The sequence below is a fragment of the Odontesthes bonariensis genome, chromosome 5, assembly GCF_027942865.1.
Source record: "Odontesthes bonariensis isolate fOdoBon6 chromosome 5, fOdoBon6.hap1, whole genome shotgun sequence".
Classification (NCBI taxonomy): Eukaryota; Metazoa; Chordata; class Actinopteri; order Atheriniformes; family Atherinopsidae; genus Odontesthes; species Odontesthes bonariensis.
Window position 1 is genome coordinate 11,528,871 of NC_134510.1, and position 142,313 is coordinate 11,671,183.

Consider the following 142,313-nt stretch of genomic DNA (forward strand, 5'->3'; position numbering starts at 1 on the left):
CTCCACCAGTTGTGGAAGATTCTAACTTCTGCTGAGGACTTGTTGCATCCCAACATGAAGAAAACACTCTCAGAAACCCAGAAAAGTGGAGCAACATACTTCCAACAGGAAAAATATCAGGTTTGAGAAATGTCAAAGTCTGCACTCTTTTCTAAAGTTTCCACTGAGAAGATTTTGAAAAAGTTCATAGTCACTCATATTCAAATGACCAAAAACCTCTGAAATAAACACTTCCCACCTTCAGCTTAAAGGCAAAGTATGCTGAAGTCAGGTTTAAACTCGTTTCAAAAGAAAAAACAGCATCCAAACATTAGCTCTTCTCAAATTGGACTAAGTGTAGAACAGGGTCTTTTTTTTTAATGAATCAATCTTTTTTATAGTTACACATAGAAATTGGTATGAAGAGTTGAACATTAAATCATATATATTCATTTATACAGCTGATAAAACTATTCACAGGACAGAAGTCCTCAGCTTCCTGCTGGGACACATAGTCACATGTAAAGGTAATGTGTAAATTGTGGAAAAACAATCACTGTAATGTTATCTTTTTCAATTTGGGATTAGAAAGGCATTCTTTCTTGTTTGAATTGAATTGAATCCTAACTCAAAGACTGTCCTTTATCCAAATAAGGTACCAACTCCCTGTCAAAAGATTACATTTGACCCCTAACCATGATCATTTCCTAAGCCTCGCTAAGAAGTCTGGATTTTTAAAGTCCCAACCCTGCCTTATTGGCTAAACCTAAACAGGAAGTGACAAAGTTCCATCCTAATGTGTTGTGTTTACATGTGAACAAGACCACAAGTAAAATGAACACTACTTTTATGTGCGTCTGTAAGTGATTATGGTACAGAGAGGCCAGTTATTTCAAAGTAAAAGCTTAAGATCTGTCATATTTAGGAGCACTTTCACATGTGACTGTGTGGGTTTTTCCTTTGATCAGCTATCACAGTCTTGAAAAGCAGGTGTCCTGCCCAACAATTGGGTCAGCCCCACTGTCTCATAAGATGAGTTTTTTTTTTTTATCTTTCTTTGCTCAGAGGTGCTGTGATATTCAGGCTCAATAATTACTCTTAAACTATGATTCCGAGCTGAAGGACTTTCAGGTTAAGTTTGCAGTTCCGTGAGAGGATTCTTAGCTTTCTGGCCACAGCCCAGAGGAATTCCATGATCGCCATGGTTCCCTCCTCAGAAGCATCATCGCAGCATCATTTAAAAACAATCATAAACACCATCAGTCTACACAACTTTTTTTCTTCACATTTCACTCCACCAGTTGTGGAAGATTCTAACTTCTGCTGAGGACTTGTTGCATCCCAACATGAAGAAAACACTCTCAGAAACCCAGAAAAGTGGAACAACATACTTCCAACAGGAAAAATATCAGGTTTGAGAAATGTCAAAGTCTGCACTCTTTTCTAAAGTTTCCACTGAGAAGATTTTGAAAAAGTTCATAGTCACTCATATTCAAATGACCAAAAACCTCTGAAATAAACACTTCCCACCTTCAGCTTAAAGGCAAAGTATGCTGAAGTCAGGTTTAAACTCGTTTCAAAAGAAAAAACAGCATCCAAACATTAGCTCTTCTCAAATTGGACTAAGTGTAGAACAGGGTCTTTTTTTTTAATGAATCAATCTTTTTTATAGTTACACATAGAAATTGGTATGAAGAGTTGAACATTAAATCATATATATTCATTTATACAGCTGATAAAACTATTCACAGGACAGAAGTCCTCAGCTTCCTGCTGGGACACATAGTCACATGTAAAGGTAATGTGTAAATTGTGGAAAAACAATCACTGTAATGTTATCTTTTTCAATTTGGGATTAGAAAGGCATTCTTTCTTGTTTGAATTGAATTGAATCCTAACTCAAAGACTGTCCTTTATCCAAATAAGGTACCAACTCCCTGTCAAAAGATTACATTTGACCCCTAACCATGATCATTTCCTAAGCCTCGCTAAGAAGTCTGGATTTTTAAAGTCCCAACCCTGCCTTATTGGCTAAACCTAAACAGGAAGTGACAAAGTTCCATCCTAATGTGTTGTGTTTACATGTGAACAAGACCACAAGTAAAATGAACACTACTTTTATGTGCGTCTGTAAGTGATTATGGTACAGAGAGGCCAGTTATTTCAAAGTAAAAGCTTAAGATCTGTCATATTTAGGAGCACTTTCACATGTGACTGTGTGGGTTTTTCCTTTGATCAGCTATCACAGTCTTGAAAAGCAGGTGTCCTGCCCAACAATTGGGTCAGCCCCACTGTCTCATAAGATGAGTTTTTTTTTTTTATCTTTCTTTGCTCAGAGGTGCTGTGATATTCAGGCTCAGTAATTACTCTTAAACTATGATTCCGAGCTGAAGGACTTTCAGGTTAAGTTTGCAGTTCCGTGAGAGGATTCTTAGCTTTCTGGCCACAGCCCAGAGGAATTCCATGATCGCCATGGTTCCCTCCTCAGAAGCATCATCGCAGCATCATTTAAAAACAATCATAAACACCATCAGTCTACACAACTTTTTTTCTTCACATTTCACTCCACCAGTTGTGGAAGATTCTAACTTCTGCTGAGGACTTGTTGCATCCCAACATGAAGAAAACACTCTCAGAAACCCAGAAAAGTGGAACAACATACTTCCAACAGGAAAAATATCAGGTTTGAGAAATGTCAAAGTCTGCACTCTTTTCTAAAGTTTCCACTGAGAAGATTTTGAAAAAGTTCATAGTCACTCATATTCAAATGACCAAAAACCTCTGAAATAAACACTTCCCACCTTCAGCTTAAAGGCAAAGTATGCTGAAGTCAGGTTTAAACTCGTTTCAAAAGAAAAAACAGCATCCAAACATTAGCTCTTCTCAAATTGGACTAAGTGTAGAACAGGGTCTTTTTTTTTAATGAATCAATCTTTTTTATAGTTACACATAGAAATTGGTATGAAGAGTTGAAAATTAAATCATATATATTCATTTATACAGCTGATAAAACTATTCACAGGACAGAAGTCCTCAGCTTCCTGCTGGGACACATAGTCACATGTAAAGGTAATGTGTAAATTGTGGAAAAACAATCACTGTAATGTTATCTTTTTCAATTTGGGATTAGAAAGGCATTCTTTCTTGTTTGAATTGAATTGAATCCTAACTCAAAGACTGTCCTTTATCCAAATAAGGTACCAACTCCCTGTCAAAAGATTACATTTGACCCCTAACCATGATCATTTCCTAAGCCTCGCTAAGAAGTCTGGATTTTTAAAGTCCCAACCCTGCCTTATTGGCTAAACCTAAACAGGAAGTGACAAAGTTCCATCCTAATGTGTTGTGTTTACATGTGAACAAGACCACAAGTAAAATGAACACTACTTTTATGTGCGTCTGTAAGTGATTATGGTACAGAGAGGCCAGTTATTTCAAAGTAAAAGCTTAAGATCTGTCATATTTAGGAGCACTTTCACATGTGACTGTGTGGGTTTTTCCTTTGATCAGCTATCACAGTCTTGAAAAGCAGGTGTCCTGCCCAACAATTGGGTCAGCCCCACTGTCTCATAAGATGAGTTTTTTTTTTATCTTTCTTTGCTCAGAGGTGCTGTGATATTCAGGCTCAATAATTACTCTTAAACTATGATTCCGAGCTGCAGGACTTTCAGGTTAAGTTTGCAGTTCCGTGAGAGGATTCTTAGCTTTCTGGCCACAGCCCAGAGGAATTCCATGATCGCCATGGTTCCCTCCTCAGAAGCATCATCGCAGCATCATTTAAAAACAATCATAAACACCATCAGTCTACACAACTTTTTTTCTTCACATTTCACTCCACCAGTTGTGGAAGATTCTAACTTCTGCTGAGGACTTGTTGCATCCCAACATGAAGAAAACACTCTCAGAAACCCAGAAAAGTGGAGCAACATACTTCCAACAGGAAAAATATCAGGTTTGAGAAATGTCAAAGTCTGCACTCTTTTCTAAAGTTTCCACTGAGAAGATTTTGAAAAAGTTCATAGTCACTCATATTCAAATGACCAAAAACCTCTGAAATAAACACTTCCCACCTTCAGCTTAAAGGCAAAGTATGCTGAAGTCAGGTTTAAACTCGTTTCAAAAGAAAAAACAGCATCCAAACATTAGCTCTTCTCAAATTGGACTAAGTGTAGAACAGGGTCTTTTTTTTTAATGAATCAATCTTTTTTATAGTTACACATAGAAATTGGTATGAAGAGTTGAACATTAAATCATATATATTCATTTATACAGCTGATAAAACTATTCACAGGACAGAAGTCCTCAGCTTCCTGCTGGGACACATAGTCACATGTAAAGGTAATGTGTAAATTGTGGAAAAACAATCACTGTAATGTTATCTTTTTCAATTTGGGATTAGAAAGGCATTCTTTCTTGTTTGAATTGAATTGAATCCTAACTCAAAGACTGTCCTTTATCCAAATAAGGTACCAACTCCCTGTCAAAAGATTACATTTGACCCCTAACCATGATCATTTCCTAAGCCTCGCTAAGAAGTCTGGATTTTTAAAGTCCCAACCCTGCCTTATTGGCTAAACCTAAACAGGAAGTGACAAAGTTCCATCCTAATGTGTTGTGTTTACATGTGAACAAGACCACAAGTAAAATGAACACTACTTTTATGTGCATCTGTAAGTGATTATGGTACAGAGAGGCCAGTTATTTCAAAGTAAAAGCTTAAGATCTGTCATATTTAGGAGCACTTTCACATGTGACTGTGTGGGTTTTTCCTTTGATCAGCTATCACAGTCTTGAAAAGCAGGTGTCCTGCCCAACAATTGGGTCAGCCCCACTGTCTCATAAGATGAGTTTTTTTTTTATCTTTCTTTGCTCAGAGGTGCTGTGATATTCAGGCTTAATAATTACTCTTAAACTATGATTCCGAGCTGCAGGACTTTCAGGTTAAGTTTGCAGTTCCGTGAGAGGATTCTTAGCTTTCTGGCCACAGCCCAGAGGAATTCAATGATCGCCATGGTTCCCTCCTCAGAAGCATCATCGCAGCATCATTTAAAAACAATCATAAACACCATCAGTCTACACAACTTTTTTTCTTCACATTTCACTCCACCAGTTGTGGAAGATTCTAACTTCTGCTGAGGACTTGTTGCATCCCAACATGAAGAAAACACTCTCAGAAACCCAGAAAAGTGGAACAACATACTTCCAACAGGAAAAATATCAGGTTTGAGAAATGTCAAAGTCTGCACTCTTTTCTAAAGTTTCCACTGAGAAGATTTTGAAAAAGTTCATAGTCACTCATATTCAAATGACCAAAAACCTCTGAAATAAACACTTCCCACCTTCAGCTTAAAGGCAAAGTATGCTGAAGTCAGGTTTAAACTCGTTTCAAAAGAAAAAACAGCATCCAAACATTAGCTCTTCTCAAATTGGACTAAGTGTAGAACAGGGTCTTTTTTTTTAATGAATCAATCTTTTTTATAGTTACACATAGAAATTGGTATGAAGAGTTGAACATTAAATCATATATATTCATTTATACAGCTGATAAAACTATTCACAGGACAGAAGTCCTCAGCTTCCTGCTGGGACACATAGTCACATGTAAAGGTAATGTGTAAATTGTGGAAAAACAATCACTGTAATGTTATCTTTTTCAATTTGGGATTAGAAAGGCATTCTTTCTTGTTTGAATTGAATTGAATCCTAACTCAAAGACTGTCCTTTATCCAAATAAGGTACCAACTCCCTGTCAAAAGATTACATTTGACCCCTAACCATGATCATTTCCTAAGCCTCGCTAAGAAGTCTGGATTTTTAAAGTCCCAACCCTGCCTTATTGGCTAAACCTAAACAGGAAGTGACAAAGTTCCATCCTAATGTGTTGTGTTTACATGTGAACAAGACCACAAGTAAAATGAACACTACTTTTATGTGCGTCTGTAAGTGATTATGGTACAGAGAGGCCAGTTATTTCAAAGTAAAAGCTTAAGATCTGTCATATTTAGGAGCACTTTCACATGTGACTGTGTGGGTTTTTCCTTTGATCAGCTATCACAGTCTTGAAAAGCAGGTGTCCTGCCCAACAATTGGGTCAGCCCCACTGTCTCATAAGATGAGTTTTTTTTTTTTATCTTTCTTTGCTCAGAGGTGCTGTGATATTCAGGCTCAATAATTACTCTTAAACTATGATTCCGAGCTGAAGGACTTTCAGGTTTAGTTTGCAGTTCCGTGAGAGGATTCTTAGCTTTCTGGCCACAGCCCAGAGGAATTCCATGATCGCCATGGTTCCCTCCTCAGAAGCATCATCGCAGCATCATTTAAAAACAATCATAAACACCATCAGTCTACACAACTTTTTTTCTTCACATTTCACTCCACCAGTTGTGGAAGATTCTAACTTCTGCTGAGGACTTGTTGCATCCCAACATGAAGAAAACACTCTCAGAAACCCAGAAAAGTGGAGCAACATACTTCCAACAGGAAAAATATCAGGTTTGAGAAATGTCAAAGTCTGCACTCTTTTCTAAAGTTTCCACTGAGAAGATTTTGAAAAAGTTCATAGTCACTCATATTCAAATGACCAAAAACCTCTGAAATAAACACTTCCCACCTTCAGCTTACAGGCAAAGTATGCTGAAGTCAGGTTTAAACTCGTTTCAAAAGAAAAAACAGCATCCAAACATTAGCTCTTCTCAAATTGGACTAAGTGTAGAACAGGGTCTTTTTTTTTAATGAATCAATCTTTTTTATAGTTACACATAGAAATTGGTATGAAGAGTTGAACATTAAATCATATATATTCATTTATACAGCTGATAAAACTATTCACAGGACAGAAGTCCTCAGCTTCCTGCTGGGACACATAGTCACATGTAAAGGTAATGTGTAAATTGTGGAAAAACAATCACTGTAATGTTATCTTTTTCAATTTGGGATTAGAAAGGCATTCTTTCTTGTTTGAATTGAATTGAATCCTAACTCAAAGACTGTCCTTTATCCAAATAAGGTACCAACTCCCTGTCAAAAGATTACATTTGACCCCTAACCATGATCATTTCCTAAGCCTCGCTAAGAAGTCTGGATTTTTAAAGTCCCAACCCTGCCTTATTGGCTAAACCTAAACAGGAAGTGACAAAGTTCCATCCTAATGTGTTGTGTTTACATGTGAACAAGACCACAAGTAAAATGGACACTACTTTTATGTGCGTCTGTAAGTGATTATGGTACAGAGAGGCCAGTTATTTCAAAGTAAAAGCTTAAGATCTGTCATATTTAGGAGCACTTTCACATGTGACTGTGTGGGTTTTTCCTTTGATCAGCTATCACAGTCTTGAAAAGCAGGTGTCCTGCCCAACAATTGGGTCAGCCCCACTGTCTCATAAGATGAGTTTTTTTTTTATCTTTCTTTGCTCAGAGGTGCTGTGATATTCAGGCTTAATAATTACTCTTAAACTATGATTCCGAGCTGCAGGACTTTCAGGTTAAGTTTGCAGTTCCGTGAGAGGATTCTTAGCTTTCTGGCCACAGCCCAGAGGAATTCAATGATCGCCATGGTTCCCTCCTCAGAAGCATCATCGCAGCATCATTTAAAAACAATCATAAACACCATCAGTCTACACAACTTTTTTTCTTCACATTTCACTCCACCAGTTGTGGAAGATTCTAACTTCTGCTGAGGACTTGTTGCATCCCAACATGAAGAAAACACTCTCAGAAACCCAGAAAAGTGGAGCAACATACTTCCAACAGGAAAAATATCAGGTTTGAGAAATGTCAAAGTCTGCACTCTTTTCTAAAGTTTCCACTGAGAAGATTTTGAAAAAGTTCATAGTCACTCATATTCAAATGACCAAAAACCTCTGAAATAAACACTTCCCACCTTCAGCTTAAAGGCAAAGTATGCTGAAGTCAGGTTTAAACTCATTTCAAAAGAAAAATCAGCATCCAAACATTAGCTCTTCTCAAATTGGACTAAGTGTAGAACAGGGTCATTTTTTTTATGAATCAATCTGTTTTATAGTTACACATAGAAATTGGTATGAAGAGTTGAACATTAAATCATATATATTCATTTATACAGCTGATAAAACTATTCACAGGACAGAAGTCCTCAGCTTCCTGCTGGGACACATAGTCACATGTAAAGGTAATATGTAAATTGTGGAAAAACAATCACTGTAATGTTATCTTTTTCAATTTGGGATTAGAAAGGCATTCTTTCTTGTTTGAATTGAATTGAATCCTAAATCGAAGACTGTCTTTTATCCAAATAAGGTACCAACTCCCTGTCAAAAGATTACATTTGACCCCTAACCATGATCATTTCCTAACCCTCGCTAAGAAGTCTGGATTTTTAAAGTCCCAACCCTGCGTTATTGGCTAAACCTAAACAGGAAGTGACAAAGTTCCATCCTAATGTGTTGTGTTTACATGTGAACGAGACCAAAAGTAAAATGAACACTACTTGTATGTGCGTCTGTAATTGATTATGGTACAGAGAGGCCAGTTATTTTGTTAAAATTGGCTTTGTTCTTAGACATTATGAATGAAATAGTCTCTGTACTTTTCCACAATGACCTAAAGTGATCCAGGAATGGGAAGACAAAACAATTGGGAAAGCAGGTGCAGATTCCTTCACACACACACATTGTTTGGCTGATCCAGAGAATATGACGAAGCATGTTGAACCTACTCATGTCCAATCATACTCGGTCGAGTGTGAGTCCAACCTATGAGGCTATAAATGCAAATGATACCCGGAAATCGAGGCTCAGTCTGACGGATTTCCTGCGGGAGCTCTGTTCCACTGAGCCCAGCGCTGATATGCTTGACGTGTGACTACCAATAAACACTTTATTTAACTTGAGATTCCTCCGGCTTGTTCTTGAGCTTCCATTGAAAAATCGATCTAACATTTTATAATATAACTTTTACACTTTTAGATGAGTGAAACAGATGAGATTTCCTCAACTGTCTTTCATAAAGATTTGTTTTAACATTGTGTTGTTGTATTTGTTTACAGTGTTTGATCCACTCCTTCTCTTACATGAATAATATTCAGACAGAGTCAGATGATAACTTACAGTTTAGAGTTGATATGAACTATATGAGTGGAAATGAGTCAGTTTCTTCCTTTTTAAGTATCTTATACAGAAAAAAAGAGTTCCTCTTTGAGTTAAATTGATGCTAAAACAAATATGAAGCAACAAAACTGTGTTTGTTTCCCATTACAGGTATAAAGAAACCTTCAGTGATCCATCTTCATGTTTGTTCTTTAGTATTTTTCAGGAAGTGAACTATAGAACTCCCAGTTCTGTTCGTCAGTACAAAGACTCAGCCATGTAAATATTGGTAAATATCTTGAGACTCGGGCCCTTACAATCACTGACCAAGTTGGTAACCTCGGAGTGTTGATAGACTCAGATCTGACTTTCAGCAGCCACATCAAATCTGTCACCAATGCAGCTTTTTACCATCTCAGAAACATCAACAGAATTAAAGGTTTCCTCTCCCAAAAACACCAGGAGAAACTCATCCATGCATTCATCTCCAGTAGACTCCATTACTGTAACGCTCTTTTAACTGGACTTCCCAAAAAGAGCATTAAACATCTGCAGCTCATCCAGAACGCTGCTGCTGGAGTTTTAACCCGGACTAAGAGATCTGAACACATCACACCAGTTTTAAAATCTTTACACTGGCTTCCAGTCAGTCAGAGAATAGATTTTAAAAGTCTGCTGATGGTTTACAAATCCCAGAACGGTTTAGGCCCAAAATACATCTGTGATATGTTCAGAGAATATAAACCCAGCAGAGCTGTTAGATCCAAGGACTCAGGTCAGCTGGTCCAGTCCAGAGTCCAGACTAAACATGGAGAAGCAGCATTTAGCTGTTATGCTGCCAACAAGTGGAACAAACTGCCAGTGGAGATTAAACTTTCACCAAATGGAGACATTTTTAAATCCAGGTTAAAAACATTTCTGTTCTCATGTGTCTATGCATGAAATCTGCACGATATCTTTGAACTTATCTGGACTGTTGCTTGTTTTTAAATTAATTTAAATGATTTTATTTGTTTCTCTTTATATTCTTCTATGTATTTTTTAATGCTTCTTCCCTGCTGCAATGTTTTTATTTTATGTAAAGCACTTTGAATTGTTTTGTACATGAAATGTGCTATACAAATAAATTTGATTTGATTTGATCATTTCACTTTAACGTGTAATTCATTTCTCACCCTGAAACCCAGCAACACTAAAAATTTAGAATCCTGTCTCCATCTCAGATTATTTGACTCTATTAACTAAAATGTACAATTATAGGAAGGGATTTTGATAAATACCACATCTACCTGAGAGAGGAGAAACTGCTCATTTCTAACACCTAACTGTTGAGATAAAGAACGCACACTTTAAATTACACATCAGGTTGTTTTAAAAAGATCATGTTTAACATGTTAACTGAGCAGAAGTAGAAGCACTTGTGATAAAACCACATGTCACCTCTGCAGAAACAGTCAGAGACATTTTCAAATAAAAATCAGTGTAAGTGTGATGATGCCACACAACTGCACGATTGGAGCAAAGCGAATGTTGTAATTCACAGAATTAGTACGACCTCTGTCACAGCAGAAGACATGAAATAATACTCATGAGCACAGTAACACACACAGCATGTTTCACTTTACACTTCTGCTGTTTAACAGTAAGAATTCTTGCAGTTCATCTGCATCACTGTCTTATAGTCTGAGTGTTGCACACACTCGGAGATGTCAAGTGCTGATATTACAATCTAACAAACATCCAAGAACTGTAGAGAAGGTCACACGATAGACAGTCTAAAATGTTTGCATATTTATGTTGTGTGTGTCTCATTGTCACCCCAAAAGAATCTCTGTGGACGTATTCAATTAATCAAAGCAATAAAAGTCTCCTCAAAGTGTGTGTGATGTGACAGCAGCAGCTTGATTGAATGAGTGATGGAGCAGAGTGTATCTGTGAAGCAGCGGTGAGTGATGTGGCTGATGGTCGTTGCTCGTCTTCTCCAGGTGGGGGCGCTGTAGGGCCAAGAAACAGCTGTGCTTTTCAATGGAAAAGAGAAGATAGAGAAACTGCTGTAACGTGTAAAGAGGTGATGTTGGAGCGTGTGTGTTGTCCCAGTATTTTGTTGGAGAGAACAAAGAGTGTAAAAAGACTGGGTCCCGCTGTATGACTCAGGCTGCACTGCAGCGTCTAATCACAGGTGCGATCCCACTACTGAGCGGCAAGGGGGCTTTGACCTGCTCCGTTTCCGACCTGGGCCGGTTCTCCCCTCCTTAGACGACCTGGTGGTCCCGGGCTCCCCCAGGAGCACCATATCGGTACCGAGCTTAGTGCGGACACCCGATCGGCATAGCCCACTGCAGCTCAGAGCTCCTGAGCTCAAGCGATCCACCAGCCTCAGCCTCCCAGTAGCTTGGATTACAGGCGCGCGCCACAGCACCCGGCGAGAGACTCTCACGTTTATCAGACTTTCAGCTTGTTGAAGTAAACGACATTTTGATGTCATCAAACACTACAGCGGCATCGAGCAGCAAAGACTGACAAGTGTTTGGATCGTTTTCATTCCTGCAGAAAATCCCAGCTCAGTTTTTGGAAACTTGATGAATGGAGCAGCATCCATACAGGAGAATCTCTGTGTTCCATTTGTACAGTTTCATGTTTCCCTTTCAGCTTCATCATTTTATAATAGAACTTTTAACACGATGAGTGAAACAGATGAGATTTCCTCAACTGTCTCTCTTGAAAATATGTTTTAACATTGTGTTGTTGTATTTGTTTACAGTGTTTGATCCACTCCTTCTCTTACATGAATAATATTCAGACAGAGTCAGACGATAACTTACAGTTTATAGTTTATATGAATTTGAGCGGAAATGTTTCAGTTTCTTCCTTTTTATGTATCTAATACAGAAAAAAAATCTTCTTTTTTCAGTTAAATTGCTGCTAAAACAAATATGAAGCAACAAAACTGTGTTTGTTTTCCATTACAGGTATAAAGAAACCTTCAGTGATCCATCTTCATGTTTGTTCTTTAGTATTTTTCAGGAAGTGAACTATAGAACTCCCAGTTCTGTTCGTCAGTACAAAGACTCAGCCCTCATTTCACTTTAACATGTAATTCATTTCTCACCCTGAAACCCAGCAACACTAACAATTTAGAATCCTGTCTCCATCTCAGATTATTTGACTCTGTTAACTAAAATGTACAATTATAGGAAGGGATTTTGATAAACACTCAGAACACGCCACGTCAGATTCAACAAACGCTCTTAACTGCTTAAAAAGTGTGTAAACGACCTGCGTAAATGATGAATCCCACTCGTGCGTATCTACTATCCACGTGCACGAGGATAGTAGATTTGCATACTCCACGCCCAAGATTATACCATAATAGGCTGCGCTTCCTCGCTCCCGTGCCAGGAAGTGTTGAGTGTTGAGTCATGAGAATGGCATCAAGGCACAAAAAGAACAACTTTAGGGGCTCTGAGATTGAAGTTCTGCTTTCAGAGATCCAAAAAGGAAAATCTGTCATTTTTAGCAGTGTCAGCAGTGGAATTACGGGACCTGCTAAAGCAAAGAAATGGGAAGCAATTAGGAGTGCTGTTATTTTCGTGTCACCTGTAGTTGTCACCGAAATAATAAAAAAAAGAAATGGTTTAATATGAAAATAGCTTTTAAAAAAAGACGTTGTCACAGCCACTGCTGGAACTCCAGGGCCAGCTTAAAGCAATACTATGTAACATTTCTACCTTAAAATAACATCTTGAAAAAAATTTTGCGGCTAGAATGAGTTTTAATATTACGATTGGCCTGTCTCCTATGCCCTTCGGGGGTCTGAGTTGGAAAAACTGCGCTATGTAACTTTGCTGGAGCGGCCCGGGAGCTGAGCGGAAGTTCTTCGACTTGCTTTCTGGCACACCTACCGCAAAAACAAATAGACCCCTCTCACGCTCCCAGGTACATTTGATTACTCTTACCTTCTCGGTCGACATAGCTTGCACCTTCTAACTCCTCGCCGGTTCGTAAACAAACGTGAAAAGTGAAAGTGAAAGGGTGTTGTATTTACGACAGTGTAACCGTACATTACCTCCAAGCCTGTAGGGGGAGCTCCAGAGTGGGCTTTTTGAGAAGTTACATTGTATAGCTTTAAGTGTTTCTTTTCTTTTCCTGGTTTTTCCTTCCACCAGCAGGAGGGGATGCCATGCTTCCATGACACACCAGTTTTCTATTGTTTGTTAATTATTCTTCCTTCTATAAATATTTGGTTTTTTCCCCTTTTCTTTGCCAGATTGTTTTTGCGTTAGCTGCGTTATCCTGGTCTTTCAGAGTTATCGTCTTGTTTCATGTTTTTGGAATTTTGGAATATTGGGTTACGTCATCCTAAAATAAATATACTTTGGAATACCATCTACTTCACCTGTCTCTGTGTATCCGCTCCGGGGTCCACACTTCTCATCAAAGCGTGACAGACGTCTCGCCATAGGCAGGCGCTCGATGACTGCAACTAAAGCCGTGCAATCAGTTGTTGCTTCATCAGGATTTTTAGTGTCTGTGTATACTCAGTTTTTAATATGTCTACTTCTGTTTAGATGTGATGTAGTAGTGGTTTTGTCTGGTCTCTTGTGTTTTATTGTAATGTAACTTTTTTAAGCCGCCTTCTTGGCCAGGACTCCCTGGCAGAAGAGTTATTGTAACTCAATGGGACCATTTCCTGGTTAAAGAAAGGTTAAATAAAAGAAATAAAATAAAAAATGATGGCTCTTTGATGGGGTGGTCCATGAGGGGGGTCTTCTGGCACCACACCTTCTGGTCTGCCTGGGCTGGTTCAGGTGGAGACCCTCGTTCATGGAAATATTTCGCAAATCTGGCATGGCTTCTCTGGGCTATAGAGCAGTTTGCCCCCCGCTGTATCGAGACGCACTCACCTGGCCTTCAGCTCAGTGCGCTGCACAACGGCACGGGTGCTTTGATGCGTATATGTGTCTCGTGCTCCAATTATGATTGGCAGTCCAGCCACGACATGAAAGTCTCATTTAATTTGCACTTGTTGGACAGCGGTGTATGGGAATTTGATGTACCGTGGGTGATAACCTGATGAGAGTTTTGATGACCAAGGGGAGTGCACAACTCACAGAGGACTGGGACACCCCGATCTATCTCCAATCTCGCTCTGAAAGGTTCCAGTGGCCAAAAATCCAAGGGTGGTGAGGACCTGGGCGTGTGGTAGAATTGGGTTAGATCAGCGTGTTTCTCTCTGGAGTTGTGGCTCTAGCAAGTTGCATATTTGCAGCAGCACAGTCCTTGGCAGTCTTAATCGCGATGTCAGCCATTCGTCTGTCTCCGCAGGATATCTACACGGTCTCTTCCAAGAGCCTGACGCACTAAGGCATCCAAAAGTAGCAAGTCAGCCGCTGGTTCGTGTTATATACAGAGTCCGATTAATTTAATTTAAGTCAAACAGAATAATGTCAGCATAATTATGGGGTATAATGTATATATTTTTTTATGTTTGCTTCAAAGTAATTAAATATACAATCCATTAGTCAAGCAAACTTGATTTGAATAACAGCGGATTATTTTACGAATCTCCTACGACAGGTTAGCCTGGCTGACACGTCCACAATCTCGATGAGATGGTGGTCTGGGAACTAGGTGTGCATTTTCTCGTATTTGAGGCGTGGTTTACGAATGCCTAGAGCCGTTTATTGGGCGCTACGAATGTCTATCAAATGACGTCAGGTTCTTCCCATGCTGCTTTGCGTGCAATTCATAGCCAATTGTATCACTTATACCACATGACGACAGAAATTCGACGAGGAAGAAGAAAAAAAAGTAAAGCAAAAATAAACTTGCGCTCTAAGCTACTTAAATTGACAACAAAGTAGGCCTATGTGCTATATTCTATATGAATTTTTATGTTGTAGAGTTGTGAATTTATTTTAATAATGGAGAAACTGAGCAGCCTTGCTTTGTTGTCTACAGCAGTAGATCAACCCTCATCTTACTTTGAAGCTCCCAGCTCCCAGAAGTGACGTCAACGAAGCTTTAGCAGCAGAGAAGCTATCAGGCTTGTGTTGATAATAATAAACTCCTGGACTATGTACAAACTTCCAAATGCATCGTTTTGTGAGTACAGACCATATTTGTACTACTGTAGAAGTTTGGTGTCATGGCATGTGATTTTAGTGTGGTAATTTTGGAGATACTGCCAGGGTCCGTCAGCGCTTGTACTAAGCTATTCGGGATAACTCAGTAACTCAGCTGATGTTCAGCCAATATCGGAAAAACTTCGGGTGGGCTACTTGGCTGGATGTCACGGTTCAAGTGACACTAGGGTGAATCTACTCCGAAACACTTTCTAAGGCTGCATCGAACGGTAACGTTGTGTCCGCTGTCATGTTGGATTAACACTCTACAAGCTTCGGTGTAGCGCATAGACGTCGTCATCGTCTTGCTGCGCCCCTCCCGCCCCCCCCCCCCCCCCCCCCCCCCCCCGTTCTGTGATTGGTTCCCAAACTCTGGCAAAAATAAGGGCGGTGGTTTCCAGGCTGACTTTGCAGTGAGAATGAAATCGAGCGCAAAGCAGCATGGGAATTCCCAGGCAAACGACAGGTCTGGATCACTCGTACCTGAAAGAAAACGTAAAATACGAAAAAATTGGTGAATGCGCAAATTCTCTTAAATCACTCGTACGCACGGTTTAAGAACAAATCTGTGCGTACGAACGGTTCTTGCATGAGGCCCAATGTGTGTGTGTGAATCTGCCCTTGCTTTCCCAGGCTTTCCCAATTGTTTTGTCTTCCCATTCCTGGATGGAAAAGTACTGAGACTTATTTCATTTATAATGTCTAAGAACAAAGCCAATTTTAACAATTCCTTTTGAAGTGATTTCTATCATTTCAACCAATTCAGTCAAATAACTGAGGTAGGAATGTAATCTTCTGTATTGTGTCACATCTGTTTTAGCAGCAGCAAGTTTTTTAGCAGTCCCCCCAAGCTGCAAGACGCCACTTACCTTTAAGATGTAGCACAATCAGATAGGAGATTTCTGCCATCTCCATTTTGAAGTGACTTCATGTGTCATTATGAAAGCTTATGTGTAAGCTGTTCTTCTTTGCAATTACAGCAGCAAGCAAGTCTTCATTGCACAAGCATGTGGAAATAGTAAAAATAATTCTAATGCTTTAGCTAAACTTTCTATATCAGGAGTATTAATCAATGTCTAAGGTCCCACTCTGATCAGCTGAGTCACACCAATGGCAATGGACATACTAAAAATGATTCATTAACAACATTTAAGAGGAATTCGCTAAATGATTTAAAAATGAAAACAGAAATACGAATTTAACCAGGGCATGATACCATGAGTATATGAACCTGTTGAGAAATTATGATTAACATTTCTTTTAAATGAACAAAAATGATACATATATTTTTTCTGATGACCATGTGACGAGTCGTGTGGTCTCTTCTGGTCCAATCCTGTCACTGCTTGGTGCTTGGTTCTCCTGTTGGCTGAACGTCCGTTCAGCATTCTGATCCGGAACTAATCTTGGAAGGAGAGGTTACCAGTACGTCCCTCCATAAAGGGTATTTACCACCCTTTTTCCTAACTAATCTTCTTTTGGGATCATTTTGTTGTGTGGTTTTTCCACCATCATCTTGGCATGATGGGCAAGGCCTCCCAGAACTCAAGCTTATGAGTCCTCCAGCTGTACGTTCTGTAGTGGTTCTGAATCTGTGGAATAATATTAGAAGGACAAGAAATCGGGCAGCGCAGTAGTGCAAAATGTCATTTGCACTGTATTTTTATACTTAGGGCATGTCTCTTTGAAAGGTTCAATCCTAATGCCCAATTCATCATTTATTTATTTATTTTTTCATATGGACCCCAAACCAAAACAAAAACAAAAGAAAAGAAAAATGAAATCAAAGAAATCATAAAATAAACATAAACCAAAACAAAACAACTGGCCAGTTGGGATAACCCTTGTTTTTAGGACAATACGAGAATTCTCACCAAGTTGCTGTCCAGCATTCATGAGAAATTCTGTATTATCAACTTATTCTGTTGTGGAAAAAATTCAAATCATTTAGAGAACTGTTAAAATTGGCTTTGTTCTTTGACATTATGAATGAAATAAGTCTCAGTACTTTTCCATTATGACCTAAAGTGATCAAGGAGTAGAAAGACAAAACAATTAGGAAAGCCTGGGAAAGCAAGGGCAGATTCACACACACACATTGGCCCTCATTTATCAAGCCGTCGTAGAAAGCATCGTAGATATGAGCGGAGAACTCGTCGTACGCAGAGGCTCAAGTGAGATTTACAGAACATGCGTACCACACCAATCCCATCGTAAGACCGAGCGGCTGTTGATAAATCCGGTGGCTGAAATCCATCGTAATGATCCTAACCACGCCTTCTACAAAAGGGGGTTGAGAGGCCGCACCTCTAGAGTTTGCGACATGGATTGACGAAAGGCGGCAAAGAAACGCTGTCAACAGCGTTGGCGATGTAAATCGCAGACCGGACGAGTTATGTATTTTCCCCTACTGTGATGGTCAATAAAATGTGATAAACTCCAGATTAAATAAAATCTAAAATTGAACGATGTTTTACTTTTTCTCCAGGTAGATCAGGAAGAAGTGGTCCGATATGAAATTGGCCAAAAAAGAAGGTCGCAGCTCTCCGACGCAGCATGTCACAAACGGGGGGGGGGGTGCAGGGAAACTTGACACTGATGCGCCCATGCTAGAGCTCGAGAATGGTAAGAATGACTGCACACCCAAGACGTTTAAATAAAACAGTTGCTTTAATTTTCAACACAAATGAGGTTCCTAATCAAACTAATATTTTTCATTCACAGATGAATCCGAAGTGGCATCCAGGCAACCTGACCCGCGCAACGAATACGCGGCCCGTCAACATCCGAAGCCTCTGCCTCTGCCTCTGCCCCCCGGTCTGCAGCGTCACACCGGCCAGCCGTGTTAACCACAGAGGTCCTAGAAAGACAAACAGAGATCGTGAAGTGGATGATGGCTTTAACACACACCATGCAATCTATCGACAGTACATTGAAAGACATAAATGAAACACTGAAGTCACAGAATAAATGCTGAAAGAAATCGTTGTTCTCCTTTCTTTTTTCCTTGAATAACAGAATGCTTACCGAAAGTCAGAATCGCTGAATAAGTTCCTCTCTCCTCCTGAGCGCTCTTGGCTGTGCAGGCTGGTGGTAGGGATCTCTGGGTACGGGGTCCTCTGGATGTACATCTGGAAATGGCACTCCATTTTTTTGGGCAATGTTATGGAGATCCCCGCATGCAATAATAATATTGCATACCTTTTCGGGCGGATAGGGTTCCCCCCGCAGCCGAGAGACAGATCCAGCTTTAGGAGCCCTATACACCTCTCCACAGTGGCACGCGTGCGCGAATGCGCAGTGTTAAAGCGCCTCTCTTGTTTGGTGTGAGGGTGCACGGTTGAATAATGAGCCATCACTCTTCCAATTACGGAGTTGTACTTGTTTAATTTATTTAATTTGCGTTTATGTTTATATTTATGTTGAAGTCAAATAAAACATGGGCCTTCTTTAAAGTGATGAGTCTGTAATTTTAACCAAGGGATTTGTTGCGACTCCTGAGCACGCACTAGTGACGCTGCTGTATTGCAGTCACCGCAAGTCAAAATGGAAAAGTGCGTACACGGCCTCAGACCTGTCGTGGCGATTTCATCTTTCCTGCGCTCACGATGGATTTGATAAATGCCAACCTTTGCGCAGAAAAGAACGTACACACGACCTACGCACGTTTTTCGTCTTACGCAAGTTTGATAAATGAGGGCCATTGTTTTGGGCTGATCCAGAAAATATGACGAAGCATGTTGAACCTACTCATGTCCAATCATACTCGGTCGAATGTGAGTCCAACCTATGAGACTATAAATAAACATGATACCCGGAAATCAGCGCGCAGTCTGACAGACTTCCTGCGGGGACTCTTTCCCACTGAGCCCAGCGCTGATATGCTTTGACGTGTGACTACAAATAAACACTTCATTTTCACTTGAATTACTTCGGTCCGTTCTTGAGCTTCCTACTAAAAGAACCGAATCTAACAGAACACATCAACACAGAGACACAACACAACACAACACAGAACAAAAGAAAGAAGAAAACAAAAGAAGACAAAAACACACACAGAATTTTTGGGAAAATTTGAGAAGTTTTAGTAAACCATGATTAATTGTTAATGAATTGTTCATTAATTGCCGAACTGCTCCACTGCAGTTTCTCCTCCTGTGTTGTTCTTTGCTGCAGGACAGAAATGTTTGTGGTTAGATCTCATTTTGGGAGCAGCACAGCATCAAGAAAGCAGCCATTTCTTCCCAATGACTAACTGATTAACCTGTTTAGGATAAATATTGTCTGTCCTCTCTTAATTAAGGTCAGAGCGTTAAAAATAAAATTTCAGCATAATCTGCTTAATTCTCACTTGTTAGTTAGTAATAATGTTGTTTAATTCTTACCAGTGTCTGTGTTTCGGGATGCTGAGCCGTCCACAGACAGTTCAGGATCAGCATTAAGTTTTTGTTTTTTTTCCGGTTCTAATTGAATTAGAAACCCCTCATGTGGTACCAACAGTATGACATCAGAGCTGTTTCTAACATCACATGATACCATAACATGTTTCCATACAGATATTAAAAACATAGGTTCATTTTATTTCTTTATTCATCCTAATTCATATCCTTTTTCTTTCAACCACATGTTATGACTGAGCACAGATTGAATTGAACCATACCATCTTGTTTCTCATTAAATTGCAATTGAAGTGGGTTGTTGCCATTTTCCAGAGATCCTTTACCCACCTGGGGGGTATTCCTAGAAGCTGGCTTAGCGGAAAGCCTGGCTTATTTCGCTACTTCTGGCTAAATTTAGCGAGACTTCCGTTCCATAAAGGTGGCTTATTTGAACGCCCGCTGAGTAACCATGGTAATTTATGCTGCTGAACTAGCCTGGTCCCGGGCAGGCTAAATTTGATGCTTAGCTTAGCTGCAACTCAAAAAATGTCCGACCGACTGTGGTTATCATATCACCACTTTCACTGTCTCGAAAAATCAATCAGTCGGTGCCAGTGCAACTAAAAAAACGCAACTATACACACGTATTGAACATTAAATTAAATGACAGAGAACATGGTATTCATTAAAACTAATCAATACCTAACAAACATCCGATCTACACCCACGTAGGACCAGACTCAGAAAAATGGGGGACAGGTAATAATGTTAATGATACAAATTATTGAAAGCTCCTTTCAAAACAGTCAAGGACTGTACAAACAAGATATTAGATAAAACGCAGGAATTAAAAAATCTTACCATATCAAAAATACACAGAACGGAGCAATAAATGGAGGTAAGCAAAGTTAAACGGATGGGTTTTGAGTTAAGACTTGAACAGAGGGAGAGTGTCAGTATTGCGAATGTCGGAGGGCGAGATTTCTGTCCTTTCAGGCTGCTGCTCCACATTTACAGTAGCCGATAATGTAAAACAACCTACTGAATTAAGTATTTGCATTAAGTTCATCATCTCCCTCAGGCATCCCCAATGTTATCGGTGCACTACACTGTACCCATGTACGCATCCAAGGCAAGGCAATTTGTAGAGCATAATTTATACACAAGGCAATTCAAAGTGCTTTACAGCTACATAAAATCACAAGGCGGCAATAAAATCATTCCAAAAAACAAAAATATCATTAATTAATTCATTTAAAAGTGAAGAGTGCAGATGAAATACTTTCAGGTGTCATATGCACATCTAAATAGAACTTTCAGTCTGGATTTAAACATTGTCACATTGTCCAGGCCCCTGCTGGACCCGTGGAGGCTGACTATGTACACCGAACATTTTTCCATATGCTAAATGTACAGGTACACTTGGGGATAATTGTCCATAGACTCTGAACTGGATTTCTCATTTTGAAAAACACCACATCAACCCCTTTGAGTAATGCTGAGCAATGTTACATTTATGCCCTGTGAAACCTCATCATTGAGTCCTATCCTCCGAGCATACAGATGATCTGTGATGGAGGTCATTTCATTTCCAACATTGAGGCTAAATGGCCGGGATCAGTTCATGATTCTAGGATCTTCCGAGCATCCTGGCACAGAGGTTTGCACAAGGTGCAAGAATTTTACTTACCTGAAGGAGTGTACTTTTGAAGTAAGGTGTAGCATAGGCAGAATTTTGGTAATGTACTGAGAGGTCAGGTGTAGAGGTCATCTTAAGGAATTTAAAGTGCTCGTCATACTTTATTATAGATAGCCATATAAGGCACATATTGCATTAAATTGCCAAGTCTTAACACATGTATATCCATCCAACATTTCTCTTATTCTGCAGGAGAGTTCAATGGTGTCCTGCTTGGGGACAGAGGCTATGCATGCTGGCCGTACGTCCTCACACCATAGCCTGATCCAGGAACAAGGGCATGCACATGCACATGCTAAAACAAGGGCACGGATAGAACCTATGACCTTTGGCCAAATTAAATACAGGTCCATTGCTTAAAGTTCTCAGGCACCATGACTGACTTCTGACAGAGCCATCTTAAATTAATAGTATACTTCATATTTTATACATTTTGTCTTGTGGACAACTTTTCAGGATCAAGTCTTTTCTTCGTTGAGATCTAGTGCCTGAAAGGACTCGGTTTCTCCTGACACAGTGAGCGACCTATACAGGGACACACATTTCTTTTGATCCTTATTGTTGTGACCTTTGAGTTAGAACTTTTTTTCATCATTTAGCATTGACACAGTAGCAGTTTAAGTCAGAGCAAGTGTAAGAAGGCTAAATGGACAGATATGATTTATAACTTTCCACACGTTTAGGTCATGGCACCCCACTGGAATGATTTCTGGGCCCGCCGACAGTGTCGTCAAATATTCCTTTTAGTAGTCAGGATGGCCGAGCGGTCTAAGGCGCTGCGTTTAGGTCGCAGTCTCCCCTGGAGGCGTGGGTTCAAATCCCACTTCTGACATTGCAGAGTTCTCCTAGAGGACCATTTTCACTGGCAAGGCAGCTAATAAAACACCTAGTTCTCCCCGTCAGGGAATCGAACCCCCATCTTCCGCGTGACAGGCGGAGATACTATCCATTATACTAACGAGGAATTTCTGTGTGCCTGACACAGTCGTCAGATGAAAAGACAACTATCGCCAAGGAGTGAAATAAGATTTTCGTGTACCGTTTCAAGGTGCAGGAAAATTGCTATCACAGTCCCATCACTCAGAAGGAGAGTCTTCCATGAAGCTGCATGCCTCGTCAATATTCCCCTTCAACACGAAGACAACGCAGACCCACATATTCGCTGGAATGATGCCTGGGCCCGCCGACAGTGTCGTCAAATATTCCTTTTAGTAGTCAGGATGGCCGAGCAGTCTAAAGCGCTGCGTTAAGGTCGCAGTCTCCCCTGGAGGCGTGGGTTCAAATCCCACTTCTGACATTGCAGAGTTCTCCTAGAGGACCATTTTCACTGGCAAGGCAAATCAAGATTACTCCTTGCTTAGCAATACCATGTCGTATTGCTATTCTGCCACTGCATCATCTAGTTTAAAGATTATTGTGGCCGCTTAACCTCCGAAGAGTTCTTGCTTCCAAATGCTATGCCTACTATTTGTTTGCCTCAGGAGCCCTGTTAAACAACAGCCAAGACACTTGTTGCATGAGAATCTTCTGACCACAGCTCAACAAGCTGTGTTGTCACAACCTTCTACAGTGCTTTGGGTAGGACAGAATCATTAGCAAAAGGAACATTGTTGATTATAAGGTCTTGGTTTGCACTTAACACCATAGTAAACGGGAAAGGGCTTTTGACCGAAGAAACCTGGCATCATGTTGGGCTATTTGAAGGGGGCTATTGACATTTAGGCCGAAGATGGGTGAGAGTATCAAAGCAATCATCACTTGGTGGCAGGCAGCTGATAAAAGTCCTAGCTCTCCCCGTCGGGGAATCGAACCCCAATCTTCCGCGTGACAGGCGGAGATACTATCCATTATACTAACGAGGAATTTCTGTGACTGACACAGTCGTCAGATGAAAAGACAACTATCGCCAAGGAGTGAAATAAGATTTTCTTGTCCCGTTTCAAGGTGCAGGAAAATTGCTATCACAGTCCCATCACTCAGAAGGAGAGTCTTCCATGAAGCTGCATGCCTCGTCAATATTCCCCTTCAACACGAACACAACGCAGACCCAAATATTCGCTGAAATGATGCCTGGGCCCGCCGACAGTGTCGTCAAATATGCCTTTTAGTAGTCAGGATGGCTGAGCGGTCTAAGGTGCTGCGTTAAGGGCGCAGTCTCCCCTGGAGGCGTGGGTTCAAATCCCACTTCTGACATTGCAGAGTTCTCCTATAGGACCATTTTCACTGGCAAGGCAACTCAAGTTTACTCATTGCTTAGCAATACCATGTCTTATTGCTATTCTGCCACTGCATCATCTAGTTTAAAGATTATTGTGGCCGCTTTACCTCAGAAGAGTTCTTGCTTCCAAATGCTATGCCTACTATTTGTTTGCCTCAGGAGCCCTGTTAAACAACAGCCAAGACACTTGTTGCATGAGAATCTTCTGACCACAGCTCAACAAGCTGTGTTGTCACAACCTTCTACAGTGCTTTGGGCAGGACAGAATCATTAGCAAAAGGCACATTGTTGATTATAAGGTCTTGGTTTGCACTTAACACCATAGTAAACGGGAAAGGGCTTTTGACCGAAGCAACCTGGCCTCATGTTAGGCTATTTGAAGGGGGCTATTGACATTTAGGCCGAAGATGGGTGAGAGTATCAAAACAATCATCACTTGGTGGCAGGCAGCTGATAAAAGACCGAACTCTCCCCGTCGGGGAATCGAACTCCAATCTTCCGCGTGACAGGCGGAGATACTGTCCATTATACTAACGAGGAATTTCTGTGTGACTGACACAGTGGTCAGATGAAAAGACAACTATCGCCAAGGAGTGAAATAAGATTTTCGTGTCCCGTTTCAAGGTGTAGGAAAATTGCTATCACAGTCCCATTACTCAGAAGGAGAGTCTTCCATGAAGCTGCATGCCTCGTCAATATTCCCCTTCAACACGAAGACAACGCAGACCCACATATTCGCTGGAATGATGCCTGGGCCCGCCGACAGTGTCGTCAAATATTCCTTTTAGTAGTCAGGATGGCCGAGCAGTCTAAAGCGCTGCGTTAAGGTTGCAGTCTCCCCTGGAGGCGTGGGTTCAAATCCCACTTCTGACATTGCAGAGTTCTCCTAGAGGACCATTTTCACTGGCAAGGCAACTCAAGATAACTCCTTGCTTAGCAATACCATGTCGTATTGCTATTCTGCCACTGCATCATCTAGTTTAAAGATTATTGTGGCCGCTTTACCTCCGAAGAGTTCTTGCTTCCAAATGCTATGCCTACTATTTGTTTGCCTCAGGAGCCCTGTTAAACAACAGCCAAGACACTTGTTGCATGAGAATCTTCTGACCACAGCTCAACAAGCTGTGTTGTCACAACCTTCTACAGTGCTTTGGGCAGGACAGAATCATTAGCAAAAGGAACATTGTTGATTATAAGGTCTTGGTTTGCACTTAACACCATAGTAAACGGGAAAGGGCTTTTGACCGAAGAAACCTGGCATCATGTTGGGCTATTTGAAGGGGGCTATTGACATTTAGGCCGAAGATGGGTGAGAGTATCAAAACAATCATCACTTGGTGGCAGGCAGCTGATAAAAGACCAAGCTCTCCCCGTCGGGGAATCGAGACCCGATCTTCGGCGTTACAGGCAGAGATACTGTCCATTATACTAACGAGGAATTTCTGTGTGACTGACACAGTCGTCAGATGAAAACACAACTATCGGCAAGGAGTGAAATAAGATTTTCTTGTCCCGTTTCAAGGTGCAGGAAAATTGCTATCACAGTCCCATCAATCAGAAGGAGAGTCTTCCATGAAGCTGCATGCCTAGTAAATATTCCCCTTCAACACGAACACAACGCAGACCCACATATTCGCTGGAATGATGCCTGGGCCCGCCGACAGTGTCGTCAAATATTCTTTTTAATAGTCAGGATGGCCGAGCGGTCTAAGGCGCTGCGTTCAGGTCGCAGTCTCCCCTGGAGGCGTGGGTTCAAATTCCACTTCTGACATTGCAGACAGGTGCCATGGGTTTTCCTGGCTGCCGCCATTGTAGTATGCTTGTTGAGTGGTGAAGGCTAGTGGTGCAACGGATCATCATTGATCCGTTCGGATCAATTATTTCAGTTCGGCACACACATGATCCTCGGATTGATTTATGAAAAAAAAAATGTGTGCTTGTTCAGTCCTCACACAGCCGTTACCATTCCGCTAGTTCCAGGGACAGAGCTACTTTCCATGCTCTGGGTAAAAGTCTGCCACAGTTCCCTCCTCAATAAGCAAACAGTCCTATGGCTCGTTTGTGATTTATTGTCCTCAGCGTACAACATGTAGAACAGTGGGCATGGAAAATAAAAGTAGGCTAGACTTCGGTGACTACTGTAACGATAACTGCTGCCTCTAGTGCTACGTCCTTTTTCCATATACTCGCGCTGCCACACAAACCTGTCGCCTAGGTTACCACACAGACATAACACGTAGCTGACATAGCGATAGCTAACATAAAGAAAACCCCTAACCTGCAACACAGCGTGGTCATGGCGAGCGGAGGAACAGAAGAGCTCCACGTCGTTTAAATCCCCTGTTTGGGAGCATTTTGGCTTCCCTGTCAAATTTAATGAAGAAGGAAAGAGGTTGGTAGATAAAACCGTGACGGTGTGTAGGCACTGTGGTACAAGAAAGCCACACAACAGTGGAAACATATCGAGCATGGCCACGTATTTGCAGCGATATCACCCCGGTGTTTCACTGACAGGAGTGAAACCGAAAGCGGCTCAACAACCGGTCATCACCGCGTTAAGCAGCCCCCTTCCTTCACAATCCGACCGGGCTACAGCGATCACAAACGCTAGAGACTGGTAAGTCTGACAAGAAGCTATTAAAATTGTGATCCAGCATTCCAGTCTGCACTCACTGACTCCGGCACTGTGTAAAAAGTGTGTTGACAGGCTGTCAGTGTCAGTTAGCTTCAGTTGTCAGTGCAGTGCTTATCCCTCTCGACAAAATTATTTATGCCTCATCAACATCGTCCAGACTCGTGGCCTAGACCAAACACAGTGTATGCTCACCAATCGGCATTCTGAAGACGACCAAAATCACCATGATCACCATCATCGTCCCCACTGCTCTCGGACTCGGACTCCGACCCACTGTCACTGGCAATGGCTGGCTCAAACCTGTATGGTTCTAGCCCCAATCCCTCCTCGGTTTCTTCTTCAGGCTCTTCATTGTCATCAACAATATTCGGATCGAAATTTGCCGTGAAGAAGCTGTCCATGTCTGGCAAACTGCTGGCTTCGCTACTAGAACTACTAGTATCAGACATGTTGATTGTTGGGGGTTGTTCCAGCAGCTGGCACTCGTGACGTCACGCACCTGTCGTCTGCTACTTCTGGTTTGCCAAATGGCGGGCTATTCGAGTCAAATGTGGTGATAGTTTATTGGGCCTAATCAGGACTATCCGGGGGCCTAAATTTATTTTAAAATCATAAAAAAATTCCATGGTATATAAGGAATCGATCTGCTATTTCAGTTTTGTGCAAAAAAAATCACCTTTCTGTAGGCCTTTAACGAGTGCATCGAAGTCAGGTTGAATGTCTGAGGTGGAGATGCGAAGCACAGCTGACAGATGGTCGTCAGTGAGAGATGATCTATACCTGGACTTCGTAAACTTCATCATTGAAAATGTTTGTTCACATATGTAGGTAGAGCCAAAGAGAACCAACATCTTCTGAGCATGTCTCTTCATGTTTGGAAAGTTCTCCTCCTTGAGAGAAGAGTAGAAATCCAGCAGACATCCTGATTTAAAGTGCTCTGCCAGTACTGCATCAGACTGCAGGTCAATGAGTTCCAGCTGAACATCACTGGGTGCATTATCCACACTGCAGGTAAAGGGAGAGGAAATCATGTGCATTTCATCCTCGATTGTTCTGAGATCTTCAAATCTCCTTAAAAACTCACAATGCAATGCTCCTAACATGGATGAGTACCTGTGGAGGTGATCAGCTGATGGTGTGACTTCTTTCAGGGTTTGCATGTGAGTGAGATTGTTGCTCTCCAGTTGGCTTGAAAGAAACAGCATCTTTCTCATGAAAGCCTTCACCAGGGTGTGCATTTCATGAACAAAAAGGCCCCTGCCTTGCAGTTTGGTGTTCAGTTCATTCATCAGTGCAGTCACATCAACAGCAAATGCAAAATCTGCCATACAGTCCTCATCTGAGAGCTCTGGGATGTCTTTGCCTTTCATCTGACAAAACTCTCGAATCTCTGTTTTCAGGTCCCAAACTCTTTTTAGCACTTTGCCCAGGCTGAGCCATCTGACAGCTGTGTGGTAGCCGATGTCACTATGCTCAGACTCATGGTCCTCCAAAAGTGCAACAAACTGTCTGTGATTCAATGCCCGTGCCCTGATGAAGTTTACTATTTTAGTAACAACATCAATAACATGGTTCATTTTTAGCAGTGACTTGCACAACACATGTTGGTGTATAATACAATGCAAAAATACCAATTTCTGATCTGTGTCGATTTCAGTCACTTTATCTTGCATACGTTTTAAAAGTCCCACATTTTTCCCTGTAAGATTTGGACAACCGTCCGTTGTGACACCTGCCAGTCTGTCCCATTTCAGTCCCAGTGTGTCCATGCACGCATTTACATCTGTGAAGACATCGCTCCCTAGAGTCGTCCCTTTCATTGACCGCATTGCTGCCAGCTCCTTCGTAATCTTGAAGTCCGGCGTGATCCCGCGGACAAATACAAGTAACTGGGCTGTGTCACGGACATCACAGCTTTCGTCCAAAGCCAAGGAGAAAAAGTCAAAAGTTGCCACTTCACGTTGCAGCTGAAGCTCCAGATTCCCCGATATGTCCTCGACCCTTCTCGTCATGGTTCGCCTGGAGAGCGGGACTTTCTCAAATGCTTCTTTTTGTTCAGGGCATATTAGTGCTGCAGAGTCCACCAAGCACTCTTTGATAAACTCCTCCTCCGAGAATGGCTTACTGTTTTTAGTGATTTTGTGGGATATCACAAAGCTGGTCTTGGTTGCTGCATGCCTGGATGTGTGAAGCTTGGTAAAAAAGCCTTGCTGCTTTTGCAGTTTAGCTAGCAAAGCTTCCGATGTCCGCGCCCTTTCAGCATCAGTCACGTTCTTGAATTTCTCCGGGTGTTTCGTCTCCTAATGCTGACTCAAATTGTAGTCCTTAAACACGGTGATCTGCTCCCCGCAAACTAAACACACGGCTTTACCTCTGACTTCAGTAAATAAATACTTAGCAGTCCAATTTTTGTTGAAAACCCTGCATTCGCCATCTACCTTTCTTTTTTTAGCATGAGCAGACATTTCTGAGGGCTAAAGTCGTCTTGTGACTTGCTAGTGACAACGATCCAATCATGTGCATGTCTCGATATACGTTTTACATCATCATGAACGTGAATAAAAAACAACTTCAAAATAAAAATAAAATGCAGCTTCAGTCCATGCATCAGGTAAAATAAGAAAATATGTTTATTTTGTAATTTCCAATTAACCTTACACGGGCCGGTCAGAGTCAACCAAAGGGCCGTATGCGGCCCGGGGGCCGTGCAATGCCCAGGTCTGCACTAGACCATCAGGGACCCGAAAGCAGTGCACACGGTACAGGTTGCAACACTGTGGTAAACTCTTCCTAACTGGCAAATTAATTGGCATAGTGCATTGTACTGAAGTTGTGAACATTTTAGCCTTAGATGAAAGCAATTCTGCGCATCTGGAGAATGAATCCAAGCAAGCACAAGTTTCACACTTTAGACTTCTCTCTTATTTCAGGGAGAAATAGAAAGATTCCTGAGTAAGAGTGAGTGTGTCATAGCCCTGCAAGAAAAACAGTTGATAGATGACTAAATAAATAAAACATTCCTGACCTACACCACGACAGTGAAAACATCAAATCCTAGCCAGCAGACCACCAGGGAGCCTTTGATTTTTGTGAACTATGGATGTTGCCTCTTGTGCCTCGTTGTCCATTTAGCAGCGGGCTATGTGTAGTCAAACGGACGAGGTATGTACAGAAACCCTTTTAAAGAATGATCTTAGGTGAGCAATATAATGGATCGGATCAGTGATGGAAAAGGGAAATCTGATTTGAAGGAATTGGACGAAAGCATTTAAAACTCCCAAATAGCTTTTTATGCCTGCTGAAATTGTTGGGGCATGTCACGGCAGTAGTCTTAAAGTGGAAGGCAGACTACAGCCTCTTGCCAAGCAATTTACCTACGTAGCATTCTCGTTCCGTTGCGTCAGCTTCCTGAAATCTTTTTCAGTACTCTGGGAAACAAGAGTTGTACACAGGGTAGTTTTTCCATTTACTGGCTTGTTTTATCTTGCAATGTCATTCCCCTACCTGTTATCTGTGGATATAAATGCAATGTCAGGAATATAGAGTAGTTACCCTCAATGTAAAGGGCTTACACAATCCAATCAAGTGAGGCAAGGTTATTGCAAAGATGAAGAGAGAGAAACTGCATGTAATATTCTGGCAGGAGACCCATCTCGACAGAATGAAAAGTTAAAAAAAATATGGTTTTAGAAATACATTCTACTCATGTTATAAGAAAGGGAGAAAAAGAGGGGTAGCAATAATGATTCGTAATAGAGTGAATTTCCAAGTGTTTCTGAAATCTAGGGGTTCCTTAAACAGAAAGAGGTCACACTAGTTAATGTGTATGTACCACCTGGCAAGGATAATTCCTTTATTAGAGAAATTTTTGGTTTGATTGCTTCCGAAGCCACTGGGGTTTTAATATGTGGAGGAGACTGGAATATGCAGCTACAATGTAAGCTAGACTCCTCTAACACATTAAAGATATCTGCTCCCACACCAGAGTAACTGTGTCCTGCTGACACATGTTGACAGAGCTCGGGATGATTGATGTATGGAGGGAGCTCCACCCAACAGAAAGACGGTATACATTTTATTCAGCAAGTCATAGAGTGCACTCAAGAATTGACTATTTCTTTACATATAACTCTGACAGACACAGACTTAAAGAGTGCAGTATAGGGATTCGAGATGTCATTCACCTAGCCTGATTAACATAGACTTTCAAATCTCTTCGAGATTCTGGTCTGACCAAGACCATAACGAATACGATTCGAAATGGCCTGGTCAACCCGGCTCCCTCGGGTTGCTACTGGTTGTGGCCAGAAAAGGCTGTGCCTAAGCTTAAGCCAATCACACCACTCTTTCCTCTGACGTATGATTTAGCTACCAGCGGGGCTAACTGGTAGATTAAACTCTTAACAAAGCCAGTAGGGAGCAAGGCGAAAACGTCTTTCCTGTCAAGAAATGATTCAAGGGCTGTTCTTTGCTCGATTTTTAACGAGAATCTCCCGTCGAACACTTTCATTACAGCATCTACAGCAGTGTCAAAAGCTTGACGCTGCTCCATGTTGATATTGAATGAAGCGCTTCCGTGTACAATCCATGGGTTGAGTGGCAGTTCAACCACGTCACTACCTTGAACACGCCTCTACCCTGGGCCGTTGGCGCTGCTCAAAGTTGATTGCTTCCCGACAAAGTGGATGGAGTTCCCATTTTTTCGGGAACTCGAATCCACCTGAATGAGCAGTTTGCCCGAGTGTAGCAGAGCCGAAGGTGTTGCGTCACTGCGAGGGCGGAGCCTGGGTATCATTCACCTGTTTATCTGACCCTACACATAGACAATAAAAAGAAAAACACGTCTTGGCGACTTAATACAAGTATCTTAAATGATAACCAGTGTTGGGGTAGTTACTCAAAAAAGCCTCTGTGGGCTTCCTGCTGATGGAAGGACCAGCGGATGACAAAGAAACAACAACTCTGACACCAACGGAGGACAAAGTGGAACACCTGAGCGACCGCAGGTAACGTATTGTGCAAAACAGGTGAGTGCATGATTCCGTCTAACTAATGAATGAAATCTACAGAAATGAATGTGTGCTAGCTCACACATGTTGAGTACTTGTGCAGTTTTTCCTTCCTTTTCCTGCTGTGTTTTACCGAGGTGATCATGGATGAGATGAGACTCGAGCGCAGGTCCGAAGGAGAAAGACTGTGGACCCGACATTGCCGTTATGCACCCAGGGTTTCCGTGACGACGAGGAGCTCCCAGTCGGATGAGAGAAGCTGATGTTAAAAAAAAAAAAATAAAGGAGGACTTGGGGTAGGTCCTTTTTAGTGTCACAGCACGTGATTAGTTAAAAGGCACATTATATACTGCATTTAGATGATATTAGCTGATATTATAGAGAAAAGTAAGGAAACAAGCTGCTATTTTAAAAACAAAAGATGACAAAATATTCACAAAGTTATGCTTAAGCTTAAATCATGACTTTCTTTCTGTCTTCCTTGTAGCACCTCACAGTGGACATGGACCATTCCCAGGAAGCTCCAGCAGCACAGCCGTCCTCTGAACACACTCCAGCACCAAATCTGCTCCCAGACACCGGACTGTTGATCGGCCCCAGCTGAAACGATGAAAAGCATCCCACACCGAGCCGTACAGATGAAGCCGTCTCCGTGTGTGAAGCTCCTCACAGACACAGAGAAGATCTGCTCACCTACACCTGCAGAAATAACACAGTCCAGACAAGACGCAGACAATTGGGACTGAAAGACAACCAGTGGGACAGTGTTGTTCTTTAAAGACATTATTTGTAAATTATGTATTTAAAAAAAATGGTTTGCATTTACATTTTACATGCTGCTTTGGTGCTGGAATCAATAAAAATGAACAGTTTTTACACTTACTCTCTCTTCTGTTAAATGAAACACCAAACAATAACGTTGCCTCAGAGAACGAGCATCTTCTGATGCAACACTCTTAAAAGCAGACCCTACAAAGCTTTCTGCAGTCTGTCAGACACATAAGGAATATTTTACTAATCCGAATTCTAAATGATCAGCTATAACATTTGATTTAGTCTTTCTTCTTTGACTAATAGCCTCATTCCACAGATATGACAGAACAAACATGGGAGGCAGTTTACAGTAGATATCATCCTGTTGGTAGAATGCCTTTAAAACTCAGAAGAAGCTTTTTTTCTACTCATTTCTACTAAAGTGCATCAAATTAAATTGTATTATCCATGAGTCTGTAATTTAACAGGTTTTTCTTCAGGTTTCCTTAACAATGACATGACATCACAGCTCTTTCAGCTGCATCATGTGGAAATATTTCAGGTTTTTTTGCCAGAGGGCCGGCTCAGTCTAATGAATTTATCTGGAAACATGCATAGTACTGAGGAGGATGATGTTTAAAACTCCTTAAACCAGCCATATTCATTTCTGGATATTTGTTATAAAAATAATAATAATAAAAAACATTTAAAAAAGAAAGTAAATAAATGTAAAAGTTCTATTATAAAATGATGAAGCTGAAAGGGAAACATGAAACTGTCCAAATGGAACACAGAGATTCTCCTGTATGGATGCTGCTCCATTCATCAAGTTTCCAAAAACTGAGCTGGGATTTTCTGCAGGAATGAAAACGATCCAAACACTTGTCAGTCTTTGCTGCTCGATGCCGCTGTTGTGTTTGATGACATCAAAATGTCGTTTACTTCAACAAGCTGAAAGTCTGATAAACGTGAGAGTCTCTCACCGGGTGCTGTGGCGCGCGCCTGTAATCCAAGCTACCGGGAGGCTGAGGCTGGTGGATCGCTTGAGCTCAGGAGCTCTGAGCTGCAGTGGACTATGCCGATCGGGTGTCCGCACTAAGCTCCTTACCGATATGGTGCTCCTGGGGGAGCTCGGGACCACCAGGTCGTCTAAGGAGTGGAGAACCGGCCCAGATCGGAAACGGAGCAGGTCAAAGCCCCCGTGCCGCTCAGTAGTGGGATCGCACCTGTGATTAGACGCTGCAGTGCAGCCTGAGTCATACAGCGGGACCCAGTCTTTTTACACTCTTTGTTCTCTCCAACAAAATACTGGGACAACACACACGCTCCAACATCACCTCTTTACACGTTACAGCAGTTTCTCCATCTTCTCTTTTCCATTGAAAAGCACAGCTGTTTCTTGGATCTACAGCGCCCCCACCTGGAGAAGACGAGCAACGACCATCAGCCACATCACTCACCGCTGCTTCACAGATACACTCTGCTCCATCACTCATTCAATCAAGCTGCTGCTGTCAACTCAAAGACTAGGTGCGTTTATATGGACACGTTTAATCTGATTAAATGCACGTTTAAACCGATTACACGTGTAAAGAGATTAAATATGCGTCATGTAAACAGTCAAATAATCTCTTTAAATATAAACGGGTTAAATATTTAAACCGATTACAATAGGTGGTTTGGACCGTTCATATAATCCGATTGAAGGAGGAAACTCCCCATATATACAGGCGCACCTACATAAACCGATTATTAGAACACGTTTCATGTTACTGCGCAAGTGTAAGGGCGTGCGAGATAAAGTTAATAAAGACTGTGTAGTTCTAGTTAAACGGCAGATAACGGAAGACATCGAAGTTAAAATGACGGCGACAGTGAAGAAGAACAAAAATTGGTTTTATTGAAAACGTTGCAAGAGCAAAATATAATGTCAAAACTGGACGGGAGGAAGATGAGGAACTCGGAAATCTTTAATGATGTCCACACAGCCTTGAAAGAGGCAGGGTTTGACCGGTCCGTTGACCAGATTAAGTCAAGATGGAAAGCCCTGAAGGCCGCCTACTGCAATGCCAAAAGGCAAAATGGTAAAAGCGGATCAAGCCCGGCCAATTTCGCGTACCAGACGGAAATAGACGACATACTAGGAGGCAGACCCCTTTCGGACGTCAGCCATGGTGTCGATGTCTGATTTGAGGAGGAGATAAATGTTACTAGTAAGTAGCCAAAGATCTTTTTTCTATGTGTGTAGCACCAGTATGTAGGCTATAACAGCCTGTCTGACCAAGAGTGGAAGTTAGCCTGTGTCACCACAACCCGCTACATGTTTTAAGTTGTCCATACAATTAATAAAATCAAACCCATTAAATCCAACTGTCCTACCTGAAATCGGTGTCTCGGTCACAGGAAAGCTCACAATTATGTCAAACTAATCCACTTGGTTTACAAAGATGAAGCAACTGCAGACGTGCTAGCATCCTCATCAACTGAACAGTTGTGTACAATCCTCTCAGTTTATCCGTTTCTTCGGCAGATGTCATTTTTAACGCGTATTATGTTTTGTAAAGAAGAGGCGTTGTGTAACATAATTTAAAATCAAACAGGGCATTAACATTAATGGCAGGCAGGCAGGCAGAGTCATAAGTGGCTGGCAGCATCAGCATCACATTCTTCTTCCTTCATAGGTTCCCGTACTCCAGTGTATAAAACGGTTAGAAATGCAAACCGACAGCCTCGCGCGACCAAATAGACATCTTTGCGTGCGAGTTCTAGTCGGGATTTTAAATGTTATTTCATTTTTTTAAAGAAAAAAAAACAGAGCACCTCATTTTTTCATGTAACACAAAGCAAAGAAACAGCTCAGACATACTGCAACATTTGTTAAAACCTCGTCCTATCGGATTAAATTGCTGTAACATGTAAACTCGGAAGAAATTTAATCTCTTTATTTGTGGCTCATATATACAGTTCGGTCGAATTCTAATAAACCGATTACATGTAATCTCTTTAAACGAAACGTGTCCATATAAACGCACCTAATAATTACTCTTAAACTATGATTCCGAGCTGCAGGACTTTCAGGTTAAGTTTGCAGTTCCGTGAGAGGATTCTTAGCTTTCTGGCCACAGCCCAGAGGAATTCCATGATCGCCATGGTTCCCTCCTCAGAAGCATCATCGCAGCATCATTTAAAAACAATCATAAACACCATCAGTCTACACAACTTTTTTTCTTCACATTTCACTCCACCAGTTGTGGAAGATTCTAACTTCTGCTGAGGACTTGTTGCATCCCAACATGAAGAAAACACTCTCAGAAACCCAGAAAAGTGGAACAACATACTTCCAACAGGAAAAATATCAGGTTTGAGAAATGTCAAAGTCTGCACTCTTTTCTAAAGTTTCCACTGAGAAGATTTTGAAAAAGTTCATAGTCACTCATATTCAAATGACCAAAAACCTCTGAAATAAACACTTCCCACCTTCAGCTTAAAGGCAAAGTATGCTGAAGTCAGGTTTAAACTCGTTTCAAAAGAAAAAACAGCATCCAAACATTAGCTCTTCTCAAATTGGACTAAGTGTAGAACAGGGTCTTTTTTTTTAATGAATCAATCTTTTTTATAGTTACACATAGAAATTGGTATGAAGAGTTGAACATTAAATCATATATATTCATTTATACAGCTGATAAAACTATTCACAGGACAGAAGTCCTCAGCTTCCTGCTGGGACACATAGTCACATGTAAAGGTAATGTGTAAATTGTGGAAAAACAATCACTGTAATGTTATCTTTTTCAATTTGGGATTAGAAAGGCATTCTTTCTTGTTTGAATTGAATTGAATCCTAACTCAAAGACTGTCCTTTATTCAAATAAGGTACCAACTCCCTGTCAAAAGATTACATTTGACCCCTAACCATGATCATTTCCTAAGCCTCGCTAAGAAGTCTGGATTTTTAAAGTCCCAACCCTGCGTTATTGGCTAAACCTAAACAGGAAGTGACAAAGTTCCATCCTAATGTGTTGTGTTTACATGTGAACAAGACCACAAGTAAAATGGACACTACTTGTATGTGCGTCTGTAAGTGATTATGGTACAGAGAGGCCAGTTATTTCAAAGTAAAAGCTTAAGATCTGTCATATTTAGGAGCACTTTCACATGTGACTGTGTGGGTTTTTCCTTTGATCAGCTATCACAGTCTTGAAAAGCAGGTGTCCTGCCCAACAACGGGGTCAGCCCCACTTCCTCATAAGATGAGTTTTTTTTATCTTTCTTTGCTCAGAGGTGCTGTGATATTCAGGCTCAATAATTACTCTTAAACTATGATTCCGAGCTGCAGGACTTTCAGGTTAAGTTTGCAGTTTCGTGAGAGGATTCTTAGCTTTCTGGCCACAGCCCAGAGGAATTCCATGATCGCCATGGTTCCCTCCTCAGAAGCATCATCGCAGCATCATTTAAAAACAATCATAAACACCATCAGTCTACACAACTTTTTTTCTTCACATTTCACTCCACCAGTTGTGGAAGATTCTAACTTCTGCTGAGGACTTGTTGCATCCCAACATGAAGAAAACACTCTCAGAAACCCAGAAAAGTGGAGCAACATACTTCCAACAGGAAAAATATCAGGTTTGAGAAATGTCAAAGTCTGCACTCTTTTCTAAAGTTTCCACTGAGAAGATTTTGAAAATGTTCATAGTCACTCATATTCAAAGGACCAAAAACCTCTGAAATAAACACTTCCCACCTTCAGCTTAAAGGCAAAGTATGCTGAAGTCAGGTTTAAACTCGTTTCAAAAGAAAAAACAGCATCCAAACATTAGCTCTTCTCAAATTGGACTAAGTGTAAAACAGGGTCTTTTTTTTTAATGAATCAATCTTTTTTATAGTTGCACATAGAAATTGGTATGAAGAGTTGAACATTAAATCATATATATTCATTTATACAGCTGATAAAACTATTCACAGGACAGAAGTCCTCAGCTTCCTGCTGGGACATATAGTCACATGTAAAGGTAATGTGTAAATTGTGGAAAAACAATCACTGTAATGTTATCTTTTTCAATTTGGGATTAGAAAGGCATTCTTTCTTGTTTGAATTGAATTGAATCCTAACTCAAAGACTGTCCTTTATCCAAATAAGGTACCAACTCCCTGTCAAAAGATTACATTTGACCCCTAACCATGATCATTTCCTAAGCCTCACTAAGAAGTCTGGATTTTTAAAGTCCCAACCCTGCCTTATTGGCTAAACCTAAACAGGAAGTGACAAAGTTCCATCCTAATGTGTTGTGTTTACATGTGAACAAGACCACAAGTAAAATGGACACTACTTGTATGTGCGTCTGTAAGTGATTATGGTACAGAGAGGCCAGTTATTTCAAAGTAAAAGCTTAAGATCTGTCATATTTAGGAGCACTTTCACATGTGACTGTGTGGGTTTTTCCTTTGATCAGCTATGACAGTCTTGAAAAGCAGGTGTCCTGCCCAACAACGGGGTCAGCCCCACTTCCTCATAAGATGAGTTTTTTTTATCTTTCTTTGCTCAGAGGTGCTGTGATATTCAGGCTCAATAATTACTCTTAAACTATGATTCCGAGCTGCAGGACTTTCAGGTTAAGTTTGCAGTTCCGTGAGAGGATTCTTAGCTTTCTGGCCACAGCCCAGAGGAATTCCATGATCGCCATGGTTCCCTCCTCAGAAGCATCATCGCAGCATCATTTAAAAACAATCATAAACACCATCAGTCTACACAACTTTTTTTCTTCACATTTCACTCCACCAGTTGTGGAAGATTCTAACTTCTGCTGAGGACTTGTTGCATCCCAACATGAAGAAAACACTCTCAGAAACCCAGAAAAGTGGAACAACATACTTCCAACAGGAAAAATATCAGGTTTGAGAAATGTCAAAGTCTGCACTCTTTTCTAAAGTTTCCACTGAGAAGATTTTGAAAAAGTTCATAGTCACTCATATTCAAATGACCAAAAACCTCTGAAATAAACACTTCCCACCTTCAGCTTAAAGGCAAAGTATGCTGAAGTCAGGTTTAAACTCGTTTCAAAAGAAAAAACAGCATCCAAACATTAGCTCTTCTCAAATTGGACTAAGTGTAAAACAGGATCTTTTTTTTTAATGAATCAATCTTTTTTATAGTTGCACATAGAAATTGGTATGAAGAGTTGAACATTAAATCATATATATTCATTTATACAGCTGATAAAACTATTCACAGGACAGAAGTCCTCAGCTTCCTGCTGGGACACATAGTCACATGTAAAGGTAATGTGTAAATTGTGGAAAAACAATCACTGTAATGTTATCTTTTTCAATTTGGGATTAGAAAGGCATTCTTTCTTGTTTGAATTGAATTGAATCCTAACTCAAAGACTGTCCTTTATCCAAATAAGGTACCAACTCCCTGTCAAAAGATTACATTTGACCCCTAACCATGATCATTTCCTAACCCTCGCTAAGAAGTCTGGATTTTTAAAGTCCCAACCCTGCCTTATTGGCTAAACCTAAACAGGAAGTGACAAAGTTCCATCCTAATGTGTTGTGTTTACATGTGAACAAGACCACAAGTAAAATGAAGACTACTTTTATGTGCGTCTGTAAGTGATTATGGTACAGAGAGGCCAGTTATTTCAAAGTAAAAGCTTAAGATCTGTCATATTTAGGAGCACTTTCACATGTGACTGTGTGGGTTTTTCCTTTGATCAGCTATCACAGTCTTGAAAAGCAGGTGTCCTGCCCAACAATTGGGTACGCCCCACTGTCTCATAAGATGAGTTTTTTTTTTATCTTTCTTTGCTCAGAGGTGCTGTGATATTCAGGCTCAATAATTACTCTTAAACTATGATTCCGAGCTGCAGGACTTTCAGGTTAAGTTTGCAGTTCCGTGAGAGGATTCTTAGCTTTCTGGCCACAGCCCAGAGGAATTCCATGATCGCCATGGTTCCCTCCTCAGAAGCATCATCGCAGCATCATTTAAAAACAATCATAAACACCATCAGTCTACACAACTTTTTTTCTTCACTTTTCACTCCACCAGTTGTGGAAGATTCTAACTTCTGCTGAGGACTTGTTGCATCCCAACATGAAGAAAACACTCTCAGAAACCCAGAAAAGTGGAACAACATACTTCCAACAGGAAAAATATCAGGTTTGAGAAATGTCAAAGTCTGCACTCTTTTCTAAAGTTTCCACTGAGAAGATTTTGAAAAAGTTCATAGTCACTCATATTCAAATGACCAAAAACCTCTGAAATAAACACTTCCCACCTTCAGCTTAAAGGCAAAGTATGCTGAAGTCAGGTTTAAACTCGTTTCAAAAGAAAAAACAGCATCCAAACATTAGCTCTTCTCAAATTGGACTAAGTGTAGAACAGGGTCTTTTTTTTAATGAATCAATCTTTTTTATAGTTACACATAGAAATTGGTATGAAGAGTTGAACATTAAATCATATATATTCATTTATACAGCTGATAAAACTATTCACAGGACAGAAGTCCTCAGCTTCCTGCTGGGACACATAGTCACATGTAAAGGTAATGTGTAAATTGTGGAAAAACAATCACTGTAATGTTATCTTTTTCAATTTGGGATTAGAAAGGCATTCTTTCTTGTTTGAATTGAATTGAATCCTAACTCAAAGACTGCCCTTTATCCAAATAAGGTACCAACTCCCTGTCAACAGATTACATTTGACCCCTAACCATGATCATTTCCTAAGCCTCGCTAAGAAGTCTGGATTTTTAAAGTCCCAACCCTGCCTTATTGGCTAAACCTAAACAGGAAGTGACAAAGTTCCATCCTAATGTGTTGTGTTTACAAGTGAACAAGACCACAAGTAAAATGAACACTACTTTTATGTGCGTCTGTAAGTTATTATGGTACAGAGAGGCCAGTTATTTCAAAGTAAAAGCTTAAGATCTGTCATATTTAGGAGCACTTTCACATGTGACTGTGTGGGTTTTTCCTTTGATCAGCTATCACAGTCTTGAAAAGCAGGTGTCCTGCCCAACAATTGGGTCAGCCCCACTGTCTCATAAGATGAGTTTTTTTTTTTTATCTTTCTTTGCTCAGAGGTGCTGTGATATTCAGGCTCAATAATTACTCTTAAACTATGATTCCGAGCTGAAGGACTTTCAGGTTAAGTTTGCAGTTCCGTGAGAGGATTCTTAGCTTTCTGGCCACAGCCCAGAGGAATTCCATGATCGCCATGGTTCCCTCCTCAGAAGCATCATCGCAGCATCATTTAAAAACAATCATAAACACCATCAGTCTACACAACTTTTTTTCTTCACATTTCACTCCACCAGTTGTGGAAGATTCTAACTTCTGCTGAGGACTTGTTGCATCCCAACATGAAGAAAACACTCTCAGAAACCCAGAAAAGTGGAACAACATACTTCCAACAGGAAAAATATCAGGTTTGAGAAATGTCAAAGTCTGCACTCTTTTCTAAAGTTTCCACTGAGAAGATTTTGAAAAAGTTCATAGTCACTCATATTCAAATGACCAAAAACCTCTGAAATAAACACTTCCCACCTTCAGCTTAAAGGCAAAGTATGCTGAAGTCAGGTTTAAACTCGTTTCAAAAGAAAAATCAGCATCCAAACATTAGCTCTTCTCAAATTGGACTAAGTGTAGAACAGGGTCTTTTTTTTAATGAATCAATCTTTTTTATAGTTACACATAGAAATTGGTATGAAGAGCTGAACATTAAATCATATATATTCATTTATACAGCTGATAAAACTATTCACAGGACAGAAGTCCTCAGCTTCCTGCTGGGACACATAGTCACATGTAAAGGTAATGTGTAAATTGTGGAAAAACAATCACTGTAATGTTATCTTTTTCAATTTGGGATTAGAAAGGCATTCTTTCTTGTTTGAATTGAATTGAATCCTAACTCAAAGACTGTCCTTTATCCAAATAAGGTACCAACTCCCTGTCAAAAGATTACATTTGACCCCTAACCATGATCATTTCCTAACCCTCGCTAAGAAGTCTGAATTTTTAAAGTCCCAACCCTGCGTTATTGGCTAAACCTAAACAGGAAGTGACAAAGTTCCATCCTAATGTGTTGTGTTTACATGTGAACAAGACCACAAGTAAAATGAACACTACTTGTATGTGCGTCTGTAAGTGATTATGGTACAGAGAGGCCAGTTATTTCAAAGTAAAAGCTTAAGATCTGTCATATTTAGGAGCACTTTCACATGTGACTGTGTGGGTTTTTCCTTTGATCAGCTATCACAGTCTTGAAAAGCAGGTGTCCTGCCCAACAATTGGGTCAGCCCCACTTCCTCATAAGATGAGTTTTTTTTTATCTTTCTTTGCTCAGAGGTGCTGTGATATTCAGGCTCAATAATTACTCTTAAACTATGATTCCAAGCTGCAGGACTTTCAGGTTAAGTTTGCAGTTCCGTGAGAGGATTCTTAGCTTTCTGGCCACAGCCCAGAGGAATTCCATGATCGCCATGGTTCCCTCCTCAGAAGCATCATCGCAGCATCATTTAAAAACAATCATAAACACCATCAGTCTACACAACTTTTTTTCTTCACATTTCACTCCACCAGTTGTGGAAGATTCTAACTTCTGCTGAGGACTTGTTGCATCCCAACATGAAGAAAACACTCTCAGAAACCCAGAAAAGTGGAACAACATACTTCCAACAGGAAAAATATCAGGTTTGAGAAATGTCAAAGTCTGCACTCTTTTCTAAAGTTTCCACTGAGAAGATTTTGAAAAAGTTCATAGTCACTCATATTCAAATGACCAAAAACCTCTGAAATAAACACTTCCCACCTTCAGCTTAAAGGCAAAGTATGCTGAAGTCAGGTTTAAACTCGTTTCAAAAGAAAAAACAGCATCCAAACATTAGCTCTTCTCAAATTGGACTAAGTGTAGAACAGGGTCTTTTTTTTTAATGAATCAATCTTTTTTATAGTTACACATAGAAATTGGTATGAAGAGTTGAACATTAAATCATATATATTCATTTATACAGCTGATAAAACTATTCACAGGACAGAAGTCCTCAGCTTCCTGCTGGGACACATAGTCACATGTAAAGGTAATGTGTAAATTGTGGAAAAACAATCACTGTAATGTTATCTTTTTCAATTTGGGATTAGAAAGGCATTCTTTCTTGTTTGAATTGAATTGAATCCTAACTCAAAGACTGTCCTTTATCCAAATAAGGTACCAACTCCCTGTCAAAAGATTACATTTGACCCCTAACCATGATCATTTCCTAAGCCTCGCTAAGAAGTCTGGATTTTTAAAGTCCCAACCCTGCCTTATATGCTAAACCTAAACAGGAAGTGACAAAGTTCCATCCTAATGTGTTGTGTTTACATGTGAACAAGACCACAAGTAAAATGAACACTACTTGTATGAGCGTCTGTAAGTGATTATGGTACAGAGAGGCCAGTTATTTTGTTAAAATTGGCTTTGTTCTCAGACATTATGAATGAAATAGTCTCTTTACTTTTCCACGATGACCTAAAGTTATCCAGGAAAGGGAAGACAAAACAATTGAGAAAGCAGGTGCAAATTCACACACACACATTGTTTTGGCTGATCCAGAGAATATGACGAAGCATGTTGAACCTACTCATGTCCAATCATACTCGGTCGAGTGTGAGTCCAACCTATGAGGCTATAAATGCAAATGATACCCGGAAATCGAGGCTCAGTCTGACGGATTTCCTGCAGGAGCTCTGTTCCACTGAGCCCAGCGCTGATATGCTTGACGTGTGACTACCAATAAACATTTTATTTAATTTGAGATTCCTCCGGTCCGTTCTTGAGCTTCCATTGAAAGAATCGATCTAACATTTTATGAAAATAGGTTTTAACATTGTTATGTTGTATATGTTTACAGGGTTTGATCCACTCCTTCTCTTACATGAATAATATTCAGACAGAGTCAGATGATAACTTACAGTTTAGAGTTGATATGAACTATATGAGTGGAAATGAGTCAATTTCTTCCTTTTTAAGTATCTTATACAGAAAAAAAGAGTTCCTCTTTGAGTTAAATTGATGCTAAAACAAATATGAAGCAACAAAACTGTGTTTGTTTTACATCACAGGTATAAAGAAACCTTCAGTGATCCATCTTCATGTTTGTTCTTTAGTATTTTACAGGAAGTGAACTATAGAACTCCCAGTTCTGTTCGTCAGTACAAAGACTCAGCCCTCATTTCATTTTAACATGTAATTCATTTCTCACCCTGAAACCCAGCAACACTAACCATTTAGAATCCTGTCTCCATCTCAGATTATTTGACTCTGTTAACTAAAATGTACAATTATAGGAAGGGATTTTGATAAATACCACATCTACCTGAGAGAGGAGAAACTGCTCATTTCTAACACCTAACTGTTGAGATAAAGAACGCACACTTTAAATTACACATCAGCTTGTTTTAAAAAGATCATGTTTAACATGTTAACTGAGCAGAAGTAGAAGCACTTGTGATAAAACCACATGTCACCTCTGCAGAAACATTCAGAGACATTTTCAAATAAAAATCAGTGTAAGTGTGATGATGCCACACAACTGCACGATTGGAGCAAAGCGAATGTTGTAATTCACAGAATTAGTACGACCTCTGTCACAGCAGAAGACATGAAATAATACTCATGAGCACAGTAACACACACAGCATGTTTCACTTTACACTTCTGCTGTTTAACAGTAAGAATTCTTGCAGTTCATCTGCATCACTGTCTTATAGTCTGAGTGGTGCACACACTCGGAGATGTCAAGTGCTGATATTACAATCTAACAAACATCCAAGAACTGTAGAGAAGGTCACACAATAGACAGTCTAAAATGTTTGCATGTTTATGTTGTGTGTGTCTCATTGTCACCCCAAAAGAATCTCTGTGGACGTATTCAATTAATCAAAGCAGTAAAAGTCTCCTCAAAGTGTGTGTGATGTGACAGCAGCAGCTTGATTGAATGAGTGATGGAGCAGAGTGTATCTGTGAAGCAGCGTGAGTGATGTGGCTGATGGTCGTTGCTCGTCTTCTCCAGGTGGGGGCGCTGCAGGTCCAAGAAACAGCTGTGCTTTTCAATGGAAAAGAGAAGATAGAGAAACTGCTGTAACGTGTAAAGAGGTGATGTTGGAGCGTGTGTGTTGTCCCAGTATTTTGTTGGAGAGAACAAAGAGTGTAAAAAGACTGGGTCCCGCTGTATGACTAAGGCTGCCCTGCAGCGTCTAATCACAGGTGCGATCCCACTACTGAGCGGCACGGGGGCTTTGACCTGCTCCGTTTCCGACCTGGACCGGTTCTCCCCTCCTTAGACGACCTGGTGGTCCCGGGCTCCCCCAGGAGCACCATATCGTTACCGGGCTTAGTGCAGACACCCGATCGGCATAGTCCACTGCAGCTCAGAGCTCCTGAGCTCAAGCGATCCACCAGCCTCAGCCTCCCGGTAGCTTGGATTACAGGCGCGCGCCACAGCACCCGGCGAGAGACTCTCACGTTTATCAGACTTTCAGCTTGTTGAAGTAAACGACATTTTGATGTCATCAAACACAACAGCGGCTGTGACTGACACAGTCGTCAGATGAAAAGACAACTATCGGCAAGGAGTGAAATAAGATTTTGGTGTCCCATTTCAAGGTGCAGGAAAATTGCTATCACAGTCCCATCACTCAGAAGGAGAGTCTTCCATGAAGCTGCATGCCTCGTCAATATTCCCCTTCAACACGAAGACAACGCAGACCCACATATTCGCTGGAATGATGCCTGGGCCCGCCGACAGTGTCGTCAAATATTCCTTTTAGTAGTCAGGATGGCCGAGCAGTCTAAGGCGCTGCGTTAAGGTCGCAGTCTCCCCTGGAGGCGTGGGTTCAAATCCCACTTCTAACATTGCAGAGTTCTCCTAGAGGACCATTTTCACTGGCAAGGCAACTCAAGTTTACTCCTTGCTTAGCAATACCATGTCGTATTGCTATTCTGCCACTGCATCATCTAGTTTAAAGATTATTGTGGCCGCTTAACCTCCGAAGAGTTCTTGCTTCCAAATGCTATGCCTACTATTTGTTTGCATCAGGAGCCCTGTTAAACAACAGCCAAGACACTTGTTGCATGAGAATCTTCTGACCACAGCTCAACAAGCTGTGTTATCACAACCTTCTACAGTGCTTTGGGCAGGACAGAATCATTAGCAAAAGGTACATTGTTGATTATAAGGTCTTGGATTGCACTTAACACCATAGTAAACGGGAAAGGGCTTTTGACCGAAGAAACCTGGCATCATGTTGGGCTATTTGAAGGGGGCTATTGACATTTAGGCCGAAGATGGGTGAGAGTATCAAAGCAATCATCACTTGGTGGCAGGCAGCTGATAAAAGACCTAGCTCTCCCACTCGGGCAATCGAACCCCGATCTTCCGCGTGACAGGCGGAGATACTGTCCATTATACTAACGAGGCATTTCTGTGTGACTGACACAGTCGTCAGATGAAAAGACAACTATCGGCAAGGAGTGAAATAAGATTTTCGTGTCCCGTTTCAAGGTGCAGGAAAATTGCTATCAAACTCCCGTCACTCAGAAGGAGAGTCTTCCATGAAGCTGCATGCCTCGTCAATATTCCCCTTCAACACGAAGACAACGCAGACCCACATATTCGCTGGAATGATGCCTGGGCCCGCCGTCAGTGTCGTCAAATATTCCTTTTAGTAGTCAGGATGGCCGAGCGGTCTAAGGCGCTGAGTTAAGGTCGCAGTCTCCCCTGGAGGCATGGGTTAAAATCCCACTTCTGACATTGCAGATTTCTCCTAGAGAAAAATTTTCACTGGCAAGGCAACCCAAGTTTACTCCTTGCTTAGCAATAACATGTCGTATTGCTATTCTAACACTGCATCATCTAGTTTAAAGATTATTGTGGCCGCTTTACCACCAAAGAGTTCTTGCTTCCAAATGCTATGCCTACTATTTGTTTGCCTCAGGAGCCCTGTTAAACAACAGCCAAGACACTTGTTGCATGAGAATCTTCTGACCACAGCTCAACAAGCTGTGTTGTCACAACCTTCTACAGTGCTTTGGGCAGGACAGAATCATTAGCAAAAGGAACATTGTTGATTATAAGGTCTTGGTTTGCACTTAACACCATAGTAAACGGGAAAGGGCTTTTGACCGAAGCAACCTGGCCTCATGTTAGGCTATTTGAAGGGGGCTATTGACATTTAGGCCGAAGATGGGTGAGAGTATCAAAACAATCATCACTTGGTGGCAGGCAGCTGATAAAAGACCGAGCTCTCCCCGTCGGGGAATCGAACCCCGATCTTCCGCGTGACAGGCGGAGATACTGTCCATTATACTAACGAGGAATTTCTGTGTGACTGACACAGTCTTCAGATGAAAAGACAACTATCGCCAAGGAGTGAAATAAGATTTTGGTGTTCCGTTTCAAGGTGCAGGAAAATTGCTATCACAGTCCCATCACTCAGAAGGAGAGTCTTCCATGAAGCTGCATGCCTCGTCAATATTCCCCTTCGACACGAACACAACGCAGACCCACATATTCACTGGAATGATGCCTGGGCCCGCCGACAGTGTCATCAAATATTCCTTTTAGTAGTCAGGATGGCCGAGTTGTCTAAGGCGTGCGTTAAGGTTGCAGTCTCCCCTGGAGGCGTAGGTTCAAATCCCACTTCTGACATTGCAGAGTTCTCCTGGAGGACCATTTTCACTGGCAAGGCAACTCAACTTTACTCCTTGCTTAGCAATACCATGTCGTATTGCTATTCTGCCACTGCATCATCTAGTTTAAAGATTATTGTGGCCGCTTAACCTCCGAAGAGTTCTTGCTTCCAAATGCTATGCCTACTATTTGTTTGCCTCAGGAGCCCTGTTAAACAACAGCCAAGACACTTGTTGCATGAGAATCTTCTGACCACAGCTCAACAAGCTGTGTTGTCACAACCCTCTACAGTGCTTTGGGCAGGACAGAATCATTAGCAAAAGGTACAATGTTGATTATTAGGTCTTGGTTTGCACTTAACACCATAGTAAACGGGAAAGGGCTTTTGACCGAAGAAACCTGGTATCATGTTGGGCTATTTGAAGGGGGCTATTGACATTTAGGCCGAAGATGGGTGAGAGTATCAAAGCAATCATCACTTGGTGGCAGGCAGCTGATAAAAGACCTAGCTCTCCCCGTCGGGGAATCGAACCCCGATTTTCCGCGTGACAGGCGGAGATACTGTCTATTATACTAACGAGGAATTTCTGTGTGACTGACACAGTCGTCAGATGAAAAGACAACTATCGGCAAGGAGTGAAATAAGATTTTCGTGTCCCGTTTCAAGGTGCAGGAAAATTGCTATCACAGTCCCATCACTCAGAAGGAGAGTCTTCCATGAAGCTGCATGCCTCGTCAATATTCCCCTTCAACACGAAGACAACGCAGACCCATATATTTGCTGTAATGATGCCTGGGCCCGGCGACAGTGTTGTCAAATATCCCTTTTAGTAGTCAGGATGGCCGAGCGATCTAAGGAGCTGCGTTAAGGTCGCAGTCTCCCCTGGAGGCGTGGGTTCAAATCCCACTTCTAACATTGCAGAGTTCTCCTAGAGGACCATTTTCACTGGCAAGGCAACTCAAGTTTACTCCTTGCTTAGCAATACCATGTCGTATTGCTATTCTGCCACTGCATCATCTAGTTTAAAGATTATTGTGGCCGCTTAACCTCCGAAGAGTTCTTGCTTCCAAATGCTATGCCTACTATTTGTTTGCATCAGGAGCCCTGTTAAACAACAGCCAAGACACTTGTTGCATGAGAATCTTCTGACCACAGCTCAACAAGCTGTGTTATCACAACCTTCTACAGTGCTTTGGGCAGGACAGAATCATTAGCAAAAGGTACATTGTTGATTATAAGGTCTTGGATTGCACTTAACACCATAGTAAACGGGAAAGGGCTTTTGACCGAAGAAACCTGGCATCATGTTAGGCTATTTGAAGGGGGCTATTGACATTTAGGCCGAAGATGGGTGAGAGTATCAAAGCAATCATCACTTGGTGGCAGGCAGCTTATAAAAGACCTAGCTCTCCCCGTCGGGGAATCGAACCCCGATCTTCCGCGTGACAGGCGGAGATACTGTCCATTTTACTAACGAGGAATTTCTGTGTGACTAACACAGTCGTCAGATGAAAAGACAACTATCGGCAAGGAGTGAAATAAGATTTTGGTGTCCCGTTTCAAGGTGCAGGAAAATTGCTATCACAGTCCCATCACTCAGAAGGAGAGTCTTCCATGAAGCTGCATGCCTCGTCAATATTCCCCTTCAACACGAAGACAACGCAGACCCACATATTCGCTGGAATGATGCCTGGGCCCGCCGACAGTGTCGTCAAATATTCATTTTAGTAGTCAGGATGGCCGAGCAGTCTAAGGCGCTGCGTTAAGGTCGCAGTCTCCCCTGGAGGCGTGGGTTCAAATCCCACTTCTGACATTGCAGAGTTCTCCTGGAGGACCATTTTCACTGGCAAGGCAACTCAACTTTGCTCCTTGCTTAGCAATACCATGTCGTATTGTTATTCTGCCACTGCATCATCTAGTTTAAAGATTATTGTGGCCGCTTAACCTCCGAAGAGTTCTTGCTTCCAAATGCTATGCCTACTATTTGTTTGCCTCAGGAGCCCTGTTAAACAACAGCCAAGACACTTGTTGCGTGAGAATCTTCTGACCACAGCTCAACAAGCTGTGTTGTCACAACCCTCTACAGTGCTTTGGGCAGGACAGAATCATTAGCAAAAGGTACATTGTTGATTATAAGGTCTTGGTTTGCACTTAACACCATAGTAAACGGGAAAGGGCTTTTGACCGAAGAAACCTGGCATCATGTTGGGCTATTTGAAGGGGGCTATTGACATTTAGGCCGAAGATGGGTGAGAGTATCAAAGCAATCATCACTTGGTGGCAGGCAGCTGATAAAAGCCCATTTTCTCCCCGTCGGGGAATCGAACCCCGATCTTCCGCGTGACAGGCCAAGATACTATCCATTATACTAACGAGGAATTTCTGTGTGACTGACACAGACGTCAGATGAAAAGACAACTATCGCCAAGGAGTGAAATAAGATTTTCGTGTCCCGTTTCAAGGTGCAGGAAAATTGCTATCACAGTCCCATCACTCAGAAGGAGAGTCTTCCATGAAGCTGCATGCCTCGTCAATATTCCCCTTCAACACGAAGACAACGCACACCCACATATTCGCTGGAATGATGCCTGGGCCCGCCGACAGTGTCGTCAAATATTCCTTTTAGTAGTCAGGATGGCCGAGCAGTCTAAGGCGCTGCGTTAAGGTCGCAGTCTCCCCTGGAGAAGTGGGTTCAAATCCCACTTCTGACATTGCAGAGTTCTCCTGGAGGACCATTTTCACTGGCAAGGCAACTCAACTTTACTCCTTGCTTAGCAATACCATGTCGTATTGCTATTCTGCCACTGCATCATCTAGTTTAAAGATTATTGTGGCCGCTTAACCTCCGAAGAGTTCTTGCTTCCAAATGCTATGCCTACTATTTGTTTGCCTCAGGAGCCCTGTTAAACAACAGCCAAGACACTTGTTGCATGAGAATCTTCTGACCACAGCTCAACAAGCTGTGTTGTCACAACCATCTACAGTGCTTTGGGCAGGACAGAATCATTAGCAAAAGGTACATTGTTGATTATAAGGTCTTGGTTTGCACTTAACACCATAGTAAACGGGAAAGGGCTTTTGACCGAAGAAACCTGGCATCATGTTAGGCTATTTGAAGGGGGCTATTGACATTTAGGCCGAAGATGGGTGAGAGTATCAAAGCAATCATCACTTGGTGGCAGGCAGCTGATAAAAGACCTAGCTCTCCCCGTCGGGGAATCGAACCCCGATTTTCCGCATGACAGGCGGAGATACTGTCTATTATACTAACGAGGAATTTCTGTGTGACTGACACAGTCGTCAGATGAAAAGACAACTATCGGCAAGGAGTGAAATAAGATTTTGGTGTCCCGTTTCAAGGAGCAGGAAAATTGCTATCACAGTCCCATCACTCAGAAGGAGAGTCTTCCATGAAGCTGCATGCCTCGTCAATATTCCCCTTCAACACGAAGACAACGCAGACCCACATATTCGCTGGAATGATGCCTGGGCCCGCCGACAGTGTCGTCAAATATTCGTTTTAGTAGTCAGGATGGCCGAGCAGTCTAAGGCGCTGCGTTAAGGTCGCAGTCTCCCCTGGAGGCGTGGGTTCAAATCCCACTTCTGACATTGCAGAGTTCTCCTAGAGGACCATTTTAACTGGCAAGGCAACTCAAGTTTACTCCTTGCTTAGCAATACCACGTCGTATTGCTATTCTGCCACTGCATCATCTAGTTTAAAGATTATTGTGGCCGCTTAACCTCCGAAGAGTTCTTGCTTCCAAATGCTATGCCTACTATTTGTTTGCCTCAGGAGACCTGTTAAACAACAGCCAAGACACTTGTTGCATGAGAATCTTCTGACCACAGCTCAACAAGCTGTGTTGTCACAACCTTCTACAGTGCTTTGGGCAGGACAAAATCATTAGCAAAAGGAACATTGTTGATTATAAGGTCTTGGTTTTCACTTAACACCATAGTAAACGGGAAAGGGCTTTTGACCGAAGAAACCTGGCATCATGTTGGGCTATTTGAAGGGGGCTATTGACATTTAGGCCGAAGATGGGTGAGAGTATTAAAGCAATCATCACTTGGTGGCAGGCAGCTGATAAAAGACCTAGCTCTCCCCGTCGGGGAATCGAACCCCGATTTTCCGCGTGACAGGCGGAGATACTGTCTATTATACTAACGAGGAATTTCTGTGTGACTGACACAGTCGTCAGATGAAAAGACAACTATCGGCTAGGAGTGAAATAAGATTTTGGTGTCCCGTTTCAAGGTGCAGGAAAATTGCTATCACAGTCCCATCACTCAGAAGGAGAGTCTTCCATGAAGCTGCATGCCTCGTCAATATTCCCCTTCAACACGAAGACAACGCAGACCCACATATTCGCTGGAATGATGCCTGGGCCCGCCGACAGTGTCGTCAAATATTCCTTTTAGTAGTCAGGATGGCCGAGCGGTCTAAGGCGCTGAGTTAAGGTCGCAGTCTCCCCTGGAGGCATGGGTTAAAATCCCACTTCTGACATTGCAGATTTCTCCTAGAGAAAAATTTTCACTGGCAAGGCAACCCAAGTTTACTCCTTGCTTAGCAATAACATGTCGTATTGCTATTCTAACACTGCATCATCTAGTTTAAAGATTATTGTGGCCGCTTTACCACCGAAGAGTTCTTGCTTCCAAAATCTATGCCTACTATTTGTTTGCCTCAGGAGACCTGTTAAACAACAGCCAAGACACTTGTTGCATGAGAATCTTCTGACCACAGCTCAACAAGCTGTGTTGTCACAACCTTCTACAGTGCTTTGGGCAGGACAGAATCATTAGCAAAAGGAACATTGTTGATTATAAGGTCTTGGTTTGCACTTAACACCATAGTAAACGGGAAAGGGCTTTTGACCGAAGCAACCTGGTCTCATGTTAGGCTATTTGAAGGGGGCTATTGACATTTAGGCCGAAGATGGGTGAGAGTATCAAAACAATCATCACTTGGTGGCAGGCAGCTGATAAAAGACCAAGCTCTCCCCGTCGGGGAATCGAACCCGGATCTTCCAAGTGACAGGCAGAGATACTGTCCATTATACTAACGAGGAATTTCTGTGTGACTGACACAGTCGTCAGATGAAAAGACAACTAGGAGTGAAATAAGATTTTCATGTCCCGTTTCAAGGTGCAGGAAAATTGCTATCACAGTCCCATCACTCAGAAGGAGAGTCTTCCATGAAGCTGCATGCCTCGTCAATATTCCCCTTCGACACGTACACAACGCAGACCCACATATTCGCTGGAATGATGCCTGGGCCCGCCGACAGTGTCGTCAAATATTCCTTTTAGTAGTCAGGATGGCCGAGCGGTCTAAGGCGCTGCGTTAAGGTCGCAGTGTCCCCTGGAGGCGTGGGTTCAAATCCCACTTCTGACATTGCAGATTTCTCCTAGAGGACCATTTTCACTGGCAAGGCAACTCAAGTTTACTCCTTGCTTAGCAATAACATGTCGTATTGCTATTCTGCCACTGCATCATCTAGTTTAAAGATTATTGTGGCCGCTTTACCTCCGAAGAGTTCTTGCTTCCAAATGCTATGCCTACTATTTGTTTGCCTCAGGAGCCCTGTTAAACAACAGCCAAGACACTTGTTGCATGAGAATCTTCTGACCACAGCTCAACAAGCTGTGTTGTCACAACCTTCTACAGTGCTTTGGGCAGGACAGAATCATTAGCAAAAGGCACATTGTTGATTATAAGGTCTTGGTTTGCACTTAACACCATAGTAAACGGGAAAGGGCTTTTGACCGAAGAAACCTGGCATCATGTTAGGCTATTTGAAGGGGGCTATTGACATTTAGGCCGAAGATGGGTGAGAGTATCAAAGCAATCATCACTTGGTGGCAGGCAGCTGATAAAAGACCTAGCTCTCCCCGTCGGGGAATCGAACCCCGACCTTCCGCGTGACAGGCGGAGATACTGTCCATTATACTAACGAGGAATTTCTGTGTGACTGACACAGTCGTCAGATGAAAAGACAACTATCGCCAAGGAGTGAAATAAGATTTTCGTGTCCCGTTTCAAGGTGCAGGAAAATTGCTATCACAGTCCCATCACTCAGAAGGAGAGTCTTCCATGAAGCTGCATGCCTCGTCAATATTCCCCTTCAACACGAAGACAATGCAGACCCACATATTCGCTGGAATGATGCCTGGGCCCGCAGACAGTGTCGTCAAATATTCCTTTTAGTAGTCAGGATGGCCGAGCGGTCTGAGGCGCTGCGTTCAGGTCGCAGTCTCCCCTGGAGGCGTGGGTTCAAATCCCACTTCTGACATTGCAGATTTCTCCTGGAGAAAACTTTTCACTGGCAAGGCAACCCAAGTTTACTCCTTGCTTAGCAATACCATGTCGTATTGCTATTCTGCCACTGCATCATCTAGTTTAAAGATTATTGTGGCCGCTTTACCTCCGAAGAGTTCTTGCTTCCAAATGCTATGCCTACTATTTGTTTGCATCAGGAGCCCTGTTAAACAACAGCCAAGACACTTGTTGCATGAGAATCTTCTGACCACAGCTCAACAAGCTGTGTTGTCACAACCTTCTACAGTGCTTTGGGCAGGACAGAATCATTAGCAAAAGGCGCATTGTTGATTATAAGGTCTTGGTTTGCACTTAACACCATAGTAAACGGGAAAGGGCTTTTGACCGAAGAAACCTGGCATCATGTTGGGCTATTTGAAGGGGGCTATTGACATTTAGGCCGAAGATGGGTGAGAGTATCAAAACAATCATCACTTGGTGGCAGGCAGCTGATAAAAGACCTAGCTCTCCCCGTCGGGGAATCGAACCCGGATCTTCCAAGTGACAGGCGGAGATACTGTCCATTATACTAACGAGGAATTTCTGTGTGACTGACACAGTCGTCAGATGAAAAGACAACTAGGAGTGAAATAAGATTTTCATGTCCCGTTTCAAGGTGCAGGAAAATTGCTATCACAGTCCCATCACTCAGAAGGAGAGTCTTCCATGAAGCTGCATGCCTCGTCAATATTCCCCTTCGACACGTACACAACGCAGACCCACATATTCGCTGGAATGATGCCTGGGCCCGCCGACAGTGTCGTCAAATATTCCTTTTAGTAGTCAGGATGGCCGAGCGGTCTAAGGCGCTGCGTTAAGGTCGCAGTGTCCCCTGGAGGCGTGGGTTCAAATCCCACTTCTGACATTGCAGATTTCTCCTAGAGGACCATTTTCACTGGCAAGGCAACTCAAGTTTACTCCTTGCTTAGCAATAACATGTCGTATTGCTATTCTGCCACTGCATCATCTAGTTTAAAGATTATTGTGGCCGCTTTACCTCCGAAGAGTTCTTGCTTCCAAATGCTATGCCTACTATTTGTTTGCCTCAGGAGCCCTGTTAAACAACAGCCAAGACACTTGTTGCATGAGAATCTTCTGACCACAGCTCAACAAGCTGTGTTGTCACAACCTTCTACAGTGCTTTGGGCAGGACAGAATCATTAGCAAAAGGCACATTGTTGATTATAAGGTCTTGGTTTGCACTTAACACCATAGTAAACGGGAAAGGGCTTTTGACCGAAGAAACCTGGCATCATGTTAGGCTATTTGAAGGGGGCTATTGACATTTAGGCCGAAGATGGGTGAGAGTATCAAAGCAATCATCACTTGGTGGCAGGCAGCTGATAAAAGACCTAGCTCTCCCCGTCGGGGAATCGAACCCCGACCTTCCGCGTGACAGGCGGAGATACTGTCCATTATACTAACGAGGAATTTCTGTGTGACTGACACAGTCGTCAGATGAAAAGACAACTATCGCCAAGGAGTGAAATAAGATTTTCGTGTCCCGTTTCAAGGTGCAGGAAAATTGCTATCACAGTCCCATCACTCAGAAGGAGAGTCTTCCATGAAGCTGCATGCCTCGTCAATATTCCCCTTCAACACGAAGACAATGCAGACCCACATATTCGCTGGAATGATGCCTGGGCCCGCAGACAGTGTCGTCAAATATTCCTTTTAGTAGTCAGGATGGCCGAGCGGTCTGAGGCGCTGCGTTCAGGTCGCAGTCTCCCCTGGAGGCGTGGGTTCAAATCCCACTTCTGACATTGCAGATTTCTCCTGGAGAAAACTTTTCACTGGCAAGGCAACCCAAGTTTACTCCTTGCTTAGCAATACCATGTCGTATTGCTATTCTGCCACTGCATCATCTAGTTTAAAGATTATTGTGGCCGCTTTACCTCCGAAGAGTTCTTGCTTCCAAATGCTATGCCTACTATTTGTTTGCATCAGGAGCCCTGTTAAACAACAGCCAAGACACTTGTTGCATGAGAATCTTCTGACCACAGCTCAACAAGCTGTGTTGTCACAACCTTCTACAGTGCTTTGGGCAGGACAGAATCATTAGCAAAAGGCGCATTGTTGATTATAAGGTCTTGGTTTGCACTTAACACCATAGTAAACGGGAAAGGGCTTTTGACCGAAGAAACCTGGCATCATGTTGGGCTATTTGAAGGGGGCTATTGACATTTAGGCCGAAGATGGGTGAGAGTATCAAAGCAATCATCACTTGGTGGCAGGCAGCTGATAAAAGACCGAGCTCTCCCTATCGGGGAATCGAACCCCTATCTTCCGCGTGACAGGCGGAGATACTGTCCATTATACTAACGAGGAATTTCTGTGTGACTGACACAGTCGTCAGATGAAAAGACAACTATCGCCAAGGAGTGAAATAAGATTTTCGTGTCCCGTTTCAAGGTGCAGGAAAATTGCTATCACAGTCCCATCACTCAGAAGGAGAGTCTTCCATGAAGCTGCATGCCTCGTCAATATTCCCCTTCAACACGAAGACAACGCAGACCCACATATTCGCTGGAATGATGCCTGGGCCCGCCGACAGTGTCGTCAAATATTCCTTTTAGTAGTCAGGATGGCCGAGCGGTCTAAGGCGCTGCGTTAAGGTCGCAGTCTCCCCTGGAGGCGTGGGTTCAAATCCCACTTCTGACATTGCAGATTTCTCCTAGAGATAAATTTTCACTGGCAAGGCAACCCAAGTTTACTCCTTGCTTAGCAATAACATGTCGTATTGCTATTCTGCCACTGCATCATCTAGTTTAAAGATTATTGTGGCCGCTTTATCTCCGAAGAGTTCTTGCTTCCAAATGCTATGCCTACTATTTGTTTGCCCCAGGAGACCTGTTAAACAACAGCCAAGACACTTGTTGCATGAGAATCTTCTGACCACAGCTCAACAAGCTGTGTTGTCACAACCTTCTACAGTGCTTTGGGCAGGACAGAATCATTAGCAAAAGGAACATTGTTGATTATAAGGTCTTGGTTTGCACTTAACACCATAGTAAACGGGAAAGGGCTTTTGACCGAAGCAACTTGGCCTCATGTTAGGCTATTTGAAGGGGGCTATTTACATTTAGGTAGAAGATGGGTGAGAGTATCAAAACAATCATCACTTGGTGGCAGGCAGCTGATAAAAGACCTAGCTCTCTCCGTCGGGGAATCGAACCCCGATCTTCCGCGTGACAGGCGGAGATAGTGTCCATTATACTAACGAGGAATTTCTGTGTGACTGACACAGTCGTCAGATGAAAAGACAACTATCGCAAAGGAGTGAAATAAGATTTTGGTGTTCCGTTTCAAGGTGCAGGAAAATTGCTATCACAGTCCCATCACTCAGAAGGAGAGTCTTCCATGAAGCTGCATGCCTCGTCAATATTCCCCTTCAACACGAAGACAACGCAGACCCACATATTCGCTGGAATGATGCCTGGGCCCGCCGACAGTGTCGTCAAATATTCCTTTTAGTAGTCAGGATGGCCGAGCGGTCTAAGGAGCTGCGTTCAGGTCGCAGTCTCCCCTGGAGGCGTGGGTTCAAATCCCACTTCTGACATTGCAGAGTTCTCCTAGAGAAAACTTTTCACTGGCAAGGCAACCCAAGTTTACTCCTTGCTTAGCAATACCATGTCGTATTGCTATTCTGACACTGCATCATCTAGTTTAAAGATTATTGTGGCCGCTTTACCTCCGAAGAGTTCTTGCTTCCAAATGCTATGCCTACTATTTGTTTGCATCAGGAGCCCTGTTAAACAACAGCCAAGACACTTGTTGCATGAGAATCTTCTGACCACAGCTCAACAAGCTGTGTTGTCACAACCTTCTACAGTGCTTTGGGCAGGACAGAATCATTAGCAAAAGGCACATTGTTGATTATAAGGTCTTGGTTTGCACTTAACACCATAGTAAACGGGAAAGGGCTTTTGACCGAAGAAACCTGGCATCATGTTAGGCTATTTGAAGGGGGCTATTGACATTTAGGCCGAAGATGGGTGAGAGTATCAAAGCAATCATCACTTGGTGGCAGGCAGCTGATAAAAGACCTAGCTCTCCCCGTCGGGGAATCGAACCCCGATCTTCCGCGTGACAGGCGGAGATACTGTCCATTATACTAACGAGGAATTTCTGTGTGACTGACACAGTCGTCAGATGAAAAGACAACTATCGCCAGGAAGTGAAATAAGATTTTCGTGTCCCGTTTCAAGGTGCAGGAAAATTGCTATCACAGTCCCATCACTCAGAAGGAGAGTCTTCCATGAAGCTGCATGCCTCGTCAATATTCCCCTTCAACACGAACACAATGCAGACCCACATATTCGCTGGAATGATGTCTGGGCCCGCCGACAGTGTCGTCAAATATTCCTTTTAGTAGTCAGGATGGCCGAGCGGTCTGAGGCGCTGCGTTCAGGTCGCAGTCTCCCCTGGAGGCCTGGGTTCAAATCCCACTTCTGACATTGCAGATTTCTCCTAGAGGACCATTTTCACTGGCAAGGCAACTCAAGTTTACTCCTTGCTTAGCAATAACATGTCGTATTGCTATTCTGCCACTGCATCATCTAGTTTAAAGATTATTGTGGCCGCTTTACCTCCGAAGAGTTCTTGCTTCCAAATGCTATGCCTACTATTTGTTTGCCTCAGGAGCCCTGTTAAACAACAGCCAAGACACTTGTTGCATGAGAATCTTCTGACCACAGCTCAACAAGCTGTGTTGTCACAACCTTCTACAGTGCTTTGGGCAGGACAGAATCATTAGCAAAAGGCACATTGTTGATTATAAGGTCTTGGTTTGCACTTAACACCATAGTAAACGGGAAAGGGCTTTTGACCGAAGAAACCTGGCATCATGTTAGGCTATTTGAAGGGGGCTATTGACATTTAGGCCGAAGATGGGTGAGAGTATCAAAACAATCATCACTTGGTGGCAGGCAGCTGATAAAAGACCTAGCTCTCCCCGTAGGGGAATCGAACCCCGATTATCCGCGTGACAGGCGGAGATGCTGTCCATTATACTAACGAGGAATTTCTGTGTGACTGACACAGTCGTCAGATGAAAAGACAACTATCGGCAAGGAGTGAAATAAGATTTTCGTGTCCCGTTTCAAGGTGCAGGAAAATTGCTATCACAGTCCCATCACTCAGAAGGAGAGTCTTCCATGAAGCTGCATGCCTCGTCAATATTCCCCTTCAACACGAACACAACGCAGACCCACATATTCGCTGGAATGATGCCTGGGCCCGCAGACAGTGTCGTCAAATATTCCTTTTAGTAGTCAGGATGGCCGAGCGGTCTAAGGCGCTGCGTTAAGGTCGCAGTCTCCCCTGGAGGCGTGGGTTAAAATCCCACTTCTGACATTGCAGATTTCTCCTGGAGAAAACTTTTCACTGGCAAGGCAACCCAAGTTTACTCCTTGCTTAGCAATACCATGTTGTATTGCTATTCTGCCACTGCATCATCTAGTTTAAAGATTATTGTGGCCGCTTTACCTCCGAAGAGTTCTTGCTTCCAAATGCTATGCCTACTATTTGTTTGCATCAGGAGCCCTGTTAAACAACAGCCAAGACACTTGTTGCATGAGAATCTTCTGACCACAGCTCAACAAGCTGTGTTGTCACAACCTTCTACAGTGCTTTGGGCAGGACAGAATCATTAGCAAAAGGCGCATTGTTGATTATAAGGTCTTGGTTTGCACTTAACACCATAGTAAACGGGAAAGGGCTTTTGACCGAAGAAACCTGGCATCATGTTGGGCTATTTGAAGGGGGCTATTGACATTTAGGCCGAAGATGGGTGAGAGTATCAAAGCAATCATCACTTGGTGGCAGGCAGCTGATAAAAGACCGAGCTCTCCCTATCGGGGAATCGAACCCCTATCTTCCGCGTGACAGGCAAAGATACTATCCATTATACTAACGAGGAATTTCTGTGTGACTGACACAGTCGTCAGATGAAAAGACAACTATCGCCAAGGAGTGAAATAAGATTTTCGTGTCCCGTTTCAAGGTGCAGGAAAATTGCTATCACAGTCCCATCACTCAGAAGGAGAGTCTTCCATGAAGCTGCATGCCTCGTCAATATTCCCCTTCAACACGAAGACAACGCAGACCCACATATTCGCTGGAATGATGCCTGGGCCCGCCGACAGTGTCGTCAAATATTCCTTTTAGTAGTCAGGATGGCCGAGCGGTCTAAGGCGCTGCGTTAAGGTCGCAGTCTCCCCTGGAGGCGTGGGTTCAAATCCCACTTCTGACATTGCAGATTTCTCCTAGAGATAAATTTTCACTGGCAAGGCAACCCAAGTTTACTCCTTGCTTAGCAATAACATGTCGTATTGCTATTCTGCCACTGCATCATCTAGTTTAAAGATTATTGTGGCCGCTTTATCTCCGAAGAGTTCTTGCTTCCAAATGCTATGCCTACTATTTGTTTGCCCCAGGAGACCTGTTAAACAACAGCCAAGACACTTGTTGCATGAGAATCTTCTGACCACAGCTCAACAAGCTGTGTTGTCACAACCTTCTACAGTGCTTTGGGCAGGACAGAATCATTAGCAAAAGGAACATTGTTGATTATAAGGTCTTGGTTTGCACTTAACACCATAGTAAACGGGAAAGGGCTTTTGACCGAAGCAACTTGGCCTCATGTTAGGCTATTTGAAGGGGGCTATTTACATTTAGGTAGAAGATGGGTGAGAGTATCAAAACAATCATCACTTGGTGGCAGGCAGCTGATAAAAGACCTAGCTCTCTCCGTCGGGGAATCGAACCCCGATCTTCCGCGTGACAGGCGGAGATAGTGTCCATTATACTAACGAGGAATTTCTGTGTGACTGACACAGTCGTCAGATGAAAAGACAACTATCGCAAAGGAGTGAAATAAGATTTTGGTGTTCCGTTTCAAGGTGCAGGAAAATTGCTATCACAGTCCCATCACTCAGAAGGAGAGTCTTCCATGAAGCTGCATGCCTCGTCAATATTCCCCTTCAACACGAAGACAACGCAGACCCACATATTCGCTGGAATGATGCCTGGGCCCGCCGACAGTGTCGTCAAATATTCCTTTTAGTAGTCAGGATGGCCGAGCGGTCTAAGGAGCTGCGTTCAGGTCGCAGTCTCCCCTGGAGGCGTGGGTTCAAATCCCACTTCTGACATTGCAGAGTTCTCCTAGAGAAAACTTTTCACTGGCAAGGCAACCCAAGTTTACTCCTTGCTTAGCAATACCATGTCGTATTGCTATTCTGACACTGCATCATCTAGTTTAAAGATTATTGTGGCCGCTTTACCTCCGAAGAGTTCTTGCTTCCAAATGCTATGCCTACTATTTGTTTGCATCAGGAGCCCTGTTAAACAACAGCCAAGACACTTGTTGCATGAGAATCTTCTGACCACAGCTCAACAAGCTGTGTTGTCACAACCTTCTACAGTGCTTTGGGCAGGACAGAATCATTAGCAAAAGGCACATTGTTGATTATAAGGTCTTGGTTTGCACTTAACACCATAGTAAACGGGAAAGGGCTTTTGACCGAAGAAACCTGGCATCATGTTAGGCTATTTGAAGGGGGCTATTGACATTTAGGCCGAAGATGGGTGAGAGTATCAAAGCAATCATCACTTGGTGGCAGGCAGCTGATAAAAGACCTAGCTCTCCCCGTCGGGGAATCGAACCCCGATCTTCCGCGTGACAGGCGGAGATACTGTCCATTATACTAACGAGGAATTTCTGTGTGACTGACACAGTCGTCAGATGAAAAGACAACTATCGCCAGGAAGTGAAATAAGATTTTCGTGTCCCGTTTCAAGGTGCAGGAAAATTGCTATCACAGTCCCATCACTCAGAAGGAGAGTCTTCCATGAAGCTGCATGCCTCGTCAATATTCCCCTTCAACACGAACACAATGCAGACCCACATATTCGCTGGAATGATGTCTGGGCCCGCCGACAGTGTCGTCAAATATTCCTTTTAGTAGTCAGGATGGCCGAGCGGTCTGAGGCGCTGCGTTCAGGTCGCAGTCTCCCCTGGAGGCGTGGGTTCAAATCCCACTTCTGACATTGCAGATTTCTCCTAGAGATAAATTTTCACTGGCAAGGCAACCCAAGTTTACTCCTTGCTTAGCAATAACATGTCGTATTGCTATTCTGCCACTGCATCATCTAGTTTAAAGATTATTGTGGCCGCTTTATCTCCGAAGAGTTCTTGCTTCCAAATGCTATGCCTACTATTTGTTTGCCCCAGGAGACCTGTTAAACAACAGCCAAGACACTTGTTGCATGAGAATCTTCTGACCACAGCTCAACAAGCTGTGTTGTCACAACCTTCTACAGTGCTTTGGGCAGGACAGAATCATTAGCAAAAGGAACATTGTTGATTATAAGGTCTTGGTTTGCACTTAACACCATAGTAAACGGGAAAGGGCTTTTGACCGAAGCAACTTGGCCTCATGTTAGGCTATTTGAAGGGGGCTATTTACATTTAGGTAGAAGATGGGTGAGAGTATCAAAACAATCATCACTTGGTGGCAGGCAGCTGATAAAAGACCTAGCTCTCTCCGTCGGGGAATCGAACCCCGATCTTCCGCGTGACAGGCGGAGATAGTGTCCATTATACTAACGAGGAATTTCTGTGTGACTGACACAGTCGTCAGATGAAAAGACAACTATCGCAAAGGAGTGAAATAAGATTTTGGTGTTCCGTTTCAAGGTGCAGGAAAATTGCTATCACAGTCCCATCACTCAGAAGGAGAGTCTTCCATGAAGCTGCATGCCTCGTCAATATTCCCCTTCAACACGAAGACAACGCAGACCCACATATTCGCTGGAATGATGCCTGGGCCCGCCGACAGTGTCGTCAAATATTCCTTTTAGTAGTCAGGATGGCCGAGCGGTCTAAGGAGCTGCGTTCAGGTCGCAGTCTCCCCTGGAGGCGTGGGTTCAAATCCCACTTCTGACATTGCAGAGTTCTCCTAGAGAAAACTTTTCACTGGCAAGGCAACCCAAGTTTACTCCTTGCTTAGCAATACCATGTCGTATTGCTATTCTGACACTGCATCATCTAGTTTAAAGATTATTGTGGCCGCTTTACCTCCGAAGAGTTCTTGCTTCCAAATGCTATGCCTACTATTTGTTTGCATCAGGAGCCCTGTTAAACAACAGCCAAGACACTTGTTGCATGAGAATCTTCTGACCACAGCTCAACAAGCTGTGTTGTCACAACCTTCTACAGTGCTTTGGGCAGGACAGAATCATTAGCAAAAGGCACATTGTTGATTATAAGGTCTTGGTTTGCACTTAACACCATAGTAAACGGGAAAGGGCTTTTGACCGAAGAAACCTGGCATCATGTTAGGCTATTTGAAGGGGGCTATTGACATTTAGGCCGAAGATGGGTGAGAGTATCAAAGCAATCATCACTTGGTGGCAGGCAGCTGATAAAAGACCTAGCTCTCCCCGTCGGGGAATCGAACCCCGATCTTCCGCGTGACAGGCGGAGATACTGTCCATTATACTAACGAGGAATTTCTGTGTGACTGACACAGTCGTCAGATGAAAAGACAACTATCGCCAGGAAGTGAAATAAGATTTTCGTGTCCCGTTTCAAGGTGCAGGAAAATTGCTATCACAGTCCCATCACTCAGAAGGAGAGTCTTCCATGAAGCTGCATGCCTCGTCAATATTCCCCTTCAACACGAACACAATGCAGACCCACATATTCGCTGGAATGATGTCTGGGCCCGCCGACAGTGTCGTCAAATATTCCTTTTAGTAGTCAGGATGGCCGAGCGGTCTGAGGCGCTGCGTTCAGGTCGCAGTCTCCCCTGGAGGCCTGGGTTCAAATCCCACTTCTGACATTGCAGATTTCTCCTAGAGGACCATTTTCACTGGCAAGGCAACTCAAGATTACTCCTTGCTTAGCAATAACATGTCGTATTGCTATTCTGCCACTGCATCATCTAGTTTAAAGATTATTGTGGCCGCTTTACCTCCGAAGAGTTCTTGCTTCCAAATGCTATGCCTACTATTTGTTTGCCTCAGGAGCCCTGTTAAACAACAGCCAAGACACTTGTTGCATGAGAATCTTCTGACCACAGCTCAACAAGCTGTGTTGTCACAACCTTCTACAGTGCTTTGGGCAGGACAGAATCATTAGCAAAAGGCACATTGTTGATTATAAGGTCTTGGTTTGCACTTAACACCATAGTAAACGGGAAAGGGCTTTTGACCGAAGAAACCTGGCATCATGTTAGGCTATTTGAAGGGGGCTATTGACATTTAGGCCGAAGATGGGTGAGAGTATCAAAGCAATCATCACTTGGTGGCAGGCAGCTGATAAAAGACCTAGCTCTCCCCGTCGGGGAATCGAACCCCGATTATCCGCGTGACAGGCGGAGATGCTGTCCATTATACTAACGAGGAATTTCTGTGTGACTGACACAGTCGTCAGATGAAAAGACAACTATCGGCAAGGAGTGAAATAAGATTTTCGTGTCCCGTTTCAAGGTGCAGGAAAATTGCTATCACAGTCCCATCACTCAGAAGGAGAGTCTTCCATGAAGCTGCATGCCTCGTCAATATTCCCCTTCAACACGAACACAACGCAGACCCACATATTCGCTGGAATGATGCCTGGGCCCGCAGACAGTGTCGTCAAATATTCCTTTTAGTAGTCAGGATGGCCGAGCGGTCTAAGGCGCTGCGTTAAGGTCGCAGTCTCCCCTGGAGGCGTGGGTTAAAATCCCACTTCTGACATTGCAGATTTCTCCTGGAGAAAACTTTTCACTGGCAAGGCAACCCAAGTTTACTCCTTGCTTAGCAATACCATGTTGTATTGCTATTCTGCCACTGCATCATCTAGTTTAAAGATTATTGTGGCCGCTTTACCTCCGAAGAGTTCTTGCTTCCAAATGCTATGCCTACTATTTGTTTGCATCAGGAGCCCTGTTAAACAACAGCCAAGACACTTGTTGCATGAGAATCTTCTGACCACAGCTCAACAAGCTGTGTTGTCACAACCTTCTACAGTGCTTTGGGCAGGACAGAATCATTAGCAAAAGGCGCATTGTTGATTATAAGGTCTTGGTTTGCACTTAACACCATAGTAAACGGGAAAGGGCTTTTGACCGAAGAAACCTGGCATCATGTTGGGCTATTTGAAGGGGGCTATTGACATTTAGGCCGAAGATGGGTGAGAGTATCAAAGCAATCATCACTTGGTGGCAGGCAGCTGATAAAAGACCGAGCTCTCCCTATCGGGGAATCGAACCCCTATCTTCCGCGTGACAGGCGGAGATACTGTCCATTATACTAACGAGGAATTTCTGTGTGACTGACACAGTCGTCAGATGAAAAGACAACTATCGCCAAGGAGTGAAATAAGATTTTCGTGTCCCGTTTCAAGGTGCAGGAAAATTGCTATCACAGTCCCATCACTCAGAAGGAGAGTCTTCCATGAAGCTGCATGCCTCGTCAATATTCCCCTTCAACACGAAGACAACGCAGACCCACATATTCGCTGGAATGATGCCTGGGCCCGCCGACAGTGTCGTCAAATATTCCTTTTAGTAGTCAGGATGGCCGAGCGGTCTAAGGCGCTGCGTTAAGGTCGCAGTCTCCCCTGGAGGCGTGGGTTCAAATCCCACTTCTGACATTGCAGATTTCTCCTAGAGATAAATTTTCACTGGCAAGGCAACCCAAGTTTACTCCTTGCTTAGCAATAACATGTCGTATTGCTATTCTGCCACTGCATCATCTAGTTTAAAGATTATTGTGGCCGCTTTATCTCCGAAGAGTTCTTGCTTCCAAATGCTATGCCTACTATTTGTTTGCCCCAGGAGACCTGTTAAACAACAGCCAAGACACTTGTTGCATGAGAATCTTCTGACCACAGCTCAACAAGCTGTGTTGTCACAACCTTCTACAGTGCTTTGGGCAGGACAGAATCATTAGCAAAAGGAACATTGTTGATTATAAGGTCTTGGTTTGCACTTAACACCATAGTAAACGGGAAAGGGCTTTTGACCGAAGCAACTTGGCCTCATGTTAGGCTATTTGAAGGGGGCTATTTACATTTAGGTAGAAGATGGGTGAGAGTATCAAAACAATCATCACTTGGTGGCAGGCAGCTGATAAAAGACCTAGCTCTCTCCGTCGGGGAATCGAACCCCGATCTTCCGCGTGACAGGCGGAGATAGTGTCCATTATACTAACGAGGAATTTCTGTGTGACTGACACAGTCGTCAGATGAAAAGACAACTATCGCAAAGGAGTGAAATAAGATTTTGGTGTTCCGTTTCAAGGTGCAGGAAAATTGCTATCACAGTCCCATCACTCAGAAGGAGAGTCTTCCATGAAGCTGCATGCCTCGTCAATATTCCCCTTCAACACGAAGACAACGCAGACCCACATATTCGCTGGAATGATGCCTGGGCCCGCCGACAGTGTCGTCAAATATTCCTTTTAGTAGTCAGGATGGCCGAGCGGTCTAAGGAGCTGCGTTCAGGTCGCAGTCTCCCCTGGAGGCGTGGGTTCAAATCCCACTTCTGACATTGCAGAGTTCTCCTAGAGAAAACTTTTCACTGGCAAGGCAACCCAAGTTTACTCCTTGCTTAGCAATACCATGTCGTATTGCTATTCTGACACTGCATCATCTAGTTTAAAGATTATTGTGGCCGCTTTACCTCCGAAGAGTTCTTGCTTCCAAATGCTATGCCTACTATTTGTTTGCATCAGGAGCCCTGTTAAACAACAGCCAAGACACTTGTTGCATGAGAATCTTCTGACCACAGCTCAACAAGCTGTGTTGTCACAACCTTCTACAGTGCTTTGGGCAGGACAGAATCATTAGCAAAAGGCACATTGTTGATTATAAGGTCTTGGTTTGCACTTAACACCATAGTAAACGGGAAAGGGCTTTTGACCGAAGAAACCTGGCATCATGTTAGGCTATTTGAAGGGGGCTATTGACATTTAGGCCGAAGATGGGTGAGAGTATCAAAGCAATCATCACTTGGTGGCAGGCAGCTGATAAAAGACCTAGCTCTCCCCGTCGGGGAATCGAACCCCGATCTTCCGCGTGACAGGCGGAGATACTGTCCATTATACTAACGAGGAATTTCTGTGTGACTGACACAGTCGTCAGATGAAAAGACAACTATCGCCAGGAAGTGAAATAAGATTTTCGTGTCCCGTTTCAAGGTGCAGGAAAATTGCTATCACAGTCCCATCACTCAGAAGGAGAGTCTTCCATGAAGCTGCATGCCTCGTCAATATTCCCCTTCAACACGAACACAATGCAGACCCACATATTCGCTGGAATGATGTCTGGGCCCGCCGACAGTGTCGTCAAATATTCCTTTTAGTAGTCAGGATGGCCGAGCGGTCTGAGGCGCTGCGTTCAGGTCGCAGTCTCCCCTGGAGGCCTGGGTTCAAATCCCACTTCTGACATTGCAGATTTCTCCTAGAGGACCATTTTCACTGGCAAGGCAACTCAAGTTTACTCCTTGCTTAGCAATAACATGTCGTATTGCTATTCTGCCACTGCATCATCTAGTTTAAAGATTATTGTGGCCGCTTTACCTCCGAAGAGTTCTTGCTTCCAAATGCTATGCCTACTATTTGTTTGCCTCAGGAGCCCTGTTAAACAACAGCCAAGACACTTGTTGCATGAGAATCTTCTGACCACAGCTCAACAAGCTGTGTTGTCACAACCTTCTACAGTGCTTTGGGCAGGACAGAATCATTAGCAAAAGGCACATTGTTGATTATAAGGTCTTGGTTTGCACTTAACACCATAGTAAACGGGAAAGGGCTTTTGACCGAAGAAACCTGGCATCATGTTAGGCTATTTGAAGGGGGCTATTGACATTTAGGCCGAAGATGGGTGAGAGTATCAAAACAATCATCACTTGGTGGCAGGCAGCTGATAAAAGACCTAGCTCTCCCCGTAGGGGAATCGAACCCCGATTATCCGCGTGACAGGCGGAGATGCTGTCCATTATACTAACGAGGAATTTCTGTGTGACTGACACAGTCGTCAGATGAAAAGACAACTATCGGCAAGGAGTGAAATAAGATTTTCGTGTCCCGTTTCAAGGTGCAGGAAAATTGCTATCACAGTCCCATCACTCAGAAGGAGAGTCTTCCATGAAGCTGCATGCCTCGTCAATATTCCCCTTCAACACGAACACAACGCAGACCCACATATTCGCTGGAATGATGCCTGGGCCCGCAGACAGTGTCGTCAAATATTCCTTTTAGTAGTCAGGATGGCCGAGCGGTCTAAGGCGCTGCGTTAAGGTCGCAGTCTCCCCTGGAGGCGTGGGTTAAAATCCCACTTCTGACATTGCAGATTTCTCCTGGAGAAAACTTTTCACTGGCAAGGCAACCCAAGTTTACTCCTTGCTTAGCAATACCATGTTGTATTGCTATTCTGCCACTGCATCATCTAGTTTAAAGATTATTGTGGCCGCTTTACCTCCGAAGAGTTCTTGCTTCCAAATGCTATGCCTACTATTTGTTTGCATCAGGAGCCCTGTTAAACAACAGCCAAGACACTTGTTGCATGAGAATCTTCTGACCACAGCTCAACAAGCTGTGTTGTCACAACCTTCTACAGTGCTTTGGGCAGGACAGAATCATTAGCAAAAGGCGCATTGTTGATTATAAGGTCTTGGTTTGCACTTAACACCATAGTAAACGGGAAAGGGCTTTTGACCGAAGAAACCTGGCATCATGTTGGGCTATTTGAAGGGGGCTATTGACATTTAGGCCGAAGATGGGTGAGAGTATCAAAGCAATCATCACTTGGTGGCAGGCAGCTGATAAAAGACCGAGCTCTCCCTATCGGGGAATCGAACCCCTATCTTCCGCGTGACAGGCAAAGATACTATCCATTATACTAACGAGGAATTTCTGTGTGACTGACACAGTCGTCAGATGAAAAGACAACTATCGCCAAGGAGTGAAATAAGATTTTCGTGTCCCGTTTCAAGGTGCAGGAAAATTGCTATCACAGTCCCATCACTCAGAAGGAGAGTCTTCCATGAAGCTGCATGCCTCGTCAATATTCCCCTTCAACACGAAGACAACGCAGACCCACATATTCGCTGGAATGATGCCTGGGCCCGCCGACAGTGTCGTCAAATATTCCTTTTAGTAGTCAGGATGGCCGAGCGGTCTAAGGCGCTGCGTTAAGGTCGCAGTCTCCCCTGGAGGCGTGGGTTCAAATCCCACTTCTGACATTGCAGATTTCTCCTAGAGATAAATTTTCACTGGCAAGGCAACCCAAGTTTACTCCTTGCTTAGCAATAACATGTCGTATTGCTATTCTGCCACTGCATCATCTAGTTTAAAGATTATTGTGGCCGCTTTATCTCCGAAGAGTTCTTGCTTCCAAATGCTATGCCTACTATTTGTTTGCCCCAGGAGACCTGTTAAACAACAGCCAAGACACTTGTTGCATGAGAATCTTCTGACCACAGCTCAACAAGCTGTGTTGTCACAACCTTCTACAGTGCTTTGGGCAGGACAGAATCATTAGCAAAAGGAACATTGTTGATTATAAGGTCTTGGTTTGCACTTAACACCATAGTAAACGGGAAAGGGCTTTTGACCGAAGCAACTTGGCCTCATGTTAGGCTATTTGAAGGGGGCTATTTACATTTAGGTAGAAGATGGGTGAGAGTATCAAAACAATCATCACTTGGTGGCAGGCAGCTGATAAAAGACCTAGCTCTCTCCGTCGGGGAATCGAACCCCGATCTTCCGCGTGACAGGCGGAGATAGTGTCCATTATACTAACGAGGAATTTCTGTGTGACTGACACAGTCGTCAGATGAAAAGACAACTATCGCAAAGGAGTGAAATAAGATTTTGGTGTTCCGTTTCAAGGTGCAGGAAAATTGCTATCACAGTCCCATCACTCAGAAGGAGAGTCTTCCATGAAGCTGCATGCCTCGTCAATATTCCCCTTCAACACGAAGACAACGCAGACCCACATATTCGCTGGAATGATGCCTGGGCCCGCCGACAGTGTCGTCAAATATTCCTTTTAGTAGTCAGGATGGCCGAGCGGTCTAAGGAGCTGCGTTCAGGTCGCAGTCTCCCCTGGAGGCGTGGGTTCAAATCCCACTTCTGACATTGCAGAGTTCTCCTAGAGAAAACTTTTCACTGGCAAGGCAACCCAAGTTTACTCCTTGCTTAGCAATACCATGTCGTATTGCTATTCTGACACTGCATCATCTAGTTTAAAGATTATTGTGGCCGCTTTACCTCCGAAGAGTTCTTGCTTCCAAATGCTATGCCTACTATTTGTTTGCATCAGGAGCCCTGTTAAACAACAGCCAAGACACTTGTTGCATGAGAATCTTCTGACCACAGCTCAACAAGCTGTGTTGTCACAACCTTCTACAGTGCTTTGGGCAGGACAGAATCATTAGCAAAAGGCACATTGTTGATTATAAGGTCTTGGTTTGCACTTAACACCATAGTAAACGGGAAAGGGCTTTTGACCGAAGAAACCTGGCATCATGTTAGGCTATTTGAAGGGGGCTATTGACATTTAGGCCGAAGATGGGTGAGAGTATCAAAGCAATCATCACTTGGTGGCAGGCAGCTGATAAAAGACCTAGCTCTCCCCGTCGGGGAATCGAACCCCGATCTTCCGCGTGACAGGCGGAGATACTGTCCATTATACTAACGAGGAATTTCTGTGTGACTGACACAGTCGTCAGATGAAAAGACAACTATCGCCAGGAAGTGAAATAAGATTTTCGTGTCCCGTTTCAAGGTGCAGGAAAATTGCTATCACAGTCCCATCACTCAGAAGGAGAGTCTTCCATGAAGCTGCATGCCTCGTCAATATTCCCCTTCAACACGAACACAATGCAGACCCACATATTCGCTGGAATGATGTCTGGGCCCGCCGACAGTGTCGTCAAATATTCCTTTTAGTAGTCAGGATGGCCGAGCGGTCTGAGGCGCTGCGTTCAGGTCGCAGTCTCCCCTGGAGGCGTGGGTTCAAATCCCACTTCTGACATTGCAGATTTCTCCTAGAGATAAATTTTCACTGGCAAGGCAACCCAAGTTTACTCCTTGCTTAGCAATAACATGTCGTATTGCTATTCTGCCACTGCATCATCTAGTTTAAAGATTATTGTGGCCGCTTTATCTCCGAAGAGTTCTTGCTTCCAAATGCTATGCCTACTATTTGTTTGCCCCAGGAGACCTGTTAAACAACAGCCAAGACACTTGTTGCATGAGAATCTTCTGACCACAGCTCAACAAGCTGTGTTGTCACAACCTTCTACAGTGCTTTGGGCAGGACAGAATCATTAGCAAAAGGAACATTGTTGATTATAAGGTCTTGGTTTGCACTTAACACCATAGTAAACGGGAAAGGGCTTTTGACCGAAGCAACTTGGCCTCATGTTAGGCTATTTGAAGGGGGCTATTTACATTTAGGTAGAAGATGGGTGAGAGTATCAAAACAATCATCACTTGGTGGCAGGCAGCTGATAAAAGACCTAGCTCTCTCCGTCGGGGAATCGAACCCCGATCTTCCGCGTGACAGGCGGAGATAGTGTCCATTATACTAACGAGGAATTTCTGTGTGACTGACACAGTCGTCAGATGAAAAGACAACTATCGCAAAGGAGTGAAATAAGATTTTGGTGTTCCGTTTCAAGGTGCAGGAAAATTGCTATCACAGTCCCATCACTCAGAAGGAGAGTCTTCCATGAAGCTGCATGCCTCGTCAATATTCCCCTTCAACACGAAGACAACGCAGACCCACATATTCGCTGGAATGATGCCTGGGCCCGCCGACAGTGTCGTCAAATATTCCTTTTAGTAGTCAGGATGGCCGAGCGGTCTAAGGAGCTGCGTTCAGGTCGCAGTCTCCCCTGGAGGCGTGGGTTCAAATCCCACTTCTGACATTGCAGAGTTCTCCTAGAGAAAACTTTTCACTGGCAAGGCAACCCAAGTTTACTCCTTGCTTAGCAATACCATGTCGTATTGCTATTCTGACACTGCATCATCTAGTTTAAAGATTATTGTGGCCGCTTTACCTCCGAAGAGTTCTTGCTTCCAAATGCTATGCCTACTATTTGTTTGCATCAGGAGCCCTGTTAAACAACAGCCAAGACACTTGTTGCATGAGAATCTTCTGACCACAGCTCAACAAGCTGTGTTGTCACAACCTTCTACAGTGCTTTGGGCAGGACAGAATCATTAGCAAAAGGCACATTGTTGATTATAAGGTCTTGGTTTGCACTTAACACCATAGTAAACGGGAAAGGGCTTTTGACCGAAGAAACCTGGCATCATGTTAGGCTATTTGAAGGGGGCTATTGACATTTAGGCCGAAGATGGGTGAGAGTATCAAAGCAATCATCACTTGGTGGCAGGCAGCTGATAAAAGACCTAGCTCTCCCCGTCGGGGAATCGAACCCCGATCTTCCGCGTGACAGGCGGAGATACTGTCCATTATACTAACGAGGAATTTCTGTGTGACTGACACAGTCGTCAGATGAAAAGACAACTATCGCCAGGAAGTGAAATAAGATTTTCGTGTCCCGTTTCAAGGTGCAGGAAAATTGCTATCACAGTCCCATCACTCAGAAGGAGAGTCTTCCATGAAGCTGCATGCCTCGTCAATATTCCCCTTCAACACGAACACAATGCAGACCCACATATTCGCTGGAATGATGTCTGGGCCCGCCGACAGTGTCGTCAAATATTCCTTTTAGTAGTCAGGATGGCCGAGCGGTCTGAGGCGCTGCGTTCAGGTCGCAGTCTCCCCTGGAGGCGTGGGTTCAAATCCCACTTCTGACATTGCAGATTTCTCCTAGAGATAAATTTTCACTGGCAAGGCAACCCAAGTTTACTCCTTGCTTAGCAATAACATGTCGTATTGCTATTCTGCCACTGCATCATCTAGTTTAAAGATTATTGTGGCCGCTTTATCTCCGAAGAGTTCTTGCTTCCAAATGCTATGCCTACTATTTGTTTGCCCCAGGAGACCTGTTAAACAACAGCCAAGACACTTGTTGCATGAGAATCTTCTGACCACAGCTCAACAAGCTGTGTTGTCACAACCTTCTACAGTGCTTTGGGCAGGACAGAATCATTAGCAAAAGGAACATTGTTGATTATAAGGTCTTGGTTTGCACTTAACACCATAGTAAACGGGAAAGGGCTTTTGACCGAAGCAACTTGGCCTCATGTTAGGCTATTTGAAGGGGGCTATTTACATTTAGGTAGAAGATGGGTGAGAGTATCAAAACAATCATCACTTGGTGGCAGGCAGCTGATAAAAGACCTAGCTCTCTCCGTCGGGGAATCGAACCCCGATCTTCCGCGTGACAGGCGGAGATAGTGTCCATTATACTAACGAGGAATTTCTGTGTGACTGACACAGTCGTCAGATGAAAAGACAACTATCGCAAAGGAGTGAAATAAGATTTTGGTGTTCCGTTTCAAGGTGCAGGAAAATTGCTATCACAGTCCCATCACTCAGAAGGAGAGTCTTCCATGAAGCTGCATGCCTCGTCAATATTCCCCTTCAACACGAAGACAACGCAGACCCACATATTCGCTGGAATGATGCCTGGGCCCGCCGACAGTGTCGTCAAATATTCCTTTTAGTAGTCAGGATGGCCGAGCGGTCTAAGGAGCTGCGTTCAGGTCGCAGTCTCCCCTGGAGGCGTGGGTTCAAATCCCACTTCTGACATTGCAGAGTTCTCCTAGAGAAAACTTTTCACTGGCAAGGCAACCCAAGTTTACTCCTTGCTTAGCAATACCATGTCGTATTGCTATTCTGACACTGCATCATCTAGTTTAAAGATTATTGTGGCCGCTTTACCTCCGAAGAGTTCTTGCTTCCAAATGCTATGCCTACTATTTGTTTGCATCAGGAGCCCTGTTAAACAACAGCCAAGACACTTGTTGCATGAGAATCTTCTGACCACAGCTCAACAAGCTGTGTTGTCACAACCTTCTACAGTGCTTTGGGCAGGACAGAATCATTAGCAAAAGGCACATTGTTGATTATAAGGTCTTGGTTTGCACTTAACACCATAGTAAACGGGAAAGGGCTTTTGACCGAAGAAACCTGGCATCATGTTAGGCTATTTGAAGGGGGCTATTGACATTTAGGCCGAAGATGGGTGAGAGTATCAAAGCAATCATCACTTGGTGGCAGGCAGCTGATAAAAGACCTAGCTCTCCCCGTCGGGGAATCGAACCCCGATCTTCCGCGTGACAGGCGGAGATACTGTCCATTATACTAACGAGGAATTTCTGTGTGACTGACACAGTCGTCAGATGAAAAGACAACTATCGCCAGGAAGTGAAATAAGATTTTCGTGTCCCGTTTCAAGGTGCAGGAAAATTGCTATCACAGTCCCATCACTCAGAAGGAGAGTCTTCCATGAAGCTGCATGCCTCGTCAATATTCCCCTTCAACACGAACACAATGCAGACCCACATATTCGCTGGAATGATGTCTGGGCCCGCCGACAGTGTCGTCAAATATTCCTTTTAGTAGTCAGGATGGCCGAGCGGTCTGAGGCGCTGCGTTCAGGTCGCAGTCTCCCCTGGAGGCCTGGGTTCAAATCCCACTTCTGACATTGCAGATTTCTCCTAGAGGACCATTTTCACTGGCAAGGCAACTCAAGATTACTCCTTGCTTAGCAATAACATGTCGTATTGCTATTCTGCCACTGCATCATCTAGTTTAAAGATTATTGTGGCCGCTTTACCTCCGAAGAGTTCTTGCTTCCAAATGCTATGCCTACTATTTGTTTGCCTCAGGAGCCCTGTTAAACAACAGCCAAGACACTTGTTGCATGAGAATCTTCTGACCACAGCTCAACAAGCTGTGTTGTCACAACCTTCTACAGTGCTTTGGGCAGGACAGAATCATTAGCAAAAGGCACATTGTTGATTATAAGGTCTTGGTTTGCACTTAACACCATAGTAAACGGGAAAGGGCTTTTGACCGAAGAAACCTGGCATCATGTTAGGCTATTTGAAGGGGGCTATTGACATTTAGGCCGAAGATGGGTGAGAGTATCAAAGCAATCATCACTTGGTGGCAGGCAGCTGATAAAAGACCTAGCTCTCCCCGTCGGGGAATCGAACCCCGACCTTCCGCGTGACAGGCGGAGATACTGTCCATTATACTAACGAGGAATTTCTGTGTGACTGACACAGTCGTCAGATGAAAAGACAACTATCGGCAAGGAGTGAAATAAGATTTTCGTGTCCCGTTTCAAGGTGCAGGAAAATTGCTATCACAGTCCCATCACTCAGAAGGAGAGTCTTCCATGAAGCTGCATGCCTCGTCAATATTCCCCTTCAACACGAAGACAATGCAGACCCACATATTCGCTGGAATGATGCCTGGGCCCGCAGACAGTGTCGTCAAATATTCCTTTTAGTAGTCAGGATGGCCGAGCGGTCTGAGGCGCTGCGTTCAGGTCGCAGTCTCCCCTGGAGGCGTGGGTTCAAATCCCACTTCTGACATTGCAGATTTCTCCTGGAGAAAACTTTTCACTGGCAAGGCAACCCAAGTTTACTCCTTGCTTAGCAATACCATGTCGTATTGCTATTCTGCCACTGCATCATCTAGTTTAAAGATTATTGTGGCCGCTTTACCTCCGAAGAGTTCTTGCTTCCAAATGCTATGCCTACTATTTGTTTGCATCAGGAGCCCTGTTAAACAACAGCCAAGACACTTGTTGCATGAGAATCTTCTGACCACAGCTCAACAAGCTGTGTTGTCACAACCTTCTACAGTGCTTTGGGCAGGACAGAATCATTAGCAAAAGGCGCATTGTTGATTATAAGGTCTTGGTTTGCACTTAACACCATAGTAAACGGGAAAGGGCTTTTGACCGAAGAAACCTGGCATCATGTTGGGCTATTTGAAGGGGGCTATTGACATTTAGGCCGAAGATGGGTGAGAGTATCAAAACAATCATCACTTGGTGGCAGGCAGCTGATAAAAGACCGAGCTCTCCACGTCGGGGAATCGAACCCCGATCTTCCGCGTGACAGGCGGAGATAGTGTCCATTATACTAACGAGGAATTTCTGTGTGACTGACACAGTCGTCAGATGAAAAGACAACTATCGCAAAGGAGTGAAATAAGATTTTGGTGTTCCGTTTCAAGGTGCAGGAAAATTGCTATCACAGTCCCATCACTCAGAAGGAGAGTCTTCCATGAAGCTGCATGCCTCGTCAATATTCCCCTTCAACACGAAGACAATGCAGACCCACATATTCGCTGGAATGATGCCTGGGCCCGCCGACAGTGTCGTCAAATATTCCTTTTAGTAGTCAGGATGGCCGAGCGGTCTGAGGCGCTGCGTTCAGGTCGCAGTCTCCCCTGGAGGCCTGGGTTCAAATCCCACTTCTGACATTGCAGATTTCTCCTAGAGGACCATTTTCACTGGCAAGGCAACTCAAGTTTACTCCTTGCTTAGCAATAACATGTCGTATTGCTATTCTGCCACTGCATCATCTAGTTTAAAGATTATTGTGGCCGCTTTACCTCCGAAGAGTTCTTGCTTCCAAATGCTATGCCTACTATTTGTTTGCCTCAGGAGCCCTGTTAAACAACAGCCAAGACACTTGTTGCATGAGAATCTTCTGACCACAGCTCAACAAGCTGTGTTGTCACAACCTTCTACAGTGCTTTGGGCAGGACAGAATCATTAGCAAAAGGCACATTGTTGATTATAAGGTCTTGGTTTGCACTTAACACCATAGTAAACGGGAAAGGGCTTTTGACCGAAGAAACCTGGAATCATGTTAGGCTATTTGAAGGGGGCTATTGACATTTAGGCCGAAGATGGGTGAGAGTATCAAAGCAATCATCACTTGGTGGCAGGCAGCTGATAAAAGACCGAGCTCTCCCCGTCGGGGAATCGAACCCCAATCTTCCGCGTGACAGGCGGAGATAGTGTCCATTATACTAACGAGGAATTTCTGTGTGACTGACACAGTCGTCAGATGAAAAGACAACTATCGCAAAGGAGTGAAATAAGATTTTGGTGTTCCGTTTCAAGGTGCAGGAAAATTGCTATCACAGTCCCATCACTCAGAAGGAGAGTCTTCCATGAAGCTGCATGCCTCGTCAATATTCCCCTTCGACACGAACACAACGCAGACCCACATATTCGCTGGAATGATGCCTGGGCCCGCCGACAGTGTCGTCAAATATTCCTTTTAGTAGTCAGGATGGCCGAGCGGTCTAAGGAGCTGCGTTCAGGTCGCAGTCTCCCCTGGAGGCGTGGGTTCAAATCCCACTTCTGACATTGCAGAGTTCTCCTAGAGAAAACTTTTCACTGGCAAGGCAACCCAAGTTTACTCCTTGCTTAGCAATACCATGTCGTATTGCTATTCTGCCACTGCATCATCTAGTTTAAAGATTATTGTGGCCGCTTTACCTCCGAAGAGTTCTTGCTTCCAAATGCTATGCCTACTATTTGTTTGCCTCAGGAGCCCTGTTAAACAACAGCCAAGACACTTGTTGCATGAGAATCTTCTGACCACAGCTCAACAAGCTGTGTTGTCACAACCTTCTACAGTGCTTTGGGCAGGACAGAATCATTAGCAAAAGGCACATTGTTGATTATAAGGTCTTGGTTTGCACTTAACACCATAGTAAACGGGAAAGGGCTTTTGACCGAAGAAACCTGGCATCATGTTAGGCTATTTGAAGGGGGCTATTGACATTTAGGCCGAAGATGGGTGAGAGTATCAAAGCAATCATCACTTGGTGGCAGGCAGCTGATAAAAGACCTAGCTCTCCCCGTCGGGGAATCGAACCCCGACCTTCCGCGTGACAGGCGGAGATACTGTCCATTATACTAACGAGGAATTTCTGTGTGACTGACACAGTCGTCAGATGAAAAGACAACTATCGCCAAGGAGTGAAATAAGATTTTCGTGTCCCGTTTCAAGGTGCAGGAAAATTGCTATCACAGTCCCATCACTCAGAAGGAGAGTCTTCCATGAAGCTGCATGCCTCGTCAATATTCCCCTTCAACACGAAGACAATGCAGACCCACATATTCGCTGGAATGATGCCTGGGCCCGCAGACAGTGTCGTCAAATATTCCTTTTAGTAGTCAGGATGGCCGAGCGGTCTGAGGCGCTGCGTTCAGGTCGCAGTCTCCCCTGGAGGCGTGGGTTCAAATCCCACTTCTGACATTGCAGATTTCTCCTGGAGAAAACTTTTCACTGGCAAGGCAACCCAAGTTTACTCCTTGCTTAGCAATACCATGTCGTATTGCTATTCTGACACTGCATCATCTAGTTTAAAGATTATTGTGGCCGCTTTACCTCCGAAGAGTTCTTGCTTCCAAATGCTATGCCTACTATTTGTTTGCATCAGGAGCCCTGTTAAACAACAGCCAAGACACTTGTTGCATGAGAATCTTCTGACCACAGCTCAACAAGCTGTGTTGTCACAACCTTCTACAGTGCTTTGGGCAGGACAGAATCATTAGCAAAAGGCGCATTGTTGATTATAAGGTCTTGGTTTGCACTTAACACCATAGTAAACGGGAAAGGGCTTTTGACCGAAGAAACCTGGCATCATGTTAGGCTATTTGAAGGGGGCTATTGACATTTAGGCCGAAGATGGGTGAGAGTATCAAAGCAATCATCACTTGGTGGCAGGCAGCTGATAAAAGACCTAGCTCTCCCCGTCGGGAAATCGAACCCCAATCTTCCGCGTGACAGGCGGAGATACTGTCCATTATACTAACGAGGAATTTCTGTGTGACTGACACAGTCGTCAGATGAAAAGACAACTATCGCCAAGGAGTGAAATAAGATTTTCGTGTCCCGTTTCAAGGTGCAGGAAAATTGCTATCACAGTCCCATCACTCAGAAGGAGAGTCTTCCATGAAGCTGCATGCCTCGTCAATATTCCCCTTCAACACGAAGACAACGCAGACCCACATATTCGCTGGAATGATGCCTGGGCCCGCCGACAGTGTCGTCAAATATTCCTTTTAGTAGTCAGGATGGCCGAGCGGTCTAAGGAGCTGCGTTCAGGTCGCAGTCGTCCCTGGAGGCGTGGGTTCAAATCCCACTTCTGACATTGTAGAGTTCTCCTAGAGAAAACTTTTCACTGGCAAGGCAACCCAAGTTTACTCCTTGCTTAGCAATACCATGTCGTATTGCTATTCTGCCACTGCATCATCTAGTTTAAAGATTATTGTGGCCGCTTTACCTCCGAAGAGTTCTTGCTTCCAAATGCTATGCCTACTATTTGTTTGCATCAGGAGCCCTGTTAAACAACAGCCAAGACACTTGTTGCATGAGAATCTTCTGACCACAGCTCAACAAGCTGTGTTGTCACAACCTTCTACAGTGCTTTGGGCAGGACAGAATCATTAGCAAAAGGCACATTGTTGATTATAAGGTCTTGGTTTGCACTTAACACCATAGTAAACGGGAAAGGGCTTTTGACCGAAGAAACCTGGCATCATGTTAGGCTATTTGAAGGGGGCTATTGACATTTAGGCCGAAGATGGGTGAGAGTATCAAAGCAATCATCACTTGGTGGCAGGCAGCTGATAAAAGACCTAGCTCTCCCCGTCGGGGAATCGAACCCCGATCTTCCGCGTGACAGGCGGAGATACTGTCCATTATACTAACGAGGAATTTCTGTGTGACTGACACAGTCGTCAGATGAAAAGACAACTATCGCCAGGAAGTGAAATAAGATTTTCGTGTCCCGTTTCAAGGTGCAGGAAAATTGCTATCACAGGCCCATCACTCAGAAGGAGAGTCTTCCATGAAGCTGCATGCCTCGTCAATATTCCCCTTCAACACGAAGACAATGCAGACCCACATATTCGCTGGAATGATGCCTGGGCCCGCAGACAGTGTCGTCAAATATTCCTTTTAGTAGTCAGGATGGCCGAGCGGTCTGAGGCGCTGCGTTCAGGTCGCAGTCTCCCCTGGAGGCGTGGGTTCAAATCCCACTTCTGACATTGCAGATTTCTCCTGGAGAAAACTTTTCACTGGCAAGGCAACCCAAGTTTACTCCTTGCTTAGCAATACCATGTCGTATTGCTATTCTGACACTGCATCATCTAGTTTAAAGATTATTGTGGCCGCTTTACCTCCGAAGAGTTCTTGCTTCCAAATGCTATGCCTACTATTTGTTTGCATCAGGAGCCCTGTTAAACAACAGCCAAGACACTTGTTGCATGAGAATCTTCTGACCACAGCTCAACAAGCTGTGTTGTCACAACCTTCTACAGTGCTTTGGGCAGGACAGAATCATTAGCAAAAGGCGCATTGTTGATTATAAGGTCTTGGTTTGCACTTAACACCATAGTAAACGGGAAAGGGCTTTTGACCGAAGAAACCTGGCATCATGTTGGGCTATTTGAAGGGGGCTATTGACATTTAGGCCGAAGATGGGTGAGAGTATCAAAGCAATCATCACTTGGTGGCAGGCAGCTGATAAAAGACCTAGCTCTCCCCGTCGGGAAATCGAACCCCAATCTTCCGCGTGACAGGCGGAGATACTGTCCATTATACTAACGAGGAATTTCTGTGTGACTGACACAGTCGTCAGATGAAAAGACAACTATCGCCAAGGAGTGAAATAAGATTTTCGTGTCCCGTTTCAAGGTGCAGGAAAATTGCTATCACAGTCCCATCACTCAGAAGGAGAGTCTTCCATGAAGCTGCATGCCTCGTCAATATTCCCCTTCAACACGAAGACAATGCAGACCCACATATTCGCTGGAATGATGCCTGGGCCCGCAGACAGTGTCGTCAAATATTCCTTTTAGTAGTCAGGATGGCCGAGCGGTCTGAGGCGCTGCGTTCAGGTCGCAGTCTCCCCTGGAGGCGTGGGTTCAAATCCCACTTCTGACATTGCAGATTTCTCCTGGAGAAAACTTTTCACTGGCAAGGCAACCCAAGTTTACTCCTTGCTTAGCAATAACATGTCGTATTGCTATTCTGCCACTGCATCATCTAGTTTAAAGATTATTGTGGCCGCTTTACCTCCGAAGAGTTCTTGCTTCCAAATGCTATGCCTACTATTTGTTTGCCTCAGGAGACCTGTTAAACAACAGCCAAGACACTTGTTGCATGAGAATCTTCTGACCACAGCTCAACAAGCTGTGTTGTCACAACCTTCCACAGTGCTTTGGGCAGGACAGAATCATTAGCAAAAGGAACATTGTTGATTATAAGGTCTTGGTTTGCACTTAACACCATAGTAAACGGGAAAGGGCTTTTGACCGAAGCAACCTGGCCTCATGTTGGGCTATTTGAAGGGGGCTATTGACATTTAGGCCGAAGATGGGTGAGAGTATCAAAATAATCATCACTTGGTGGCAGGCAGCTGATAAAAGACCGAGCTCTCCCCGTCGGGGAATCGAACCCCGATGTTCCGCGTGACAGGCGGAGATACTGTCCATTATACTAACGAGGAATTTCTGTGTGACTGACACAGTCGTCAGATGAAAAGACAACTATCGGCAAGGAGTGAAATAAGATTTTCGTGTCCCGTTTCAAGGTGCAGGAAAATTGCTATCACAGTCCCATCACTCAGAAGGAGAGTCTTCCATGAAGCTGCATGCCTCGTCAATATTCCCCTTCAACACGAACACAACGCAGACCCACATATTCGCTGGAATGATGCCTGGGCCCGCAGACAGTGTCGTCAAATATTCCTTTTAGTAGTCAGGATGGCCGAGCGGTCTAAGGCGCTGCGTTAAGGTCGCAGTCTCCCCTGGAGGCGTGGGTTCAAATCCCACTTCTGACATTGCAGATTTGTCCTAGAGAAAAATTTTTACTGGCAAGGCAACCCAAGTTTACTCCTTGCTTAGCAATACCATGTTGTATTGCTATTCTGCCACTGCATCATCTAGTTTAAAGATTATTGTGGCCGCTTAACCTCCGAAGAGTTCTTGCTTCCAAATGCTATGCCTACTATTTGTTTGCCTCAGGAGCCCTGTTAAACAACAGCCAAGACACTTGTTGCATGAGAATCTTCTGACAACAGCTCAACAAGCTGTGTTGTCACAACCTTCTACAGTGCTTTGGGCAGGACAGAATCATTAGCAAAAGGAACATTGTTGATTATAAGGTCTTGGTTTGCACTTAACACCATAGTAAACGTGAAAGGGCTTTTGACCGAAGAAACCTGGCATCATGTTGGGCTATTTGAAGGGGGCTATTGACATTTAGGCCGAAGATGGGTGAGAGTATCAAAGCAATCATCACTTGGTGGCAGGCAGCTGATAAAAGACCTAGTTCTCCCCGTCGGGGAATCGAACCCCGATCTTCCGCGTGACAGGCGGAGATACTGTCCATTATACTAACGAGGAATTTCTGTGTGACTGACACAGTCGTCAGATGAAAAGACAACTATCGGCAAGGAGTGAAATAAGATTTTCGTGTCCCGTTTCAAGGTGCAGGAAAATTGCTATCACAGTCCCATCACTCAGAAGGAGAGTCTTCCATGAAGCTGCATGCCTCGTCAATATTCCCCTTCAACACGAAGACAATGCAGACCCACATATTCGCTGGAATGATGCCTGGGCCCGCCGACAGTGTCGTCAAATATTCCTTTTAGTAGTCAGGATGGCCGAGCGTTCTAAGGCGCTGCGTTAAGGTCGCAGTCTCCCCTGGAGGCGTGGGTTCAAATCCCACTTCTGACATTGCAGATTTCTCCTAGAGAAAAATTTTAACTGGCAAGTTAACCCAAGTTTACTCCTTGCTTAGCAATACCATGTTGTATTGCTATTCTGCCACTGCATCATCTAGTTTAAAGATTATTGTGGCCGCTTTACCTCCGAAGAGTTATTGCTTCCAAATGCTATGCCTACTATTTGTTTGCCTCAGGAGCCCTGTTAAACAACAGCCAAGACACTTGTTGCATGAGAATCTTCTGACCACAGCTCAACAAGCTGTGTTGTCACAACCTTCTACAGTGCTTTGGGCAGGACAGAATCATTAGCAAAAGGAACATTGTTGATTATAAGGTCTTGGTTTGCACTTAACACCATAGTAAACGTGAAAGGGCTTTTGACCGAAGAAACCTGGCATCATGTTGGGCTATTTGAAGGGGGCTATTGACATTTAGGCCGAAGATGGGTGAGAGTATCAAAACAATCATCACTTGGTGGCAGGCAGCTGATAAAAGACCGAGCTCTCCCCGTCGGGGAATCGAACCCCGATCTTCCGCGTGACAGGCGGAGATAGTGTCCATTATACTAACGAGGAATTTCTGTGTGACTGACACAGTCGTCAGATGAAAAGACAACTATCGCAAAGGAGTGAAATAAGATTTTGGTGTTCCGTTTCAAGGTGCAGGAAAATTGCTATCACAGTCCCATCACTCAGAAGGAGAGTCTTCCATGAAGCTGCATGCCTCGTCAATATTCCCCTTCAACACGAAGACAATGCAGACCCACATATTCGCTGGAATGATGCCTGGGCCCGCCGACAGTGTCGTCAAATATTCCTTTTAGTAGTCAGGATGGCCGAGCGTTCTAAGGCGCTGCGTTAAGGTCGCAGTCTCCCCTGGAGGCGTGGGTTCAAATCCCACTTCTGACATTGCAGATTTCTCCTAGAGAAAAATTTTAACTGGCAAGTTAACCCAAGTTTACTCCTTGCTTAGCAATACCATGTTGTATTGCTATTCTGCCACTGCATCATCTAGTTTAAAGATTATTGTGGCCGCTTTACCTCCGAAGAGTTATTGCTTCCAAATGCTATGCCTACTATTTGTTTGCCTCAGGAGCCCTGTTAAACAACAGCCAAGACACTTGTTGCATGAGAATCTTCTGACCACAGCTCAACAAGCTGTGTTGTCACAACCTTCTACAGTGCTTTGGGCAGGACAGAATCATTAGCAAAAGGAACATTGTTGATTATAAGGTCTTGGTTTGCACTTAACACCATAGTAAACGTGAAAGGGCTTTTGACCGAAGAAACCTGGCATCATGTTGGGCTATTTGAAGGGGGCTATTGACATTTAGGCCGAAGATGGGTGAGAGTATCAAAGCAATCATCACTTGGTGGCAGGCAGCTGATAAAAGACCTAGTTCTCCCCGTCGGGGAATCGAACCCCGATCTTCCGCGTGACAGGCGGAGATACTGTCCATTATACTAACGAGGAATTTCTGTGTGACTGACACAGTCTTCAGATGAAAAGACAACTATCGCCAAGGAGTGAAATAAGATTTTGGTGTTCCGTTTCAAGGTGCAGGAAAATTGCTATCACAGTCCCATCACTCAGAAGGAGAGTCTTCCATGAAGCTGCATGCCTCGTCAATATTCCCCTTCAACACGAAGACAACGCAGACCCACATATTTGCTGGAATGATGCTTGGGCCCGCAGACAGTGTCGTCAAATATTCCTTTTAGTAGTCAGGATGGCCGAGCGGTCTGAGGCGCTGCGTTCAGGTCGCAGTCTCCCCTGGAGGCGTGGGTTCAAATCCCACTTCTGACATTGCAGATTTCTCCTGGAGAAAACTTTTCACTGGCAAGGCAACCCAAGTTTACTCCTTGCTTAGCAATACCATGTCGTATTGCTATTCTGCCACTGCATCATCTAGTTTAAAGATTATTGTGGCCGCTTTACCTCCGAAGAGTTCTTGCTTCCAAATGCTATGCCTACTATTTGTTTGCATCAGGAGCCCTGTTAAACAACAGCCAAGACACTTGTTGCATGAGAATCTTCTGACCACAGCTCAACAAGCTGTGTTGTCACAACCTTCTACAGTGCTTTGGGCAGGACAGAATCATTAGCAAAAGGCACATTGTTGATTATAAGGTCTTGGTTTGCACTTAACACCATAGTAAACGGGAAAGGGCTTTTGACCGAAGAAACCTGGCATCATGTTAGGCTATTTGAAGGGGGCTATTGACATTTAGGCCGAAGATGGGTGAGAGTATCAAAGCAATCATCACTTGGTGGCAGGCAGCTGATAAAAGACCTAGCTCTCCCCGTCGGGGAATCGAACCCCGATCTTCCGCGTGACAGGCGGAGATACTGTCGATTATACTAACGAGGAATATCTGTGTGACTGACACAGTCGTCAGATGAAAAGACAACTATCGCCAGGAAGTGAAATAAGATTTTCGTGTCCCGTTTCAAGGTGCAGGAAAATTGCTATCACAGTCCCATCACTCAGAAGGAGAGTCTTCCATGAAGCTGCATGCCTCGTCAATATTCCCCTTCAACACGAAGACAATGCAGACCCACATATTCGCTGGAATGATGCCTGGGCCCGCAGACAGTGTCGTCAAATATTCCTTTTAGTAGTCAGGATGGCCGAGCGGTCTGAGGCGCTGCGTTCAGGTCGCAGTCTCCCCTGGAGGCGTGGGTTCAAATCCCACTTCTGACATTGCAGATTTCTCCTGGAGAAAACTTTTCACTGGCAAGGCAACCCAAGTTTACTCCTTGCTTAGCAATACCATGTCGTATTGCTATTCTGCCACTGCATCATCTAGTTTAAAGATTATTGTGGCCTCTTTACCTCCGAAGAGTTCTTGCTTCCAAATGCTATGCCTACTATTTGTTTGCATCAGGAGCCCTGTTAAACAACAGCCAAGACACTTGTTGCATGAGAATCTTCTGACCACAGCTCAACAAGCTGTGTTGTCACAACCTTCTACAGTGCTTTGGGCAGGACAGAATCATTAGCAAAAGGCGCATTGTTGATTATAAGGTCTTGGTTTGCACTTAACACCATAGTAAACGGGAAAGGGCTTTTGACCGAAGAAACCTGGCATCATGTTGGGCTATTTGAAGGGGGCTATTGACATTTAGGCCGAAGATGGGTGAGAGTATCAAAACAATCATCACTTGGTGGCAGGCAGCTGATAAAAGACCGAGCTCTCCCCGTCGGGGAATCGAACCCCGATCTTCCGCGTGACAGGCGGAGATAGTGTCCATTATACTAACGAGGAATTTCTGTGTGACTGACACAGTCGTCAGATGAAAAGACAACTATCGCAAAGGAGTGAAATAAGATTTTGGTGTTCCGTTTCAAGGTGCAGGAAAATTGCTATCACAGTCCCATCACTCAGAAGGAGAGTCTTCCATGAAGCTGCATGCCTCGTCAATATTCCCCTTCAACACGAAGACAATGCAGACCCACATATTCGCTGGAATGATGCCTGGGCCCGCAGACAGTGTCGTCAAATATTCCTTTTAGTAGTCAGGATGGCCGAGCGGTCTGAGGCGCTGCGTTCAGGTCGCAGTCTCCCCTGGAGGCGTGGGTTCAAATCCCACTTCTGACATTGCAGATTTCTCCTGGAGAAAACTTTTCACTGGCAAGGCAACCCAAGTTTACTCCTTGCTTAGCAATACCATGTCGTATTGCTATTCTGCCACTGCATCATCTAGTTTAAAGATTATTGTGGCCGCTTTACCTCCGAAGAGTTCTTGCTTCCAAATGCTATGCCTACTATTTGTTTGCATCAGGAGCCCTGTTAAACAACAGCCAAGACACTTGTTGCATGAGAATCTTCTGACCACAGCTCAACAAGCTGTGTTGTCACAACCTTCTACAGTGCTTTGGGCAGGACAGAATCATTAGCAAAAGGCGCATTGTTGATTATAAGGTCTTGGTTTGCACTTAACACCATAGTAAACGGGAAAGGGCTTTTGACCGAAGAAACCTGGCATCATGTTGGGCTATTTGAAGGGGGCTATTGACATTTAGGCCGAAGATGGGTGAGAGTATCAAAGCAATCATCACTTGGTGGCAGGCAGCTGATAAAAGACCTAGCTCTCCCCGTCGGGAAATCGAACCCCAATCTTCCGCGTGACAGGCGGAGATACTGTCCATTATACTAACGAGGAATTTCTGTGTGACTGACACAGTCGTCAGATGAAAAGACAACTATCGCCAAGGAGTGAAATAAGATTTTCGTGTCCCGTTTCAAGGTGCAGGAAAATTGCTATCACAGTCCCATCACTCAGAAGGAGAGTCTTCCATGAAGCTGCATGCCTCGTCAATATTCCCCTTCAACACGAAGACAACGCAGACCCACATATTCGCTGGAATGATGCCTGGGCCCGCCGACAGTGTCGTCAAATATTCCTTTTAGTAGTCAGGATGGCCGAGCGGTCTTAGGTGCTGAGTTAAGGTCGCAGTCTCCCCTGGAGGCGTGGGTTCAAATCCCACTTCTGACATTGCAGAGTTCTCCTAGAGAAAACTTTTCACTGGCAAGGCAACCCAAGTTTACTCCTTGCTTAGCAATACCATGTCGTATTGCTATTCTGCCACTGCATCATCTAGTTTAAAGATTATTGTGGCCGCTTTACCTCCGAAGAGTTCTTGCTTCCAAATGCTATGCCTACTATTTGTTTGCATCAGGAGCCCTGTTAAACAACAGCCAAGACACTTGTTGCATGAGAATCTTCTGACCACAGCTCAACAAGCTGTGTTGTCACAACCTTCTACAGTGCTTTGGGCAGGACAGAATCATTAGCAAAAGGCACATTGTTGATTATAAGGTCTTGGTTTGCACTTAACACCATAGTAAACGGGAAAGGGCTTTTGACCGAAGAAACCTGGCATCATGTTAGGCTATTTGAAGGGGGCTATTGACATTTAGGCCGAAGATGGGTGAGAGTATCAAAGCAATCATCACTTGGTGGCAGGCAGCTGATAAAAGACCTAGCTCTCCCCGTCGGGGAATCGAACCCCGATCTTCCGCGTGACAGGCGGAGATACTGTCCATTATACTAACGAGGAATTTCTGTGTGACTGACACAGTCGTCAGATGAAAAGACAACTATCGCCAGGAAGTGAAATAAGATTTTCGTGTCCCGTTTCAAGGTGCAGGAAAATTGCTATCACAGTCCCATCACTCAGAAGGAGAGTCTTCCATGAAGCTTTATGCCTCGTCAATATTCCCCTTCAACACGAAGACAACGCAGACCCACATATTCGCTGGAATGATGCCTGGGCCCGCCGACAGTGTCGTCAAATATTCCTTTTAGTAGTCAGGATGGCCGAGCGGTCTAAGGAGCTGCGTTCAGGTCGCAGTCTCCCCTGGAGGCGTGGGTTCAAATCCCACTTCTGACATTGCAGAGTTCTCCTAGAGAAAACTTTTCACTGGCAAGGCAACCCAAGTTTACTCCTTGCTTAGCAATACCATGTCGTATTGCTATTCTGCCACTGCATCATCTAGTTTAAAGATTATTGTGGCCGCTTTACCTCCGAAGAGTTCTTGCTTCCAAATCCTATGCCTACTATTTGTTTGCATCAGGAGCCCTGTTAAACAACAGCCAAGACACTTGTTGCATGAGAATCTTCTGACCACAGCTCAACAAGCTGTGTTGTCACAACCTTCTACAGTGCTTTGGGCAGGACAGAATCATTAGCAAAAGGCACATTGTTGATTATAAGGTCTTGGTTTGCACTTAACACCATAGTAAACGGGAAAGGGCTTTTGACCGAAGAAACCTGGCATCATGTTAGGCTATTTGAAGGGGGCTATTGACATTTAGGCCGAAGATGGGTGAGAGTATCAAAATAATCATCACTTGGTGGCAGGCAGCTGATAAAAGACCGAGCTCTCCCCGTCGGGGAATCGAACCCCGATGTTCCGCGTGACAGGCGGAGATACTGTCCATTATACTAACGAGGAATTTCTGTGTGACTGACACAGTCGTCAGATGAAAAGACAACTATCGGCAAGGAGTGAAATAAGATTTTCGTGTCCCGTTTCAAGGTGCAGGAAAATTGCTATCACAGTCCCATCACTCAGAAGGAGAGTCTTCCATGAAGCTGCATGCCTCGTCAATATTCCCCTTCAACACGAACACAACGCAGACCCACATATTCGCTGGAATGATGCCTGGGCCCGCAGACAGTGTCGTCAAATATTCCTTTTAGTAGTCAGGATGGCCGAGCGGTCTAAGGCGCTGCCTTAAGGTCGCAGTCTCCCCTGGAGGCGTGGGTTCAAATCCCACTTCTGACATTGCAGATTTCTCCTAGAGAAAAATTTTCACTGGCAAGGCAACCCAAGTTTACTCCTTGCTTAGCAATACCATGTCGTATTGCTATTCTGCCACTGCATCATCTAGTTTAAAGATTATTGTGGCCTCTTTACCTCCGAAGAGTTCTTGCTTCCAAATGCTATGCCTACTATTTGTTTGCATCAGGAGCCCTGTTAAACAACAGCCAAGACACTTGTTGCATGAGAATCTTCTGACCACAGCTCAACAAGCTGTGTTGTCACAACCTTCTACAGTGCTTTGGGCAGGACAGAATCATTAGCAAAAGGCGCATTGTTGATTATAAGGTCTTGGTTTGCACTTAACACCATAGTTAACGGGAAAGGGCTTTTGACCGAAGAAACCTGGCATCATGTTGGGCTATTTGAAGGGGGCTATTGACATTTAGGCCGAAGATGGGTGAGAGTATCAAAGCAATCATCACTTGGTGGCAGGCAGCTGATAAAAGACCTAGCTCTCCCCGTCGGGAAATCGAACCCCAATCTTCCGCGTGACAGGCGGAGATACTGTCCATTATACTAACGAGGAATTTCTGTGTGACTGACACAGTCGTCAGATGAAAAGACAACTATCGCCAAGGAGTGAAATAAGATTTTCGTGTCCCGTTTCAAGGTGCAGGAAAATTGCTATCACAGTCCCATCACTCAGAAGGAGAGTCTTCCATGAAGCTGCATGCCTCGTCAATATTCCCCTTCAACACGAAGACAACGCAGACCCACATATTCGCTGGAATGATGCCTGGGCCCGCCGACAGTGTCGTCAAATATTCCTTTTAGTAGTCAGGATGGCCGAGCGGTCTAAGGAGCTGTGTTCAGGTCGCAGTCTCCCCTGGAGGCGTGGGTTCAAATCCCACTTCTGACATTGCAGAGTTCTCCTAGAGAAAACTTTTCACTGGCAAGGCAACCCAAGTTTACTCCTTGCTTAGCAATACCATGTCGTATTGCTATTCTGCCACTGCATCATCTAGTTTAAAGATTATTGTGGCCGCTTTACCTCCGAAGAGTTCTTGCTTCCAAATGCTATGCCTACTATTTGTTTGCATCAGGAGCCCTGTTAAACAACAGCCAAGACACTTGTTGCATGAGAATCTTCTGACCACAGCTCAACAAGCTGTGTTGTCACAACCTTCTACAGTGCTTTGGGCAGGACAGAATCATTAGCAAAAGGCACATTGTTGATTATAAGGTCTTGGTTTGCACTTAACACCATAGTAAACGGGAAAGGGCTTTTGACCGAAGAAACCTGGCATCATGTTAGGCTATTTGAAGGGGGCTATTGACATTTAGGCCGAAGATGGGTGAGAGTATCAAAGCAATCATCACTTGGTGGCAGGCAGCTGATAAAAGACCTAGCTCTCCCCGTCGGGGAATCGAACCCCGATCTTCCGCGTGACAGGCGGAGATACTGTCCATTATACTAACGAGGAATTTCTGTGTGACTGACACAGTCGTCAGATGAAAAGACAACTATCGCCAGGAAGTGAAATAAGATTTTCGTGTCCCGTTTCAAGGTGCAGGAAAATTGCTATCACAGTCCCATCACTCAGAAGGAGAGTCTTCCATGAAGCTTTATGCCTCGTCAATATTCCCCTTCAACACGAAGACAACGCAGACCCACATATTCGCTGGAATGATGCCTGGGCCCGCCGACAGTGTCGTCAAATATTCCTTTTAGTAGTCAGGATGGCCGAGCGGTCTAAGGAGCTGCGTTCAGGTCGCAGTCTCCCCTGGAGGCGTGGGTTCAAATCCCACTTCTGACATTGCAGAGTTCTCCTAGAGAAAACTTTTCACTGGCAAGGCAACCCAAGTTTACTCCTTGCTTAGCAATACCATGTCGTATTGCTATTCTGCCACTGCATCATCTAGTTTAAAGATTATTGTGGCCGCTTTACCTCCGAAGAGTTCTTGCTTCCAAATGCTATGCCTACTATTTGTTTGCATCAGGAGCCCTGTTAAACAACAGCCAAGACACTTGTTGCATGAGAATCTTCTGACCACAGCTCAACAAGCTGTGTTGTCACAACCTTCTACAGTGCTTTGGGCAGGACAGAATCATTAGCAAAAGGCACATTGTTGATTATAAGGTCTTGGTTTGCACTTAACACCATAGTAAACGGGAAAGGGCTTTTGACCGAAGAAACCTGGCATCATGTTAGGCTATTTGAAGGGGGCTATTGACATTTAGGCCGAAGATGGGTGAGAGTATCAAAATAATCATCACTTGGTGGCAGGCAGCTGATAAAAGACCGAGCTCTCCCCGTCGGGGAATCGAACCCCGATGTTCCGCGTGACAGGCGGAGATACTGTCCATTATACTAACGAGGAATTTCTGTGTGACTGACACAGTCGTCAGATGAAAAGACAACTATCGGCAAGGAGTGAAATAAGATTTTCGTGTCCCGTTTCAAGGTGCAGGAAAATTGCTATCACAGTCCCATCACTCAGAAGGAGAGTCTTCCATGAAGCTGCATGCCTCGTCAATATTCCCCTTCAACACGAACACAACGCAGACCCACATATTCGCTGGAATGATGCCTGGGCCCCCAGACAGTGTCGTCAAATATTCCTTTTAGTAGTCAGGATGGCCGAGCGGTCTAAGGCGCTGCCTTAAGGTCGCAGTCTCCCCTGGAGGCGTGGGTTCAAATCCCACTTCTGACATTGCAGATTTCTCCTAGAGAAAAATTTTCACTGGCAAGGCAACCCAAGTTTACTCCTTGCTTAGCAATACCATGTCGTATTGCTATTCTGCCACTGCATCATCTAGTTTAAAGATTATTGTGGCCTCTTTACCTCCGAAGAGTTCTTGCTTCCAAATGCTATGCCTACTATTTGTTTGCATCAGGAGCCCTGTTAAACAACAGCCAAGACACTTGTTGCATGAGAATCTTCTGACCACAGCTCAACAAGCTGTGTTGTCACAACCTTCTACAGTGCTTTGGGCAGGACAGAATCATTAGCAAAAGGCACATTGTTGATTATAAGGTCTTGGTTTGCACTTAACACCATAGTAAACGGGAAAGGGCTTTTGACCGAAGAAACCTGGCATCATGTTAGGCTATTTGAAGGGGGCTATTGACATTTAGGCCGAAGATGGGTGAGAGTATCAAAATAATCATCACTTGGTGGCAGGCAGCTGATAAAAGACCGAGCTCTCCCCGTCGGGGAATCGAACCCTGATCTTCCGCGTGACAGGCGGAGATACTGTCCATTATACTAACGAGGAATTTCTGTGTGACTGACACAGTCGTCAGATGAAAAGACAACTATCGGCAAGGAGTGAAATAAGATTTTCTTGTCCCGTTTCAAGGTGCAGGAAAATTGCTATCACAGTCCCATCACTCAGAAGGAGAGTCTTCCATGAAGCTGCATGCCTCGTCAATATTCCCCTTCAACACGAAGACAACGCAGACCCACATATTCGCTGGAATGATGCCTGGTTCCGCAGACAGTGTCGTCAAATATTCCTTTTAGTTGTCAGGATGGCCGAGCGGTCTAAGGCGCTGCGTTCAGGTCACAGTCTCCCCTGGTGGCGTGGGTTCAAATCCCACTTCTGACATTGCAGATTTTTCCTAGAGAAAACTTTTCACTGGCAAGGCAACCCAAGTTTACTCCTTGCTTAGCAATACCATGTCGTATTGCTATTCTGCCACTGCATCATCTAGTTTAAAGATTATTGTGGCCGCTTTACCTCCGAAGAGTTCTTGCTTCCAAATGCTATGCCTACTATTTGTTTGCATCAGGAGCCCTGTTAAACAACAGCCAAGACACTTGTTGCATGAGAATCTTCTGACCACAGCTCAACAAGCTGTGTTGTCACAACCTTCTACAGTGCTTTGGGCAGGACAGAATCATTAGCAAAAGGCACATTGTTGATTATAAGGTCTTGGTTTGCACTTAACACCATAGTAAACGGGAAAGGGCTTTTGACCGAAGCAACCTGGCATCATGTTAGGCTATTAGAAGGGGGCTATTGACATTTAGGCCGAAGATGGGTGAGAGTATCAAAACAATCATCACTTGGTGGCAGGCAGCTGATAAAAGACCTAGCTCTCCCCGTCGGGGAATCGAACCCCGATCTTCGGCGTGATAGGCGGAGATGCTGTCCATTATACTAACGAGGAATTTCTGTGTGACTGACACAGTCGTCAGATGAAAAGACAACTATCGGCAAGGAGTGAAATAAGATTTTCGTGTCCCGTTTCAAGGTGCAGGAAAATTGCTATCACAGTCCCATCACTCAGAAGGAGAGTCTTCCATGAAGCTGCATGCCTCGTCAATATTCCCCTTCAACACGAAGACAACGCAGACCCACATATTCGCTGGAATGATGCCTGGGCCCGCCGACAGTGTCGTCAAATATTCCTTTTAGTAGTCAGGATGGCCGAGCGGTCTAAGGCGCTGCGTTAAGGTTGCAGTCTCCCCTGGAGGCGTGGGTTCAAATCCCACTTCTGACATTGCAGAGTTCTCCTAGAGGACCATTTTCACTGGCAAGGCAACTCAAGTTTACTCCTTGCTTAGCAATACCATGTCGTATTGCTATTCTGCCACTGCATCATCTAGTTTAAAGATTATTTTGGCCGCTTTACCTCCGAAGAGTTCTTGCTTCCAAATGCTATGCCTACTATTTGTTTGCATCAGGAGCCCTGTTAAACAACAGCCAAGACACTTGTTGCATGAGAATCTTCTGACCACAGCTCAACAAGCTGTGTTGTCACAACCTTCTACAGTGCTTTGGGCAGGACAGAATCATTAGCAAAAGGAACATTGTTGATTATAAGGTCTTGGTTTGCACTTAACACCATAGTAAACGGGAAAGGGCTTTTGACCGAAGCAACCTGGCATCATGTTAGGCTATTTGAAGGGGGCTATTGACATTTAGGCCGAAGATGGGTGAGAGTATCAAAACAATCATCACTTGGTGGCAGGCAGCTGATAAAAGACCTAGCTCTCCCCGTCGGGGAATCGAACCCCGATCTTCGGCGTGATAGGCGGAGATACTGTCCATTATACTAACGAGGAATTTCTGTGTGACTGACACAGTCGTCAGATGAAAAGACAACTATCGCCACACTGTAAAAAGGCCAACTTTTATTTTTTGGCCTAAATAACTATTTAAAGTAGTAACAACGTTAAAATATGGGTTATTAACATTCAACACAAAAACTTCAGTCAGTCCAGCAAATCAAGCAATTTGTTGGTGTCAATACAGTTAAGTAAGTTAGTACTACTTGTATCTTTGAATAGCGATTCAGAACAAGCAGTAAAAGTTCAGATAACGCTTGTTTCTTTGTTGGAAATTGCGGGAAAGCCAACTTTTGGAGTTGAGGCTCGTCACTCGCAGTCTGCTACTCTCCTGTCTGGCTATGTCCCACAAGAGCTTGGAGTTCACTCCATTTAGGTAAGTTTGAACTTAATTTACATGTAAGTTAAAATAATGTCTGACTTTTTAAATGGTTATATTGTGTTAGAAATCTATAAATAAGATAAGAAGCATTATCATTGACAACAGTAAACGTTAAACATGAATAACTTAAATCGTGAACTTTGGCAGCTAGCTGATGCTAGCGACTAGCTAGTAACGCTAAAATAGTGTCAGAATTTATATTCAGGGTTATATTGTGTGACAAATCAATGGATACGATTAGCTTTAGCAACAGTAAGCATTAAATACTTGTACAAATAGTTGAATTAGCGAACGCTTGCAGCTAGCTGATGCTAGTGCCTAGCTTGTGCTAGTGATGCTTGAAGACTCGCTGGAGGAGGAAAGACTGGCTCTGGTTGAGGAATATATGAAGAGGAATAAGAATGTTGAACTCCTAAAGCAAAAGATGGCGCTAACTTTCTCTCTGAGGCGCATGGCGATTATTGAGCTAGAGCCTATGGTGTCAGAGGTTCAGGGCCGGTGGCCTGCTCTGTTTTGTGAGGGAGAGGTAAGAAGCTGAGCAAAGAATATATCATAAATTGTTTCTTTTCAAAGCTAACCAAAAGCTTGGTCTTTTATCAGCTGCCTGCCACCAAGTGATGATTGTTTTGATACTCTCACCCATCTTCGGCCTAAATGTCAATAGCCCCCTTCAAATAGCCTAACATGATGCCAGGTTTCTTCGGTCAAAAGCCCTTTCCCGTTTACTATGGTGTTAAGTGCAAACCAAGACCTTATAATCAACAATGTGCCTTTTGCTAATGATTCTGTCCTGCCCAAAGCACTGTAGAAGGTTGTGACAACACAGCTTGTTGAGCTGTGGTCAGAAGATTCTCATGCAACAAGTGTCTTGGCTGTTGTTTAACAGGGCTCCTGATGCAAACAAATAGTAGGCATAGCATTTGGAAGCAAGAACTCTTCGGAGGTAAAGCGGCCACAATAATCTTTAAACTAGATGATGCAGTGGCAGAATAGCAATAAGACATGGTATTGCTAAGCAAGGAGTAAACTTGAGTTGCCTTGCCAGTGAAAATGGTCCTCTAGGAGAACTCTGCAATGTCAGAAGTGGGATTTGAACCCACGCCTCCAGGGGAGACTGCGACCTTAACGCAGCACCTTAGACCGCTCAGCCATCCTGACTACTAAAAGGAATATTTGACGACACTGTCGGCGGGCCCAGGCATCATTCCAGCAAATATGTGGGTCTGCGTTGTGTTCGTGTTGAAGGGGAATATTGACGAGGCATGCAGCTTCATGGAAGACTCTCCTTCTGAGTGATGGGACTGTGATAGCAATTTTCCTGCACCTTGAAACGGGACAAGAAAATCTTATTTCACTCCTTGGCGATAGTTGTCTTTTCATCTGACGACTGTGTCAGTCACACAGAAATTCCTTGTTAGTATAATGGATAGTATCTTCGCCTGTCACGCGGAAGATCGGGGTTCGATTCCCAGACGGGGAGAAAATGGGCTTTTATCAGCTGCCTGCCACCAAGTGATGATTGTTTTGATACTCTCACCCATCTTCGGCCTAAATGTCAATAGCCCCCTTCAAATAGCCTAACATGAGGCCAGGTTTCTTCGGTCAAAAGCCCTGTCCCGTTTACTATGGTGTTAAGTGCAAACCAAGACCTTATAATCAACAATGTTCCTTTTGCTAATGATTCTGTCCTGCCCAAAGCACTGTAGAAGGTTGTGACAACACAGCTTGTTGAGCTGTGGTCAGAAGATTCTCATGCAACAAGTGTCTTGGCTGTTGTTTAACAGGTCTCCTGAGGCAAACAAATAGTAGGCATAGCATTTGGAAGCAAGAACTCTTCGGAAGGTAAAGCGGCCACAATAATCTTTAAACTAGATGATGCAGTGGCAGAATAGCAATACGACATGGTATTGCTAAGCAAGGAGTAAACTTGGGTTGCCTAGCCAGTGAAAATTTTTCTCTAGGAGAAATCTGCAATGTCAGAAGTGGGATTTGAACCCACGCCTCCAGGGGAGACTGCGACCTTAACGCAGCGCCTTAGACCGCTCGGCCATCCTGACTAATAAAAGGAATATTTGACGACACTGTCGTCGGGCCCAGGCATCATTCCAGCGAATATGTGGGTCTGCGTTGTGTTCGTGTTGAAGGGGAATATTGACGTGGCATGCAGCTTCATGGAAGACTCTCCTTCTGAGTGATGGGACTGTGATAGCAATTTTCCTGCACCTTGAAACGGGACACGAAAATCTTATTTCACTCCTTGGCGATAGTTGTCTTTTCATCTGACGACTGTGTCAGTCACTGCATGAAAAGAGGGATTTGTGGATGTATGTGGCCCCTTACATGTCCGCATACGTTAAGCCCCTGCATTTGCGGTGGTAAAAGTGAAAACTTGGCCCAAGTTGTCGCAAATTGACCTGGCAACTGCTCCCCCATGCCCCCCTCCCCTCCCCTACTTAGGAGAGCCTTTAATATGTAAATGCCAGTGATCAGGTCAGGAGCTGCCACAGTCATTTTCAAGTGGGGTGGGGTGAGGTGAGGTGGGGGGTGGGCAGGCCTGTTTCTACACGTTCATCACTATCACCTCCAACTCCAGCCAAGTTTGTTGCTGTGTTGTCTTGAAAAAGAAGAGGTGCACGCTGTCTGCTGGTGACAGGTGATGCATATCTGTTTTTTTTCTCCCAAACACCTCTTTTGTAATACCGCTTTTTGTGGGCAAAATTCAAGGATTCAAGGATTCAAAGGTTTATTGTCATATGTGCAGTTAGAAACGTGTTTCCCTGAACAATGAAATTCTTTTCTTTGTTGCCCGCACTGGATGTCCAAATGTATAATAATAAAGATAAGATAAAGATAAAATAAGCATGCAGCAGCAATATTCTAAAAGGTTTCTTAAATAAAATAGAAATATAGAAATAAAAATATAGAAATCTGGCCTGTATACATAATGTGCAGTAGTGCGCTCAGTGTTTTATTGTGTATGGCTTAATTCGGTGTCACAATGGTCACAATATCGCCGAGGTCTTTTCTTTGTCCTTGCAGAGTCCATTTTTGTGTCAAAACAGTGCAAATTGCCAGCTGTGGTCAGACAACATTAACTAGCAAAAGGACGGGAGGTTGTCTCGCGAGTATTCCGTGTAATGACGTATACGCATATGATTGGTGGAGCTTAACGGCTCGCATAAGCTCTCGTTCAATCACGTATGAGAAACATTGTGTCGTGCAGTGTAAACAAAAAGTTTAAAGAGCAGATCTGGCGGCAGAAAGGCAGACAGAAAGGCAGACAGAGTCCCGTGCTGTGAAAACTGCCCTGGTTTGCGGAATACAATGGCTGGAAGACGACTTGCTTTCAACTCCTCAGCAACTCTCTGCGGGTCTACAGGTTTGTGTGTTTTTTTCTACTTGCACATGACCATTTGATTGTTTAATTTTAGTCTTGTTGACACTGTACAGCACTTGGGACAGTTCTCGCTGATTTTAAATGTGCTGTCTATTAAACTTACTTACTCACTTGCTTACAGGCAGATAAAATGAAAGTCCTGTTGAATGCTATGACCGGGATGTCTCGTATGGTGGCCAGCACTGTGGATACGGTCGTGGAGAGGGTGCTGGAGGGAATCGACCAGAGATTCGCTAGGTTGGAGGCAAGATGGCCGTCGAGAACGGACTGAAGTTACATTCCAGAGAAGTTGAAGAGCGCACCCCCAAGAGAAGGCGGATACAGAATCCGAAAATCGCGGTAAGAGTAGGTTATTGACTGTGGCTTTAGGCTAAACTCAACTTAATTGTGTCCATCACGTGAAAACCAGTGTGAGTTGCTTTATTTAAAAAAATGAATTTCGTGTTTTCAATTTATAGGAAGCAGCTCGCCGCCTGCATAACTCACCGTGGCATTATAATCCAGGTCAAGGGTAAGAATAAGTGAATGTTCTCCCAATATCTAGTTGAGTTGGACCCGATGTTAAGTTACGTCAATGCAGTTTTTTTTTATTAACCATAGGCCTATTGTTTTTACAGGCTACTGTCACCTCACAATATGGATGTAACGAGTCGCTTGAAGGAGGCGGTGTCAAACAGTCTGAACTTCAGAGAGGCAGACGGGGACACTATCGAGGGTGAGCGGCGCTGACTTTTACCACGGCTCTGGCACTGATACTTTTAAGCACTGGTCATTTTATTCATTCCTCTTGTTGTTTTTTTTAGCAGCGCGACGGACCTGTGTGCTGTGCTACAGGCGCGTCTTGAAGCCAACCCGAAATACTCACAGTCTCACCACAGAAGAGTGAAAGAGAGTAAGAACATATACGCTGTCAATATGACTTTCGTTACTTTATAGACAAGTTGTCAATATGCTGTGCATGGATAGACTATGTTTTGATTATTTATTGGTTATTCCAACAGCTCCCAGAAGCCAGTGAAGTGTATGGACCCACAGGCAAAATGGGGCCTAAAGGCGCATGAGGAAATCTGAACTGAGTTCATTGAGTCCACAGACAAAATGGACGAACCAGAGTTTAATGAGTCCACAGCTGGTTAATTTCAAGACGCCTTCGCACGTCTCCGTGCAAGACACTGAGATACACTGAAAAACAAGCTCTTAAATAGTTTTACCCAAATAAGGTAGATTTGATATGGGACCGTACAGTCAGACCATATCTTTTGGCTTTACGCCTGGACCAGTGGCCTCGAATCTTCTTTAAAAGTAAGGGACTTTCTCTCCCCAAGAGAGAGTTTTTCGATTTGACCACAGGCTCTCCCGGGAAATGCATTTTCTGTAACTGAGACGGACCTGATGACAGAAATAAAGATTTCTTTTGTTCGACTACGTCCGTTTCAGCAGCTTTCTTCATCACTCATTTTTTACACCGGTTTTTGAAGACGACCTCTCTCAGAATTTACTACATTTGGCGTCACAAACACAGAAGTCTTTGCTCCAGCATCTGGGTTCCGCCTGTCCTCAGTGGGGCTGCTGTCGTCGTGAGGCCGGCTAAGAAATAATAGGTGAGTTTGTCATCTTCTCATGGGGGCCGCTTAGCTGCACTGTGGACTGGGGGAAAACTGTTTTGCAGAAAGGGCATGCTTTTAGGGCCTGTCCGGGGTGGAGAGGTCGCCTACGGTTATCAGTGAGTGGGGAAGAATCTGTCTAAATTGTTGAGGTTGTTGTAAGTACTGAAGTTGATGAAGTGAAGTTTAACAGGCCGGAGAGAGGCTGTTAGTGAATATGTCACAAGGATTTTGAGGGACCTAAAATAGGCCCACCCTGCGTCGCCGCAATGGGATAAGCCGGTTCTAGTCGTTCGGTGGGATATGTAACTCAATAATCGTTGTTTTCGGCCAGTGGAGTTTGTTTATGGATTAAACTGCTTCGGTAAACGAGTTTTAAGTGATACAGAGTCCAGGGGGTCACTGTGGTGGGGAATCGCGGACGCGCGCTCTCCACTGCAGGCCTTCTGAGTCACAGTGCTTTTGTTGGTTTCGTCAATAATGCATCATAACATGTGCAGTGTCAAAACGTCAGTCAGGATGTACATTTGCTGAGAGGAAACCGCAGACGCTCTTTTTGGTCTTGGAGCCAATATATGGTTTCGGTAAATTGATTAATGCGCGTTATCGCTGGGCGCGCTGAGTTGTGAAACGGGTGTCGTTGAAAGACACGTCAAGCGCTAAGAAGAAGTTGTTGTTATTTACAGGTCGGGTGACCTGACTGTGGCATTAAGTGATCTGGAACTTTTGTCGGTAAAATGAGTTCGGGCGTGGCCCAGTGCACGCTACAATTATTAAAAATTTAAACAGCTGTCAACGTAGGGTGCGCGCACAGAGGAAAGGGGAGAGAAGAGGTGCCTTAAGGTTTTGTGTGTTGTCTGACAATGGAGTCTACATGTGTTGCGTGTGTGTCCTGTTTACATGTTATATGTTCGGCAGTGTGAGACGCTTAACTGTTGTTTGTCTGGGAAAGGGGGGACCCGCTAACCTGCACATAAAGTGCCGGGCGGCGGTGTTTGCATTCATGACAGATGAACATACACATGATTCCTGAAAATAACATGGGTGTATGAGTGATGGAGACAGGACAATAACTGTCAAGTTATGAGTTTTTGTGGCGAATTTCGGCCGGCGCCTGGTTCGCTTTGAGATGCGCCACAAGAAACAGTGTGTCTGATAAGATCTGTCCATCTAATGAGACGATCAGTGTGTACGAATTCAGATGTGTTTGATGAACCCATGCATGTTCCAAGCATGATACATACATTTTCTCATAAGCACATTTATGTTAAAAGAATGAGCAGCGTGTAAGGTAAAGAAAAAGAAAGTGTGGGGGAACGGTGAATGTGTGTGAGCTTGGGGCGGCCTGTGGAGGCGCGTGCACGGCAAGGCAAGAGAGGAGGAAAAAAGGAGGGGGTGCTGAGGAAGTCGGTTACACGCAGAGTGGAGTTTAGCAAAAAAAAAAAAAAAAAGCGCTGGGGTATAGATCCCAACATATATTGAAAGACATTCAGTTTTAGTTAATTAACTGTAATCAATACCAACGGAGAAAATTAAGAGATGCACAAGCTTAATATCCGAGTAAAGCACATAATTTCAACGAGCTAGATTCTTAGAATACACAGAATAGATAGAAATGGTGGGATTTAATTTTGTTTTCCATGAAGTGAATCTTAACATGTACTCTGGTGCACGGAATTAAGTGTTAAAATGGTGTTCTTGTTTTTTCTGTACCGCATCGAATGTACATGAGAGCCGAAGGAGGGCCAACACCCAAAACTCAAGACCCTCCATATAAGGCGATAAAGGACCAACTGGATTCGTGCCATCCCGATTCAGACCCGTCTTCTATAAAAGGCCAGTGTGATTATCCATAAAGTTCTGTTAACATACACACACACACCCACACACCCACAACACCCACACACACACACACACACATCACAAGACACACCCACAACACCCACACACACACACACCCACAACACCCACACACACACACACACACACATCACAAGACACACCCACAACACCCACACACACACATCACAAGACACACCCACAACACCCACACACACACACACACACCCACAAGACACACCCACGACACCCACACACACACACACACACACATCACAAGACACACCCACAACACCCACACACACACACACACACACACCCACAAGACACACCCACAACACCCACACACACACACACACACACCCACAAGACACACCCACAACACCCACACACACACACACATCACAAGACACACCCACAACACCCACACACACACACACACACACACACTCACAAGACACATACACACACACACACATACACAAACACACATACTCGTACTCCAAACACTCCCACAACATAAAGACATACACCGGACTTATACACACACACACATTCCGGTAGTAGACACTTAATGAGAAAAACACAAGAACGGGGACATTGATATCAGATATCCGTACTATTCCATACACACATAGATAAATTGTATAAATAAAAAGGATAACTTGGTGACAGATTGGGCGTCATATAAAATGATCTAGTCTTTGTCTTTTTATACCTTCAGTTGGTCTGCCGTATTTACACGTTGCTTTGTACTTCTTTTGCATATTATTTGGTTTGAGTTCACAGACGTATCAGAGATATAGGTTTGCATTGTGTATTAATTGAGATATAGTGATTTTTGTAGCAAATCTTTTTCATAATGCCAAAAAAGATTTCCAAAGTTTTACAGGGGACTACCCCAGTCGAGTTAGTTCAGAGGAGTAATCCTCTGGTTAAAGATATTGATAAAGTTTCAAAGAAATGGAGCAAGCGTTGGCCAGAAATAAACCAACCCTGGCCAGGGGAGGGGACTCTTAACCCGGGAGTGATTGGGACAATGCAAGTGCTGGTGTCCTCATATAAGGCCAAACAGAAGAAAGGAAAGAAGGGGAAGAAGCGTACAGAGAAAAGGGACATGGAACTTGGAATCCTACAGCTGTTTCTGAAAGAAGGACAGAAACGTCTGAAGGCGGATTTCGATAAACAGAAGACCTTCAAAGAAACCATTGACAAGAATGCAGCAACAACAGATAAACTGAGGATGGAGACTGACAAACCTTTCTCACACACATCACCAATACAATCTCCCCCACCGTACGAGATGGACATTCAGTACGTGGACATCTATCCTCAACTCCCAGTGATCAACCAAGAGGGCCGGTATCATATCGAAGATGATCAAGAACGGGTAATAGAAACAGGGAAGGCACAAACAACCATCACAATGTACCCCACGCCCAGGAGCAAGAAGGAAAAAACACCAAAGGACAGGAAAACAGGATCCCAGAAGACAGCGGATGGAAGAAACAGTGATCAGAGTGACACAGAGGAAGAGGTAGGAGGATACGACCCAAAGATCAAAAAGATATTGGAAAGAGCTGAAACGAAGGGATCAACACGTTCAAAGAAGCCACTCACAGTGGACCTGGACACCAGTGAACCTGAGTCTGGAGACAGTGACGACAGCTCGGACGAACGGGGTTCGCCCTACACCTTGTGGTCACCTGAAGGTCGAGAGATCCGCCGAGATTTGATAACAATCGGGTCAGAAATAAAACAATGTCGTGCGGACCTGAGCCAAGCTAACAGTCTGGAAAATCAACAACGTCTGGAAGAAAAACTTCATACATTAAAGATAACAGAAAAAGAACTGAAAAAACAAAAGACCTTCCTCAAAGACCCTAAAAGATATTACTTACGTTCAAAAGGCTCAAAGAAAATGGCCCCAGTGTTGGCCCGGGGACAAAATCTGGAGTATAAACCTTGGCAGACAACCGATATGACAAGCATACTTGAGAAACTGCCCATCCTTCAGGATGGCGCGCATCCATGGATCTCAAAACTAGAAGAAACTTTGGTGGGGACACAAGCGGCCCTTGGGGACATAAAGAGACTTCTGGCAAATCTCCTTGGAGTCCCAGCCATGGAAGAAATCTTTGAAAAAGCAGGTTTGCGCAGATGTGCTATTAGCACAATAAATGATGCTGATCTGTTTGCAGCAAGTCGAGGACGAATTTGGAGAGCTCTGAGAGAAACGTTCCCTACTAATGTACACCCGGACAATATTCTCATCGAGCCAATGGGAGACCAGGAAAATCCGAGAGCCTATGTGGCGAGAGCTCATCAATCTTGGAGAAATGTCACTGGAAATGATCCTGATGTAAACCAAATGGAACAGTCAATCCTCCGAGCCAAGCTACAAGAGGGACTGCCACCCTCAGTAAGAAACAAGCTGGCTGAGGTGGTCGGACTTGGGAGTATGACAAAGAGCGTCTACACTGATTATGTAGCACACCAGGTGGAGCTACACCGGAAAAAGGAACAGGCTCAAAAACAGCAAGATGAGGACACTATTAGGAAGCTCACACAGATACAACTCACGGAGAACAGGAGAAAGGAGAAGACACAAGCCGTGATCCTACAGGGTCAGTCTACACCACAACAATGGGATAAACCACAACCATCGTATGACCAGACAAGATCACAGCTACCAGAAAATTCAACGACTTTTTCGGCACCCCCAGTCGTTGATCAGTCACAAACTTGGAGAGGAAGAGGCCGTGGAAACTGGGGAAACGGAGGAAGGGGATCTTTCAATCCGGGTTTTCAACAGCCTCCAGGACCCTGTCATAATTGTGGACAGTTTGGACACTGGATTCGGGAGTGTAATAAAACCCGTGGAGGATTTCACGGTCAAGGTTACAGAGGAGGTTACAGGGGGCAACCACAGCCACCCCGGGGACCGGTAAACCCCAACAGGGGCCCGGAGCCTGGGTTTTAGGGAGGCCCGGAGAACCCGAGTGGGAGGTGTCAGCTGGTAGTGTCAGGACCGGAGCAAGATCCAACAATAATGGTAAGAATAAATAAGCAACCATTAAGCATGATGGCGGATAGTGGAGCTGCCTTTACATGTGTTCAGTCCGAAGATGCTACACACCTCCCCATGTCTGGCAAATTTGTACGGACGATCGGGTTTGAGGGTGTCAAACAGCTGATTCCTTTCACAAAACCTGTCGAGATTAGCTATGGGACCCAAAGGACAACCATACCCATACTAGTGTCGGAAAATACACCAATCAGTCTTTTGGGAAGAGACGCTTTATGCAGACTGAACTGTACCATACAATGTACGCCTGACGGCTGTCGGGTCGAAGTGCCCTATAAGGAGTACCAACAACTAACAGTGACAACAGAGACTGTAGCATCCTCTGTGTTTTGGATCGGAGATTTGAGTCAAGATCTAATGGAACCAACCAAAGTGTGGGAAAAGTTCATCACTGCAAACATGCCGAACACGACGACCCCCGAATACCCACCTCACTGCACACTCAAATATTTCAAAACAGTGGCCACACCAAACCCTGATGACTGGCTGAGCCACCAGCCACAGCAAGTCCAGCTTAGCTCAAGCTGTATAATTTTGGGACCACAAGGGGCGGCTATGAAGATCGATCGAAACAGTTATCTCAATAAAGAACATGAAGTCGAACATAGCATCCCACATGTGACTAAGGATAACAGAGGGATATGAACAGAAACATGTAGGAGAAATGGTGGCTGAAGCGGAGGACATCACCTTCACACCAATAAAGGAAAACGCTGTTATCTGGAGAAGTGAAGACCAACGGTTTCTAAAGATCATGACCTCAGCTCAAGGTCTGGGACGACCACAAACGGTACAGATAACATATGAGTCTATTTGCAGTGTCCAGCCAGGTTCAGATACTTTGAGACAAGAGATGTTACGACAAGTTCCAGAGTGTTTGTGGTCACAACATAGTACTGACATTGGTTTAGTAATGTCAGCCCAACCAGTGAAAGTTGAGCTCCGACCGGGAGCTAGACCTCCATGGAAGAACCAATACCCGCTAAAAGAGGAAGCGGTTCGCGGAATTTCATCACAAATTGAAGGACTACTAACAGTAAAGGTCGTGGCAATAACCCAAAACCCACAAAGCAACACACCTTTGCTGCCAATAATGAAACCAGATAGTTCTTACCGCATGGTACATGATCTCAGAGCCGTAAATGAAGTCGTGACAGATTTCCCAGCAGAAGTACCGGACCCACATACCTTGCTGGCCCAAATCCCTCCAGAAGCGATATATTTCACGGTGTTGGACCTGTGTGGAGCCTTCTTTAGTGTTCCTCTTAGCATTGAATCCCAGGGCTTGTTTGGGTTCACATATCAGGGACAGTATTACAAATACCTGAGGCTTCCCATGGGATTTAAACACAGTCCTCACATCTTTAACAAAGTCCTGAAAGATGACCTGGAGGGCATAGGTCAGATATTGAAGAGTGTGGTGATTCAGTATGTGGACGACATCATCATCTGCTCTCCGGACATCGAGACTTGTCACAAAGATTCAGTCAAGCTATTGCAGGTTTTGGCACAAAAAGGCCACAAAGTTTCTCAAAAGAAGCTGCAATATGTTCAGGAGCAAGTGATCTACCTGGGACAATCTATAACCAAGGGTCATCGGAGAATTTCAGACAGTCATGTGGACGCTATTCAAAAGGCACCAAAGCCTAGGACGGTCAGAGAAATGATGACGTTCCTGGGAATGGCGGGATATTCTTCATCATGGATTGAGGACTATGCCAAACTGACAGGGCCATTGAGAGTCATGATCAAGGACACAGGAAGTGAACACCTTCATCACCACTTAACGTGGACGCCGGACGGCTGTCTGGCATTTGAAACACTGAAGCAGAAGTTACAGGAGGCACCAGCGCTGGCATTACCTGATTACTCAAAGAACTTCGTGTTATACGTGTCAACCTCAACAGGGGGTGGATTTGCATGCGCGGTTCTCTGTCAGCCTACAGGCACAGGAACGAGTCCACAGCCCGTTGCCTATTACTCTACTGCTTTTTCAGAAGTGGAGCTGGGACTACCATTGTGCTACAGAGCCATGGTGGGGGTGTATTTGATGTATGAAAAAGCAGCAGCAGTTACCATGGGTTACCCGGTGACGATCCTTACCCATCACAGTTTGCGGAATCTGTTAAATCACGGAAAGTATACTTTGACCATGTCCAGATTGAGAAACTACCACAGACTCCTGGAGCAGGAGGATGTTAGTCTAGCAAGATGTACTACCGTGAACCCGGCTGAAAGTCTCCCTACTCTTGAGGATGGGGAGCCACACGATTGTGTGAAAGAAGCAGAGAGATACTCTAAGTTGAGATCGGATCTGCAAGCCCTACCATTACCAGAAGCAGATCTGGAACTTTGGACCGATGGATCCTGTTATCGGGTAGGCAGTGAGTTGGTAGCAGGCTATGCGATAGTGAAGGCATGCGGAACGGATTTTGTCGTTGAGAAAGCTCAGTTGATACCGCAACCGGTATCAGCACAGTTGGCGGAGCTTATTGGCCTGACTGAAGCTTGCCTGATGGCAGAAAACAAACGGGTTACGATCTACACAGACTCGGCATATGCTCACAATGTATGTCATTTGTTTGGTGCGGTGTGGAAGAGCCGGGGATTTAAGAAAACGGACGGTTCTCCTATACACCACCATGAACAAATAATTAAACTGTTGCATGCTATGATGAAACCCAAAGCAATAGCAATAGCGAAGTGCGCGGCCCACAAAACAGATGCGTCGAGAGTTACGCAAGGTAACACAGCGGCAGATGAGGCAGCGAAAGCAGTCACAGGGGCGCACAAAACGGGTCAGATGTTCCTGGTCACCCATGAGGTGTACCTGGAAGAAAGAATCACACTTAAAGATGTGATCTTAATGCAGGAAGCAGCCTCTGCAATGGACAAGCAGCTGTGGACTGAGAGGGGTGCCAGTCAAGACCCTACGGGTCTTTGGAGGAACCATGAGGGTTTGATGGTGGCGCCCCCAGATTTGTTAGGTCTGCTCATTCAGGAAGCACACGGGCAAGCCCATGTTGCAAGGGGGGAAGTCAGGAGGAAGATCACACAAGAGTACGGTTTTTGGGCACCGTACTTGCTCGAACAGGCGGATCACGTCATCGGAAGATGTGCCATTTGTTTGAAAAATAATGTGAGGAGAGGTATGACAATTCTTCCAGGGTACATTCCGACTCCAAAAGGCCCTATGCGGGAGTTGGTCATGGATTTTGTTGACATGATAAAACCAGTGGACGGCAAAAGGTACATGTTGGTGGTAGTGGACAGGTTCTCACGATGGCCAGAGGCCTGCCCAACTAGGCAAAAAGACGCTCAATCTGTCGCTAAGTTCCTGTGTCGTGAAGTCATACCCAGATGGGGGCTTCCAGATAGAATATCATCAGATAACGGGCGAGAATTTGTTGAGAAATCTGTAAAACTGATCCTACAGAAACTAGGAATCAAGCAACGTCTTGGAGCAGTTTATCACCCACAGAGCCAAGGCATATGTGAGAAAATGAACGGCGTGTTGAAAAACCGTCTTGTAAAAATCTGTCAACATACGGGACTGAATTGGGTGGCAGCGCTTCCACTTGCTCTAATGGCATGCCGTTCAGGCGCACTTCGCGATTTGCAAATGACACCACACGAGTTGGTGACGGGCAGACGAATGCCCACGCCCTTTTTGCGAACAAACGGGAAAGGTCCAAGTTTGTCTCTGTTGGAAGATGAAATGAAGACATACGTTAAGTATATGGTTACTTTACATAGGAACATATCCACGTATGTCATTGACAGGCAAAAACAGGACCACGAGCAGGAGAAGCTTGCAGAGCAAAAGAGAGACATTTTGCAGCCAGGGGACAAAGTGTTTGTGAAGGTCTTTAGGAGAAAGTGGTTTAACGCACGCCGGGAAGGACCATTTGAAGTTGTGCGCAGCACAGGGACAGCGGTCCAAGTAAAAGGGTCTCCCACGTGGTACCACCTGTCACACTGTGTCAAGGCAGCAAAAGAAGAAGAGACTCAAACGGAAGGTACGCAAGACAAAAGGTCCAACGGAGGGAGCACGGACAGATTCAAAACACCCGAGAATGCTCAAGATCAAGGTCCAAGAGAAGAGACTGATAATGTTGCAAACAGCTATGATCCTGCTGTACCTGTTCCTGATGACACCGACCGGGGCCCACCAATACAAAGATTTGGGGTCATCGATTTGCAACACGTGCCAGAGATCACGGGGGGCTCTTCTCCAGACAGCAATCCAACAAAGATCAAAGAGAACAACAATGACGCTTCAAGAAGTGGCACAGAGTCAGCCGTACCAAGGAGGCCAAAGTCCTTCCGCAGAACGACCAAACCCGAGAGATACGGCGATTAAGGTGATAGTGTCCGAAGGTCAGTCGGCCCTGCTTCCATGCGAGTGCAAAGTGATGGACGTGGGAGGACCCCATCTACCACAGTGGAAAGACAACTACGGAAAACTGATAACCTACTCAAATGTCACCATCAACGCACCACCAAAGTATGTACTGGTTAATGAGGCAAGGAGGGTGAAACAAGAAGGAGACTGTAGTCTTTTTGTGCGACATGTTCAAAAAAGGGATCAAGGAATGTATACGTGTATATATTTTGGGTCCCCAACCCAGGGGAAAGAAGGGCGTAATAGAGCTGAGCCTGAAGTCAAATATGTGAGGTTAAGGTTAAGAAATGGAGGGGCGGAAACAAAGACGATGATTCCTGAAGCAATGCCCGTCTCAACACAACTCCCTCCACTCGTACACACGTCCAAAGGGGAAATAACAGAACCGGCAAACACTGGTATTGCTCGGGGGACTGTAGCAAAAATTAACACCGCCTCCAATAACAATAATAGGATAGGGAATACCATAGCAAAATCTGCTCCGCCAACAAGCGTGGTGGAGAAAAAGGGGGTACCATCGGACACCATTCACCACGTCAATAGGAAATTAGACAAAGAGACACTAGATTTTGAACAGCAAGAAAATGACGCAGCTGCGGACGAACAGACAACTTATAGAAGAGAAAATAAATGGAGGGCGTTTGGGTTTGATTCTTCGGTATTGCAGATTACTGACCCATGGGCTAATAAGAACATGTGGTTCCAACAACTGACTCATTCCGTACGGCGAGCTACACTTGATAACTGCCCCTGCTTTGTAAAGGTTCCAGCACCAAACACATGGCCGTCAATTTTGGAGACAATACCTGAGCCACTTAGTCCCTTGTGTCAGGAGTATGCGTTATCTTGGTTGTTATATAATCAACGAGCACCAACGGATAGGTGGTTGGCTCTGTCCAAACATCTATTTACACCCCAAAAGGAATGTATATGGTTAAGTGATTTGCCATATCTTAATTTACAAGATCAACAGGAGAGGGGGGCAGCAGCAAGGCCTGATCCAATGGAAGTAGTGGCCGTTAAGGCCAAAGCTTGTTTTTGTTCAAACGACACTCACTCGCTGAGGGGATGTTCGTAGGAATATCAGAGTGCGATAGCTATAAGATGCAAGTCAGAAGAGAAACAAACAACAAGATTGAAGGCCAGACAAGGGTAACTTTCCATGCCCCGGATAACTCAGGACGGGATGATGAAAACGGACTGTGGGACCCTGGACAGGAGAATACGATAAAGAAAAATGGACGTTGGATAACAAAAGATGGAAACTAAGCTACACGGCTACTCCACTGCAAATGCATTGATATTTTTCAGTAGTACTAGCTTGTTTAAACTCTAGAATTGTGTGGATTGAGTTATAATCATGAAAATGTAATCGTTGCTGTTATAATCTTGGTTGCTGTTATTAACCATTTCAATCTGCATTGTATGCCATAATGGAGTGTGAACTTATATGTTACTTGTGATATTGTTGTCATTATGCTGTGATATAGCCTATTCTCTGTAATACAGTAGGAGCCACGCTTTGTGGACATAATAGGACGAAATTGGACCAAATTGAACATAAAGGTCCTGAAATTAGACGTTAAGGGTAAAGGTAATTGTTAATACGAAACAGGGATTGCTTGCTTAGATTGGCACCAGAGTGACATTCCCTTAGGTCATCCAATCTTTTTCCCCACTTTTTAGGAAGGGTGGTTTTTTATCGACTGGATGACAACTGACCTGCAGGTTCCCCACAGAGACACACAGATTGTATGGGAGAGCAGGACATGAATGTTTAGTCATGTCAGGAGACTGATGAGCTGTGTGACTGGAGGGAGACCGGTAGGCTGGTTTACTGTAGCCGAATTTGGACTAATTATATCATAGATTTAACTTACCTAGTCTAAAATAGTTAAAATAATGTGCGCATAGACACGTAAATAGGAGTTGAACTAATCAGTTGACTCAGAAATTGAGGGCTTATGATATATTAAGAGATTGGGCAATCAATAATGTCGAACAAGTGAGGTCTTTGTTGATGCCGATTCATGGGTTTGATCATGTACCATGACAAATATTGTAGAGGCCATTTTGTGTTTCGGGACTATAAGTAGTCCCGAAGGGGGGAATGAAGTGTATGGACCCACAGGCAAAATGGGGCCTAAAGGCACATGAGGAAATCTGAACTGAGTTCATTGAGTCCACAGACAAAATGGACGAACCAGAGTTTAATGAGTCCACAGCTGGTTAATTTCAAGACGCCTTCGCACGTCTCCGTGCAAGACACTGAGATACACTGAAAAACAAGCTCTTAAATAGTTTTACCCAAATAAGGTAGATTTGATATGGGACCGTACAGTCAGACCATATCTTTTGGCTTTACGCCTGGACCAGTGGCCTCGAATCTTCTTTAAAAGTAAGGGACTTTCTCTCCCCAAGAGAGAGTTTTTCGATTTGACCACAGGCTCTCCCGGGAAATGCATTTTCTGTAACTGAGACGGACCTGATGACAGAAATAAAGATTTCTTTTGTTCGACTACGTCCGTTTCAGCAGCTTTCTTCATCACTCATTTTTTACACCGGTTTTTGAAGACGACCTCTCTCAGAATTTACTACACCAGCTTCTGATCCAGGATGAGGACGTCTGACAACTCCCGCAGACCCTGCAGGGACCGGAGTAATGCGAAGAATGCCTAGAGAGTCTGCGGATTCCAAACGGCGGCGTTTAGGCTTATTGTGTATATTGTAGGCTACAGCATTGTGTGTGTATATAGTTTTCAATTCTTTATTATCAATATGGTTCTTATTACAATGTAAGCTATGTACATTGTGTGGTGTGGCAATAAAAGCGGTTTAAAAAAAAAAGTTTCCTTTTTCATTTCCTCAATAGATTAACGTCATTCATGCCTGCATTAGCCTAGTCATAGTGCAGCTTATAAGAATGACGTGAATATATGAAGTACACAAACATCCCAGGAATATTAGTAATCATAATCACAATTATTAATCATATGCATATATGCATATATTAACCTTATTGGCCAATGGGCGGTCAGCTTTACAGGAGCTTTTTATGTAATCACGTGCCTTTTTCGTCCAATACCAGCGAGGCCAGTGAGAGGTCCAGGCACTCTCACAGCGGGGTGCTAATCGCTGAGCCATTAGCACCCCGCTGTGAGAGCCCGCCGCGAGTCGGGTTCGTTTCCGACGATTTTCTCGCTCAACAAACTTAAAGTTTGTCTGCCTGCAAGCGCCCAGGTGCGTCCGAAAATTAGGCAAATTCGCGGATGTTCACTGCCGTCCACAGTGACACAAATCCCTCTTTTCGTGCAGTGATGCCTACTATTTGTTTGCCTCAGGAGCCCTGTTAAACAACAGCCAAGACACTTGTTGCATGAGAATCTTCTGACCACAGCTCAACAAGCTGTGTTGTCACAACCTTCTACAGTGCTTTGGGCAGGACAGAATCATTAGCAAAAGGAACATTGTTGATTATAAGGTCTTGGTTTGCACTTAACACCCTAGTAAACGGGAAAGGGCTTTTGACCGAAGCAACCTGGCCTCATGTTAGGCTATTTGAAGGGGGCTATTGACATTTAGGCCGAAGATGGGTGAGAGTATCAAAACAATCATCACTTGGTGGCAGGCAGCTGATAAAAGACCGAGCTCTCCCCGTCGGAGAATCGAACCCCGATCTTCCGCGTGACAGGTAGTGATACTGTCCATTATACTAACGAGGAATTTCTTTGTGACTGACACAGTCGTCAGATGAAAAGACAACTATCGCCAAGGAGTGAAATAAGATTTTCGTGTCCCGTTTCAAGGTGCAGGAAAATTGCTATCACAGTCCCATCACTCAGAAGGAGAGTCTTCCATGAAGCTTCATGCCTCGTCAATATTCCCCTTCAACACGAACACAACGCAGACCCACATATTCGCTGGAATGATGCCTGGGCCCGCCGACAGTGTCGTCAAATATACCTTTTAGTAGTCAGGATGGCCGAGCGGTCTAAGGCGCTGCGTTCAGGTCGCAGTCTCCCCTGGAGGCGTGGGTTCCAATCCCACTTCTGACATTGCAGACTTCTCCTAGAGGACCATTTTCTCTGGCAAGGCAAATCAAGTTTACTCCTTGCTTAGCAATACCATGTCGTATTGCTATTCTGCCACTGCATCATCTAGTTTAAAGATTATTGTGGCCGCTTTACCTCCGAAGAGTTCTTGCTTCCAAATGCTATGCCTACTATTTGTTTGCCTCAGGAGCCCTGTTAAACAACAGCCAAGACACTTGTTGCATGAGAATCTTCTGACCACAGCTCAACAAGCTGTGTTGTCACAACCTTCTACAGTGCTTTGGGCAGGACAGAATCATTAGCAAAAGGAACATTGTTGATTATAAGGTCTTGGTTTGCACTTAACACCATAGTAAATGGGAAAGGGCTTTTGACCGAAGCAACCTGGCCTCATGTTAGGCTATTTGAAGGGGGCTATTGACATTTAGGCCGAAGATGGGTGAGATTATCAAAACAATTATCACTTGGTGGCAGGCAGCTGATAAAAGACCAAGCTCTCCCCGTCGGAGAATCGAACCCCGATCTTCCGCGTGACAGGCAGTGATACTGTCCATTATACTAATGAGGAATTTCTGAGTGACTGACACAGTGGTCAGATGAAAAGACAACTATCGCCAAGGAGTGAAATAAGATTTTCGTGTCCCGTTTCAAGGTGCAGGAAAATTGCTATCACAGTCCCGTCACTCAGAAGGAGAGTCTTCCATGAAGCTGCATGCCTCGTCAATATTCCCCTTCAACACGAAGACAACGCAGACCCACATATTCGCTGGAATGATGCCTGGGCCCGCCGACAGTGTCGTCAAATATTCCTTTTAGTAGTCAGGATGGCCGAGCGGTCTAAGGCGCTGCGTTAAAGGCCTAAGGAAAGCTGACACTACACTCAAAACATAATCATAATACATACACAGAGGAACAATAATGATCAATGGACCCTACACCAAAACATTTCATAAACCCAGAAATTTGCCGCTTGGAAATCCTTCCTGGAATTCCAGACTGGGGGCGGGCCTTCCGTGTGACGTCACAGGTGCCATGGGTTTTCCTGGCTGCCACCATTGTAGTATGCTTGTTGAGTGGTGAAGGCTAGTGGTGCAACGGATCATCATTGATCCGTGATCCGTTCGGATCAATTATTTCAGTTCGGCACACACATGATCCTCGGATTGATTTGTGAAAAAAAAATTGTGCGCTTGTTCAGTCCTCACACAGCCGTTACCATTCCGCTAGTTCCAGGGACAGAGCTACTTTCCATGCTCTGGGTAAAGGTCTGCAACAGTTCCCTCCTCAATAAGCAAACAGTCCTATGGCTGGAAAATAAAAGTAGGCTAGACTTCGGTGACTACTGTAACGATAACTGCTGCCTCTAGTGCTACGTCCTTTTTCCATATACTCGCGCTGCCACACAAACCTGTCTTCTAGGTTACCACACAGACATAACACGTAGCTGACATAAAGAAAACCCCTAACCTGCAACACAGCGTGGTCATGGCGAGCGGAGGAACAGAGGAGCTTGAACGCCCCACGTCATTTAAATCCCGTTTGGGAGCATTTTGGCTTCCCTGTCAAATTTAATGAAGAAGGAAAGAGGTTGGTGGATAAAACCGTGACGGTGTGTAGGCACTGTGGTACAAGAAAGCCACACAACAGTGGAAACACATCGAGCATGGCCACGTATTTGCAGCGATATCACCCCGGTGTTTCACTGACAGGAGTGAAACCGAAAGCGGCTCAACAACCGGTCATCACCGCGTTAAGCAGCCCCCTTCCTTCACAATCCGACCGGGCAAAAGCGATCACAAACGCTAGAGACTGGTAAGTCTGACAAGAAGCTATTAAAATTGTGACCCAGCATTCCAGTCTGCACTCACTGACTCCGGCACTGTGTAAAAAGTGTGTTGACAGGCTGTCAGTGTCAGTTAGTTTCAGTTGTCAGTGCAGTGCTTATCCCTCTCGACAAAATTATTTATGCCTCATCAACATCGTCCAGACTCGTGGCCTAGACCAAACACAGTGTATGCTCACCAATCGGCATTCTGAAGACGACCAAAATCACCATGATCACCATCATCGTCCCCACTGCTCTCGGACTCCGACCCACTGTCACTGGCAATGGCTGGCTCGAACCTGTATGGTTCTAGCCCCAATCCCTCCTCGGTTTCTTCTTCAGGCTCTTCATTGTCTTCTTCATTGTCATCAACAATATTCGGATCGAAATTTGCCGTGAAGAAGCTGTCCAGGTATGGCAAACTGCTGACTTCGCTACTAGAACTACTAGTATCAGACATGTTGATTGTTGGGGGTTGTTCCAGCAGCTGGCACTTGTGACGTCACGCACCTGTCGTTTGCTACTTCCGGTTTGCCAAATGGCGGGCTATTCGAGTCAAATGTGGTGATAGTTTATTGGGCCTAATCAGGACTATCCAGGGGCCTAAATTTATTTTAAAATCATAAAAAAATTCCATGGTATATAAGGAATCGATCTGCTATTTCAGTTTTGTGCAAAAAATCACCTTTCTGTAGGCCTTTAACGAGTGCATCGAAGTCAGGTTGAATGTCTGAGGTGGAGATGCGAAGCACAGCTGACAGATGATCGTCAGTGAGAGATGATCTATACCTGGACTTCGTAAACTTCATCATTGAAAATGTTTGTTCACATATGTAGGCAGAGCCAAAGAGAACCAACATCTTCTGAGCATGTCTCTTCATGTTTGGAAAGGTCTCCTCCTTGAGAGAAGAGTAGAAATCCAGCAGACATCCTGATTTAAAGTGCTCTGCCAGTACTGCATCAGACTGCAGGTCAATGAGTTCCAGCTGAACATCACTGGGTGCATTATCCACACTGCAGGTAAAGGGAGAGGAAATCATGTGCATTTCATCCTCGATTGTTCTGAGATCTTCAAATCTCCTTAAAAACTCACAATGCAATGCTCCTAACATGGATGAGTACCTGTGGAGGTGATCAGCTGATGGTGTGACTTCTTTCAGGGTTTGCATGTGAGTGAGATTGTTGCTCTCCACTTGGCTTGAAAGAAACAGCATCTTTCTCATGAAAGCCTTCACCAGGGTGTGCATTTCATGAACAAAAAGGCCCCTGCCTTGCAGTTTGGTGTTCAGTTCATTCATCAGTGCAGTCACATCAACAGCAAATGCAAAATCTGTCATACAGTCCTCATCTGAGAGCTCTGGGATGTCTTTGCCTTTCATCTGACAAAACTCTCGAATCTCTGTTTTCAGGTCCCAAACTCTTTTTAGCACTTTGCCCAGGCTGAGCCATCTGACAGCTGTGTGGTAGCCGATGTCACTATGCTCAGACTCATGGTCCTCCAAAAGTGCAACAAACTGTCTGTGATTCAATGCCCGTGCCCTGATGAAGTTTACTATTTTAGTAACAACATCAATAACATGGTTCATTTTTAGCAGTGACTTGCACAACACATGTTGGTGTATAATACAATGCAAAAATACCTGTTTCTGATCTGTGTCGATTTCAGTCACTTTATCTTGCATACGTTTTAAAAGTCCCACATTTTTCCCTGTAAGATTTGGACAACCGTCCGTTGTGACACCTGCCAGTCTGTCCCATTTCAGTCCCAGTGTGTCCATGCACGCATTTACCTCCGTGAAGAGATCGCTCCTTAGAGTCGTCCCTTTCATCGACCGCTTTGCTGCCAGCTCCTCCGTAATCTTGAAGTCCGGCGTTATCCCGCGGACAAATACGAGTAACTGGGTTGTGTCACGGACATCACAGCTTTCGTCCAAAGCCAAGGAGAAAAAGTCAAAACTTGCCACTTCACGTTGCAGCTGAAGCTCCAGATTCCCCGATATGTCCTCGACCCTTCACGTCATGGTTCGCCTGGAGAGCGGGACTTTCTCAAATGCTTCTTTTTGTTCAGGGCATATTAGTGCTGCAGAGTCCACCAAGCACTCTTTGATAAACTCCTCCTCCGAGAATGGCTTACTGTTTTTAGCGATTTTGTGGGATATCACAAAGCTGGTCTTGGTTGCTGCATCCCTGGATGTGTGAAGCTTGGTAAAAAAGCCTTGCTGCTTTTGCAGTTTAGCTAGCAAAGCTTCCGATGTCCGCGCCCTTTCAGCATCAGTCACGTTCTTGAATTTCTTCTCCTAATGCTGACTCAAATTGTAGTCCTTAAACACGGCGATCTGCTCCCCGCAAACTAAACACACGGCTTTACCTCTGACTTCAGTAAATAAATACTTATCAGTCCAATTTTTGTTGAAAACCCTGCATTCGCCATCTACCTTTCTTTTTTTTAGCATGAGCAGACATTTCTGAGGGCTAAAGTCGTCTTGTGACTTGCTAGTGACAACGATCCAATCATGTGCATGTCTCGATATACGTTTTACATCATGTACGTGAATAAAAAACAACTTCAAAATAAAAATAAAATGCAGCTTCAGTCCATGCATCAGGTAAAATAAGAAAATAGGTTTATTTTGTAATTTCCAATTAACCTTACACGGGCCGGTCAGAGTCAACCAAAGGGCCGTATGCGGCCCGGGGGCCGTACAATGCCCAGGTCTGCACTAGACCATCAGGGACCCGAAAGCAGCGCACACGGTACAGGTTGCAACACTGTGGTAAACTCTTCCTAACTGGCAAATTAATTGGCATAGTGCATTGTACTGAAGTTGTGAACATTTTAGCCTTAGATGAAAGCAATTCTGCGCATCTGGAGAATGAATCCAAGCAAGCACAAGTTTCACGCTTTAGACTTCTCTCTTATTTCAGGGAGAAATAGAAAGATTCCTGAGTAAGAGTGAGTGTGTCATAGCCCTGCAAGAAAAACAGTTGATAGATGACTAAATAAATAAAACATTCCTGACCTACACCACGACAGTGAAAACACCAAATCCTAGCCCGCAAACCACCAGGGAGCCTTTGATTTTTGTGAGCTATGGATGTTGCCTCTTGTGCCTCGTTGTCCATTTAGCAGCGGGCTATGTGTAGTCAAACGGACGAGGTATGTACAGACACCCTTTTAAAGAATGATCTTAGGTGAGCAATATAATGGATCGGATCAGTGATGGAAAAGGGAAATCTGATTTGAAGGAATTGGACGAAAGCATTTAAAACTCCCAAATAGCTTTTTATGCCTGCTGAAATTGTTGGGGCATGTCACGGCAGTAGTCTTAAAGTGGAGGGCAGACTACAGCCTCTTGCCAAGCAATTTACCTACGTAGCATTCTCGTTCCGTTGCGTCAGCTTCCTGAAATCTTTTTCAGTACTCTGTGAAACAAGAGTTGTACACAGGGTAGTTTTTCCATTTACTGGCTTGTTTTATCTTGCAATGTCATTCCCCTACCTGTGTTATCTGTGGATATAAATGCAATGTCAGGAATATAGGGTAGTTACCCTCAATGTAAAGGGCTTACACAATCCAATCAAGTGAGGCAAGGTTCTTGCAAAGATGAAGAGAGAGAAACTGCATGTAATATTCTGGCAGGAGACCCATCTCGACAGAATGAAGAGTTAAAAAAAATATGGTTTTAGAAATACATTCTACTCATGTTATAAGAAAGGGAGAACAAGAGGGGTAGCAATAATGATTCGTAATAGAGTGAATTTCCAAGTGGTTTCTGAAATCTAGGGGTTCCTTAAACAGAAAGAGGTCACACTAGTTAATGTGTATGTACCACCTGGCAAGGATAATTCCTTTATTAGAGAAATTTTTGGTTTGATTGCTTCCGAAGCCACTGGGGTTTTAATATGTGGAGGAGACTGGAATATGCAGCTACAATGTAAGCTAGACTCCTCTAACACATTAAAGAGATCTGCTCCCACACCAGAGTAACTGTGTCCTGCTGACACATGTTGACAGAGCTCGGGATGATTGATGTATGGAGGGAGCTCCACCCAACAGAAAGACGGTATACATTTTATTCAGCAAGTCATAGAGTGCACTCAAGAATTGACTATTTCTTTACATATAACTCTGACAGACACAGACTTAAAGAGTGCAGTATAGGGATTCGAGATGTCATTCACCTAGCCTGATTAACATAGACTTTCAAATCTCTTCGAGATTCTGGTCTGACCAAGACCATAACGAATACGATTCGAAATGGCCTGGTCAACCCGCCTCCCTCGGGTTGCTACTGGTTGTGGCCAGAAAAGGCTGTGCCTAAGCTTAAGCCAATCACACCACTCTTTCCTCTGACGTATGATTTAGCTACCAGCGGGGCTAACTGGTAGATTAAACTCTTACCAAAGCTAGTAGGGAGCAAGGCGAAAACGTCTTTCCTGTCAAGAAATGATTCAAGGGCTGTTCTTTGCTAGATTTTTAACGAGAATCTCCCGTCGAACACTTTCATTACAGCATCTACAGCAGTGTCAAAAGCTTGACGCTGCTCCATGTTGATATTGAATGAAGCGCTTCCGTGTACAATCCATGGGTTGAGTGGCAGTTCAACCACGTCACTACCTTGAACACGCCTCTACCCTGGGCCGTTGGCGCTGCTCAAAGTTGATTGCTTCCCGACAAAGTGGATGGAGTTCCCATTTTTTCGGGAACTCGAATCCACCTGAATGAGCAGTTTGCCTGAGTAAGTGTAGCAGAGCCAAAGGTGTTGCGTCACTGCGAGGGTGGAGCCTGGGTATCATTCACCTGTTTATCTGACCCTACACATAGACAATAAAAAGAAAAACACGTCTTGGCGACTTAATACAAGTATCTTAAATGATAACCAGTGTTGGGGTAGTTACTCAAAAAAGCCTATGTGGGCTTCCTGCTGATGGAAGGACCAGCGGATGACAAAGAAACAACAACTCTGACACCAACGGAGGACAAAGTGGAACACCTGAGCTACCGCAGGTAACGTATTGTGCAAAACAGGTGAGTGCATGAGGCCGTCGGACTAATGAATGAAATCTAAAGAAATGAATGTGTGCTAGCTCACACATGTTGAGTACTTGTGCAGTTTTTCGTTCCTTTTCCTGCTGTGTTTTACCGAGGTGATCAGGGATGATCAAGCGCAGGTCCGAAAGAGAAAGACTGTGGACCCAACATAGAGCTTGAAAGTCCCGCCCCCTTTTTTGCTTCTTCTTCCTACTTCCGTCGTCCCCATGGGACCTCATGCCTGGATCTATTGACATGGGCAGGATGATGTCTTCTGTTCCCAGTCATTATATGCCTTTTTACAGTACACGCATGATGTGCTGGGGTTAAATATGGATGAGTTCATGCAAAAACATTGGCGATTTGTCGTAGGAGTGCCTGGTTAAACGTTGTAAAAAAAAGTTAGGGTAAAAAGACTACATTGCGTCGCATATGCTACGTCACTGATCCCACATTAACTGTATACCGGCGGTCTCGCTGGCTGGCATGGACGAACCCAGACATATCACCACCAGCATAGCAGAAGCTCTCCACGTGCCCCGACTGGTAGTGGTTCTCTCCTCGGCTCACAAGTTTTCGTTCGCCCTCGAAAAACTGAGTGAAACTGGCCAACGACAGCGCCATTCTTCCACTCCTCGCGCGCCCAAACGTGATGACATTTATTTTCCGTGCCAAACGCTACATGCTGTAGTTCGAGAAATGCTCAGAAAAATAACTGAACAATGAAGCACTTATGCCCGCTAAACTGTTACACTATTGGTATGAAAAAATATTAAAAAATGTCCTACACAACATATGTGAAATGCAAGACTCAATTCCATCAAGCGCAAAAAAATAGTTTTATTCCGTCTTGGCTCCGTCATTGACTTGAATTGCAAATTATTACACTTCCGTGGTCCCGAGGGGAGGAAGTTGAATGACGTCAAGGAGGCGGGACTTTCAAGCTCTATTGCCGTTATGCACCCAGGGTTTCCGTGACGACGAGGAGCTCCCAGCCGGATGAGAGAAGCTGATGTTAAAAAAAAAAGAAATAAAGGAGGACTTGGGGTAGGTCCTTTTTAGTGTCACAGAACGTGATTAGTTAAAAGGCACATTATATACTGCATTTAGATGATATTAGCTGATATTATAGAGAAAAGTAAGGAAACAAGCTGCTATTTTAAAAACAAAATATGACAAAATTGTCACAAAGTTATGCTTAAGCTTAAATCAGGACTTTCTTTCTGTCTTCCTTGTAGCACCTCACAGTGGACATGGACCATTCCCAGGAAGCTCCAGCAGCACAGCCGTCCCCTGAACACACTCCAGCACCAAATCTGCTCCCAGACACCGGACTGTTGATCGGCCCCAGCTGAAACGATGAAAAGCATCCCACACCGAGCCGTACAGATGAAGCCGTCTCCGTGTGTGAAGCTCCTCACAGACACACAGAGAAGATCTGCTCACCTACACCTGCAGAAATAACACAGTCCAGACAAGACGCAGACAATTGGGACTGAAAGACAACCAGTGGGACAGTGTTGTTCTTTAAAGACATTATTTGTTAATTATGTATTTAAAAAAAAATGGTTTGCATTTACATTTTACATGCTGCTTTGGTGCTGGAATCAATAAAAATGAACAGATTTTACACTTACCCTCTCTTCTCTTAAATGAAACACCAAACAATAACTTTGCCTCAGAGAACGAGCATCTTCTGATGCAACACTCTTAAAAGCAGACCCTACAAAGCTTTCTGCAGTCTGTCAGACACATAAGGAATATTTTACTAATCCGAATCCTAAATGATCAGCTATAACATTTGATTTAGTCTTTCTTCTTTGACTAATAGCCTCATTCCACAGATATGACAGAACAAACATGGCAGGCAGTTTACAGTAGATATCATCCTGTTGGTAGAATGCCTTTAAAACTCAGAAGAAGCTTTTTTTCTACTCATTTCTACTAAAGTGCATCAAATTAAATTGTATTATCCAAGAGTCTGGAATTTAACAGGTTTTTCTTCAGGTTTCCTTAACAATGACATGACATCACAGCTCTTTCAGCTGCATCATGTGGAAATATTTCAGGTTTTTTTGCCAGAGGGCTGGCTCAGTCTAATGAATTTATCTGGAAACATGCATAGTACTGAGGAGGATGTTGTTTAAAACTCCTTAAACCAGCCATATTCATTTCTGGATATTTGTTATGAAAATAATAATAATAAAAAACATTTAAAAAAGAAAGTAAATAAATGTAAAAGCTCTATTATAAAATGAAGCTCAAAGGGAAACATGAAACTGTCCAAATGGAACACAGAGATTCTCCTGTATGGATGCTGCTCCATTCATCAAGTTTCCAAAAACTGAGCTGGGATTTTCTGCGGGAATGAAAACGATCCAAACACTTGTCAGTCTTTGCTGCTCGATGCCGCTGTTGTGTTTGATGACATCAAAATGTCGTTTACTTCAACAAGCTGAAAGTCTGATAAACGTGAGAGTCTCTCGCCGGGTGCTGTGGCGCGCGCCTGTAATCCAAGCTACCGGGAGGCTGAGGCTGGTGGATCGCTTGAGCTCAGGAGCTCTGAGCTGCAGTGGACTATGCCGATCGGGTGTCCGCACTAAGCTCGGTACCGATATGGTGCTCCTGGGGGAGCCCGGGACCACCAGGTCGTCTAAGGAGGGGAGAACCGGCCCAGGTCGGAAACGGAGCAGGTCAAAGCCCCCGTGCCGCTCAGTAGTGGGATCGCACCTGTGATTAGACGCTGCAGTGCAGCCTGAGTCATACAGCGGGACCCAGTCTTTTTACACTCTTTGTTCTCTCCAACAAAATACTGGGACAACACACACGCTCCAACATCACCTCTTTACACGTTACAGCAGTTTCTCTATCTTCTCTTTTCCATTGAAAAGCACAGCTGTTTCTTGGACCTGCAGCGCCCCCACCTGGAGAAGACGAGCAACGACCATCAGCCACATCACTCACCGCTGCTTCACAGATACACTCTGCTCCATCACTCATTCAATCAAGCTGCTGCTGTCACATCACACACACTTTGAGGAGACTTTTACTGCTTTGATTAATTGAATACGTCCACAGAGATTCTTTTGGGGTGACAATGAGACACACACAACATAAATATGCAAACATTTTAGACTGTCTATCGTGGGACCTTCTCTACAGTTCTTGGATGTTTGTTAGATTGTAATATCAGCACTTGACATCTCCGAGTGTGTGCAACACTCAGACTATAAGACAGTGATGCAGATGAACTGCAAGAATTCTTACTGTTAAACAGCAGAAGTGTAAAGTGAAACATGCTGTGTGTGTTACTGTGCTCATGAGTATTATTTCATGTCTTCTGCTGTGACAGAGGTCGTACTAATTCTGTGAATTACAACATTCGCTTTGCTCCAATCGTGCAGTTGTGTGGCAACATCACACTTACACTGATTTTTATTTGAAAATGTCTCTGACTGTTTCTGCAGAGGTGACATGTGGTTTTATCACAAGTGCTTCTACTTCTGCTCAGTTAACATGTTAAACATGATCTTTTTAAAACTACCTGATGTGTAATTTAAAGTGTGCGTTCTTTATCTCAGTTAGGTGTTAGAAATGAGCAGTTTCTCCTCTCTCAGGTAGATGTGGTATTTATCAAAATCCCTTCCTATAATTGTACATTTTAGTTAATAGAGTCAAATAATCTGAGATGGAGACAGGATTCTAATTTGTTAGTGTTGCTAGGTTTCAGGGTGAGAAATGAATTACATGTTAAAATGAAATAAGGGCTGAGTCTTTGTACTGACGAACAGAACTGGGAGTTCTATAGTTCACTTCCTGTAAAATACTAAAGAACAAACATGAAGATGGATCACTGAAGGTTTCTTTATACCTGTAATGGGAAACAAACACAGTTTTGTTGCTTCATCTAACCGTGTAAAAGTTCTATTATAAAATGATGAAGCTCAAAGGGAAACATGAAACTGTACAAATGGAACACAGAGATTCTCCTGTATGGATGCTGCTCCATTCATCAAGTTTCCAAAAACTGAGCTGGGATTTTCTGCAGGAATGAAAACCATCCAAAAACTTGTCAGTCTTTGCTGCTGTTGTGTTTGATGACATCAAAATGTTGTTTACTTCAAAACAGGGCTGTAGTACTCGAGTCCGGACTCGAGACCGTTTTTTTATGGTCTCGGACTCACTGGTATTTGACTTGGACTTGTCTCGGTCTTGGCCACTGGTCTTGCCAAATATGGTTCTTGGTCTCGACCGAGTTCAGGCGTCTTTATTTTGTTACAATATTCAAGGGAAAAGTAACCACTTGATAACCAATCGCACACCAGTTTATTTCCGCGCGCCCTACATCTGAGCCTTGCCAACGTTCTTATCCTTATCGTTCATTTATTGATTCACACACAGTGAGAAGATGTCGGCCAATTCCGCTATAGTGAAATTTGGTTTTACTAATCACAAAGAATTTCTCAGCACATCACTGAAAAAAAAAAACACAGGGCAGATTGCAGATTCTGCAAATCGACTATCTCGGAGACATCTGGGACGACTTCAAACTTCGTGAGACACCTGCAGAGGCATCATTCATCTCGGTAAGTTAACTGCAGAGCTAGGCGGTGCTTAGCCTCATAGGCTAGGCTATGTGTTATGCATTAGCTAACATAGCGGAAGATAAGCCAAGGTAATGTGTTTTTGGACATAGTTATCATCACTTACTGTACGTCTGGTATTACTGGTTTCATGAGATAAAAAAATCAAACGATTGTGAATATGGAATAAGCGATTGGTTGTTGTGAATTACATTTGTGGTTGTGTGATACTGTACTTGTGTTACAAAGGGTAGCAGCTACACGAACGCTCGAGCGTTTACGGTAACGTTCACTTTAGGGAAAGGTAAACGTAGGGTAAAATAAATGGTCGGGTAAAGTAAACTGGGTGTTGTGACACTATTTTTTCTTTTAGATCAACAAATAATAACCCAAAATGATTGACTTTATACTGTCATGCATACAACTTGTTCTTTTCTGTCCTGGACTCGGTCTTGACTCGGACTCAAGTCTTTTGGACTTGGTCTTGTCTTGGTCTCGACCGGTCCTGGTCTTGGACTTGTCTTGGACTCGACAAAGGTGGTCTTGACTACAGCCCTGCTTCAAAAAGCTGAAAGTCTGATAAACGTGAGAGTCTCTCGCCGGGTGCTGTGGCGCGCACCTGTAATCCAAGCTACCGGGAGGCTGAGGCTGGTGGATCGCTTGAGCTCAGGAGCTCTGAGCTGCAGTGGACTATGCCGATCGGGTGTCCGCACTAAGCTCGGTACCGATATGGTGCTCCTGGGGGAGCCCGGGACCACCAGGTCGTCTAAGGAGGGGAGAACCGGCCCAGGTCGGAAACGGAGCAGGTCAAAGCCCCCGTGCCGCTCAGTAGTGGGATCGCACCTGTGATTAGACGCTGCAGTGCAGCCTGAGTCATACAGCGGGACCCAGTCTTTTTACACTCTTTGTTCTCTCCAACAAAATACTGGGACAACACACACGCTCCAACATCACCTCTTTACACGTTACAGCAGTTTCTCTATCTTCTCTTTTCCATTGAAAAGCACAGCTGTTTCTTGGACCTGTGGCGCCCCCACCTGGAGAAGACGAGCAACGACCATTAGCCACATCACTCACCGCTGCTTCACAGATACACTCTGCTCCATCACTCATTCAATCAAGCTGCTGCTGTCAACTCAAAGACTGTCCTTTATCTAAATAACGTACCAACTCTGTCAAAAGATTACATTTGACCCCTAACCATGATCATTTCCTAAGCCTCGCTAAGAAGTCTGGATTTTTAAAGTCCCAACCCTGCGTTATTGGCTAAACCTAAACAGGAAGTGACAAAGTTCCATCCTAATGTGTTGTGTTTACATGTGAACAAGACCACAAGTAAAATGGACACTACTTTTATGTGCGTCTGTAAGTGATTATGGTACAGAGAGGCCAGTTATTTCAAAGTAAAAGCTTAAGATCTGTCATATTTAGGAGCACTTTCACATGTGACTGTGTGTGGGTTTTTCCTTTGATCAGCTATCACAGTCTTGAAAAGCAGGTGTCCTGCCCAACAACGGGGTCAGCCCCACTTCCTCATAAGATGAGTTTTTTTTTTTATCTTTCTTTGCTCAGAGGTGCTGTGATATTCAGGCTCAATAATTACTCTTAAACTATGATTCCGAGCTGCAGGACTTTCAGGTTAAGTTTGCAGTTCCGTGAGAGGATTCTTAGCTTTGTGGCCACAGCCCAGAGGAATTCCATGATCACCATGGTTCCCTCCTCAGAAGCATCATCATTTAAAAACAAACATAAACACCATCAGTCTACACAACTTTTTTTCTTCACTTTTCACTCCACCAGTTGTGGAAGATTCTAACTTCTGCTGAGGACTTGTAGCATCCCAACATGAAGAAAACACTCTCAGAAACCCAGAAAAGTGGAACAACATACTTCCAACAGGAAAAATATCAGGTTTGAGAAATGTCAAAGTCTGCACTCTTTTCTAAAGTTTCCACTGAGAAGATTTTGAAAAAGTTCATAGTCACTCATATTCAAATGACCAAAAACCTCTGAAATAAACACTTCCCACCTTCAGCTTAAAGGCAAAGTATGCTGAAGTCAGGTTTAAACTCGTTTCAAAAGAAAAATCAGCATCCAAACATTAGCTCTTCTAAAATTGGACTAAGTGTAGAACAGGGTCATTTCTTTTATGAATCAATCTTTTTTATAGTTACACATAGAAATTGGTATGAAGAGTTGTACATTAAATCATATATATTTATTTATACCGCTGATAAAACTATTCACAGGACAGAAGTCCTCAGCTTCCTGCTGGGACACATAGTCACATGTAAAGGTAATGCGTTAATTGTGGAAAAACAATCACTGTAATGTTATCTTTTTCAATTTGGGATTAGAAAGGCATTCTTTCTTGTTTGAATTGAATTGAATCCTAACTCAAAGACTATCCTTTATCCAAATAAGGTACCAACTCCCTGTCAAAAGATTACATTTGACCCCTAACCATGATCATTTCCTAACCCTCGCTAAGAAGTCTGTATTTTTAAAGTCCCAACCCTGCGTTATTGGCTAAACCTAAACAGGAAGTGACAAAGTTCCATCCTAATGTGTTGTGTTTACATGTGAACAAGACCACAAGTAAAATGGACACTACTTTTATGTGCGTCTGTAAGTGATTATGGTACAGAGAGGCCAGTTATTTTGTTCAAATTGGCTTTGTTCTCAGACATTATGAATGAAATAGTCTCTTTACTTTTCCACGATGACCTAAAGTTATCCAGGAAAGGGAAGACAAAACAATTGAGAAAGCAGGTGCAAATTCACACACACACACATTGTTTTGGCTGATCCAGAGAATATGACGAAGCATGTTGAACCTACTCATGTCCAATCATACTCGGTCGAGTGTGAGTCCAACCTATGAGGCTATAAATGCAAATGATACCCGGAAATCGAGGCTCAGTCTGACGGATTTCCTGCAGGAGCTCTGTTCCACTGAGCCCAGCGCTGATATGATTGACGTGTGACTACCAATAAACATTTTATTTAAAGTGATACTCCGGAGTAGATTCAACCTGGGGTCATTTGAACCGTGATATCCAGCCAAGTAGCCCACCCGCAGTTTTTTCGATATTGGCTGAACATCAGCTGAGTTACTGAGTTATCCCGAATAGCTTCGTACAAGGGTTAATGGATCCTGGTCCGTATCTCCAAAATTACCACACTAAAATCACATGCCATGACACCAAACTTCTACAGTAGTACAAATATGGTCTGTACTCACCAAACGATGCATTTGGAAGTTTGAAAATAGTCCATGAGTTTATTATTATCAACACAAGTCTGATAGCTTCTCTGCAGCTAAAGCTGCGTCGACGTCACTTCAGAGAGCTGGGAGCTTCAAAGTAAGATGAGGGTTGATCTACTACTGTAGACAACAAAGTATATGCTATATTCTACATGTTTTTTTATGAATTTTTATGTTGTAGAGTTGTGAAGTTATTTTATCAATGGAGAAACTGAGCAGCCTTGCTTTGTTGTCTACAGTAGTAGATCAACCTTCATCTTATTTTGAAGCTCCCAGCTCTCTGAAGTGACGTTGACGCAGCTTTAGCTGCAGAGAAAATATCAGGCTTGTGTTGATAATAATTAACTCCTGGACTATTTTCATACAGACCATATTTGTACTCCTGTAGAAGTTTGGTGTCATGGCTTGTGATTTTAGTGTGGTAATTTTGGAGATACGGACCAGGACAGTATCACACAACCATAAATGTAATTCACAACAACCAATCGCTTATTCCATATTCACAATCGTTTGATTTTTTATCTCATGAAACCAGTAATACCAGACGTACAGTAAGTGATGATAACTATGTCCAAAAACACATTACCATGGCTTATCTTCCGCTATGTTAGCTAATGCATAACACATAGCCTAGCCTATGAGGCTAAGCACCGCCTAGCTCTGCAGTTAACTTACCGAGATGAATGATGCCTCTGCAGGTGTCTCACGAAGTTTGAAGTCGTCCCAGATGTCTCCGAGATAGTCGACTTGCAGAATCTGCAATCTGCCCTGTGTTTTTTTTTTTTTTTTCAGTGATGTGCTGAGAAATTCTTTGTGATTAGTAAAACCAAATTTCACTAGAGCGGAATTGGCCGACATCTTCTCACTGTGTGTGAATCAATAAATGAACGATAAGGATAAGAACGTTGGCAAGGCTCAGATGTAGGGCGCGCGGAAATAAACTGGTGTGTGATTGGTTATCAAGTGGTTACTTTTCCCTTGAATATTGTAACAAAATAAAGACGCCTGGACTCGGTCGAGACCAAGAACCATATTTGGCAAGACCAGTGGCCAAGACTGAGACAAGTCCAAGTCAAATACCGGTGAGTCCGAGACCATAAAAAAACGGTCTCGAGTCCGGACTCGAGTACTACAGCCCTGTTTTGAAGTAAACAACATTTTGATGTCATCAAACACAACAGCGGCATCGAGCAGCAAAGACTGACAAGTGTTTGGATGGTTTTCATTCCTGCAGAAAATCCCAGCTCAGTTTTTGGAAACTTGATGAATGGAGCAGCATCCATACAGGAGAATCTCTGTGTTCCATTTGTACAGTTTCATGTTTCCCTTTCAGCTTCATCATTTTATAATAGAACTTTTTACACAATGAGTGAAACAGATGAGATTTCCTCAACTGTCTCTCTTGAAAATATGTTTTAACATTGTGTTGTTGTATTTGTTTACAGTGTTTGATCCACTCCTTCTCTTACATGAATAATAGTCAGACAGAGTCAGACGATAACTTACAGTTTATATGAATTTGAGCGGAAATGTTTCAGTTTCTTCCTTTTTATGTATCTAATACAGAAAAAAAAAAAAATCTAAATTCAAGTTCTTTTTTTAGTTAAATTGATGCTAAAACAAATATGAAGCAACAAAATTGTGTTTGTTTTCCATTACAGGTATAAAGAAACCTTCAGTGATCCATCTTCATGTTTGTTCTTTAGTATTTTTCAGGAAGTGAACTATAGAACTCCCAGTTCTGTCAGAACCACTCTCGTCAAAACGAGACGAGAACAGAGATGAATTTCAGAAGCTTATTCTGAATGCATACAATTTATGTTTGGCGGTATGGCTCTGTTCGGAGGAAGTTCCCGACTTTTCCATGAGCTCCATGGAAGCCAAGACAGGGAACAGCAGCATCCTCAGGTGGAGTGCCTTCCATTTGCTGTAAAGGCAACAAACCCCCTAGAACAGAGCAAGCAACAATGAACAACAGTATGACATTGTTTGGCAATGAGAGTCGGTGGAGCAGGGGAGGTGGTGGGTGCAAGCAGAGAGCAAAAAAAAAAAGTGACAGCAAACCAAGTTTAAATGAAGTGCCCCAAATGCCAGCATCCAATTGCGAGCATCAGCTGATTACCCATTGAGCGCAGCTGACCATAAGGGTTGGGTCGGCGTCAGCCAATAGGCAAAGGGCGCGTTGACTACGTGGTCTGCCAGAACTAACGCGATGCTCCATTTCTGTCAGAACCACTCTCGTCAAAACGAGATGAGAACAGAGATGAATTTCAGAAGCTTATTCTGAATGCATACAATTTATGTTTGGCGGTATGGCTCTGTTCGGAGGAAGTTCCCGACTTTTCCATGAGCTCCATGGAAGCCAAGACAGGGAACAGCAGCATCCTCAGGTGGAGTGCCTTCCATTTGCTGTAAAGGCAACAAACCCCCCCCAAACAGACCATACTGAAACGCAGCCAGCCAATTGGATTGTTGGACCAGGGTGTCCTACAACCCCCCAACTGACCATACCAGAATGCAGCCAGCACATTGGATTGTTGGACCAGGGTATCCTACCCCCCCAACGATTTATTAGCTACCAACGTGTGACAACATTATGATTAGTAGTAATATTACAAAATAATTATTAAACCGCGCCTAAGCTTGACGTTAAAAAGGTAGAACTGCCGTAGGCTCACATTAACACAGACTGAAATGTGATGCGAGTATTTAATTGGGGCAAGCATTACATTACGGTCATTTTGCAGACGCTTTTAACCAAAGCGACTTACAATAAGTGCGTTCAACATCGGTAGGCAAAAGAACTTCAGGTCACAAGAAATCATAAGTGCATTTCCTTCCACTACCAAACAGCTAAGAGCAAAACTAGTGCTAGAGTAAGTGCGATAACCAACCAGCCTCTCACCAACTGCACACCAGTCACAGCGGGGTGGGGATGCAAACCCTGGTTCGGGTAGGGGAAGAAATAAAAGAGGTAGAAAAAGCAGGAATGGGATGCAAACCCTGGTTCGGGTAGGGGGTAATGAAAATATAGAGGGTGCCAGTGGTGGAGGAAACAATAAGTGCGTAAGGAACTAGGACGGCGCAGGTGCTGTCCTAAGAGGGCGGATCAGGGAAGTTTTTCTTGAAGAGGTGGGTTTTCAGCCTACGGCGAAAGATGGGCAGCGACTCAGCTGTCCTGATATCAGTCGGGAGATCGTTCCACCATCGGGGTGCCAGAACAGAGAAAAGCCGTGACCGTGTCGATCGTGCGCAGGGACCCCTGAGTGACGGGGCAGCCAGGCGCCTGGTGGCCGCAGAGCGAAGTGGTCGGGCGGGGGTGTAGGGCTTGACCATAGCCTGGAGGTATGAAGGAGCTGTTCCTTCCACTGCCCTGTAGGCCAGCACCAGAGTCTTAAACTGGATGCGAGCAGCTACAGGGAGCCAGTGTAGAGAGCGGAGAAGGGGAGTGGTGTGGGAGAACTTGGGGAGGTTGAACACCAGACGAGCAGCAGCTTTCTGAACCAGCTCCAGAGGTCTGATGGCAGAAGCCGGGGCGCCAGCAAGGAGGGAGTTGCAGTAGTCCAGGCGGGAGATGACAAGAGCCTGGATGAGCACCTGTGCTGCCTTGTCGGTGAGGAAGGGGCGAATCCTCCGGATGTTGTAGAGGAGGAATCGGCAGGAACGGGTCACTGATGCGATGTTTGGCGAGAACGACAGTTCATCGTCCAGGGTCACACCCAGATTCCTCGCGGTTCAGGTTGATGTCACCACAGAGGCATCCATGGTGATGGCCAGGTCTCTGAATGGGCAGCCCTTCCCCGGGAGAAAAAACAGCTCAGTCTTGTCCAGGTTGAGCTTAAGGTGGTGCATCGACATCCACCCCGAGATGTCTGCCAGGCACGCAGCAATGCGTGCTTCCACTTGGGTGTCAGAAGGGGGAAAAGACAGAATCAGCTGGGTGTCATCTGCATAGCAGTGGTAGGAAAAGTTATGGGAGTGGATGACAGAACCAAGAGATGATGTGTAGAGGGAGAAAAGAGGACCCAGGACCGAACCTTGGGGAACCCCGGTGGTGAGCCTACGTGGCTTCGACACAGACCCTCTCAGTGTGACCTGGTAGAAGCGATCTGTCAGGTAGGATGAGAACATGGAGAGTGCAGAGCCAGAAACCCCCATTCCCTCCAGGGTAGAGAGAAGGATGTCGTGGTTCACTGTGTCAAATGCTGCAGACAGGTCCAGGAGAATCAAGACAGAGGAGAGAGAGTTAGCTCGAGCAGTTTGGAGTGACTCAGTTACTGCTAGGAGGGCCGTCTCAGTTGAGTGGCCCACCTTGAACCCGGACTGGTAGGGATCCAAGAGGTTGTTCTGGTGGAGGTAAGAGGACAGTTGTTTGAAGACAGCACGTTCAAGAGTTTTGGACAGAAAGGGTAGAAGGGATACCGGTCTGTAGTTCTTGATCTCTGAAGGGTCAAGAGCTGGTTTCTTTAGAAGAGGAGTGGCTCTGGCAGTCCTGAAAGCAGAAGGAAAAGAGCCTGATGTCAAAGATGTGTTAATGAGGTGGGTCAGGTAAGGAAGAAGATCAGGTGTAGCAGAATGAAGGAGAGGGGAAGGGACTGGGTCAAGGGAACATGTGGTGGGGCGGCTGGATGTTACAAGGTGGAGGACCTCATTTGCAGAGAGGGGAGAGAAGTGGGACAGAGAGGGAGGTGAGGGAGAAGGTGGTAGGGCGGGAGGGCGACAGGTGTGGGTGGTGTGGACAGCTGGGAGGTGAGGGAAGGAAGATCGGATATCGTTAACCTTCTTGTCAAAGAAGTCGGCGAAATCGTCAGGGAGGAGGAGGGGAGGGGGGATGGGGGTTGGAGGAGGGTTGCGAAAGTTTGGAAGAGTTTTTTGGGGTTGGAAGCAGAAGTTTGAATTTTGTTACAGAAGAAGGCAGTTTTTGCAGCAGAGAGAGAGGAGGAAAAAGTGGAAAGCAAGGACTGGAAGGCAAGAAGGTCTTCAGGAAGTTTACTTTTCCTCCATTTGCGCTCGGCCGCCCTCACGCTCCGCCTCTCAGTACGCACTGAGTCCGACAGCCAAGGGGCAGGTGGAGCTGAGCGTGCAGGCCTGGAGGTGAGGGGACAGAGTTTGTCCAGAGAGGAGGACAGGGTGGAGAGAAGAAGATCAGTAGAAGTGTCAGGGGAAAGAAGAGAAAAAGATTCAGGGGCAGGCAGAGCAGAAAGAACAGAAGAGGAGAAGTCAGTGGGGGAGAGGGAGCGGAGATTGGGACGAGAAGATACCAAGTGCGTGGGGGAAGGACGGGGGGTAGGAGAAGAGAGGGAGAGGGTGTAGGACATGAAGTAGTGGTCAGAGAGATGAAGAGGAGTGACAGAGAGGTTGGCGCTAGAACAGTGTCTGGTGAAGATAAGGTCCAGTGTGTTGCCAGCCTTGTGGATAGGAGGAGATGGGGAGAGAGCTAGGTCGAAGGAGGAGAGAAGAGAAACAAGAGGGTGAAGCTTCTCTGTCTGGATGTTGAAATCACCGAGAAGGGTGAGGCCGGAGCCATCATCAGGGAAGTGAGAGACAAGAGTGTCCAGCTCTTCCAGGAAGTCCCCAATAGGGCCTGGTGGGCGATAAACTACAGCGATGGTGAGCTTGACTGGGTGAGAGACAGTGACAGCATGAAATTCAAAGGAGGAGGGAGAGAATTGCAAGAGGGAACAAAGAGTATTTCCAGTCCTTGGAAATGAGCAGGCCAGTACCACCGCCCCGCCTCGCAGCTCTGGGAGTGTGAGAGAAAGAGTACACATCAGACAGAGCAGCGGGTGTGGCAGTGTTTTCTGGGGTGATCCAGGTCTCTGTAAGAGCAAGAAAGTTAAGAGCATGGATGCATAATCTGAGATAAACTCAGCCTTCTGCACAGCAGACTGGCAGTTCCACAGCCCCCCTGCCACCACTTGCTCAATACGAGTAGAGAGAGAAGGGTGGATGAGGTTAGTGGGGTCCCGGCCTCTGGGTCTGACCCTGTATCTGCGTGGGCGCCAAGACCGAGAGGAGAGAACGGGAATGAAGCACATGGTTTCTTGGAAAATGGTACTTTACACTTACAGGGACCGTCCAGACGAAGATCGTCCTTGAGGAAGTCGGACTTGAAAAAGTCAAGTGCCTTTGTACGACAGCCTTCGTTTGAAGACTGACACTTGAAAGCTGACGCTTCCAACAACAGGAGTTGCTTTGTATTGATTCACTAATTGCTGATTGTCTGCAGGAATGCAGACCCCTCCCACAGATTAAAAGACAAGTGGCCACTCAGGCCTGAAGCTAGTTTCAATGGGGCTGTTATCACACAGTGAAAAACAAGCCTACAGCAAATTAACTTTTTACCAGTCAAAATCTACCAAAGAATTAGCAAAGATTTAGCAAAAATCTAGCAAAAAGCTAAATGGTACACAAGATTAAATGTAGCTTACGAATTCTGGATGAATCATTGAACTCAACCACTTAGGTACACCATAAAAATATATTCAGTCTCCACAGCAGCGACAGCTCTTTGCGGCAGGGCAAAGCAGAGCAAGAGCCAAGCAGAACAGGATCCGATCCAAGAACAGCAAACGAGATCCAAGCAAGGCAGAGCAAGATCCAAGCAAGCAGAACAGGATCCAAGCAGAGCACCATCCAAGCAAAGCAGCAACATCCAAGCAAGCAGAGCAACATCCGATCCAAGACAGCAAAACGAGAGCCAAGCAAGCAGAACAAGATCCAAGCAAAGCACCATCCAAGCAAAGCAGAGCAAGATCCGATCCAAGCAAAGCAGAGCAACATCCAAGCAAAGCAGAGCCTTAACACACTTCACCTGACCACCTAGGAAGTTAAAGTCACCATGAGCTTGCATATTTTCCTATCCACACAATTAAAAAGCCATAAAGCATGACACAATGACCTCTTTCATTGCTGTTCGTGCCATCAATTCTGGGAGCGGTTTTAATGATTTGACTTCATCCCAAATTTATTTGCGATCTTAATCAGCATCTTTCATGCAAAGTTAAGTCCTACCAGTGGCTCTTGTTTTATTTAACCGAGGCACAGCTGCACAATTTTTTTTTTTTTTTTTTTTAAATATACCAGTAGGCAGCTATTCTAAGTGGAAAAACCTTTCAATGACCCATTGAAAACTACCTTCCCAACAGCACATACTCCAGCTAGCTGAAAAATCAGCTTATAGCAGGTTTAAGTAAAAATATACTGAAAATCTAGCTGTGGCAAGATGACACGTAGCATGGCAACTTGCATCAACAGGGCATCACAATGGCTTTAGTAAGCAGAGAAACAGGATGCCATTTATTTCAAACTTCCAAGAAGACCGGCAGCCTCCAAAATGACAAAATGAGAAGAGGCAAGTGCTTCCTAACACGAGCACGTCACATGCATAAGTTGTATACAAATTCCCAGAGCAACACTCAGTATTTGCAAGCAAGAAACTAAAGGGAAGAAAGAAAAGCCTCCAGTGTTTCCTGCAACATGTTTCTCAGAGGTTCATCCTGCACCAGTACTTACTGGACAGATTGCTCTTATCAGTTCACAGCTGAAATCAGCTTTTACAGGCTGCTTCTCACAGAAGGAAAAAGGACAACGCTTCTCCTGAAGGGATAAAGGCTCGTGTATACTTCGCAGCAGTGTATCGCAGTGAGCTTGTCGCAGACACGACGCAGTTTTTTTTTTTTTTTTTTTTTTGCCTTGAAGCGCTGTCTGCGCTATGTTAATCCCACGCCACACGCAAGAGGGACAATCACGAACAAGCTAGGATTGTGGGGTTACGGTTACGGAGGTCATTCAACAACAATGCGACTGGACGAATGCGCACTTTGATTGAGATGCAGCTGATCGACTTAGAAATAGAGAAATATTGCTACTACTGGAGCTGGCAGAGAGGGAAAGAATCGTTACGGTTAGCGTCAGCCGGTTAGCAACCCGGAAATACGCATAGTGTAGAGCGGATGTAGAGTTGACCAATCAGAGGCCTCCTTCTCTCCTCCCTGCGGCGATGTCTGCGGTGAGTTACAATTTTGAGGAGGTGCACCAGAGTGTCTGCGTAGTGTCTGCGTAGGGGGGGGCATGTCTGTGTTAACTGTGACACACACGCAGACGACCTGGTTTCCGAGTATAAATCAGGCTTAAGCCTGGTTTATAGTCGGTAACGCAAGACGCAACGCAAGCCCTTGCGCGGTTGCAAGCCCCCCCTTGCGTGCTTGCGTGTGTCACCTCAATTTCTAAACTTTACACAAGACGCAAGCCCAAGCCACTGGCTGTGTTCGAAACCGCCTACTACTTGAAAACGGCACTCATCGATCTGACAGCATGCAGAGCGTTTACACACAGTGCACTTCACTCCTGTCCGAGCCCAAATCAGCCAGCCTGAAAAGCTGAGTTCCCTTTAGCTATAAACTCTGTAAATATATAACTATAGCAACATTTGAAACATTTTCAGGCGAGAAAGTAGTCGTTTAGACCCCCAAGGTGTTGAAAATCTGACAAAACCGGCTATTTACAAGAAGAAGAAGCATGAATCCACTCGAAGAGGTCCTGGCGGTGAATTTGCTTTCATCGTAGTAGGCTTGTCATTGAAAAAACCCGCTACTCCACCTACTGTCCTGGCGGTGAATCGCCACGCAGCACACGCAAGCGCCGACAAAGCAAAATGAAGTATAAACGTCTCGAGCCATTACCATACGCGCAAGACGCAAGCGCAAGGGCAGTTAAAAGAAGTATAACTCAGCCTTTAGTTGTGGCATCAACCGTGGGGACGATGGTTGAAATGTTTTGATGTCATGCAAATTAGCATGCCATTTGCTGCGCAAGAGCCAATCACAATCAGGCTGGTGTTACGCGAAGTGGCCGGACGCTTGTCCACAAAGCAGCACAACATATGCTGTAGAACTGCTACAGATGTCAGATCCTTTAAATCATCGAGTGCATCACTGATCTCAAGTGCCATCTTGTGTTTATGCTCAAGCCTTTAAACACAAAAACTGTTGGACGCATTGTGCCTGAAATTGTCCCCTAAATGGCCCCAAAGAACGAGTGAGGACGGCAGGGATTGTTTGGACGGGAAGCACAAAGCCAGTTGCCAGTACTTATGATTCTCTTAGTATATGAGCATCGCAGCTCACACAGCAGTGCTCAGGAGAGCAGTATGTATCCTTATGATATGGTGTTATTTGTAGCTTAGAGGACTGCTTTATAGAGCATAAGACTAGCTATCTTATTGTCAGTTATAGAGCGTTAAATAAAGGATTCCTGTTAGAGGCAATAGCTGTGTTTTACTGGACAAGTCTCTTTAAATCGCTCTATATGAGCGTCTGTAGAGACCTCCACTGTTTAAAAATTTATAATTCCCAGAGCTCATTTACCAGTTGAATATTTATTCAAAGGTAGTTCAGTCAGCCAAGTACACTTGGGCTCCATTGTTTAACGATTGCCTAAGCTAATCAGCATCTTACTGTTGCTTTTGTTAAGCAAAAAATGCAGCTAAGTAGTGAAGTGTCACTGTAGGTCTCTGGAGGTTGTTACACGACGAAGTGCATTCCTATAGCAAACAGGGTAGCATCCTGACGTTCTTCTCTTCAGGATCAAACCTTTTCAGGGCCTATCAACGATGAGCCGAATTAATACAAGCAGAACATACATGAGCAATAATAATCACAGTGGATCTACATGAGAGCAATTCGACCACAGCCACAGTTGGGCTTCATTCACAAAATGCTTTTGTATCCATCCATTCTTCATCCATTGAGCATGGGAGTCAGTTCATGACACCGTGGTCATTTCAGCAGCAGAACAGCTCTGACTTTGCATTCTCCATGCACAGAATTGATTCTCCCTCCACTGAGTTCACAGTGAAACCCTGAAAACTTGTCAATGAATCTCTGATTTTATTATAAAAGCACTCACTTCACTTTACCTGGCAGCTTGCATTCAATACAGTGGAAAAAAAATAAAAATAAAATAAAATAGACTTGCTTGCTGGTGGATAAACGAGCAATGCTGTAGCTAGCAACTGAGAGGAGGAACTAGTCCAAACAATGATTCCGACATTGACCGAGGAAAGGCAATAGTTGTTAATCCTCTGACTCACATCACCTCCCACTGTATCCACAGGCACAAGCACTCACACCCGACACGACAGGTGACGCCGCACCCATGCAGACAATGCCGATCAACAGCGTGTGCGCCAGAGGCGCGCGCTCCACCTTAGAGCATCACCGCGAGGATCCACGGACCAATAGTCACGCAAAATCATGTGAATCGGTGTAAAATAAGCCGCGTGTCTAACCGCGGCAAGCCCTGCCACGTACAGGAGCCTGCCGCGGCCTACCTTGACTCTTGACTGCGGCGCGCTGTGACAGCTCGCCCGGTGTCGCGTCTTGGCTCGGCTGGATGTCCTCCACGCGTCCAACTCAGCCGAATCTCAGCCGAATCTCCGACTCCGCCGGCAGCGGGGATCCATGCCGGACGACAGGGTAAGCAGCACAATAATAATACTAGCGTCGGCGCGTATGCTAATCGGAGTTACGTCTTGTAAGCAGAAGCAAAACTTTTTGCCCCTACGCGGGGAGCTGCTGTGGAAGGCTGCAAGCAGAGAGCAAAAAAAAGCAGTGACAGCAAACCAAGTTTAAATGAAGTGCCCCAAATGCTAGCATCCAATTGCGAGCATCAGCTGATTACCCATTGAGCGCAGCTGGCCATTAGGGTTGGGTCGGCGTCAGCCAATAGGCAAAGGGCGCGTTGACTACGTGGTCTACCAGAACTAACGCGATGCTCCATTTCTGTTCGTCAGTACAAAGACTCAGCCCTCATTTCACTTTAACATGTAATTCATTTTTCACCCCGAAACCCAGCAACACTAACAATTTAGAATCCTGTCTCCATCTCAGATTATTTGACTCTGTTAACTAAAATGTACAATTATAGGAAGGGATTTTGATAAACACTCAGAACACGCCACGTCAGATTCAACAAACGCTCTTAACTTCGGAAAAAGTGTGTAAACGACCTGCGTAAATGATGAATCCCACTCGTGCGTATCTACTATCCACGTGCACGAGGATAGTAGATTTGCATACTCCACGCCCAAGATTATACCATAATAGGCTGCGCTCCCTCGCTCCCGTGCCAGGAAGTGTTGAGTGTTGAGTCATGAGAATGGCATCAAGGCACAAAAAGAACAACTTTAGGGGCTCTGAGATTGAAGTTCTGCTTTCAGAGATCCAAAAAGGAAAATCTGTCATTTTTAGCAGTGTCAGCAGTGGAATTACGGGACCTGCTAAAGCAAAGAAATGGGAAGCAATTAGGAGTGCTGTTAATTTCGTGTCACCTGTAGTTGTCACCGAAATAATAAAAAAAAGAAATGGTTTAATATGAAAATAGCTTTTAAAAAAAGACGTTGTCGCAGCCACTGCTGAAACTCCAGGGCCAGCTTAAGTGTTTCTTTTCTTTTCCTGGTTTTTCCTTCCACCAGCAGGAGGGGATGCCATGCTGCCATGACACACCAGTTTTCTATTGTTTGTTAATTATTCTTCCTTCTATAAATATTTGGTTGCTTCCCCTTTTCTTTGCCAGATTGTTTTTGCATTAGCTGCGTTATCCTGGTCTTTCAGAGTTATCGTCTTGTTTCATGTTTTTGGAATTTTGGAATATTGGATTACGTCATCCTAAAATAAATATACTTTGGAATACCATCTACTTCACCTGTCTCTGTGTATCCGCTCCGGGGTCCACACTTCTCATCAAATCGTGACAGACGTCTCGCCATGGGCAGGCGCTCGATGACTGCAACTAAAGCCGTGCAATCAGTTGTTGCTTCATTATGATTTTTAGTGTCTGTGTATACTCAGTTTTTAATATGTCTACTTCTGTTTAGATGTGATGTAGTAGTGCTTTTGTCTGGTCTCTTGTGTTTTATTGTAATGTAACTCAGACATCCCAAGTTCCAAAAACTCATTTCAGGGAGATGACTCAGTCTCCCCCTTGGGATGTCTGTGTAACTTTTTTAAGCCGCCTTCTTGGCCAGGACTCCCTGGCAGAAGAGTTATTGTAACTCAATGGGACCATTTCCTGGTTAAAGAAAGGTTAAATAAAATAAATAAAACAAAAAATGATGGCTCTTTGATGGGGTGGTCCATGAGGGGGGTCTTCTGGCACCACACCTTCTGGTCTGCCTGGGCTGGTTCAGGTGGAGACCCTCGTTCATGGAAATATTTCGCAAATCTGGCATGCCTTCTCTGGGCTATAGAGCAGTTTGCCCCCCGCTGTATCGAGACGCACTCACCTGGCCTTCAGCTCAGTGCGCTGCACAACGGCACAGGTGCTTTGATGCGTATATGTGTCTCGTGCTCCAATTATGATTGGCAGTCCAGCCACGACATGAAAGTCTCATTTAATTTGCACTTGTTGGACAGCGGTGTATGGGAATTTGATGTACCGTGGGTGATAACCTGATGAGAGTTTTGATGACCAAGGGGAGCGCACGACTCACAGAGGACTGGGACACCCCCGATCTATCTCCAATCTCGCTCTGAAAGGTTCCAGTAGCCAAAACTCCAAGGGTGGTGAGGACCTGGGCATGTGGTAGAATTGGGTTAGATCAGCGTGTTTCTCTCTGGAGTTGTGGCTCTAGCAAGTTGCATATTTGCAGCAGCGCAGTCCTTGGCAGTCTTAATCGCGATGTCAGCCATTCGTCTGTCTCCGCAGGATATCTACACGGTCTCTTCCAAGAGCCTGACGCACTAAGGCATCCAAAAGTAGCAAGTCAGCCGCTTGTTCGTGTTATATACAGAGTCAGATTAACCTTTAATTTAAGTCAAACAGAATAAAGTCAGCATAATTATGGGTATAATGTATTTATTTATTTATGTTTGCTTCAAAGTAATTATATATACAATCCATTAGTCAAGCAAACTTGATTTGAATAACAGCGGATTATTTTACGAATCTCCTACGACAGGTCTGGATCACTCGTAAATTCTGTTCGTACCTGAAAGAAAACGTAAAATACGAAAAGATTGGTGAATGCGCAAATTCTCTTAAATCACTCGTACGCACGGTTTAAGAACAAATCTGTGCGTACGAACGGTTCTTGCATGAGGCCCAATGTGTGTGTGTGAATCTGCCCTTGCTTTCCCAGGCTTTTCCAATTGTTTTGTCTTCCCATTCCTGGATGGAAAAGTACTGAGACTTATTTCATTTATAATGTCTAAGAACAAAGCCAATTTTAACAATTCCTTTTGAAGTGATTTCTATCATTTCAACCAATTCAGTCAAATAACTGAGGTAGGAATGTAATCTTCTGTATTGTGTCACATCTGTTTTAGCAGCAGCAAGTTTTTTAGCAGTCCCCCCAAGCTGCAAGACGCCACTTACCTTTAAGATGTAGCACAATCAGATAGGAGATTTCTGCCATCTCCATTTTGAAGTGACTTCATGTGTCATTATGAAAGCTTATGTGTAAGCTGTTCTTCTTTGCAATTACAGCAGCAAGCAAGTCTTCATTGCACAGGCATGTGGAAATAGTGAAAATAATTCTAATGCTTTAGCTAAACTTTCTATATCAGGAGTATTAATCAATGTCTAAGGTCCCACTCTGATCAGCTGAGTCACACCAATGGCAATGGACATACTAAAAATGATTCATTAACAACATTTAAGAGGAATTCGCTAAATGATTTAAAAATGAAAACCGAAATACAAATTTAACCAGGGCATGATACCATGAGTATATGAACCTGTTGAGAAATTATGATTAACATTTCTTTTAAATGAACAAAAATGATACATATATTTTTTCTGATGACCATGTGACGAGTCGTGTGGTCTCTTCTGGTCCAATCCTGTCACTGCTTGGTGCTTGGTTCTCCTGTTGGCTGAACGTCCGTTCAGCATTCTGATCCGGATCTAATCTTGGAAGGAGATGTTACCGGTACGTCCCTCCATAAAGGGTCTTTACCACCCTTTTTCCTAACTAATCTTCTTTTGGGATCATTTTGTTGTGTGGTTTTTCCACCATCATCTTGGCATGATGGGCAAGGCCTCCCAGAACTCAAGCTTATGAGTCCTCCGGCCGTACGTCCTGTAGTGGTTCTGAATCTGTGGAATAATATTAGAAGGACAAGAAATCGCACAGCGCAGTAGTGCAAAATGTCATTTGCACTGTATTTTTATACTTAGGGCATGTCTCTTTGAAAGGTTCAATCCTAATGCCCAATTCATCATTTATTTATTTATTTTTTCATATGGACCCCAAACCAAAACAAAAACAAAAGAAAAGAAAAATGAAATCAAAGAAATCATAAAATAAACATAAACCAAAACAAAACAACTGGCCAGTTGGGATAACCCTTGTTTTTAGGACAATACGAGAATTCTCACCAAGTTGCTGTCCAGCATTCATGAGAAATTCTGTATTATCAACTTATTCTGTTGTGGAAAAAATTCAAATCATTTAGAGAACTGTTAAAATTGGCTTTGTTCTTTGACATTATAAATGAAATAAGTCTCAGTACTTTTCCATTATGACCTAAAGTGATCCAGGAGTAGAAAGACAAAACAATTAGGAAAGCCTGGGAAAGCAAGGGCAGATTCACACACACACATTGTTTTGGGCTGATCCAGAGAATATGACGAAGCATGTTGAACCTACTCATGTCCAATCATACTCGGTCGAATGTGAGTCCAACCTATGAGATTATAAATAAACATGATACCCGGAAATCAGCGCGCAGTCTGACAGACTATCTGCGGGGACTCTTTCCCACTGAGCCCAGCGCTGATATGCTTTGACGTGTGACTACAAATAAACACTTCATTTTCACTTGAATTACTCCGGTCCGTTCTTGAGCTTCCTACTAAAAGAACCGAATCTAACAGAACACATCAACACAGAGACACAAGACAACACAACACAACACAGAACAAAAGAAAGAAGAAAACAAAAGAAGACAAAAACACACACAGAATTTTTGGGAAAATTTGAGAAGTTTTAGTAAACCATGATTAATTGTTAATTAATTTTTCATTAATTGCCGAACTGCTCCACTGCAGTTTCTCCTCCTGTGTTGTTCTTTGCTGCAGGACAGAAATGTTTGTGGTTAGATCTCATTTTGGGAGCAGCACAGCATCAAGAAAGCAGCCATTTCTTCCCAAAGACTAACTGATTAACCTGTTTAGGATAAATATTGTCTGTCCTCTCTTAATTCAGGTCAGAGCGTTAAAAATAAAATTTCAGCATAATCTGCTTAATTCTCACTTGTTAGTTAGGAATAATGTTGTTTAATTCTTACCAGTGGCTGTGTTTCGGGATGCTGAGCCGTCCACAGACAGTTCAGGATCAGCATTGAGTTTTTGGTTTTTTTCCGGTTCTAATTGAATTAGAAACCCCTCATGTGGTACCAACAGTATGACATCAGAGCTGTTTCTAACATCACATGATACCATAACATGTTTCCATACAGATATTAAAAACATAGGTTCATTTTATTTCTTTATTCATCCTAATTCATATCCTTTTTCTTTCAACCACATGTTATGACTGAGCACAGATTGAATTGAACCATACCATCTTGTTTCTCATTAAATTGCAATTGAAGTGGGTTGTTGCCATTTTCCAGAGATCCTTTAGCCACCTGGGGGGTATTCCTAGAAGCTGGCTTAGCGGAAAGCCTGGCTTATTTCGCTACTTCTGGCTAAATTTAGCGAGAGTTCCGTTCCATAAAGGTGGCTTATTTGAACGCCCGCTGAGTAACCATGGTAATTTATGCTGCTGAACTAGCCTGGTACCGGGCAGGCTAAAGTTGAAGCTTAGCTTAGCTGCAACTCAAAAAATGTCCGACCGGCTGGAACAGACTCCCGAAAGAAATGTTCACCTAGAATTCTGCGCTCCCGCAACTCATGTCTTGTCTAAAAAACGAAACAAAAACTGT

The 142,313-nt window shown here is 44.1% G+C and overlaps 1 protein-coding gene and 35 non-coding genes across 36 annotated transcripts; 16 read left to right on the forward strand and 20 right to left on the reverse strand.

Moving 5' to 3' along the window:
• Positions 1 to 21,993: 21,993 nt before the first annotated feature.
• On the forward strand, positions 21,994 to 22,076 carry trnal-uag (transfer RNA leucine (anticodon UAG)). The gene has a single exon. It is a non-coding gene; the product is annotated as a tRNA-Leu (tRNA).
• Positions 22,077 to 26,285: 4,209 nt separating this feature from the next.
• Positions 26,286 to 28,109, reverse strand: LOC142380558 (general transcription factor II-I repeat domain-containing protein 2B-like). The gene is made up of 2 exons (XM_075466471.1): positions 26,774 to 28,109; positions 26,286 to 26,443 (listed from the first exon to the last, which is right to left on the reverse strand). Exons 1-2 carry the CDS (start codon positions 28,107 to 28,109, stop codon positions 26,286 to 26,288), a joined length of 1,494 nt encoding a protein of 497 aa, XP_075322586.1.
• Positions 28,110 to 46,150: 18,041 nt separating this feature from the next.
• Positions 46,151 to 46,222, reverse strand: trnad-guc (transfer RNA aspartic acid (anticodon GUC)). The gene has a single exon. It is a non-coding gene; the product is annotated as a tRNA-Asp (tRNA).
• A 2,045-nt stretch (positions 46,223 to 48,267) lies between these two features.
• Positions 48,268 to 48,350, forward strand: trnal-aag (transfer RNA leucine (anticodon AAG)). The gene has a single exon. It is a non-coding gene; the product is annotated as a tRNA-Leu (tRNA).
• Positions 48,351 to 50,063: 1,713 nt separating this feature from the next.
• trnal-aag (transfer RNA leucine (anticodon AAG)) lies at positions 50,064 to 50,146 on the forward strand. Its single transcript has one exon. It is a non-coding gene; the product is annotated as a tRNA-Leu (tRNA).
• A 1,706-nt stretch (positions 50,147 to 51,852) lies between these two features.
• On the forward strand, positions 51,853 to 51,935 carry trnal-aag (transfer RNA leucine (anticodon AAG)). Its single transcript has one exon. It is a non-coding gene; the product is annotated as a tRNA-Leu (tRNA).
• A 493-nt stretch (positions 51,936 to 52,428) lies between these two features.
• Positions 52,429 to 52,500, reverse strand: trnad-guc (transfer RNA aspartic acid (anticodon GUC)). The gene has a single exon. It is a non-coding gene; the product is annotated as a tRNA-Asp (tRNA).
• A 1,141-nt stretch (positions 52,501 to 53,641) lies between these two features.
• On the forward strand, positions 53,642 to 53,724 carry trnal-aag (transfer RNA leucine (anticodon AAG)). The gene has a single exon. It is a non-coding gene; the product is annotated as a tRNA-Leu (tRNA).
• Positions 53,725 to 54,217: 493 nt separating this feature from the next.
• On the reverse strand, positions 54,218 to 54,289 carry trnad-guc (transfer RNA aspartic acid (anticodon GUC)). Its single transcript has one exon. It is a non-coding gene; the product is annotated as a tRNA-Asp (tRNA).
• Positions 54,290 to 55,437: 1,148 nt separating this feature from the next.
• trnal-aag (transfer RNA leucine (anticodon AAG)) lies at positions 55,438 to 55,520 on the forward strand. Its single transcript has one exon. It is a non-coding gene; the product is annotated as a tRNA-Leu (tRNA).
• A 1,391-nt stretch (positions 55,521 to 56,911) lies between these two features.
• On the reverse strand, positions 56,912 to 56,983 carry trnad-guc (transfer RNA aspartic acid (anticodon GUC)). Its single transcript has one exon. It is a non-coding gene; the product is annotated as a tRNA-Asp (tRNA).
• A 1,148-nt stretch (positions 56,984 to 58,131) lies between these two features.
• Positions 58,132 to 58,214, forward strand: trnal-aag (transfer RNA leucine (anticodon AAG)). The gene has a single exon. It is a non-coding gene; the product is annotated as a tRNA-Leu (tRNA).
• Positions 58,215 to 59,029: 815 nt separating this feature from the next.
• trnal-aag (transfer RNA leucine (anticodon AAG)) lies at positions 59,030 to 59,112 on the forward strand. The gene has a single exon. It is a non-coding gene; the product is annotated as a tRNA-Leu (tRNA).
• A 1,391-nt stretch (positions 59,113 to 60,503) lies between these two features.
• Positions 60,504 to 60,575, reverse strand: trnad-guc (transfer RNA aspartic acid (anticodon GUC)). The gene has a single exon. It is a non-coding gene; the product is annotated as a tRNA-Asp (tRNA).
• A 1,724-nt stretch (positions 60,576 to 62,299) lies between these two features.
• Positions 62,300 to 62,371, reverse strand: trnad-guc (transfer RNA aspartic acid (anticodon GUC)). The gene has a single exon. It is a non-coding gene; the product is annotated as a tRNA-Asp (tRNA).
• A 1,148-nt stretch (positions 62,372 to 63,519) lies between these two features.
• On the forward strand, positions 63,520 to 63,602 carry trnal-aag (transfer RNA leucine (anticodon AAG)). The gene has a single exon. It is a non-coding gene; the product is annotated as a tRNA-Leu (tRNA).
• Positions 63,603 to 64,417: 815 nt separating this feature from the next.
• On the forward strand, positions 64,418 to 64,500 carry trnal-aag (transfer RNA leucine (anticodon AAG)). Its single transcript has one exon. It is a non-coding gene; the product is annotated as a tRNA-Leu (tRNA).
• A 1,391-nt stretch (positions 64,501 to 65,891) lies between these two features.
• Positions 65,892 to 65,963, reverse strand: trnad-guc (transfer RNA aspartic acid (anticodon GUC)). Its single transcript has one exon. It is a non-coding gene; the product is annotated as a tRNA-Asp (tRNA).
• Positions 65,964 to 67,111: 1,148 nt separating this feature from the next.
• Positions 67,112 to 67,194, forward strand: trnal-aag (transfer RNA leucine (anticodon AAG)). The gene has a single exon. It is a non-coding gene; the product is annotated as a tRNA-Leu (tRNA).
• An 815-nt stretch (positions 67,195 to 68,009) lies between these two features.
• On the forward strand, positions 68,010 to 68,092 carry trnal-aag (transfer RNA leucine (anticodon AAG)). The gene has a single exon. It is a non-coding gene; the product is annotated as a tRNA-Leu (tRNA).
• Positions 68,093 to 69,483: 1,391 nt separating this feature from the next.
• trnad-guc (transfer RNA aspartic acid (anticodon GUC)) lies at positions 69,484 to 69,555 on the reverse strand. Its single transcript has one exon. It is a non-coding gene; the product is annotated as a tRNA-Asp (tRNA).
• A 1,724-nt stretch (positions 69,556 to 71,279) lies between these two features.
• Positions 71,280 to 71,351, reverse strand: trnad-guc (transfer RNA aspartic acid (anticodon GUC)). Its single transcript has one exon. It is a non-coding gene; the product is annotated as a tRNA-Asp (tRNA).
• Positions 71,352 to 73,075: 1,724 nt separating this feature from the next.
• Positions 73,076 to 73,147, reverse strand: trnad-guc (transfer RNA aspartic acid (anticodon GUC)). Its single transcript has one exon. It is a non-coding gene; the product is annotated as a tRNA-Asp (tRNA).
• Positions 73,148 to 73,973: 826 nt separating this feature from the next.
• Positions 73,974 to 74,045, reverse strand: trnad-guc (transfer RNA aspartic acid (anticodon GUC)). Its single transcript has one exon. It is a non-coding gene; the product is annotated as a tRNA-Asp (tRNA).
• Positions 74,046 to 76,667: 2,622 nt separating this feature from the next.
• On the reverse strand, positions 76,668 to 76,739 carry trnad-guc (transfer RNA aspartic acid (anticodon GUC)). The gene has a single exon. It is a non-coding gene; the product is annotated as a tRNA-Asp (tRNA).
• Positions 76,740 to 78,463: 1,724 nt separating this feature from the next.
• Positions 78,464 to 78,535, reverse strand: trnad-guc (transfer RNA aspartic acid (anticodon GUC)). Its single transcript has one exon. It is a non-coding gene; the product is annotated as a tRNA-Asp (tRNA).
• Positions 78,536 to 80,581: 2,046 nt separating this feature from the next.
• On the forward strand, positions 80,582 to 80,664 carry trnal-aag (transfer RNA leucine (anticodon AAG)). The gene has a single exon. It is a non-coding gene; the product is annotated as a tRNA-Leu (tRNA).
• Positions 80,665 to 81,157: 493 nt separating this feature from the next.
• trnad-guc (transfer RNA aspartic acid (anticodon GUC)) lies at positions 81,158 to 81,229 on the reverse strand. Its single transcript has one exon. It is a non-coding gene; the product is annotated as a tRNA-Asp (tRNA).
• Positions 81,230 to 81,479: 250 nt separating this feature from the next.
• trnal-aag (transfer RNA leucine (anticodon AAG)) lies at positions 81,480 to 81,562 on the forward strand. The gene has a single exon. It is a non-coding gene; the product is annotated as a tRNA-Leu (tRNA).
• Positions 81,563 to 82,377: 815 nt separating this feature from the next.
• trnal-aag (transfer RNA leucine (anticodon AAG)) lies at positions 82,378 to 82,460 on the forward strand. Its single transcript has one exon. It is a non-coding gene; the product is annotated as a tRNA-Leu (tRNA).
• Positions 82,461 to 82,953: 493 nt separating this feature from the next.
• trnad-guc (transfer RNA aspartic acid (anticodon GUC)) lies at positions 82,954 to 83,025 on the reverse strand. Its single transcript has one exon. It is a non-coding gene; the product is annotated as a tRNA-Asp (tRNA).
• Positions 83,026 to 86,545: 3,520 nt separating this feature from the next.
• On the reverse strand, positions 86,546 to 86,617 carry trnad-guc (transfer RNA aspartic acid (anticodon GUC)). Its single transcript has one exon. It is a non-coding gene; the product is annotated as a tRNA-Asp (tRNA).
• Positions 86,618 to 89,239: 2,622 nt separating this feature from the next.
• trnad-guc (transfer RNA aspartic acid (anticodon GUC)) lies at positions 89,240 to 89,311 on the reverse strand. Its single transcript has one exon. It is a non-coding gene; the product is annotated as a tRNA-Asp (tRNA).
• Positions 89,312 to 92,255: 2,944 nt separating this feature from the next.
• Positions 92,256 to 92,338, forward strand: trnal-aag (transfer RNA leucine (anticodon AAG)). Its single transcript has one exon. It is a non-coding gene; the product is annotated as a tRNA-Leu (tRNA).
• A 2,025-nt stretch (positions 92,339 to 94,363) lies between these two features.
• On the reverse strand, positions 94,364 to 94,446 carry trnal-aag (transfer RNA leucine (anticodon AAG)). The gene has a single exon. It is a non-coding gene; the product is annotated as a tRNA-Leu (tRNA).
• An 816-nt stretch (positions 94,447 to 95,262) lies between these two features.
• Positions 95,263 to 95,345, reverse strand: trnal-aag (transfer RNA leucine (anticodon AAG)). The gene has a single exon. It is a non-coding gene; the product is annotated as a tRNA-Leu (tRNA).
• Between the last annotated feature and the right edge of the window lie 46,968 nt (positions 95,346 to 142,313).

Bases quoted from the DNA above. Each gene is read 5' to 3' on its own strand.
- LOC142380558 (XM_075466471.1), bottom strand. From the start codon at position 28,109: ATGACGAGAAGGGTCGAGGACATATCGGGGAATCTGGAGCTTCAGCTG. The intron at 26,444-26,773 runs GTGATTTTTTTT...ATGACAATGAAG, and splicing joins CGTTAAAGGCCTACAGAAAG to AGCCTGAAGAAGAAACCGAG.